Source organism: Vigna angularis, chromosome 6 (assembly GCF_016808095.1).
Source record: "Vigna angularis cultivar LongXiaoDou No.4 chromosome 6, ASM1680809v1, whole genome shotgun sequence".
NCBI classification, from domain to species: Eukaryota; Viridiplantae; Streptophyta; class Magnoliopsida; order Fabales; family Fabaceae; genus Vigna; species Vigna angularis.
In genome coordinates this window covers 30,369,059-30,492,797 of record NC_068975.1, presented here as the reverse complement: position 1 = coordinate 30,492,797, position 123,739 = coordinate 30,369,059, and the positions used below count along the sequence as shown (strand labels likewise).

General features: G+C 31.1%; 13 protein-coding genes, 1 non-coding gene and 1 pseudogene across 24 annotated transcripts; 13 read left to right on the top strand and 2 right to left on the bottom strand.

Annotated features, from left to right (window-relative positions):
- Nucleotides 1-1,790: 1,790 nt before the first annotated feature.
- LOC108341940 (calcineurin B-like protein 2) lies at nt 1,791-7,620 on the top strand. 4 transcript variants are annotated; one of them, XM_017579626.2, is made up of 9 exons: nt 1,791-1,854; nt 4,086-4,243; nt 4,787-4,869; nt 5,000-5,062; nt 5,346-5,454; nt 5,606-5,658; nt 6,193-6,273; nt 6,759-6,871; nt 7,183-7,620. In XM_017579626.2, exons 2-9 carry the CDS (start codon nt 4,117-4,119, stop codon nt 7,238-7,240), a joined length of 687 nt encoding a protein of 228 aa, XP_017435115.1. In that variant the 5' UTR covers nt 1,791-1,854; nt 4,086-4,116; the 3' UTR covers nt 7,241-7,620. The 4 variants fall into 4 exon arrangements, with proteins under 4 accessions (XP_017435115.1, XP_017435116.1, XP_052735717.1 ...); XM_017579627.2 differs by lacking the exon at nt 1,791-1,854 and adding an exon at nt 1,916-3,001; XM_052879757.1 differs by lacking the exon at nt 1,791-1,854 and adding an exon at nt 1,919-3,001 and having other exon boundaries at nt 5,003-5,062.
- A 1,673-nt stretch (nt 7,621-9,293) lies between these two features.
- On the top strand, nt 9,294-12,834 carry LOC108342332 (DNA-directed RNA polymerases IV and V subunit 4). Its single transcript, XM_017580090.2, has 11 exons — nt 9,294-9,421; nt 9,629-9,693; nt 10,610-10,687; nt 10,799-10,858; nt 11,034-11,111; nt 11,313-11,424; nt 11,528-11,605; nt 11,782-11,815; nt 11,904-11,972; nt 12,475-12,576; nt 12,652-12,834. Exons 2-10 carry the CDS (start codon nt 9,648-9,650, stop codon nt 12,547-12,549), a joined length of 630 nt encoding a protein of 209 aa, XP_017435579.1. The 5' UTR covers nt 9,294-9,421; nt 9,629-9,647; the 3' UTR covers nt 12,550-12,576; nt 12,652-12,834.
- A 1,463-nt stretch (nt 12,835-14,297) lies between these two features.
- Nucleotides 14,298-16,746, top strand: LOC108342504 (uncharacterized protein At4g26485). Of its 2 annotated transcripts, none has more exons than XM_052879214.1 (4): nt 14,298-14,633; nt 14,751-14,949; nt 15,362-16,323; nt 16,449-16,746. In XM_052879214.1, exons 1-3 carry the CDS (start codon nt 14,408-14,410, stop codon nt 15,651-15,653), a joined length of 717 nt encoding a protein of 238 aa, XP_052735174.1. In that variant the 5' UTR covers nt 14,298-14,407; the 3' UTR covers nt 15,654-16,323; nt 16,449-16,746. The 2 variants fall into 2 exon arrangements, with proteins under 2 accessions (XP_052735174.1, XP_017435779.1); XM_017580290.2 differs by having other exon boundaries at nt 16,442-16,746.
- Nucleotides 16,747-17,127: 381 nt separating this feature from the next.
- LOC108343487 (glucan endo-1,3-beta-glucosidase 5) lies at nt 17,128-19,960 on the bottom strand. Its single transcript, XM_017581802.2, has 2 exons — nt 19,290-19,960; nt 17,128-18,444 (listed from the first exon to the last, which is right to left on the bottom strand). Exons 1-2 carry the CDS (start codon nt 19,631-19,633, stop codon nt 17,331-17,333), a joined length of 1,458 nt encoding a protein of 485 aa, XP_017437291.1. The 5' UTR covers nt 19,634-19,960; the 3' UTR covers nt 17,128-17,330.
- Nucleotides 19,961-34,807: 14,847 nt separating this feature from the next.
- On the bottom strand, nt 34,808-35,620 carry LOC108342667 (heavy metal-associated isoprenylated plant protein 47). The gene is made up of 3 exons (XM_017580461.2): nt 35,543-35,620; nt 35,365-35,443; nt 34,808-35,209 (listed from the first exon to the last, which is right to left on the bottom strand). Exons 1-3 carry the CDS (start codon nt 35,546-35,548, stop codon nt 35,061-35,063), a joined length of 234 nt encoding a protein of 77 aa, XP_017435950.1. The 5' UTR covers nt 35,549-35,620; the 3' UTR covers nt 34,808-35,060.
- A 3,264-nt stretch (nt 35,621-38,884) lies between these two features.
- On the top strand, nt 38,885-38,958 carry TRNAN-GUU (transfer RNA asparagine (anticodon GUU)). Its single transcript has one exon. It is a non-coding gene; the product is annotated as a tRNA-Asn (tRNA).
- A 2,849-nt stretch (nt 38,959-41,807) lies between these two features.
- Nucleotides 41,808-46,904, top strand: LOC108342231 (probable galactinol--sucrose galactosyltransferase 2; annotated as a pseudogene).
- A 1,636-nt stretch (nt 46,905-48,540) lies between these two features.
- On the top strand, nt 48,541-51,953 carry LOC108342692 (ras-related protein RABB1c). Of its 2 annotated transcripts, XM_017580486.2 has the most exons (6): nt 48,541-48,922; nt 49,454-49,593; nt 50,383-50,465; nt 50,916-51,120; nt 51,424-51,492; nt 51,722-51,953. In XM_017580486.2, the coding sequence occupies exons 1-6, from the start codon at nt 48,877-48,879 to the stop codon at nt 51,812-51,814; spliced, it is 636 nt and encodes a 211-aa protein (XP_017435975.1). In that variant the 5' UTR covers nt 48,541-48,876; the 3' UTR covers nt 51,815-51,953. The 2 variants fall into 2 exon arrangements, with proteins under 2 accessions (XP_017435975.1, XP_052735032.1); XM_052879072.1 differs by having other exon boundaries at nt 48,546-48,922; nt 51,424-51,953.
- A 6,980-nt stretch (nt 51,954-58,933) lies between these two features.
- On the top strand, nt 58,934-70,963 carry LOC108342691 (enhancer of mRNA-decapping protein 4). 2 transcript variants are annotated; one of them, XM_017580484.2, is made up of 13 exons: nt 58,934-59,195; nt 59,294-60,336; nt 61,132-61,181; nt 61,470-61,626; nt 61,723-61,941; nt 62,153-62,281; nt 63,110-64,681; nt 65,503-65,862; nt 66,602-66,721; nt 68,388-68,558; nt 69,308-69,454; nt 69,541-69,657; nt 70,479-70,963. In XM_017580484.2, exons 2-13 carry the CDS (start codon nt 59,440-59,442, stop codon nt 70,785-70,787), a joined length of 4,248 nt encoding a protein of 1,415 aa, XP_017435973.1. In that variant the 5' UTR covers nt 58,934-59,195; nt 59,294-59,439; the 3' UTR covers nt 70,788-70,963. The 2 variants fall into 2 exon arrangements, with proteins under 2 accessions (XP_017435973.1, XP_017435974.1); XM_017580485.2 differs by having other exon boundaries at nt 59,273-60,336.
- A 1,806-nt stretch (nt 70,964-72,769) lies between these two features.
- On the top strand, nt 72,770-74,395 carry LOC108342728 (uncharacterized). Its single transcript, XM_052879071.1, has 2 exons — nt 72,770-73,270; nt 73,539-74,395. The coding sequence occupies exon 2, from the start codon at nt 73,550-73,552 to the stop codon at nt 74,021-74,023; it is 474 nt and encodes a 157-aa protein (XP_052735031.1). The 5' UTR covers nt 72,770-73,270; nt 73,539-73,549; the 3' UTR covers nt 74,024-74,395.
- Nucleotides 74,396-80,591: 6,196 nt separating this feature from the next.
- LOC108343315 (probable galacturonosyltransferase 4) lies at nt 80,592-85,639 on the top strand. Its single transcript, XM_017581516.2, has 9 exons — nt 80,592-81,092; nt 81,189-81,223; nt 81,325-81,369; nt 81,462-81,543; nt 81,671-81,930; nt 82,720-82,973; nt 83,151-83,508; nt 83,781-84,356; nt 85,127-85,639. The coding sequence occupies exons 1-9, from the start codon at nt 80,990-80,992 to the stop codon at nt 85,400-85,402; spliced, it is 1,989 nt and encodes a 662-aa protein (XP_017437005.1). The 5' UTR covers nt 80,592-80,989; the 3' UTR covers nt 85,403-85,639.
- Nucleotides 85,640-88,666: 3,027 nt separating this feature from the next.
- Nucleotides 88,667-91,709, top strand: LOC108342427 (pentatricopeptide repeat-containing protein At1g09410, mitochondrial). Of its 2 annotated transcripts, XM_052879070.1 has the most exons (2): nt 88,667-90,744; nt 91,394-91,709. In XM_052879070.1, the coding sequence occupies exons 1-2, from the start codon at nt 88,991-88,993 to the stop codon at nt 91,425-91,427; spliced, it is 1,788 nt and encodes a 595-aa protein (XP_052735030.1). In that variant the 5' UTR covers nt 88,667-88,990; the 3' UTR covers nt 91,428-91,709. The 2 variants fall into 2 exon arrangements, with proteins under 2 accessions (XP_052735030.1, XP_017435691.1); XM_017580202.2 differs by lacking the exon at nt 91,394-91,709 and having other exon boundaries at nt 88,667-91,366.
- Nucleotides 91,710-95,965: 4,256 nt separating this feature from the next.
- On the top strand, nt 95,966-99,991 carry LOC108340971 (probable E3 ubiquitin-protein ligase WAVH2). The gene is made up of 3 exons (XM_017578561.2): nt 95,966-96,421; nt 96,753-96,866; nt 98,286-99,991. Exons 1-3 carry the CDS (start codon nt 96,263-96,265, stop codon nt 99,687-99,689), a joined length of 1,677 nt encoding a protein of 558 aa, XP_017434050.1. The 5' UTR covers nt 95,966-96,262; the 3' UTR covers nt 99,690-99,991.
- An 8,137-nt stretch (nt 99,992-108,128) lies between these two features.
- Nucleotides 108,129-115,676, top strand: LOC108342932 (protein PHR1-LIKE 2). 2 transcript variants are annotated; one of them, XM_052879069.1, is made up of 7 exons: nt 108,129-108,709; nt 113,016-113,092; nt 113,172-113,226; nt 113,666-113,735; nt 113,837-113,906; nt 114,043-114,500; nt 115,429-115,676. In XM_052879069.1, the coding sequence occupies exons 1-7, from the start codon at nt 108,511-108,513 to the stop codon at nt 115,481-115,483; spliced, it is 984 nt and encodes a 327-aa protein (XP_052735029.1). In that variant the 5' UTR covers nt 108,129-108,510; the 3' UTR covers nt 115,484-115,676. The 2 variants fall into 2 exon arrangements, with proteins under 2 accessions (XP_052735029.1, XP_017436333.1); XM_017580844.2 differs by lacking the exon at nt 115,429-115,676 and having other exon boundaries at nt 108,132-108,709; nt 114,043-114,696.
- Nucleotides 115,677-119,298: 3,622 nt separating this feature from the next.
- Nucleotides 119,299-123,445, top strand: LOC108342931 (myb family transcription factor PHL7). Of its 3 annotated transcripts, XM_017580841.2 has the most exons (8): nt 119,306-119,459; nt 120,538-120,618; nt 121,078-121,308; nt 121,582-121,658; nt 121,746-121,788; nt 121,941-122,001; nt 122,322-122,391; nt 122,770-123,445. In XM_017580841.2, exons 3-8 carry the CDS (start codon nt 121,089-121,091, stop codon nt 123,286-123,288), a joined length of 990 nt encoding a protein of 329 aa, XP_017436330.1. In that variant the 5' UTR covers nt 119,306-119,459; nt 120,538-120,618; nt 121,078-121,088; the 3' UTR covers nt 123,289-123,445. The 3 variants fall into 3 exon arrangements, with proteins under 3 accessions (XP_017436332.1, XP_017436329.1, XP_017436330.1); XM_017580843.2 differs by lacking the exon at nt 120,538-120,618 and having other exon boundaries at nt 119,299-119,459; nt 121,944-122,001; XM_017580840.2 differs by lacking the exon at nt 120,538-120,618 and having other exon boundaries at nt 119,299-119,459.
- The last annotated feature ends 294 nt before the right edge of the window (nt 123,446-123,739 follow it).

The window sequence follows — 123,739 nt, the reverse complement described above, 5'->3', positions numbered from 1 at the left end:
ATATAACAGTAGTTACATTAAATTAATATATCATACATTTACAGCAAATTATACTAATATTATTTTTAATTTGACCACATTAAATTAAAAAAACCATTTTCAGGGCATTGCATATTTTTTACATTTTCATTTGTCATATATTTATTTATTATTATTTTTGTATAATTTAATGTTTATATTCAGAAATTAAAAAAGACAATATTTTAAGACTAATTATTTTTATTCTGATTTAACATTTTCTGCATAGCAAATTAATAAAAACTATGAATATAAAAGAAAGTAGTTAACAAGAGACAAGTCGCTAATATATTTTTAATTAATCTCTTCTCTAAGAAAATAGTTCACTAATGCTATTTTATTATTATATTTAATAATAATTTGACACACTAAAAGTCATACGTTTTTTTACTTAATAAGCTCATAATTATTTTTGAATAATCTGCTAAATAGGCTGACAAGTGGGAAGAAAACTTGATAACTAGGACAAAATTGTGTCACTCGAGCAAGTTGGTGAAGTGTAAAATTTAGTTGTCGACAAAAAAAACCTCATTTGAAAGAAATAACTAATTTATTTATTTATTATAAAAATCATATTTGTAACATTATTTTTGGTTGATTATTTTTTTTATATAAAAACTATTTTTTTTTAAATTAGACGTCATAATAAAGTTTTTTGACATACATGTTATGTTCACATTCTTAAAATTCATAATTTTTTACAATCACAATAAAATTTATTAAAAAAATACAAAAATATGGATAATCATACTAAATTCAGAATAAAAATTATATTCTATAAAACATAGACAAACTATATTTATTATAAAAAAATTTAAATAAATATCTAAAAAAATTAAACCATTTATATTATTTTTTATAAATAAAAATTATCCATATAATAATTTTCTTCACGTAAATATAAGAAATTTGAACTAGATATACATACAAAAGTTTAAACAACAATGTTATTTCTTTTTAAGATTCCAAAAAACCACTTATTAAAAAAAACATAATATATTAAAAAATCCTAATTTCACAAGTCACACTCACCTTAAACCAATTAATACATCAAACTTATCATATTTATCACTCCTAATTTCACAAGTCACACTCACCTTAAACCAATTAATACATCAAACTTATCATATTATTTTGATAAATGAAATCACTCCAACCTTTTTAAGAAAAAAATTAGTGCTTTTTAATTTTACATAAATTTATACTGAAATTATGAACTTAAAATTCATCTCACAGTAGTTAACATATCTAAAAGAGAATATAGAACATTGTTAACAGAAACATTTAGTATTTGCAATCATCATCAGTATTATCAAATGATTATTACTTAATTCAACTACCAAAAAAAACTGAAACAACCAGTCAAAGAACCACATGTCACTCGTTATGAAGCAGCTAAGCCAGCAGTGAAATTTCTTTCTTCCAATTTTTTTTTCTCTCCTCTCCAAAAAAAGTGTCCTAAATAGAATAAGATGGTTTATTCCCTATTTTTAATAACCTTCATATTTTTCTTTCAACAATAATTTTTTTTTTCAATTTTGCAAGCTATTTAACAAAACAATTTTTATTCTTTTATCAGGACACAACAAAAGAAAGAAGATATTTTTTTTTTCAAAATTATCTTTTATGGATCCATGACTTTCAATATTTCTATTAGTCATCTTTTTGCCAAGGATGTTGATTAGTAAAAACCCAGCAATTAATAAAAAAACATTTCTTTGAAAAATAAATATAAATACACACAAACAAAAAATTGTTTCTCCCATTGAGTTTCATAGTAAAGCACACAGACAAAAACATGTCCATTTCTTCTGTTTTTTCTGGTTTTTCTGAAAGGTAAACCCCACTACTCCATTTCACTCAGTTCTGCAGTGCCTAGTCTTTATGATTTGCAAGTTTTATTTTTGTTTTGTCATTTAATTAATTCAGAGATTTTGAAAGCTTTAACTGTGTGTTGTTTATTCAGCAATCAAAGAAGATGAATCCGATTAATTTTACACTATTCGTGTCACTTATTGTTTTTAAAAGCTTTTCAAAAATGCCATTTTGAAATCTCCATGGGATTCAATTCAGGGCCTCGTGTTGTGTCACGAAGTTCTTGTCTTTCTTGCCTTGCTTGATGCATGTAAAGGAAACGTGAATTTTGTGTCATGTTGTTGAACCTGTGATTTTCCATTTATCTGGTTTTCAGAGTTACTTTTAGTGTTTTTTTGTCAATAACTGTGCTCACCTATAAGTTAGCTTTTGGCCCAGTTTATCGAGAGAATGAGTTCATGTGTGTGTTTATTCAAGATCATGTTTCTGCTTTCCATGGTTGTGGTTGTAGAATATTTGCTTAGAGGGGAATTGGGTGAAACTCTTTGATGGGGTCTGCAATGATTTTAAGTAATGAAAGCAACTATTGTTAAACTATTCGACTTTAAAGGGTGCAATATGGGACTGTTTGGTAGATCTGGTACAAAGATTTTTCTTGACTTGTTGAATTCTCAAGAAAGACAACGAGTACGTGGTTGAATAATAAATTTCTGGATGGCGAAACCAGAAATTTGTCCAAGCTATTTACTGCATGGAAATATTATGCATGGGTGTGCACATGCTTCAATTATCGATATACGATATAACATATTTTCTTTTTTTTGTTGTTTGGATTGACTGTACGAGTAATTGCATATTAAATTCAATAATTCGTGTGATGATGAAGGTAGGTAGAAGGCTTCCTTTAATGGTTGCTGAAATGGAATGTAAATCAGATGATTTATGATTGTATTGGTTTTGGCTGATATTCCAGGATTTAAGCAAACATTTACTTGTAGTTATACCATTATATAGATGCATTTCTTGTCTTTACAATATAATTGTTTTCTCCTCTTGGACTAGAAGGAAACACTTGAAGCTGTCTATCTTATATACCTTCTTTTTGTCTGGGCCTCTTGTCTTGTGTGAGTGGTGATGGAGTAAAGGGGAATTTTCAGAGGGAATTTATGTGAGTGTTAATTCTTTGATTAAAAGATTTCTCTTGTTTTTGCCGATTTCATTACAGGGTGTGGTTCTATTGCTTGTGTTTTTTATGGTTAGTGTTATGTCGAATTTAGTATACCATGTTTGTGCTTAGCTTATCTGCAATGTTGTTTGAATATACTAGGGGTAATTGTTTTCTGTGACATTTTGTTTGCATTCCTATTGGTAGTGTACTCATAAACATAGTGAATTTTCGGTATGGTAGTGTTCAAGATGAAAATATAAAACCTTGGCCAGGAGTAGTGTATCACTTCCTCTGCCTCTGTCTCATCTGCATCAACTAGCACTCCATGCTTGTTTTTCAATCATTATGTGTATATCAATGCCCTTCTCCCTTTTGGAATAATATTTTTGTGAAACCTAGTATTGTAGACAGATTCCATCCTTTTCATTCCTGAAATCGTATCTATAATATGTTTATTAAAATACAACAAATAATCTTGATTATGATGTAACTAATATGAGATGCTACTTCAACTTTGTGTTGCACCTTTTTCATTTAATAGCGAGTACTCACATAAATTGTTAAACATTGGGATGTGAATTTCAAGTTTATGGTAGTAAATGCAACCATAATTTGGAATTTGTATAAATATTATTAAAATCGTTAATGGTGTTTACCTTATTAATTCAATGCCATTCAAACATGTGTGCTTTGAGTGTCCTCATTTTTCTGTGTATGTTGACAAATGTCTTAGGACTGGTAAATCAGTTCCCAGGTGTATGTTCAATTTGGTTGTCCGTTGTTTCATATTTTACATCTCGTTTTAATTAATCAGTTCTTTCCCCCTATCTCTGGTCTTTCTTTTTACCCCTTGCCCATGGGCATATGAAGAAACAACCTAGACTGAGAAAATGTAGGTGATAATAAAAATTTCACCATTAGTTTTTGTACAGTATTCCTTCTGTTTCTATAATCTTTCTGTGTGCTTGGGTTATTTTGGTTAAAAGAATTGTTTTATTTATTAAGTACTATGGTTGGAGTTTTTCTTTCATGATACAAGCACTTTTTATTGATGTTACTTTTTCTTTTTTGTGGGGATTTCCAGCTATGGAATGTTTTGACATCTGGAAAAGATCATGGTTCAGTGCTTTGATGGATTAAAGCAGTTGTATACTGCTGTGATAAGCTTTTGTGCTGCTGATCTGTCCCAGCAGCAGCCCAGAGGTTTAGGAAATCCAGAAGCACTTGCAAGAGAAACAGTGTGTATGTTATTATCTCCGTTTTTTTTTTCCATTTTATGATATTTGGAACTTTCGTGTGATTTTTAATTGGAATTGGAATAGATTGGAACTTTAATTTCGTATATAGTATTTGTAAATTAAAATACTTCAATTTCGTATTTCTATTCCTCCAAATAGCACTGATAGAATATAGTTCCTATTCCAATTTATTATCACCGTATATAGTATTTTGCACCAATCTATTCCTATTCTATAATTAGAACCCTCAACTTGGAGAGTGAAAGTCTCACTCACTCGATTAAGCTTTTTAGCACTCTCTTCTCTCTCCATGGAAGAGCATTTCACACACTATTTTCAAAAGTAGAAAAAAATATTTTCCTCTCTCCTTGGGAGGTGCCATGCACGAATATTAAACTGAACAAAAGTGGTAATAAAGACAGTGGCCTTTTCAAGGCCTTTGAAGACTCTGATGTTGGACTGAAATGGATCTGTATACTAACCTTTAGCACTCTCTACTAATCCTTTTATTAAGACTTGGAACCTAACTTCTTTTATTTAAATGCAGTTAGTGTAAGTGAGATTGAAGCACTGTATGAACTATTCAAGAAGATCAGCAGTGCAGTAATTGACGATGGACTAATTACTAAGGTTGGTAATCTTGTATCATGCTCAGTGCTTCCATAATGTTTTAATAATTATATTTATCTTTTCAACCTCTTGGAACAATGAAATTATTTCTATCATATCCATAAAATAAAAATTGCTCTGTTTTACATAGCAGGATGAATTTCAGTTGGCCTTGTTTAAGACAACCAAGAAAGAGAGCTTATTTGCGGATAGGGTTCGTAAAATATTTAATTTCTTGTGGTGTTCTCTTTAAATTGTTTTAACCTTTCCTACTCAAGGAAATGAATAAAGATTACACAAAACCAGTGAAGTATTTTGATTATTTTTTTTTTTGGAAAATTCAACTCTTCCAATATAGTTTACCTATAGTTTGTTATTTGGGCGATGTCATAATCCACTTACTTTGAACTTAGTTACATGCCATATACATTTGATATGACCCCTTTTTACAAATGTATTTGCCCCATTCATGATTTTTTATTGTTTAAATTTTGTAGGTGTTTGACTTGTTTGACACAAAGCATCAGGGGATACTTGATTTCAAAGAGTTTGCACTTGCTCTTTCTATTTTTCATCCCAATGCACCAATCAATGATAAGATTGAGTGTAAGCAACTAATATTTCTTAAGACTCTAGATATCTTGTAGCCAACAACAATTATTAAGGATTAGAAAGGAAAGAGTATTTTTAGAATTATAATTATCTGTTATTGATATTTATATGCTTGGTGGGGATTCCTAACTTTCCCTTTTTGCAGTTTCATTCCAATTGTATGATCTCAAACAACAAGGATTTATAAAGAGACAGGAGGTGATTTAATTTATTCTTATACGACGTTGAATAAATAGAGTTTTGGTCACTCACCATCTCAAACTTAATTACAGAGGAAATTAAAATTATGTTTCAGAACCAAAGATCAAAGTTTTGTAGTTTGTTTCATTGTTCCTTGGAATTGGTTTGTTCCAACATGCTTTTGGAATCAGTATGTGCATGTATTAGATATGTGATAGAATCACGAAAAGGACAACTGGAAACAAGACTCTGTGTAGTAAATCTGTATTGCTTTATTTCCAATTCTGCACCTACCAATGTAAAAGGCATAGAAATGGCTTAGAATGTTACAACATATTTTCCCCAGAGGTTGTTCGAGAGAACCTCACTCTCCACAATAATCCGGAACTTTTCCTTCTCTTCCTCCCAAAAAAACCCCTGCTCACCTCCTAATAAGACTATTTATAATAGTCTGTTACAGTTATGTAATTACAACTATACTAACTACCTTCTCTTTTCCTTCTTTTGTAAAATGTATCAAACCTATCAATATACTCGTTTTTCTATGTGTAGTTGAAACAAATGGTGGTGGCCACTCTAGCCGAAGCTGGCATGAGTCTTGCAGATGACGTGATTGAAAGCATTATTGACAAGGTATTCTTTATCTGGCAACTTCAACGTATATTTCTAATCTTCTGTTCATAAGTCTAGGTATATTGAAGCAGTAATAAGTTCTTTATTAGTTATTTCTTAGTTTCATTTTATGCTTGGCCCTTTGTTAGTGTGTATGAAATTTATTATCTTTCTCCCTCTTCTTTATAAAACATGTTAGTTATAGCCAATGGATACTTTGAAAATGAGCAGTATAGGGTAGGAGTTTCTGATAGTTGTCATATCCCAAGTTTCACTGTTTAGGTGTTATTTTTGAGAAAGACGTCTGACCTTATTGATCAATGTGACTAATTAGTGTTATTTTCGTCATGTACAGACAAAGTTTCAAGTTTGTACATAATTTCTCTGCTAGATAAAGCATACTAAACATGTTATTGTTGATTTGATGATTATGACATGCCAAGTCATTCTTTTGCTGTTACAATCTTCTCCATTCAGCTGTCACTAACATTTCTAAAACTAATCAGACATTTGAGGAAGCGGATACAAAACATGATGGGAAGATTGACAAGGAAGAATGGCGAAACCTTGTCTTGCATCATCCTTCCCTTCTTAAAAATATGACTCTTCAGTATCTTAAGTGAGTTTCCTCTTGTTACTAACAATCAAATCTTGCTACTTTATATTTGCACGCTTGCATGTTAATTTGTTTGTGTTTGCACGTATATACCTCTTTCTATTTGTTAACATGTAGAAACTCAATCTATTTGTTTTGAAATGATTCAGAAATCAAGACTTTGGACTATATAATATGTAAACAAGCCTGACTTGACTTTGATTGTCTTGGTTGTCCATATTATGCATACAGTGTTTGGTAGTTTGGTTGAACCTTGATTCACATTTTGTTATAAAGCTTAAGCATCTAACATCTCTGAAACTGTTTATTGGCAGAGATATTACAACTACATTTCCCAGTTTTGTATTTCATTCACAAGTTGACGATGTTTGAGGCAACTACATTATCTGTGTCTGTTTATTGGTCTTACTGAAAATGCTCCTGCTTCCCTAGAGAAGGATGGAATGCTGTGAGAGATATGGTTGAAATGGAAATGCTTTGTTTTTTGTTTTCATTGAATTGAACTTTGGCTTCCTTTTTGGGTAGATAAGGTTTGTATATGGAATAAATGGACTATCATTGATTTGTTCATTAGGAATGAACGCAGAAGAGGATATAAGGTATACAATATTTACAGAGATAGCAGCAGGAACTTTTGGATAGAAATATATTTGCCATTATGGCTTGTAGATGGTTCTGATGAGCTGGGAAGACATCAACTAGCTTAGGTACAGAGTTTAGAATTTTTGGTTCAAAATGTTGCAGGTTTTAGCCCCTCTGTCTTAAATGGTTAAAACCAACATTTCACTTTCTATTATCTCTCTTGGGTTTTTAAATAGGTAATAAATAGTAAAGAAAAATATTAGTAAGATATTATTGTTAAAATAATTATTATTATTATAATACAAATAGTAATAACAGTAGTAATCAGAAGAAGAATAAAAATCATAACAATGAGAATACTAATAAAAATAATAATATAATAAACAAAAATCAAGAATAAAATAATAATAATAATAATAATAATAACAGTAACAGTAAAAATAATAAGAAGAAGGTAATACTAGTAATAATAGGAAAATAATAAGAATAACGATATAATATCGACATTAATATAATAATCAGGATAAAATAAGAAAATTAATAATATTAAAAATAAAAAATAAGAAAAAGAATGTAAATAATAATAATAATAAACAATAGAATTAATAAGAAAAATAAGAACTAAGTCTATTTTTAGAAGACTTAAATATATTAAATTAGGTTTGGAAATTTTGTATTTGTCGTGTGACCATTTATTCACAAAGAGTCACCTCTCAAAAAACCTATGTTATTGACACGTTAACTTTCTACGATTATCAAATACAATTCTTTCTAACACCACAATTTAGATATAGGAATTTTTATTGAATTTCACCACTTAAATATTTTTCTTTATAAGAATATGATAATTAATAGAGTTAAGATAATCTTGTCAAGAATTTCCTTTTAATATGCATCATAAAGTCACTTGTCATAGTATTTTCTCATTGAAATAATTATATTTAATAACATATACAATGTCAATAACTCTTACATGCATCTTCTCATTTTAAAATCTCAAACTCATTGAATTTTTTCACCAAACGATCAGTCTTAGCGAGTTATTCCTGAAGATATATTTGCTCAAGGACGGCTTTCCTCTAAAAATATATTTAATCTCGTTTTGTCTTTTCATTTCAAAATTTGATTTGTTTTTACCCAAATAACATAATATGTGAAATTATTATCCAAATAATAGTGTAACGTTTTAATAAAACAAAAAATAATGATAAAAATATATATTAAATGTTCCAAACCAGAACTTTATGGAATAAATATATTACAAAACTCATTCATATGTTTAATATAAAACTAGTTTTACATTTATAATATTTTTTAAAATATTATATAATTTATTAATAAAAGTTTTTTTTAAACTTTTTTATAACTATTGAATTTAACATAATTTTACTCTATTTAAGAATGTAAATTCTTATTAAATTTATTTAATATATTTTTATTTCATATGATAAGGAATGGAAAATTCTAAATTAGTCCGAATAATAATGATTTAAATGAACATAGTTGGAGATAAATTTATCTGAAGCTAGTAATAAAATGATTTTTATATATGCAATTGGTTATCAGTTTTATTTTATTAATAAATTCATTTTTTATTTTATTTTATTATTTAAATTTTTTAATTAATTTTTTCATTTTAATTGGCAATTTACAATAAAAATATTATAAACAATAAAATAATAAAAAACATTTATTTTATAATTAATTTTATATATTTAATGATATTTTTATTTAATAATTATTTTAAAATATCTTCTACTTTTTAATATTTTCTTATCTAGTGGATACATAGAATATGTTTCTAGCAATTCATATAAAAACAGTGCCACCTGGGACTGTAAAAGCCTACACATCTTTCTATAATACATTGTGTTGTTTCAGACTCTCATCTCTCAACACAAATTCTCGTTTTCTTATTCTTCTTCATCCCTGTTCCCATTTTTCCTCCCCAGCATCTTTGCTCATTCTGTGGTAAGTGAAGCTTAGCATACTGTTCCTCACTAACCCATGTTTTCCTTCTCAGTAAAACTGTCTCACATGCCACCAAAATCCTTTCTTTTTCAAAATCTGAATTCAATCACGTTCCCACTTACACTCTGAACCCTCCAACACCACTTGCTTTTGCGATCATTAGGTTGTTTGTTTTACCTGCATTGCTCTCTGTTTGATATTTTGTAGGGTGAAGCGAGTTTTTGCGATGTCGGAGAAAGGAGGAAAGGGCGCTTCTCTATTAAGCAAAGGGGGTATGTGTTGGATTGGACATTCCATTGCTTTCGGTTTTACCCTCAATTTTTTTTTCTCTCTTTGTCTTCTGGGTATTTGGTTTTCTCTCTGTGGTTTGAATTTTCTGACTGGTGTATTGGTCAACATGCACAAATATAAGGTCGGGTTTTGAGTCTTTTGACACCGAGGACCGATGTTGATGCTGCTGGTCTCTTGGGAAATTATGATGTTTACTCGGTTGTCAGATATCATATGGTGGAACTGATTTTCTGATTGAAATGCATTTGTGCCCACACTCTTTTTTCTTTTTTTTTTAATTTAAAATTTAGGGGGAGGGGTGGAGTTCAAAGACTTACAATCATACTTACATTTACTTTATTTGGGAGAGATGAATGGGGTTGTAATACGTGAATTGTTAGATGCAAAATTTGGGTTTGCTTCCACCCCTTTCGTTGATGTCTTTATCCTTTGATTTTGCATATGCTGTTTTGTGCCCTTATATCTTAGGGTTCATATATGGTTTGGAAAAAAAGGTTATGTCCATTTTTTGTTTAATTACAGAAATGGTGTGCTGTTTCCACATTGGTTCTGTATTATTAGAGTTGCTCAGGAAACAGTGAAAACAGACAAATGAAAATAATGAGAAGTTGATTTCATTATCTCGTGTACAATGTTTTCAAAATAGAGGACAAAATGAAAGTAAGGTGGTATTTTTATAATAAAACGTAAGACACAGAAAACGCGTTTTAAAACCAGATTACCCTAAATATTTTTGTTTGTTTTTATTATTGATTTGGGATTCTGTTTGGATAACATAAAACTTGTGTTCGTTTTGCCTTCATTAACCAGGAGCACATGATGGGTGGTAGTATTTTAAACCAGTTTGTGATTTAAGCATTTAACTAATCATTTTTTTTTCTGCTTTGTCCCTGGTAGGACTAGGATCCATGAAAGGGAAAGATGACAGTGCGACAAAATCAGCGAAAGGGAGGAGGGTTCAGTTTTCTAAAGATGGTTAGCTTCATTATTATACATCGTAGTACTGCTTTTCAGTGAAGTATGGAAATACTAAAGCTTCTTTGTACAATCACCTTACTGAAATTATTGCTTGATTTTCTATTATAGGTCCATATGAATCTGGAATAAGTAGTAGTTCACCCATTTCACTAAAATCTGTTGGAAAAGGTGAGGGTGTAATTCCTGAAGTTCTTATTGTATTCATCAGTTTGGTAACATTCCATTTGACCACATCTTCAGCATGATCTTTAAATTGATTGCTGGTTATTCTTTTGATCTCTTAATCATGTTCCTTTTTAGTGGACTGTTGTTTTTTATTATTTTCATGGTGATTTTATTAAAGGAGGAAAAGGAGATAAGGTTGCAAATGGAGGAAAGAGCTCTCAGTCAAAAGACTCACAATCATCAGAACTGGATCAAAGTTGGTGCTTGTCTTCATTGTCTCTTGTGTGTTTTTTCGTTTAATTATTGTAAATCAGTATACTATTAATTTGTACTTGTATTACAGTCGCCTTGTGATTTAACCATTTAGGTTAAGCGACCATATGACCTTATTCTCTATTGCATGAGATCATACTTTGCCTCCTATTATCAACCGTACTATTTCTTGGTTGACATGCAGAACTTCCAGAAAATATCAAGTGTCTTATGGACTGTGAGGCTGCAGATATTTTACAAGGAATTCAGGACCAGATGGTCATGTTATCTAGAGATTCAACTATCAAAATGCCCACGTGAGGGAGACACAACCTTTTTCTTTTTTATTGAAAATGATCATGATCATTAGAGTAGAAAATCTCTTTGAGTGATCTGAATCTCTTTTTTGTCCTGTTTTAGGTCATTTGACAAGGGACTGCAGTATGCCAGAAGCACTAGCAAGTACACAAATGCACAGTCTGTTAGACACGTTCTTGAGTATCCTTAAATTTTTACTCTGGCGTTTGTCTATGCATCTATTGTTGTATAACTTCCGTGGGTGTTTTTTTACTTTATAGACATGAACATGTGTAATTATTTGTTGTTATGCTTTGTGTCAATCTGCTCTCTTTTCTCCACAAATGTTGATGTTCATCTCTTGACTCAAATATCAGACCTCTTGCAAATAATGGTCTCAGTGACTGTGAGGTATGATATAGAGCATCTTATTACAATTTCTATTGTTCTTATGTGTTATGTAGCTTTCTTGACAAGTTGACATCATTACCCACTGCAGACATGTGTGATTGGTAATGTATGCCCAGAATCTGCTGATGAAGTTTTTGCTCTTCTCGCAAGATTGAAGGTATGGTGGAACATTTTCTGTTCCTTTTGTTAAAATCATTAATGGAAGCAGGCTAAGGTTTTTTTCTTGATCATGGCAATAAGGTTTTTTCACTATTCATGGGTAAGTGTTTATTAAGAAAAAAATTGTCTTCCTTGTATAAGAAACTGTAGTCGTAATATATCAAAAATCTTGGAATAGAGTGGGTGTCATTTTGATATTGCATACATTGATGATAGTTTAACTAAGTACACGTAGTAAGTCATGTGTGGAGTTTGGCTGTTTTCTTAGCTCATTGTTAGAATGTCACTGACTGACTAGTTGTCTGATTATTAATCCAAAGCTACATTGGTGACCAAGCGAAAATTGCTAGTAATACATTCTTTTTTATTAAATTTCAACCAATTAAGAGTGTTCAACAGAGTGAATTAGAGAGTGTGTTGTAGTACTTCTTGTAACGAATATTATGTCAAATGGGTATGAATGAAAATGCCATCTCACGTTATGTATGTATGTTTTTCAGGGTAAGAGAAACGTTGACAAGGAAGTTCTTAAAGATTCATTGATTGAGCTTGCGAAGCTTAGACAGCCAATGTAGAGCCTAATAATGAAAGAACTTTTATGGGTGAGTTTTATGCACTGATGCAGAACCTTTCTTTGTAAGTGGTATACTTCTCATTGACATTATATTTTATGACAGGTTTTGGCGTGTAGGAGATATGTAGCACATGGAACAGTTTTCAAACTTTACACCTTGTGTAAAACTTCAATGAATCCATGTTTATATTGATTATCAGTTTCTAGTCATATTTCCGACTTGTTTGTACAGATGTCTATTGTAGAACTTGTGCATGACAATTTGATGATTTTGCATTGACAAGACCATGGATGGATCTTGTATATGCCTATGGTTTGACAGAAAGAACCTACAGATTAAGAAAGTTTCTACACACACTAACATGGGAGTCATGTGCCCGAAACTACAATTATCTGCATGAAATAATTTCTAGAAGGAAATTAAAGGATATTGATAACTAATTCTAAAAGTATTTGAACCAAATTAATACAAATAAACTCGATTCGGGACAGATATAGAGATAGTTTCAATATTTTGTTGGTTAGAACCAATGATGATAGAACCGGAAAGTAGATTTTTCTCTTTATGACAATAATGATTTATTTTTATTGAATATAAAATCCTTTTCAACCTGCTTCAGCTTGTTTTAGTGTAAATTTCCATGAATACTATATCCTAAAAAAACAAAATTGCTGGGTCAGTCCACCAACCGTAATCCTGCAACTCAGATTATAAATTTCAAACCGTTTTCAATTGACAAACCAGTTGGGCCTAGTTTGTTTTTAATTGAGCTGACTGACCAGAGATAAACGGCCCAATTGGCCCATTTTGCCTTTCCTATACAAAAGTAGCTAAAAAGATTGATAATACTTTTTAATTCAAATTATGATATTACATTATCATTCATATGTAATTTGTGGTCTTTCAAATATATAATTTAAGCCATTTATAAAAGAATAATTACTGATAACTTGAATTCTTAATTTATTTATATGAACTCAATAATATTAATTCACATATTTATATTTAAAATACTTTTTTATTATTTGTTGGAACAAATGTTTTAAAGCAATAGTTATCTATATAAGCAACTGTTTATCTCGTCTTCTTAAACAGCTCTGCTTGAGATATAGGAAGAAACTTTCCTAATCAACTCCATTTGAGATGATTTTGTAACCTTAAAATTCTATTTATAATGAGGTTCATTAATTTTTATAAAACTATTTAAGAAAGAAAAAAAATGATTTTCTAGTTGTTAAAGTCTTTCTAATTTATCTTTTTTTAATATGCTATCTTTATATAGAATAATATATTTTAAAATTAGAAAATGAAGAAAATAAAACATTTTAACCTGGAACTAAAATTAAATTAAAAATAAAAACATATTTTATCCTTTAAAATGGTATATTATAGTTATTTTATACATGTATAATAATAGTAAATGTGAATTTTATCTGTAACTCAATTTTATAAAATTAAACTGTTTATACTTATTTATATATTTTAAATTTATTTTATATTTGATCAATGTAGGATTTCTAAAAGTTATTTATGTCTAGAACTAAATATTAATAATAATTCAATAAATAATTACATTTCAATCCAACAAATCACTTTGTAACAGACTTGTTACTACGAGTGAATTTAAATTCTACTTAAGCTTATAAAATTGTCCTTCTAAAATAATATTTATACTCGTTTATATACTATGAATATTTGTGGATTTGCTATAATACTTGTGGAGAATTAGTTATTATGAAGAGAAGGAAAAAGAAAAGAAGTGCAAGAATTTTGAACTATAGGTGAATTATTGGTGAATGGGGTTGGCAGTGAAAGTTTAGTACACCAAGGACCACTGCAATAACATTCTTCAAAGTGGATGGATACAAGAAATAATAATGATGATAATCTTTGTACTGATGATTGTGATCAAGAATCAGGGTTGAAGGATGAAGAATCAGCAAAGGCAGAGAAATGGAAAAAGCATTACTCATCAAAGCATAAGATTCTCCTTGTTGGGGAGGGTGACTTTTCTTTTTCTCTTTGTTTGGCCAGGGCTTTTGGTTCTGCCCACAACCTCGTTGCCACTTCCCTTGATTCCCATGGTCAACCCATCTAACAAGCTTTTCACTTTTGCCTCTCTTTTCTCCCATGGAAGTGGAAAGATTCAATCTTGGATCCTTTCCATCACACCCTTTTCATAGTCTTTTTTGTTTTTGCAGGTGATATTGGGAAGAAGTACTGTAATGGAGTCAGCAATGTGCTGGAACTTGAAGAAAGAGGCTGCTGTGTTTTTCACGGGGTTGATGCCAAGGAAATGAGTAATCATTTTTTTCTCAAGACTCAGAGGTTCGATCGCATTGTGTATAACTTCCCACATGTTGGCTTTATATACCCAGAGAATAGCCACTCCCAGATCCAGTTATGTTTCCTTTCACGACAACTTTTTCATATCTCTAATTTGTATGCCCTTTCTTTTCCTTTTGTTAGTTAAACTTTCTTTGTCTTTTCTCATTAATTATTAGATTTTGTTAGTGATCAAAAAGACAAGTGAAATCAGAAAGATAGTAATATATTTTCCTAAAATGTTGAAAGTTGCCTTTTTTCAATTATTTATATTTATCCAATTCCATAGTTTTGTTATCCAGGACTTAGAATTTGGAACATCTTTCTACTCTTTTCATAATTATTCATTCATTGCAGTGTATAGTTTGTTTCTTGTATAGTACACCATGGTATGGCAAGGACAATGGAGACATGCAAGCGTCTTGGTTTGCTTTAAGTAGAGTATTTTTTCATTTATTGAGAATGGACATGGTTACTTACTATACAGGTTGAACAAAAGGTTGCTGAAGAGTTTTTTGGCAAATGCCAAGGCTCTGTTAAAGAAGGACGATGGGGAGATTCATGTTACACAGAAAGAGGGAGATCCATACAACAAATGGGATCTGGTGAAGAAGGCAGAAAAGAAAGGGCTGACCTTGCTACACGTTGAGCCATTCTTAAAGGATGAGTATGCTGGTTATGACAACAAGAGAGCCCATGGAAAATTATCTGATGCATCTTTCCCTGTTGGGGAAGCTAGTACTTACAAGTTCAAGCTCCTAACATCTAACACTCACTAATAGTAACATAATGCCAATCTTGGATTTGCATCTTCTGTAAATATATGGATCAAGCCAGAGTATTGCAAAAAACCCAGAGAATAAGAACATTTGGTTATGTGCTAAATCAACTCCAAGTAAAATTGTTGAAATTGACTCTGTATGTCTGCTTTTCTTTTCAAATTCAAACTAGTGCTGGTTATTTCAAAATCTTCAGCGTAAGCAAAAAAAAAATAGAATTTTTAACTTCAATCTTATGTTAAACAAGTTACTTGCATATATACACTGAATAAGCCATGCAAAAAGATAGTTTCAATCAGTATAGCAAGTTGGTTTAAAGACGGTGATAGTCAAACTTGGCGAGCATATAAAAGTTGAGGACTAGTGTGTGTAACAGACAAACTGTGCCCACATTCAAGTTAGAGATAGACATCAATAGTTAAATATCAAGAGACAAGTTGTAGAATCCGCCGCGTTTTGCCCATAGTACTGTCCAAAGTGAACTTGCTATAAATTAGGTTTGCATGTAGAATGGAATGTATCAGCAAGGTAGAAAAAATGGTGAGAAAAGCAACTTTTGTCATTGCTGTTTCATGGCTCTTTCTGGTGACATTCATAGTCGTTTCAGCCACTGTGGACAATCCAAAGGGTCATCCCCCAACTTCTAAGCATATCATTTATTATCCTCAAGGTAAAATCAACGAAAACTTATGCTTTAGCACTCTTTTCTTATTACCAAATTAGTATTATACCACCTAAGATTCAAGCAAACCAAAAGTAAGTATCTGCCATTACACTTTTCTGTGAAGGTTGTAGGTGCTGCTGGTTCATATGGAAGCCAATGATCAGATGTGGGAACGTATGTTGTGGAGACGGATGTTGCTCTTAAACTTAGCCATCACAAGGTTGAAGCAGACCTTCGATATATGCTTCTCTTTACCACTCAGATGCATAAATAATATAATGCAATAAATAATTATCCTGGAATGCAAAAAATTAAATATGTACTCTGCTAGAAGTTAAAGTGTTACTGGTTTGTAAGTTAATGTAATCAAAATTTCCCTCTTCTATATGATCTCAAGAGAAAATTCAACTCAGAAATCATTTACAGATATCTTCATCATCCACCTATGGAATTTTCAAAAGGGTACTAATGGTCTTACGATCCCTTGCTATGCGTTGTAGAATGATTTCCTGGTATAACTTATTGGCACTAGTACACTACTTCCTTTAAACTGAAATAAAATGATGGATATGACTCCAAAGTTAGAAAGTTTGTAAAGGGAAAAGGTAAAAGCTTATCCATTCCTAGATTGATGAATTTAAGTATCCTATAAATTAAACAATTTAATGGTAGATAGATACTAAATCTAAAAAACATTTGAATTCAGTGCTTCTGCCAGAAATGTAAACTGTAATGCATGCTCCTGCCCTTCCAGCAGAGGTGAGTTAATAAAAATTATATTATGATCCATTAATAGGAATCCGCAGAACATATATAAATTAAATATGTATAATATTCAATATAAAGTGATAGTGTTTATACCGTCTCTGATATGATACAATGACTTAATCATATCCTGGCTACAAACCATGAATCTTTTGAATATTTCTTAGGTTAAATAGGTATATCAGCTATTCTAGTTCTAAACAGTCTCTGAAGAGGGGACCATAAAAAACCCACTAATGAAACCTAAGTCATATTGGAAGCATAAAAGTCCCTGGTAAAATAAGAACTAGCAACAGAATCCACCACTGATATGTTTTTTGAGACGAAGATGAATCCGTGCCTTTATCTGTAACTCCTACAAGAAAACGACAATCACCAATTGAAGGATCAAGGAAAGTAACGATACCAAGCCCATCAAAATCGCAGCTACGTGAATCTTGCATTTGTAGCTGATAGTAACTGTTAAAAGCATATGATACATTTCCCTTCTCACCAATTTCATTACATGAACCACCGTAGTTAAGGGTAGTGCAGTCTGCAACACTACAGGCTAGTCTCATATGGTTTACTACATTTGTCAAATCACTGGAGGGGTTTGCCACACACCATCTAGATGGAAGATATTCAACATTCCTTGCATTTTTCAATTCCTTGTTTCCAAGTAAAAGGTTTAGTGGATACTTTGCCTGTCCATCAAAAGAGAATATCCCCCAGTGTCTTTCAAAGTTTCCAGGAAGTGTGCTCTTAGCTCCTTCATCAAACAGACTGAAAAGATAGGCATCCATAGGTGGAGCATTTGGCCTCAAGGGGGTCCCTTTGTTACTTGCAATGTGATTGATAAAGCCTTGATTGAAAACCTTTGCAGCAGTGGTATTTGCACCAACGGCTCCATCAGAGGGCCAACCGATTTCTCCGATAACTATAGGCATCTGACCATATCCAAGTTTAATGAGGGCCGCAACTAAAGTGTCATAGTTTCCATCAAATGCATTGGTGTAAACATTTGAACCATCTTGGACAGCATGAGTAGTTCCTTCAAAAAATGCATACTCTTGTGGGAAATCTTCATTGTCATAAAGACTAAGAAAGGGGTAGATATTAACAACAAATGGGGAACCATTTGAGTTGAGGAACTGAACAAGTTGAGTCATAATTTGGGTCAGTTCAGGCCGGAATGCCCCTTGGGAAGGAAGTGCTGAGGACTCATAGGCATCTGCATTGCAAGGGACAACTAGTTTTACATAACCACCAAGATTTGCCTTGACTAAAGACTGTTGTATATTGAGTATTGCGGGCATGACTAAGTTCTGATATTGACCATTATAACTTGAAAGGAAAGGCTCGTTTCCAACAGCAACGTACCTGTTATACAAGGTACAAATGTTGAAAAGCTACTAGAAATATATTGCCATATGGAAGCAGCGGAAAAAAGAAGTGCAGTAATAAACATACACTCAGTTTTTCTTTCATCCTATTTTCCCTCCTCTCCCCGTTTTCTTTGTCTCTCTTCCTTTCTTATTGTATCACTTATCAAATTTGTTACTTTCTCTTTCAACTTTATTTCTTTATCCCTGTCTTCCTTCCACCTCATACATCCCAAAATGGAGGTGTACAGTCCAACCAACAACGACAAGAACAAAGTTTTATCCCACTATACGAGGTTGACTCTGAGTTACACAAATTAAAAACGAAAGGTTCAAAATTATTATTTAGCATAAGATCTTTCTATACTACCTCCAATGTTACCTTTATGTCACCCTCACTGGCAAGAAAAAAAAAAATCTTTGAACAAGGGTTTAATTTTGATGTAATTAAATTGTGAATCAAGTGAGAACCACACAGATATGACTATCAACATATTATTAAAAAAACCAACAATTTTGATAACACTATAAACGCTTCGTACTCTATCAATATATTCTAATTAATTCTTGTTTGAATACGACTTGTTAAAAACAATTCAATAGTGGCCATGTATTATAAAGTGAGGAAGACTAGTCTACTAGGCACTGAATACAGCCACAGTCTCTTTGCAAGATATAATAGTCAACAGAAAACATTCCTTATTAGCATTTGTTTTATCAAAATATAATATTGGGTTATTCCCGTTTATATAATCACCACTTGGAAGTAAATCTCAGACATTCTCAAGGTAACTAACAAACAAAAAGATCAGATTTTGAAACAGAAAAATATTAGATTTGCACCTGATATCAGCACCCCCTCTACCCACATAAGCAGAAACATTCTGTCTAACCCACAAATCAGCAGAAGCAGAGGAGGAACTCAAGAGGGGCAGCATCTCATTGGGGATCCCCACCATTACCTGAATGCCACTCCCCATGAGAGCCCTCAACACATCAGAGTCTGCCTCAAAAAGCTTCACTTTTGAGATCTTGTTGTCCCTCAGCAGATCAACCACAGTGGTTGGCTTCAGCCTGTGGGAAGAAATGGTACCCCAGTTGACCCCTATGGCTGATTCCGCCATTGGAACCAAAGTTCCACACAAAAGCCACAGGAAAAGGACACCACTGAATCTTGGCTCCAACATGCCACTCAAAATGCTGATCCCAAACAAAGTGAAACACAAACTTTACCTTTGGGAAGTGAAAGAGGTTGGTGTGAGTGTATGGAGTTGGAGGATGAAGAACAAGGAAGAAAGACAAGAGCAATCAATGAGTTAATGTTGCATCACTGTTGTTGATGTTAGTCATTTGAGTAAAGCTCAAGACAGTGTAGTTAGTAATGTGCTGCTAATGCTAGCAGCTCGGTGTTATTATTAGGAGGGTTGGACGGAGTTGCCATTATGCCCTCGCTTTCTGTTTGTTTTTTCTTCCATGTCGGCCGCAGATTTTGGCCCTCTACCATTTCTACACGGAAAGGTAATTAACCAATTAACCTAATTTTTTAAAGATTATATCTTTAGTGTTGTAGTATATTTGTTTGGTTGATATAATTTTTTTATTTAATTTAGTTTTTTTTTTTTTAATTTTTAAAACGTTTTAATTTTTTTTTAAGTTGATGTCATACATGTTACCAGTTTATTTATAAAATTTTTAATTATTTTTAATTTTCTTGAAATATAAAATATCATGTGTCAGTTTTATTAATAGTAATTGTTTTCAATTTAATTTATGTATTTAAAATTTTGATTTTTTTCAATTTTGAAAAATTAAACAATTTACTAAATTAATAATTAAATTTCATCACATTAAAATAATTTTTTAAAATTTATAAATCAAATTATTTTATTCAAATCACAACTTATATATTTTAATTATTTTAATTTATTTACAATTTATATATTTAAATTATTTTATTTTTTACAAAAGTAAAAAATAAAGTAATTTAAGTATTTAGATGAAGTGATTTAATATATATATATATATATATTTATTTATTTATTTAAAAAAAATGTATATATAAGTTGTATTTAAATTTAATTTTTAGTATAATCTCAAATTGAAAATAGACTGGATTTTTTATTTTTTAAAATATAAAAATTAAATTAAATGAAAATTTTAAATATAAAAAAAAATAATGACATGTGACATTATCTTTGTCAAATGACTCAATCATAACTTGATATGTAATATATCTTTTAAAAAAGTAAAAATTTAAAAATTATAAAATTAAAAGAATTTAAAAATTCTACTATACTTTAGGTGTACATAAATCACGTTAACATCAATTTATGGAAATTATCAAATTAGATCGTTTTGAAAAGTAAAAGAATAAATTGAATAAAAAATAAATAAATAAGTTAAATTGAATCAAAATATAATGATCAAATATATAATTAAACATCTTTTAAAATGATAAACAACTTGTTTATATTTCCTGAATTTTTAATTTTTAATGTGATTTTTTAATAATTTTCTTCTTCTAATTGGGAAAAAATATATATTGTGATGAAAAGAAGTTTTTTTATATATATTTTCATTACTGTTTGCATTCCTCTATTTAAGCACTTTGTATTTAATAATAAAATAGTTAAAAAGAAAATACGTTATTTTTATTACACTATTATGTTTTTAAGAAATAAATATATTAGTTCTAGTTAACTATTGACATGATCGCTTAAGAGATATTTTATTATTAAAAAAACATTAATAAATCACATATACTAAAATAAATAAATAAAACTTATAAAAAACAATAATAGAGAAAATTTATTGAGGACTAAAAGTGAAATTTAAAAAAAATATTAGAAAAAAGTCACATGTTTGAATCTTAGTTAACTACTAAAGTAAACAACAACAAATTCAAATAAACAATATAAATTAAATATTAAAATATTTCTTTATAAAACATTAAAATTAAATATTGTTTATTATCATGGAACAAATGACTATTTCTTACTAGAATAGTGTTAAAGGTTAAATTTGATTATTCTCGTTAGGGAAGAAAATTCCAAAATAAGACACAATTTGTTTTTACCCGTAAAAGTTGAAGTGTTTTGTAAGAAAAAGCGGAGGTGTAATTGTAATTTTAGAAGTGAATCAATAATATATGTAAAAAAAAGTGTCCCAAAAGTTTAATTAATGTTATTTTAATAGTAACATGACATTGGCATCACATGAAGATGGTGCCCAGCTTCAATCATATTTACTATAACAACTTATTTTTCTGGTTTCAATCATATTTCTATTTTTCCTAAAGAAGATAGTAGAAAATAGAAAATTTTATCTCATCCAAACACTAACATAATGAAAATACCTAATAAGATAACGTGTGATCCTTATATATAGTTAACGTAGCATTTTTTTTTGTCAGTTTAACTATATATTTTGTCAAAGTAATTGAATTATAAATATTTTAAATTAACCGATTTGACAAAAACTTTTATACGAATTTATATCACAAAATTTCAATATGTATCAAAAACTACATCATGTTTTCTATTTGAACAAATTATCTTCATTTATAATTTGTAATTAATTTTTTTAAACAATCTTTTAGTGTATGAGATCTCAAATTAATTAAATATATTACACTATATAAGTAAGACAAATTTTATGTTATTGAACATTTTGACAATGATAAATTAAGTTTAAATTTATTATCTAATATAATATTAAAATCTATTATCGTATCATTTTGTTGGACCTTTTACAAATATATAATAACCTACACTAACTTGTATGAAATATATGTGTTTTATACATGAAATTAAGTCAATTTATAATATATAAGTGGAACAATCTTACCATACAATAAATAACAAGACGATTAAATGTAATTAGCACTAAATATTAAAGAGAAATTAAATATACATTATAAGTATAACCCTACTTAAGTAATATTTGGAGCATCCTCTGATCATTTCAACTCTTGAAGGCTAATAAAAGATATTATAAGTAAAGCATTACCTAAGGTAAAAATGTTAGCTTTTCTGAAATTAATCTATACAATAACAAGATTAATTTCTTAAAACTGATTTGAGGGTGAGGTACATTTACATATATAATCTCACATTTACATATATAATCCCAATATCAAGGATCTAACTTAAAGTTTGAGATTAATAACTTAAATCAAGAACTAACACCAAATATCGACATTAAAAATGAATAATGAAATAAAAAATAGAAACAAGATAGTAAAAATGGCTTTATAAAATGTTTTCAATAACAATAATCAAATTATGTAATTATGTAAAAGTGAAAAATAAAATTTACATAAACATCATACATTGTTAAATTTTTGTTCATATCAAATTTAACATTTATAAAGCCAATAATTTATCTAACAAACTAAGATATCTTAATCATTAAAATATCAAATAAATATATTTTAACAAATTCATAATTTATGATGCAGTGGATACTAATTAGATGTTCATCCCATACTTTTTTTCTCTCAACCAAAACTAATTCACAATTCACTGTTACAAGAGTTAGATGATGATTCAACCAAATCTCATCCAATATTCAATTTTATAATTATGTTATATTTTTCTTTTATAAATTATTATGATTTTGACTTATTCACTTACATAAATTATTAATATGATTTCTTAAAAAATTATGTTATATTTTAATTAGATTAATACTTAAAATAATAATATAACTTTTACACAAATTGTATTATTTTTTAATTAAATTAATACTTAAAAATTATAATTTTTAGCAAGAAGAATGATTTTCAAAATGTTAACCCAGTCAACCTATTTCAATCGGTTAAAAAAGAATTAGCTTAAATTGAGTTTATCATAGAAAAATGTATAATAAATTCAACTAAATCTTTTTTAACGGATTGGTCATCGAGTTTACCGGAACCCAATTCAACCTAATTTATAAATACTTTAGTGAAAAAAAAATATAAGTTAAGTTTACCTATGTAATGAGACAAAATTAATCTCTGACTAAATAAATTTTTCATAATTAACATTCAATGGTGTCAATCAAAGTTTGATTTTGCATCAAAATTTTCTACATTTAACATCTAATCATATCTTTAATACTCATATATAGAAACAGACAAAAACAAAAGTTAGCATAATACGCAAAGGGGAGGTTCTTTTACCTTCATCATTCATGTACATTCCATTATTCCATTCACATTAATCAATCTCGTTCATATTATTTCTATTTAGTTAAATAAATCTATTAAAAAATCACGCTTGTAACAAAATTTCATACTCCAAAATTGATAATATCTGAAATAAAAAATAATTAATCTTAATAAGTTATTCCTACGTGTGGGATAAAAAGGATGGTTACGTTTTATTATATGTTCCAGACCCCTTTGCGAGCTTTTTCATAAATTTTAAAAGTATAGTATCGTTTTCTAAGACCAGGGTTAAAACATAGACACTGATATTCTCAACCAACAAAAAGAAAAGGCTGAAAAAGGAGACACAAAAGAGAGAAAAAAAAAGTGCTCTATTTGCTAGCATTTCAGAGTTCTTTAATAAAAGTCAGCACGGAAAAGCAAGATCATGGGAAATTCTTCCTTCAGCAAATGCTCATTCAGAAACACCTTATCTTCCTTATAATCTTTATAACTTTCTTGCCACTTTGAGGGAATCCAAGCATCAATTGAGAAGGTTGGTGCAGATTCTGCACAATACAGAAAACTTATATTTAACACTTAAATTTTAGTAGTTTTGTTTTGTCTGCCACCAAAAAAGAGTGAAGAGAAAGATAAAGCCACACTGTGGCACATGCTTATCACTTCCTGGTTGCTTTTGCATCAACATGCATTTTTGCTCCTAGGACTATGCAATTTTTCATTCATTCCATCATCATGCAGATATAATTATTGCCCCAGAATCCAATCACTGCCCACTTTGCTCAATGTATCTTCTTTGGACAATTAGATGAAAGATGTTTGCATATACACTATGAATGTTTGGCTTATGAGTTTTCAATCTAAAGAAAAAGTTTGAATGAAAACAGTTCTTCCATTACTTTTGGATACCAATAAGCTCAGATTAATTTGCAATTAGGATTTGAAGCACACCAACAGTAGAGTAGTTTTCGTATGAGTTTGATGGTTTTTTTCAGTGCCATGGAGATAAGATAAGCTTAAACCTTTGATTGGGATGGAGACATGCTGCATAGACTGAAATTTGGAGTTTCAAACACAAAAGGAAAAAAAAACTGAAAGGACCAGTTGATGAAAAAGAAGATAACCAAGTATGGAAATTAATGGGGTCCACTACTGTCATTTCAGAAAATGTTATGTGATGAATTTTTTAATCAGCACAATGTTATTATCACACTTAAAGGAAATTAGTAAAAGAAGAATCTTTATATCACTGATTAAAGAAAAAATTTGTAAGCACGGGATAAGTAACCATGATTATATCACTTTTTAAAGTTTATTCATTTTTTCTAATTTTTCTCATTTTCTCTTTCTATGATGTTATCTATCTTATATACTATTTTGTATCTTTTTGCTGTTACTTGTAAGACCCATGAAAAAAAAATATTTATAATAGTAAATTTTAGCATTTTATTAGTAATAATAATTTTAATGGATAGAAAAATATATATTTTGAATATAAAATTATAGTAATTTTAGAAGGAGAGGTTAAAATTTTTGATAACTTATTTAGTATTTTTTTTAAGAAAATCGAATAGTAAAAAATGAATAGTGAATAGTAAAAAGTGAATAGTAAATAGTAAAAAGTGAATAGTAAATAGTAAAAAGTAAATAGTAAAAATAAATTTTCAGCATTAATATTCCTTAGCATGGAAGAAAGTAGTAGGTAGAAATTAGGATCAGATTTGGTGAGAAAATGATTGAAATATTATTTTTAAATAATATTAAAATAATAAATAATATTAAAATATTAATGAATAGTAAATTTTTTTAACTATAAATAGCCATGGGAGGGAAGGGTATTTTGCACCAAGAAAAGAGGAATCAAGTGAGAGCTTGAGAAATAGAGAAGAAAGAGCTAGGGAGAAATTTTTAGTTGCAAGAAGAGTAGAGGTTCTGAAGGGTTTCGGGGAAATAAATTCAGATCAAGAGGAATCTGGAATAGAGGTAGGGGAGCTAATCTTTCTAAGCTTTTATATTATGATTTAATACTGTTTTATTACTATTCATGTCTTGAAATTATGTATGAATATTGTTAATGCTTACTGTATGTTTATCTATATTGATATTCGGTGTAAATATTATATGCTGTTGTTTTGAATCTGTTAATAAGAAATTTGTTAAAAACTAGTTGAGGAACACTTTGGCTAAGGAAAGACTTGGTACTTAAGTTGTCCATTGTGACGCACCTCTCTTTCCTGGAAGTCTCCTCGACAAGTTTTTAACTTAAATCTTGTGTACAGATTATGTACTGTTAAATTATCATGTAATATATCTTGTTGGAATATATTCAGTTTGTATGATTTCTGAAATGATTGAAGTTTATTTGATTTGAATTTATGCATCTGAACATGTATGAGTATTATGGGGAAATGTCGTAAGGGTATAATATGAGTCGAGGAATGTGAGTATGGTATGAGTCTCGCGGAGAGATTTTGTAATGTCATGGTATGTGTATGAGGATTATGGGTAGATTTCGTAATGGTATAATATGAGTTAAGGAATGTGAGCATTGTATGAGTTTCGTGGAGAGATTTTGTAATGACATGGTATGTGCGTATATGTTGATGTTGAGGGTCATGAAGTTGGAGGTTATCCTGATACTCTAATAATCAATCAGTCTCAAGTAGAGAATGATGAATTATGTGGTGAGAGGGGCAGGAGGTCCTGGTCTATGTGCCGGTTTAGGACATAGTGAGGGGACTAACCTTGTGAATGGTATGGAGGGCAGAATGTCCTGGTCTATGTGCCGGTTTAGGACATAGTGAGGGGACTAACATTATGAATGGTATGGAGGGCAGAATGTCCTGGTCTATGTGCCGGTTTTGGACATAGTGAGGGGACTAAGAATGACATCACAAGTGAAAAACCTTCCGTTGTATCGCTCATCAACATATCGTTGGGATAAGTGCCTATGGAATATCGTTGGGATAAGTGCCTATTGAATATCGTTGGGATAAGTGCCTATTGGGTATTGTGGAATAAGTGTCTATTGGGTATAGTGGTGTTTATTGGGTATTTTGGTGTTTATTGGGTATTGTGGGACGATTGTTCAATGAGTGTTTATTGGGTATTATGGAATGAGTGTCTATTGGGTATTTTGGTGTTTATTGGGTATTTTGGTGTTTATTGGGTATTGTGGGACGAGTGTTCAATGAGTGTTTATTGGGTATTATGGAATGAGTGTCCATTGGGTATTTTGGTGTTTATTGGGTATTGTGGGACGAGTGTTCAATAGGAATTGTGGTACGATGGTATGAGGGTGTCTGACATAATTATTATATGATGTTTGTATCGAAGTAATTATGCATGTCTTATAAATGATTTGTTGCATGTTAGCTCACCCTACTTGTTTGTGTTTTGTGTTTGGGTATGTGCGATGATCGTATAATTCGTTATACGGGAGCAGATGAAGGAATGTCGCCTCACATAAGTGCCAAGGAAAGGGAGGAGTAGAAGAACTATAATTAGAATCTTTTTACATGTATAGACTTATATTAACTAGGAAATTTTAAAGGGTGAGATTACGGAATGTTACCGTAAATGTAATGTTAATTATCAAGTGTGAAAATTTGGGATGTTACATTAATGTAAAAAGTTGGGTTGTTACATTAATGTGAGAATTTGGGATGTTACATTACTGAGTATCATTCGCCATTGAGGTCTTTAGATATTTTTCTTCTGCATTAGGGTGATCCAGTCCAAACTTTTGAAAAGTTTATCCAAAGATGAATGAAAAAATATCAGATCCTTTATATCCCTTTTTAAGATGATAAAAAATCACGATCATGTATTGAACTCATCCATGCTTTATCAGAAGACAGGAAATGACACCACATGATGTATTGGATAATTCGAAGATGTAATTTAATTTATAAAATATTGGGTGGAGTTTTTTTTTTTATAATCAAATCAAATTTGAATCAATTTAATTTATTCAATCATGGGTTGGATGACGGGTTGGTTATGTTAAACCAACATCTATGCTCATATCTTAAACATTATTAAATTTGCTTCCAAACGTTCTTTTAAAAAATATTATAAATAAATCTAAAATAATATAAATTTCATCTCTACAAAATTATAAATTTTTATATGTTCTTTTTAATCTTTTGATTAATAGTGTATCATTTTCATGATCAAATCCCATTTTTAAGGATAGATTGAGATAAATAAAAGGCCTTTTTGTCTGTAACTGATTTAATCTCTTTTGAATTACTAGTTATGTTTTTAATTACTCATGCGTTATTACATATGGCGGGTTATACTTAATCACATGTTCTCACAGAATCGCGTTTGGTTTCGAGCGATGTTCTGTTCACCAGCTAAGAAAAGCGTGTGGCAAACGCTGTTTTGTTTCAATATATTGAAAAGGAAAAGCAAACATGGAAATGCAAATGACACAAGCCTGAACGGCTTCACCCAAATGAGAAGTTATCATGAAAAATCACTTAAGAATAAAAAAATATCATATACGCCCTATATTTTTAACTTACTAAGTTAATTTTTTTATGTTAACTTTTTACTGTGGAAAAGTGATGCATGCAGGTAGAGATTTTATAACTCATCGTGTGCAGTGTTCATGTTATAACTCATGCATTTAAGTTACAATTTATTATAATAACTCTAATAATAAAATTTAATAATTGTTATAATTATAATGTTAACAATACTTGTAATAATAATGTAGAAATTATTATTTAAGATAATGTAATTCAAATTTATTTCTACAAATCCTCTTCAATTTTAGTATATTTTATCAATTCTTTTTTTTTTAATTTAAAATAACAACTTCAATTTCATTTTAACATAATTTTCACTATGTATATTTAATATATCATATTTATGATAAATAATCATCATCTAATTTTATTTATTTTCTTTTAATATATTATACTTGTCACATCATATACAAACTTTCATCTCAAACCATTTCCCTAATGCAAACAACTTCATCTTCACCTCATTTTTCTTTCAAATCACTTTTCCAAATTCATCTTTAAATCCAAATCCATAAAATCCATACACATGTATCATCATTTCTTTATGTAAAAGATTTCTGACATTCTCTTATATAAAATCTTCTCTTTTAATTATTTTGTTAAAGTGAAAAAGCTGTAAAATTTTGTCAGATGTGAAAAAAAAAATTTAAAAAGAAATTGAACCTTACTTTACAAAGAATCAAACATAAGTAAATTTAATTAAAAGTAAGAATAAATTATGAAGTTACCAACTTATTATAAAGCATATTAAAAATGAAAAATATATACATAATCTTTTTAAGTTGAATTGACCAGATATACTTCTTTTGTTTCTTGAAAATGTTAATTATATTTTTATATGAATGCAAATTCCATAAAACTATAATTACCTAAGATGTATGCTAAAATATTAATGATACACATGCTAACTGAAATCAAACAGGATTTTTTAAAATTTAAATCTCATGTAGAAAAAAAGAATATATTAATACATGTGTTATTAATTTAAATATTCAAATAATTGAACATTATAATTAAAATTTCTTAATTAATACAATTATTTTTTTATGGTTAAAAAATTGCTTTAATATGTCATCATATGACTGACATTTACTTATATGGTAAACTTTATATATATATATATATATATATATATATATATGGGGTTTGCTAACGCGCGTACGTCTGTTTTTCAGTTGGTACATTTTAGCAATGTGTACCGGGTTTTAGTAGACAAAAATATCCTTATATATCATGGATTTTAATAATTTTTATTCTCAAAACTAAAAAAAAAAAAGAAATCCCCAAACCCTTACCCACCTCTCTTACCCACCTCTCTCATTCCTCTCAATCCTTTCTCTTTCATCTTTTTCACTCCATTCTTTTCTCTGTCATCCCTACTGTAGCCCCAATTGAAAAAATAAAAAATTTCTCTCAACCTTTTCTCTTTCATCTTTCTCACTCCAATCTTTTCTCTATCATCCCTACTGTAGCCCTAATTGAAAAAATCAAAAACACTTGCCGTTAAACAATCTTACAAAAAATTGATTTTATAATGAGTTTACATCTTATAATTTTTGTCTTATATAATTTTATCCAATTTTCACAAGCATAAAGAATTGGTAATTGACCTGGAAAAAATCAGAAATACTCATTGTTAAACAATTTCTTACAAAAAATGATTTTATAATGAATTTTTATTTTATGATTTTTGTCTTATCTAATTTTATCTAATTTTCACAAGCATAATGAGATCAAAAGGAATTGGTAATTGGCCTTGAAAAAATCAGACACACTCATTGTTAAACAATTTCTTACAAAAAATGACTTTATAATGAGTTTTCATTTTATAATTTTTGTCGTATATAATTTTATCTAATTTTCACAAGCATAATGACATCCAAAAGAATTGGTAATGGGCCTGAAGGATTTTTTTAGAGATGATGATTCAGCAGATGATGAAATTAGAGAGGTTAGTGAAGATGGTGAAATTGAAGAGATCTTGAATGAACCTTTGCGTGAAGGTGAATATGTCAATGACTCAACTCTTTACAAAGGCAAATTGTTTAAAGGCAAATGTTTCTGATTTTTTCAATTGGAACTACAGTACAGATGACAGAGAAAAAGTTGGAGTGAAAAAGATGAAAGAAAAGGGTTGAGAGGAATGAGAGAGGTGAGTAAGGGTTTGGGGGTTTCTTTTTTTTAGTTTTGAGAATGAAAATTACTAAAATACCCTTAACCTTAAAACTTAGAATCCATGACATATAAAGATATTTTTTTGTCTACTAAAACCCGGTACACATTGCTAAAATGTACCAACTGAAAAACAGACGTACGCGCGTTAGCAAACCCATATATATATATATATATATATATATATATATATATATATATATATATATATATATATATATATATATATATAATTTCAAACTATATATTTATGTTATAAAATCAAAATAAATCTTTCAAGATTTCTTAATTGAAATAGAATATAAATTTTAATTAAAACATTTATTATTATTAATAACAAATGTACAGTTATAAGTATTCAAATTATGAAGAACATGAACACTCATTAATTAACAAAACCATGTACACTTGAATTAAAGTAATGAATAAATTCATTTGCATGCTTTCTCAAATCTACTTATATAAAATTATACATCCGATAATGAAGAAAGCATTGTGTTCTTGATCAATGTTTGAATATGGCAGGAAAGAACGAAGATGTGCAAGAGAATATTTGTGACACTGCTACCTCTAATCCAAAACAAAAGATTGAAGCATTTTCAGGGGTGATTGATACTGAAGATATTAGAGAGAAGATTGAGTCTGATCCATTTATTCAACAAGTTGTTCATTCATTTTTGAAACATTCAGAGGCTAAGGAAAGAGAAGAAGAACATGACATGGAATGTGCCTTTGCTAATTCCTTATTGAGAACTCCAGAGTTCAATAATGGAGAAGAACATGACCAAGGATCAACACCAAATCACCTTAAACAAAAACAGGTGTAGTTTCAACTTTCTGTTTTGTTTGGTCTAGAAATAATGCTTTTCTTATTTGTTTTTTTAAATAAATAGTTGGATAGCAAAGATACTTAATCAACCCCTCCTCTCAAACTCCTATATTTTTATTTATTTATTTATTTATTTTATTTTCACTTGTAAATTGTTGTTAAAATAATATTTAATATCATCATTTATACATTTATTATAATTTTTTAAACATATTTTTAATTTTAAAATGTTATTAAATTGTAATTATGATTAATGTTTAATGGACATTATTGATCTATTTAAGCATAATTTAATTGACTTATTAAAAATGTCTCGTGAGTGTTAATTATCATAGTTATTAGATATCATGTATAACAACATCAATTATCAGTTTCTAATATAAAATGTTATAGAACTATTCAAATTCACTAATTATCCTTTTCAATGTGAATTTATGGTAATAAATCATAATATTTAAAGTGTTATAGATATGCAATAACTCTATTTATTTTTATCTATAACTATAATTAATAGTGATCCGATATTAAATAAGATGGTACATTGAATTGTAAATATTAGGATAAATATTTGGATATTATTGTAAACATTTATATTTAAATTTAATCACTTTACAAGTGATATTTGTTGTTCTATAATCTGAACTCGATAAGTAATATATGAAATTTGGACACATGATGAAAACTTCACTTTGCATACACAAATTCACACTTCACTCTATTGACGTAATTAATTAACTTTAAGAAATTCAAATAGAAGAATATTATATTGATTAACTTAGGTGATATGGTTGGAAATCCAATTAGATAGAAATGAAAAAATAGAACACTTTATAAAGATAAAAGACTCGTTAACTCATTGTCTTAAGATTTTGAATAAAGAGTAGTCTCAATCTCTTATATGGTTGGACTCAAATCTTATTGGTGCCTGTGTCTCTCCGATAAACCTCCTTTTTGTTAGACCCAACAGATATTCCTTGACCAATAAATTTAGAGATTAAAATAATATACTTAAATTAAATGTAAATTTAATATTTAATGTCAAGGTAAAGTTATTATAATACTCTATTATGTACAAATCGGAAGGTAATTATGTCTTATATGAAAAGAAATAATATAAAATAACGACATCCTTAACATTTGCTATCTCCACCCCATAGCTAAAAGTGCATGAAAATGGTGGAGATGGTCTTCATCATGAGCCTTCAACATCTGCTACTGTAACAAGTTCAGCGTAACCCACTTTTTTCCTCATGCAGGTCGCAAATTGGTGATATCCACACTCTCTCCGATCACCACCACTCGATCTTTACTTTCCCCTTCTATGCTCACCGAATTTACACCTAAAATATATATACAATAGAATTATATACTATTTTTCTTTCTCACAATGCATCAAACTTTCAACATTTTTAGCTTAAGCAAAGGAAGTAAAGAGATGAAGAAGGTGTGGTGAAAGTTGGCAAACTGTTTCCATCTTACACACCAATAACATTGGAGCCAACTATATAAGGGATCGACACCACTTTTTACCCAAAACCTTAAGACAATAAGTTAATGAATCTTTCATCTTTATATATTGTTCTACTTTCTCATTTCTATCCAATGTGAAACTTGGACTCACACTTGAATTCCCAGCAATTATCACCAGCACATGCACATAGATAAATAGATAAAACCCACTAGAAAACAATTTAAAGTAGAAAGTGTGTTACCTTCATGTTTGCTAAGTAAAATTGTCTTTAATGTCTAAACACTTTCCCTCAGCTGAGATCAGAGAAGTCAAGTCAATGAAAAAGATCATTACAAAGATGTGAACAGAAGACAAATAACCTATTCTTCCTCAGCAAGTTTATTTGACATCATCCAAATATTTTACGTTTATTACGACTTGTGTTTCTTATTTTGACTTCTTCTACTAGGGTTTGGAATTTTTGGTTTCTTTCAATGGAAAATTTTTCCATTTAATTTTATCATTTTCATTTAATACTAAGACTCCAATTCACACTTAACTTTTTAACAATCTTTTTTCTTTTATGTTTTACTGTATACCTAATTACACTTAATAATGACAAAAATTTACACAAAAATAAACACGTCCATAAGTATTAATCGATGAAATTCACTATGAATATATAGTAAGAAATAAAATTAAATACCATGCTCACAAATAATAATTTAAAACCGACTTATGAACAGATAGAGTACAATTATCATATTATCTATACTCACAAATATGCTAAAAATTAAAATTTAATTTATATTTTATTATATTAAATTAAATTAATTAAAATTAGAATTTAATTTACGTTTTATTAGGTTAAATTTAATTTAATTAAAAATTAATTCATATTTAACTTAATTTACATAATATTTTATATTTTTTGTAATCTTATTTATGTTTTACTTTTAAAATCTATAAATTATTTCTTTAAAATATTCATGAGTAATTAGAAATCCTTGGATTTTAAAAAAATTCATAGATTTTTTTTAAATAAGTATTAAATGGATAACAATGGATTGAATTTTCTTTTATTGTAGATCAAGTAATGGATCAATATTATTTGTGTTTCATCCAACCTGTTTGTCATTTTTAATTATACTGTATGAAGAAAGTGGGGTAGTAAAACTAAGCCATTATTTTTTAAGTCATTAAATATTTTAAGAAAGTATATAGGACAATTTGTATAAATTAATAATCTAACTTTAATTTAAAGATTTTTTTTTCTTATTTTCCTTTATCTAACATTGATAAAGAAGAAGTTTTCCAAACATTTTTTATTTTTTTTATTTAATATTTTTATTGTGTACATTTTTCAGCACAAAGTTCCCGACTTAGAAAATACTTACATTTACTTTACATCAAATTTTCTAACGAGAGAAGTGATGTAATTAGAGATTTAGCTCCTCATGTTCATTGTTTTGATTTTCTTCTCGTATTTTTTTTCAAAAGGGTAAGGATTGCCAAAACCTTTTTATTGACTGAATCGTGATAAAATATAAATTATGAGTAAAACGCGTTAAAATAAAGTCAAATACACGTAATTTTATAAAAACAATGCTTTATATGGGAAATTTTATTAAATAATCATGTCTAATTATAGTATTTTAAGGACTCCAGAAGTGGTACAATAATTTATTAAAAATTATAAGGAATGTGAATTAGAAATCGTCATTATTATTTTTTAGTTAATGTTTTCTTAAGAACATGCTATTAACATTTTTATTCTAAATTATAGTTAGACCTCTAAATGAAATAAAATTCAAATCTCTTACTTGAGTCTCAAGTATATGACCGTAGTGGAAAAGAGAGAGGAAAATTATTAATCAAAATCACTTGTTTTAATAACTTAAAAACGAGAAAACATATATATTTAAGATTAAAAACTGAAATGACATCTTTTGTATAATTCCCTCAAAGAGATTTGTTAGTAAAAGTAAATACACTACTTTAAATAACATCTTTTGTTTATTGTGTGAATTAAAATTTATTTAAAATATGTTAAATTTAATTGGTAGGATGAATGAAATGACATTACATGAGAATGGTGGTATAAGACGTAAACATTTATAAATATTTGTATGATATATTGACTGGGTTTATACATTATATGTATTAAGTACAAACATTATTTATGTTTAATAAATGTTTTTCGATTTCACTAAAATCATGTACTGTGAAACACATTTGAAACATATGTGTGGATATATTTATGATCCTTAAATTTATCTTGACTTACAGAACTCCAAAAATGCTCTGTTTCTCTCTGGCATTACAATGGAAGGTCATGCAACACGATGCTAATGCCTAATTCCTCTTAACACAAAAAGCTGATAAAAAAACATTAAAGAAGCACATCAAAATGAAAAGAAACACAATAAATGAACAAGGTTTTTCACTCTCTCTTGATCATGTTTTCATCCTTCTAACTTGCTTTGACCTCTGCTAAGCTTATGATATTCGTTTGTCCAACCTTTTTCCTCAATAAATTCGTCAACTTGACAGCATCCACACCATCTCCAATCACCACCAACTTCTCTTTCGATTCTCCCTCTAACCCCACAAAGTTCACACCTGCATTCACCCAATTCAAACTGTTAGAAAAGTTTTCATTTTTGACTTCCATCGAAAGCTTCCAACATCAAACGAAACCAACGCCGCAAATATTGTCATATGAATTATCGGACAAACAACATTGTTGAAAACGAAAAAGAGAAAGAAGGACCAACCGTTTGCTGCAGCACCAAGCTTGAGTGCCTTGGTGCGGCACTTTTGGCAAGTCATTTCCACCCTCATCACAATCTTTTGCTGTCAAATGAACAAGGGCTGTTAGTTGGTTTAGTCTGAGAGAAATAGAAGAAAAAAAAAGGTTCACCATTGAAAACAAAAGAAGAAAGTATAGCATACCTTCATTTTGAGAGTCTCTTCTCTATCTTAGAACTGACAATGGAAGAGATGCAGTTGTGTTGACATTTTATATGCATGTGGTATGTTGGAAAGCAAAGCAAAGCCAAGTCAAAGTCAAGTAATGTTAGATGTAAATCAAGGGACACTGTATTAATTGCATCACTTTTTGCTATCAACAAGTCTAAACCGTGTATATCCATTCAAGGAGTTGGAAATTTCTTCTTAAATTAACCTTCCTTCTGAGAGAGAAACAAAAAACAATCTCAATTATTTGAGAGGAGTTACGACAAAAATAATAATGGATTTTGTTTTTTTTTCTATTTATTTTTGTTATTGTTAGGACTTCAAAAAAAAGTGTGTTTTTAGAATTAATTATAGAGTATTTATCTTTAAAAATTTTGGTTTTTGTCTTTAAAAATATTTAAAAAAAATGACGGAGAATAATATGTTTAAATTGCTTTTCATTTGATTCTTAATAAATATAAGACCATTTGATACGCTAGAAAAATCTTGACTTAAGGGAAAAGAGAAATTTAAAACATTATTTCATTTTCACATATAGCTTGTTTTGGTACATTAATTATAGTTGGATTAAAAACAATTTAAATATATTTTCTTTCTTTAATCTTTTTATATGTGTTTTAGTAACAAAATTATATGAGAATTTCAACGTTCAAAACGGATAATACTTCAAAAACATAAATTAATTTTAAGATATTATTCCAACATGCTTAAGGTTAGAATATTATCATTGTGAAGATCAATAACAATTTTAAAAAAACCAAACCACACAAATTGTTTTCCTTCAATTTTCTAAAACATCTTTTAAACCTTAAATAAACTTTAAATTCTAAAATCAACAATATTTACATATTTAAGTCGGGAAGAGTTGTATTCTTAATTTTCATCAATCTTATTTTTATTAAAGTATTTATAATGTTCTTATATATATATTTACTCCTTTCATCCTTCTTGAAGTCGGTTAAAACTTCGACGTTGTGTCGTTGATGTTTATGTTAGCTGTTGGAATGAATTGAGCACGTGTTGAAAACTTGAAAAACATTTTCATTAATTCTATCCGTGACTCTGTTATCAATATAAAACAATATATTGTGAAATAATAAAAACAGTATATATCATTAAGATAACTATTATAAGATTCAATAAATCTATTAATGGACAGTGATTTTCGATTGGATAATAATGGAGAATTGTTTATAAATTATTTTAAATGAAATTGATGGATGTGCGTTTCCAAAATTTAAAAAGAAAACATAGGAGGAAGTGTGATCGGTTGGACCAAGACGACGACGTCTCCAGAACGTACTAGATAATCATTCTTTCTTCCGTGTGAAACAAATAAATTAATAATTAGGTAAGGAAAAAAAAATACATAAGAAGCTTTTAGGTACACACAAATTCCTTTATATCTACTCCTATCACTAATACTACTTTAACATTACCAACTTTATTTATTATCATTAGTTCAATGCAACACAATTTTTCTATCTATTTGCAACAATTATCAGATTAAATTAGGTTATATTTTCTTAACCAATTCTAAATTGTAGTAATTTTTTAACATATTCCATTAAGTACTATTATTCTAAGTTAAACAATATGATGATTATCACAAGTACTAAAATCTTTCTCTTAATTATTTAATGTTATGTATTTAAAACTTAAAATTATGGATTAAATTACACTAATTGAACACGATGATCTTTTATGTTAATTTTTTTTTGTCATCTTCTGGAAGCTAAAATTAGAACAGAAGTAAATAAGGTTAAAATAGTAAATTGCCTTCCGATATGCATGGTGAATGTAAAAATAGGCACGTAACTTAATCTAATTTGTTCTCAACTAGTTAAAACATAGGTAGATAGAGTTAAATTTTTAAGAATGAGTTTCTTTAACACTCCTAGAGTTTGTTTAAGCTAAAGCACTCACTTACAAGGTATTCATATATATTCTATGGGATTTTGAGAAATAGTAGATAAAATTGATTTAATTTGTTTTTATTTTTTTAATTGATAGGAAAAATGAAAATGGGACTTGAAGTCATTTTGAGTCGCCACAACAATTTCTCTGAAAAAGCTTCTTGGACAGTGACGAGGAAGAAGAAAAGTGATAAAGACATATATAGATGTGAGACAGTAGTGTTTTTGTTTCTCATGTTCTTATTTTTATTTTTGCTATTTCCAAATATGCCCAAATTCCCAATAGAAGGGAAAGTATTTATTTGGATCTACGAATTGGTTTATTAGTAAAGTTATGCTTTTTCTAAAGAATCATCATATTTGAAACGACCTCAAGTTTTACGTTTATGTTTTCTAACCAGACTTTCAGAACACGCTTTCAAAGGATTCATCAATTCAATGTTCTCTTCTCCTTTCTTAATTTTCATCTCTATAAAACTTCATATTCTTATAATGTAATAATACTAGTGCAACGCATAGATCTAATTTTCTTAAAAATAATTTTGTTTTTATTACAATTTAAACTAAATTGAAAAGTTAAAAATAAATATTATATTTTAAATAATGAGGATAAATATAATTTAAAATAAGATATATTAATTTAATAATATTCGTGGTTAATAAAAAAATATTAACTTTAATATATGTGTATTGTAATTTTAAATTTTATATGAAATATTATTTTTAATATTTTATTATTTAGTTTATTTTGAGTTTATTAATGATGTCAATATTTAATTCTTTATTTATTGTTTTATATAATATTTTAAATTTTATCATTACTATGTGAAAATTGTTAATATACAATTTTTTTATTTTGAATTTCAAATGCAAATTTTGTTTATATATTTTTTACCGTGTTGTAATTTTAAATTTCAAATTTAAACTTGGTTACCATATATTTTAAATTTTAAATTTATCGTTGACAATATGAATCTGAATTATAGAAAAAGGGAATTGAAATTGAAATTTAGTTATTTTTTTTTCTTCTTAAGTTTAAAAAATTATAATTTTCATTTTTTTAATAATAAATTTATATGTATGTTACTGAAATTATTTTTAAATTTTTATTTAAATTTGACATAATTGGATTATAATTTTAAATGAAATATTATCTGTAATGATTTATTATTTAGTCTATGTCATTATTCAATTATTTATTTATTATTTTATATCATTATTTAATTATTAATATTATTATGTTATTGTATAATTATATTATTATTAAATAATATAATAGTTTTTAATGATGATAAATTTATTTTCTAAACAAAACATATTGATGTTATTTTTTTATCATCATTAACTAAGATTGTCTTATCGAACGCTACAAAATTTATTTTTCAGATTGCGTCTTCATTAAGCTGGAATAGCTCAGTTGGTTAGAGCGTGTGGCTGTTAACCACAAGGTCGGAGGTTCAAGCCCTCCTTCTAGCGAACTGTTTTTGGCTAATTTTCTTTAACACGATTTTATTTATTTATTATGCTTATTTAGCGTTTTGATTTTGTTATCAATATGTTCATGATTTCAAATTTAATGAATTGTATATATGAAATCACTTAATTAATATAGCTCTTAAAAGTATTTCTCTGTATTAGGAATTAAGAACAGTTGAAGTTGTTTTTATTATAATCAATTCGATAATTTTAACTGATTTTATTTTCATACCCTGTAGATATGGTGGATATACGATACGACTTTGACATTGTGGGAAATTACGGTAAATGTGGTGGCAAAAATTAAAATTATACAATTTCAAACTTTTATATGCCAACAATATTAAATAAACAATAATAATTGAGAATAAGGATTTGTCAGTAAATCATTATATTTCAAACACTATTTGATAAATATTAAAAATTAAATATGTAAATATTGACGTGTAAAAGTAGCTGAATTAGATGAGACAGGTTAGGAGAGGAGGTTCCACTTCTGTTTAAGTTTTTTTTTTTCACTACATTATGATAATATTAACATAATTTTATATATAAGTTAAAAAAAACTCAATATAGTATTTTTTTATTAAAATGAATAAGTGTATTATATATTAAAATCTAAATCTATTACGTATCAAAATTCAAATTATTTTCTATTTTGAAATTTCTAATTTTGATACGTAAATAATTTAGATTTTAAAACATAGTAACGTATTAAGATTTTGATACATGAAAACTAAAACAAATCAAAAGTGTAAATATATGAAACAAATTTCTAACTAAACCTAAAATTAATAAAGAAAATGAAGCTATTTATTTTTCTTTGCTAAATGTAAGGAAATTAGATAATTCTACAATTTCTATAGATTTGTAAGATTAAAAAAATAACTGTTAGGTAAGTTATCAATTATTTATTGTATTAAAAACTAGTTTTCAATCATATTTCTAGATGATTTAAGGATTATATAGAATTTTTAAATTTAATATGCTAATTATACAAGTTAATTATATGATAATTAAATTTATAATTTTAAATTATACAACTAAATAATGAGACAGATTTACGATTCAAGTTGGTATAAATGTAAAATAGTAGTAATTTTCTTAATTTCAAAGAATATAATATTCAATCTGAATATATCCGGTGTATAAGGTGAGATTTAAAATAATGTGGAACAGAATGAAAGTGATAAACATCAATGAACTTGAGCAATGATATAAGTCAAGTAAGTTCAAAGTAGACGTTAGTGAATATAAAATTAAGTCTCAAGAATTAAGAAACAATTTGTTACTTCTTAGATATTTCATTAAAGAGTGTGATAACTTTTATAGAATAATATATTACATGTATGAAGTGAGTTGCTGAAATTGATTGAGTGGTTTGTGATATTGAGATGGTTACCTTGATGTTATTTATGGATTAAACTTGTGTAACCTGATTGAACTTGTATGAGACTATTTGATAAGTAAAATACGCACGTATCAATTTTAAATGAGTTAAAATTCTAGACAAGTTGGTTAGAGATACACGGTCACAAATTTGATCTTTATAATTACGCAAACTCGTTGGACGACCAAATGGTTTGTTAAATAAGAGTGCATAATTTGCAAGTCAGAGATCTCTAGCTTTGCAAATCGCTGGATGAGAGAACCTCAATGGGTGAATTTTTAAGGAATTTAGTCTTGGTACTCTCTCATTTGATGAATATTGTGATCGTTGAGTGAGTCTCCTTCGAGGAGATACTCGTTGAGCGATGTATGATTTCGTTAAGCGAGACTTACTGATTTGAAAAAGTATTATTAGTTTAAATTTAGTAGATCCATTATGATTAATATGAATTGTTTATAATGAAGAAGTAATGATTCCTAGAGTGAGAATACTACCATGAACTACTTTTGTGTGGGGTGTATTAACAATAGGGAGTAGATCAGAAATCATCATGACTCTACTGGTAATTTGAATTATATAATTGAAAATGACTAATTAAGAGAGTTGAGAGGTTCATATATAGAATGTCGACAATATTCAAACTTGTGAGATATAAAATTTATCGTGCCAAAATCTATGAATCAGGAAGTCAGGAAGTGGATCGTACATGTTATAGTTATAGCTCCTAAGAGGTATAAGTGATTGAGTAATGGTAGGTACATGGTCTATATGTGTTAGTCAATATACTAGTATTGGAAGTTTCCTATCAACTAGAGATATGACTAATTCATAACATATAAGTGTGTGCAAACCTTACCTTACAAATCAATTTTATAAGATTGACTTAAATTTAAAATGTACCCCTTAGCTCATTTCTAATTATTCTAAATCTACTTTTAATGTATATATAATTTTTTTTTATTTATGGAAAAACTAATTTTATATTATATGTTTAGCATTGTTTTTGTGATTCGACAATTAAACTTCCCACACAAATATTGACTTTTATTCCAACTCTTACAACTAAATAGGAAGCGAAAAATAAGTTTATCTTAAAATAAAAAATATTTCAGTACATTAAACAAATATTGACTAAATCAATATATAGAGTTTCTAATCAACAATTTTCACAAGTATAAAACATATTGACATTTATTTGACACACTTAATAAAATAAAATGATATTAAAAAATGAACTTTTGTAATTTTTTTAAAAAAAAATAAAAATAAAGAAGGATAATATCAAATTAATGTAAAAAAGTTATTTGTGTCAAACTATATTTTTTCTTTTCACTATAATACAAAAATGTATTTAAATGTATCTTCCACGTCATAGGATTCAAATGAACAGTATGAATTAAATTAACATGAATTAAAATCAATTCGTTTTACTCGTATTGAAATATACAAGGAAAAAAATTAAAATATATAAGGAAGAGAAATTAAAATATAAGGAAAAAAAATGAACATGTGGTGAGCAGAAACAGTAGCCTGATCTCAAAGTCTCTCTCTCGCATATCTTGGAGGAACCGTAAACAGTTATCACGTTTCTTTAACTGTCAACGACACCACTTTGTTCCAAACCAAAATGTTCTCTTCACTTACGAAAACTCCACAACTCATTTTTTCACCATTATACACGTTCCTTGCACCACCCCAGAGGATCCTCTCAAAAGGGTGCTGCAGACAATGGAAACATTCCATGGTTGTGAATGCAAAAACCCTTCTCAAAGATGGCATTCTCAGTGTTGATGGCAAAGATGCATTAAGGGGTGTGCCTGAAAATGTGGTGGTCACACCATTCACTGCTTCATCTGCTTTCATTGGAGCCTCTTCTGCTGATGCTAGTTCACGCCTTGTGTTCAAGCTTGGAGTTATCCAGTAGAATTCATTTTTCTCTTCTGATGTTTCTGTCAGTAAATGAATGTCTATCTTAAAACTGTTCAGCTACATCTTGAAAAAGTATTCTGCTAAGTCAGCCTACGAAAATGCTTATAATGAGAAGAAAAAAGTAATCATAATTAGTTTTGAGTGATGCAGGGATGTCAGATTATTGTGCCTATTCAGATTTAAGATTTGGTGGATGATACCACGTGTGGGGAACTCGGGGAGCGACATTCCTGTTGAAACTCAGATGTTGCTTTTGGAAGCAAGAGAAAGAATGGATTCACAATCATCCAAGGAACAGAATTCATACATCATTTTCCTGCCAGTTCTAGATGGTGAATTTAGAAGCAGCTTGCAAGGAAATTCATCTAATGAACTTGAGCTTTGCGTTGAAAGTGGTAAACATTTCAGTATATTTATATATCATCCATTTTTTCCCTTAGAATCTCTTCAATGGAAGTCATATTAACTTCTTCCATCTTCAAAGTATAGAGGTTAAGTGTCAGGTCAAAATAGATGGCAGTACGAAGCAAAACCTCTCTCGACATATACATAAACAAACTCAGCCAAGAAAACATGAACCCGATTGTTCCTGATAAAAAATATTGTATTTTTTTTATTATTATTGTTATTCATATTCTTTGTTTATCAAATAGAGTGTTCAATGAATTTTGTAGGAGACCCAGCAGTAGTTGCATCCCAATCCCTAAATGCTGTTTTCATAAATTATGGAGACCATCCATTTGATCTAGTGAAGGAATCTATCAAGTAGGTCTGCAATTGAAACATATATGAGGCAACGAATTGATACCTACATATATCTTTGCTAGCTGTGGATTTATGTTTTCTCTATGTGTTTCAAATAATATATGCAGGCTCTTATCAGAACACAGTGGTACCTTTTCACAGAGGGAAACCAAACAGGTTGGTGAATTGGGACTTTAAATCTTTTAAAGCAATGAAGACAGTAAATTAAATCAAACCACTTTTTTGGGTGCAGATGCCAGGCATGTTAGATTGCTTTGGTTGGTGCACTTGGGATGCTTTTTATCACAGTGTTAATCCTCAGGGAATCAGGGATGGACTTAAAAGGTTTCTTCAGCTACTTTTCGTCTGTTTGTTCTAACTGAAATTTAAGATAGTTAATAAACTAAATTTTTCTTACAGGCTCACACGATGAAGTTATATAAATCTACGGAAAGAAATGATATTTGAGTAACAAGATAGCTACTGTCCATTCAATTTTGTTCATCATATAGCTTAATTTCTTTCCTCATTTCACTTTTGTTCTACTCCTCATCTTGTTTTATTTCTTCTGAGTTCTCTGTTTGTGGAAAAATTTCTAAATTAAATCTTTATATCACAGTTTATCTGCAGGAGGCACACCAGCAAAATTCTTGATAATAGATGATGGCTGGCAAGACACTGTGAATGAGTTTCAAAAAGATGGGGAGCCATTTATTGAAGGATCACAGTGAGTTTCTGTTCATTATCTTTTTTCCTTGAGGAAATAGAACACTTACTAACTGATTTCTTTGAAACTGTAGATTTGGTGGCAGATTAATCAGCATCAAAGAAAATAATAAATTCCGAGCAATAAGAAATGTAACTGAAAATGGTGCACCGATTAGTCTAAAGGATTTTGTTTCAGAAATCAAGAGCACTTTTGGTCTCAAGTCAGGTTCCTGTACTTAGATATATTCTTTAAGATACATGATCCTATTTGTATACAAAGCTAAATTGTCTTTTAGAGTTTTCCAGTCTAAACTCTAAATACTTCTATCCAAACTGACCTCGTCTATATTATAAAACTTTATACATCCAAGTACTTGCAAAATGTGGACCTAAGAAAGGTTATTACTTGGTGATATTTAACAAAAAACCACATCAAACTAAATCAATTTTATCCTTCCAATTAGGAAAATTGACCTTTTTTCAGTTTGTTAAATTTCAGATATGTCTATGTATGGCATGCCCTACTGGGTTACTGGGGAGGGTTAGATCCAAATGCATCTGGAACTAAGAAGTATGATCCAAAACTTAGATACCCAGTACAGTCACCAGGAAATTTAGCAAATACAAGGGATTTATCTATTGATGCCATGGAGAAGTATGGTATTGGTGTCATTGATCCAGCTAAAATTTCAGAGTTTTATGATGATCTGCACAGTTATATCTTGTCTCTCAAAACATTGATGGAGTTAAGGTTGATGTTCAGAACATACTGGAAACAATTTCAAGTGATCTCGGAGGACGTGTTTTTCTCACTAGACATTTTCAACAGGAGCTTGAAAAGTCCATATCAACCAATTTTCAGGACAACAGCATAATCTGCTGCATGGGTCATAGCACAGACTCAATATACCAGTACATACACTAAACACTGCTGTCTTCTACCAAATTCTATCAATAATTAGGCATTCAGAATCTGTTTTGCATACTAAGGAATGAATTATGCATATTTGTATGCTAATGAGTTGGCAGTATTTATATTTGCACAATCTATTATTCTTAAAAGTTGAATCTCTCCACTACTTCTGTTGTAAATTTATCAGGAACTATAGCACTTGTAAGGATCATTCTTGTGTGCATACATTTTTTCGTTCTTCGAGTAATTTCTTAAATGTTGATCATTGAAACGGGGTAAAAAAGATAAAAAAGGTAGCACAAGTCAAGAAGTTTGACCTTTATTACTTTGGGTGGGAATTCTCTGAAATACTTTTTCAGTATCATCTCAATTTCTTATACCTTAATGCATTATTACCCTAGATAATAATGTTGCTCCACTTGAGTTTGACAGCTCAAAACAAAGTGCAATTACGCGAGCATCTGATGACTATTATCCAAAAAACACCACAACTCAGTCTCTACATATAGCTGCTGTAGCTTTCAACAGCATATTCCTTGGTGAAATTGTTGTACCGGACTGGGACATGTTCTATGTATGCTATGGCATCCTCATTTATTTTTATCCAGTTTATAAACTTGTATCCAAAATCTGATTAAATTCTTTAACTGCATTGTCCAGAGTCTTCACGATGCAGCTGAGTTCCATGCAGCTGCTAGAGCAGTTGGAGGATGTGGAGTATATGTAAGGTAAAAGAAATGTAGCATCGAAGTATAGAATCTCTCAAATGACATATAGTAGTCAAACTATAATAATGACACGAAATTTTGTTTCACTTCAAGAGCAAGACATATAGAATGTGAATATTACATAGTTGCTCATCTTGCTATATTCATGGCTTATAAAATACTGACTACTGATCAAATGGCTTGGATAATATGTTAAAAATATGAGCTTTCAGCAGTTGAATCATACTCATTTTGGTCTAGTTCACTTCAGAAGTATACTTGTTATTATAGCTATTATCCATTTGCTGTAGTGTTTTAGCAGCAACTAACAACAACATGACACTGTGGAAAACAGTGACAAACCTGGCCAACATGATTTCAATGTATTGAAAAAGCTTGTACTTCCTGATGGATCGGTTCTCAGAGCCAGATATCCTGGGAGACCATCTCGTGATTGCTTATTTGTTGATCCAGTTATGGATAAGAAGAGGTGTGCACTAAATTTATGCTGCAATAGAGTTTGAAACATTCAAGTTTCTTATTGTCACATTTTATGGTTTCCAATCACAGCCTTCTCAAGATTTGGAACTTGAACAAATGTGGGGGAGTCATAGCCATCTTTAATTGCCAAGGAACAGGTTCTTGGCCAGGTCTTGAAAGTAAGACTGAGGAGGAAGACATTATTTTTGAGCTATCTGGCAAGGTATCTCCCTCAGACATTGAGTATTTTGAAGAGGTGTCAGGAGGTCCATGGACTCAAGATTGTGCAGTTTTTCGCTTCAACACAGGTTTGGATCATAATGTTTTTACAGTCCCAGATGCAAGCATGATATGGTTTTCCTATTGCAATTTTGTAGAGAGATCACCAACAACTATGTTTCATGTTAACCACTTAGGAATGGTTAATGGAATACATGTTTCGGTTTGCAATTTCAGGATCTCTGACACGACTATCAAAGAAAGAATCATTTGATGTCACATTAAAAGTATTGCAGTGTGAAGTATTCACAGTATCTCCTATAAAGGTAGGACCTGCACATCATTCATTCTGTTTAAAACCTACCAAAACTGATGAACTGAATTTTTTGTGATATACACAGGTTTATAATCAAACAATCCAGTTTGCACCAATAGGACTAACAAACATGTACAACTCTGGTGGAGCTGTTGAAGCAGTTGAATTCAGTGATTCTTCTGAATCAAAAATACACATAAGGGGTAGAGGAGAAGGTGAATTTGGAGCTTACTCCAACCTAAGACCAAAGTCTTGCAGTGTAAATTCTGAAGATTTGGAGTTCAAATTTAGAGAGGAAGATAAACTTTTTGCAGTAACAATTCCAGCAAAAAACACTTCATGGGACATCACCATCTGCTACTGAAGCCTTTGTTTTCCAGAGGGATACGAATTGCAACAGTTGAATGAACATCTGAGATTGTTATTTGTGTAGCTTTTAGTATTATTCATGTAAAGAACACTTTTTTCCCTAAATCATAAACTCTTCTGACGAAGTAAATAAGATAGGAAATAATTTGAGTTTCTCTCGAGTTAATATAAATTAATGTACTTCATTTTTTTTTGTAAGATAAACAGAAAAAAGTTTCTTTAAAAGTTAAGTCTATAAATTGATTTTAGATTTTGAAGAAAATTTTTTTTCCTCTTGTTTTTCCTTTTACAGGTATTTAGTAGTTTTTGTAACAAATTTCATTAAAAGTGTTCTCTTGAAGTCATTAACTTCTAGGATGATTAGAAAAATTTATCTATAAAAAAACTTTTAAAATAGAAAATTTTAAATAAGAATTTAGACGTTCAAATTAACTTAGGTAAAAATAAAATTTTAAAAGCATCATATGAGAAAATTTATGGATATTAATTGATAGAAGTTAATTTTTATAAAATTTTACATTTCAATGGGGTTACTGTAGAAAGAATAAATAAGTTGTATTGTATCTTATCTACATAATTATTTCTGTTTGAAAGAAACCATTATTTATAAGATAAAATGATGAAAAAAAAACCCATGTCATTAATATTATAGATATATAATTATATTTTTTTCATTTATCTTTTCTGTTAAGAAATTTGATTTTATCCTTATCTCTTTAAACTTTTTGTTTTCATTTTAAATGAATTTAATATTTATCAAATAATGAGTTTTTTTTTTTACATTATTCATGTAACTTATTAAAATGTAAAATTTGTGTAATTTAAAATGTAAAATTTGTTTAAATAGATTATTTATACAAAATCAAATATTTTGTTTAATATTTTATTACATGATTATTGATATATAGGAACAACTTTAGTTGAATATTTTATACATACTTTAATCATTTACGACGATTTCTTCAAATAAATAAATAATTTATACATACTTTATATCAAATGTCTTCTTATTACGAAGACCACAAAGTCACTAAACTTATTGAAAGGATGTTTTTTATTTACGTGTGTCTTTCGAAAATAACTGTTAAATAAAGTTATCAGTTAATCGAAGGAAATATGACGGTTTAAATTTTTCTATTGATAAACACGTTTAAAATTTTAAATAAACTTAATAATTTTTTTTTCAAAATAATTTTTAAAAAAAGTTAAAAGACAAAAAAAAAATATACTTAACTCTTAATTACTCTAATAATTAGTAACATCTAAGATAAGATTTGTCTCTATTAATATAATCATAAGATTTTAATTATATATTACTATTAGTATTTAAAATCGTTACTGCAACTCAATATATTCAATAAATTTTTTATCTAGATTCACCGTATAAAAACTATCTCACTCAACTAATGTTTAAAAAACATTAAAAAAATTGAAATTGTGTGAAAAAATAGGCATACAAACAATAAAAAGAATATGATATTGAATAGTTTAATATTTTTGTTACTAGGAAATTTAATGATACACGCTTAAAGTAGGTAGAAAAAGGTTTTTAAATATGTTTCAAAATTAAAAATAATAAGAATCTCAAAAGTACGACATTGATTCAAACTTAACTGATAATTTCCCAAAAATAAAATAAAAAATCGAAACTGTAATATTTAAGCTTTATATTATATGATTTTTTTGTAATCAAATTCACCTTGAATACAAGATAATTAATATATATATTATGATGAACAGCATCCATAATGAAATATTCAGTAAACAATAAAACATCTTTATCTAGTTCTTTTATCTCTTACTCCATGGGCCTAAAAGGCCCAACAGCCTGGGCCATAAATACGTATCGCACGCGTATAGTTATGGTATAATCTTAAGAGAGAAGAAAGAAAGTGAGAAGGGAGAAGGAAGGTATAGTATAGAAGAACGAAACGTATTATCTTGCACTGCATTGGATCGCATCGCTGGAACGGAACACAATAGAACTCTTATTTATTTAATTTGACTATCTCTCTTATTTTCTCTCTCCTTAATTACTTCTTGATCATCATCTTCATCATCTTCTCTTCTATTCTCTTCTTTTCCTCTCTCTGTTTTCTTTCACAACAATTCTCCTTCCAGATTCCAACCTTAACTGTTCGCAATGTCTTACGCATACCTTTTCAAATACATCATCATCGGGGACACTGGTAATCTCAATTTCCCTCTCTGATCTCGCTTCTGCGCTTAATTTCGGATCGGATTTACGTTTTTGGGGTTTTGTGAGAATGTTTTGATGGATGAATTCATGCGTAATATCATAGTGGATTTGATGAAGGGATTCTGATTATTCTGGTTCTGATATTTTTATATCGTGTGGTCGCAGTTATGTTTTTCGCAAAATATAGTTATTATTGTATTCAATCGAGTTAACTGTTGAAAAAATTATGAAACTGTTTTTATTATGTGTGCTTGTGTTGTACCTGCTTCACATACTTTAACTATAGTGGGGCTCTGTGATGGAGCTAAGATTTTAATTTGGAAAGAGGTTTTTGTGATTTAATGTAGGCTTCGTTGTTACTTGCTTCTTTTTAACTGAAAATATGAAGTATTAAATGTTATTGTGTTATTTTTTTTTATCTGTGTATTTTGTTTACCATATATGTAGTTTTAGTAGTAGTTGTTTGTGTGAAGAGGACTGACTGGGCTGTGGCTTAATTAATTAATTTTTGTTTCTGTAGGAGTTGGAAAGTCCTGTCTTCTACTTCAATTCACGGACAAGCGCTTTCAACCTGTCCATGACTTGACCATCGGTGTTGAATTTGGTGCCCGGATGATCACAATTGATAACAAACCAATCAAGTTGCAAATATGGGATACGGTTTGTTATACACCACTTCCACATAGCTTGGCCATTTATCCAATCTGTTTGAATTTTGAAATTTGTCAAACATTTTTTGTTTTATGATCCATGTAGCCAAATTGACTTAGTAAAATATGACAATTATTCTTTCGTTTGTGGGAGTTGGTAATTATTCACACTCCACAGCCTCTTTTCTTTGGGTGCTATTCACCCTTAGCTTCTGTGTCCACCCAAAAGAGTTCTGCGTGTATGAAGATGATAATATCATTCATATCCATGCCCTGTTTGTTCCAATGAACATTTTGCTGAGAATGGTATGGTGTGGTGTGTACTTGCATACTGACCCATTGCTATTACTGAACTTGAAAAACCCTAATAAATTTGGGGTGAAAGGCTTTTTTCATGTACTTAGAATTAGAAAAAAGTTGCTATATTCTTGAGGGTGAGCCTTGGCCTAGCAGGGAAGTTGACTTTGGTTACCAGTTGCTCATGGATTCAAATCCGGGAACAACCTCTTTGCATATGCAAGTGGTTAAGGCTTGTGTACAATGACCCTCTCTCATATCTTTGCATAGTGAGAAGCCTTCCATGTTAGTTTATGCACGAGATAATAATATTTTTATGTTTAGGAGATTGAATCCTAGTGGTGACAAATTGGAATCATCTTGCCAGCTTAAAGTTTGGATTTCATTTTGTATATCTTTAGCTGAGATTCATTATTCAGATTTTTCTGGTGGAAAATATTTTGCATTAGTTTTTGAGTTATAATATGTGCTTAAGTTACTGAGTTTCCTTGTAATATTGCAGGCTGGTCAAGAATCATTCAGATCTATCACTAGGTCGTATTATAGAGGTGCTGCTGGTGCACTGCTTGTTTATGATATAACCAGGTATCCTCTAATTTTCACTTTTTCAATATATGTTTGAAATCCTAAAATGAAATAATTGTTTCATTTGTAAAGAAATTACTTTCTTTTAGGAATCTGTAGATTTTATAAAGAAACTGTATATTATGCATCCCGTCACCTCATATGATTTGTAAATCATTTTAACCAAAATGATTTCTTTTCATTTCTATAAATCAAACACAAGATAAGTGAATTTTAAACATAGATATATGGAGATATGGACAAATGTCCATATATTGATGGAAAACAGCATTTTATGGGTAGTTATCTGCTTAGGAGATACATGTTTTGAGCTTATTCAATTTGATTGGGTAACAAAATATGCGTGACAATTTGGTACATCCATGCTTTGTGGTTTTATGTAAGGATTATGCGGTTTTTTTTTATCTTAAATAGGGAAAATAAATGATGTTGATCTGTGTTTACCAATAGGAGAGAGACATTTAATCACTTGGCTAGCTGGTTGGAAGATGCAAGGCAGCATGCAAATGCAAATATGACAATTATGCTGATTGGTAACAAGTGTGATCTTGCTCATAGACGGGCAGTAAGCACTGAGGAAGGCGAGCAATTTGCAAAGGAGCATGGGTTGATATTCATGGAGGCCTCAGCAAAAACTGCTCAGAATGTTGAAGAGGTAAAAAATCACATCATACAACATTTTGCATTTTCATCATCTGTCCTTCCCGCCCCACTCCCAATAGAAAAGTCTGATTTTCAACATATCTAAGCTTATATGTTAACTGCATGTTTGGTAACACGTTCACTAATAATGGATCCACTTCCATACAGCTGAAGAAGCTACGGAGAGTTTGCTCGTGTCTTTTTTTTTTTTTCAAATTTAACGTAAAATGGGGACGTGTATCCAAAACAAAATAGAAATATCTTGAAAAATAATCATCTAAATAGAAGTTTTAATATATAGCCCATTCTTCTGCAGGCATTCATAAAAACAGCTGCAACCATATACAAGAAGATTCAGGATGGAGTTTTTGATGTATCAAATGAGGTTAGTTTCTTTCTCTCCAGCTTTATGTCATTCTTTACCTTGGCTGTTTATCACTTTCATATCAAATTCTCAGTAATGGAATATGAAGAGCCAGTCGGGTATTTAATTATTGTCTATCTTGTGTTTTTACAATCTGCGAATGCATTTGGGGGAAACTATCTAAAACGAAAAAAATTCTTTGATTGAAAGAGGAAATACTTACGACACTGAAATTTTTGTGTGGTTTCAGTCTTATGGAATTAAAGTAGGATATGGTGGAATTCCTGGACCTTCTGGAGGTAGGGACGGCCCTTCTGCTGCGGCTGGAGGCTGCTGCAGTTGAATGGAACATATCAGAACCAATTTGCATCAATATAGTCCTTTATGTATTCTCTTCTTTTCTATATTTTGGGTTTGGATATGATGATTAAATGTTCTGTCCATTGATAAAATCAGATAATTGTATAATGTTTTCTTTTTAATCTTGTCTTTGTTTCTTTGACTTGAACTGATTATTTGTCTATATTTGTGTGCATAGTTAATCGATCTGTTGTTTCATTCTTCTTAGTTTGTTTGGGTCTGTTTATATATATTAATTACCACGGCTAACACTCAAAATCTGGTATATATTACTTCAATTGATGGGTGTCACGTGACATTAAGGTGAAACGGAATATTATCCCTTGGAAGGTTGGATATAAATTTAAGATATAAGTTCATAGGAATTTCCCCTTTTTCATTTCAGTATATCAATATTATATGAAATTTAAAATTCCGAATCATAATAGTGAAAAAACATTTTATCTTTAACGTTCAAATATAAATTTATAAAATTTATCTTTAACATTTTATCTTTAACTTTCAAATATAAATTTATAAAAATTCAAAAATAGTATTTGTCAAAAATAAATTAGTATAATGTACAATGACTAAGCACGTCTAATTGTATTGAATATTTTGTTTTTAACCTTTCGACCATAAAGAACTTAACCTAGTGACTGAGAAAAGTGAAGAGTCACTAGGGGCCAATATCAAGCTGCTAAATCTGCAACCTAAATTTCAATAAACATTTTTCCTATTTCGACTCGAATATATATAATTTTACTTACACCTTAAGGATATTATTTCAATAAAGTAAGTGCGTTTTTTAAGCATCACTTGGTTTATTGAATATGGTGTTTAAGTTTTGACACAATAATTTTGTAAATATATTACTTGTATTTAAGTTCATCAAATGTGATTTTTTTTAATATTTTGTGTGTGCAATCCATCCATCCTTCCATAAAGTTTATCAAGTAAGGGGTTTACTTCGTTTTAATCGGAAAAGCTTAATCTTGCCTGTTCGGCCATTTTTTCTTCCAGCGTCCCCTAACTTTTAAAATACCCCTTTTCGCCTCATTCAAATTAAAACTCCTAATTCTTTTTTCTTTCACATCTTCTCTTTTTTTTCTCCCTGCCGCCACACTGCACCCTATAACACAACTTTCCTCTTGCGAATACGCTCTCAAAATGTCTCTAATCAGGAAGAGAGAGAGAGAGAGAGAATTCCAGATTCCTCAATCCGGTAGTTTTTCAAATTGGAGGGGTTAAGCTAGTATTCTTAAAAGTAACTTACATTTTTAATTAACGCATCTTCTACATCCAAACACAATTTTTCATTCATCTAATGGATATTAGATGACTACACTCATATCACATATATATTAAACCAACTCAGGAGATTATGAGCACGTCTTTCTAACTTTACTTGGCTTCCTATATATACAAACAATAAAGTATGGCTAAACACTGTACCTCATTGCATAAACGAAAATATTCTTTTAACAATTTTTGTTGACAATTTTTTTACAACAACCTATCTGATAGTTTGTGATTGATCTGTTTTAAGTATATAGACCAATAAAATAGTGACACATAATCTATTGTCAAAAAATTGTTAAAATATCATAGTCCTTACATGTATAAGATATAAAGTTAAACTTTTGGTTTTAATCAACAATACACTCACACGTTTTCATTCTCATAATCAATTTAATTCATCATTATAAGAATAAGAATAATTCATCAATTTTATCACTTTTCATAACTCAACATATTTAAACACTAATTAAAGCCTCAAACATTTATTTTCATACTTAATATATTATCCTCTCACTCGATAAGTCACTCTTGAAAGTATTTTCGTCCAACAAAACTTAACTCGCTCAACGATCAATCCTCTTTAAGCTTTTCGGATTTTTATAAAACGAATTTCACTCAATGCAATACTTAACGACCAAAAATTGAAAGTTCTTACTAAATTAATTTGCTCAACAAAGCCAAACTCACTAAGTTACCCTAAGCTTTCTTAATTTCAATCAAAATAATTGTCTATTTACTCAGGGACCTAAAACCTAGGAATCCCATGTTAGAGAACTAATAAGTATATATTTATGTTCTAATCTTGAATTCTTAATTGATTTTTTTTGTTTTAAAAGATTGATTTAATTAAAATTTGTTATAATTGAATTTATTGAGCATGACATACAAAAACATGTTAAAAATAGATTTTTAATTGCATAAATGTTCTTTGGATATTTTAAGGTATGTTGGTACATGATAACTCTTTTGGCAAGTATACCAAATCGTTACAAGTAATATAGAGTAAGTTCAAAGTATCGTTCTCCCAAGGGACTTGTGCAACACATGACAATTCTTCCTTTTATAATTCAATTAGACATCAAAGTGTACAAAAAACACAAGAAACTTTTTTTGGTATTTTTATCAAACAGTTGGTGTGCAAGGAATTATATTTAAAAGAAACTTTGTTGGAATTGAGTTTCATGAATCATATGAAGATAAAACTCTGTACAATATATCATTATTTCATTCAAACATTCACATCAAGGCATACTAGTTCTAATCCCTTAGCAACTAGTTCTAAATTAATATATCAAAATGCTAATCCCTTAGTCAATTTAACATACAATTTGCATTAAGTCCGATGTTAAGAATGACCAAGTTATTGAGTCTATCCCTAGATCCCAAATCACTTAGGTGCTCTATCTATGTCCATGTTCAAAGTTACTTTCCAGTAATCAGAAACATTCAAATAACATTATATTTTCATACAATGATAGTAAATTCAAGAAAGAACATATGAACGAACAACGATATATTGAACAGGAAAAGTACATCACAGTGAGTTCATTACATCCAATTCCAAGGAAAGAAAAACTACTCCTAGTCATCTAAACGTACACATTTGAAGCAATTCCTTGCAAAAATGGTGTCTTGATGCCTTGAAGTAGTCTCCGGAAGTTCCTGAGATGTTTTCGTTTCTTTCTTTTGTCCGGAACTCTGTTCGAAGAAGAGAATGTTTCTGTCGCTCTGTCACGTCTTTTAAAGCCACTTAAATTCATTAATTCGCTCAGCGCACATGTACTGGTGCGCTATGCGAATTTTCTTAACTACTGTATTTTAACTGATGTTATTCGCTCAGCGCTATGCGAATTTTCCTTTTTCTGGCAGTGCGAATTTTGGCTTTCGCTTTGCGAAAATTGGCTGACACAATCTAAATAATACATTATTTCCTGTACAATATTTTACATAACAATCTACTACCTATTACAACTTTTCAATGAGGAACAACATGAATAATTACAATTACAAGATTGAGTTCATTTATAAGTATAAAAACAACTCTTTTTCACACTTATCAGTACAATTATAGCTAAGCTAAGTTGAGTTTATGGAAATATGAAAATAAATTGATTAAAGTTTCATGAAGCCTTAAAGATAGATCAAAAAATAACAAATAATCAAAACCAAAAAATTCAAGTCAAGCATCGTATGCATAATGCAAAAAAAATTATAAGATAACTGAAAGATAAAAGAATATTATAACAACCAAAAAACCCAAAACAAAAACCAAGTTTAATTTTTATATAAAAAGACTTAAGGAAACACTATAGGAGCTTAAAAATTTTTTGGAATCTAATTTTTTCCTCTCCACCATATTTTCCGTCCTCCCCACTATTTTATGTTATTTTTCCTTTTATGGAGTGTTAAGCATATGAGGTTGATTATGTTGTCTTTTAATCAAGTACAAATAATGATTTTTACATTGTAATAAATTAACACATTGTTAAATCTACATAACATATAAATCATGAGTCTAGGATTTTTAATTTTAGTTGAGAATGTACTTTTGATTAAATTTAGAAACCTTTACGTGATTGAATGAGTTTTTGTCAATAACTAATAATGTACTTTGATTAGAGGTGAAAACTTTAACAGTATTTAATTAATAATGTACTTTGGTTAATTAGTTTTTTACTTGATATAAAAGATAAAAAAATATACATGACTAGACATAATAATATTTAATTGAGAATGTAATTTGGTTAAATTTATTATGATTTATGTACAACTTTTTATTTTAATTCAAAATATACGTTGGCTAACCAACCGTGAGAACACTAATAAATTAATTGACAATTTACATTCATGAATTTGAAACTATAAAATAATAATTAATTAACGATAACTATTGGATAGCTAGTGATAAATCTATTTTAAAAGGCAATAGAATAAACATATTTTCTTTATTAGTGTTTTTATCTTTTTCAAATTTTATTTATTTATTTCTTTTATTTTCTAATCTTTTATTTAATTTTTTTATCTTAATATTCTTTTATCATTTTTGTTATTTTATTCGATTAAACTTTTTGTATTGTTTTTATAAAAAATAATTTTTGTCATGAGATTACTTAGAGTTTACTTTATCTTTTTTTTATTTCTATTATCTTAATAATATTAAAGTTGTTATTATTTAGCATCCGAAAAAAAGGAAAAAAACGGAGTTCTTGTCTACAAAAATGCCTTGAGAAAGGTCAAATGTATAGAACCTTTCAACAAGATAGTATTTTTTCAACTCTCTCAAAATGAAATCTATTCCAAACATATATACCATGGTTCCTTACCTCGACGGGGTACAAATATCATACCAAAACTCAATCCAATTAAGTCCGTAGCGTCTACCAATTTCGCCATATCCCCATTTTTTTTTTTATATTTGAATCTGATTATAATAGAATGCTTTTTTTTTTCATTTCTATTATGAGAATTATGCGGGATTATTCGTTGATAGAATGGAAAGAATTAGGGAAAGAGGGATCCCCGGACAATGAAAACGAATGGGAAGATCGAAAAGTTGGAAGAAGAAAGAATTTTTTGGTTCGACGTATAGAATTAGCTAAGCATTTTATACGAACAAATATAGAACCAGAATGGATGGTTTTATGTCTCTTACCAGTTCTTCCTCCCGAATTGAGACCGATTATTCAAATAGATGGGGGCAAATTAATGAGCTCAGATATTAATGAACTCAATTAATTAGTATTAGTTTAAATGAAATATTTTCATTCAATAGTTCCAAAATTCAAAAATTCAGGTAGAAAACAACAAGGTTACTTGGATCCCTTAACTCAATTTTGAGTATCCCTATAGTCCACTTCTTCCCCAAACTACGAGGGAAAGGGAAAATGAAAAAACTACCACAGTCCAGGCACAACGACGCAATTATCAGGAGCGCGCTCTACCACTGAGCTAATAGCCCGTCGTGCCGGCCTCCCGCCGGGGCCCGCTATGCCAAAAGCAAGAAAAACCCCATCCCTATCTTTCTTTTTTTCACCCCATCCATGTTGCCACACGGGGGCAACATGGATGGGGTGAAAAAAGGAGTGTTATTCACCTAACGAGTTTTGACTTGTTCAATGAATAAAACGCTTTTAGAAGAGTAAAAAGATGACTCGTTACAAAATAAAAATATAGATAAAATAAAAAATGTATACTTATTAAATATTAAAGAGAAAAATAAAAATAATCAACCTGCACCAACACCACTCATCACTTTACCATTCCTAGTTCTATTGACTTATTTAACATTATGTTGAAACTAACACTATGTGTTATTTTGTTGAAAACATTTGATATTGAGGTTACAATTTTGTTCGTCTCTTTTTTTTTCCTGACATAATTTTTATTTTCTTATTAATATTATATGCATATTGATCTAGGTTCATATTAATCTAAATAAATTTAAGCCAATACAATTATCTAATCCAATCCCTTAAAATATAACTATATATGTTAGATTGAGTGGGTAGAATCAGTGATCAATTACATTCTACACACATGTAATCAATGACTGACAATAAAAAAACAACTAAGAAATTAATATTTAATTTTAAAAGTTCAGTTCCCTTCAAATTGATCACCAAAGCTAAATGGTCAAAAGAAAAAAAAAGACTTATTAATTCAATGACACTTTAAATTTGACAGAAATGATATAATTATTAGTCAACTGCTTTTAAACGGTGGAAATTATTATATTAAGATATAATCTATTTCCTTAAAATTGATGACTAGTTAATTATAGAAAGAACACAATTCAAAACCTTAAAAAATATAATATAAATTCCAATAATAAACAATATTTTGGGAGTCCAAATTTGAACCGATCCTATCTATATTTTGTATCTGGTTGAAGCACTGATGCTTCATAAGAAAAAGTATATTTAGAATTATTTTATATATATGAAATAATTAGATAAGCACGAAACTAATAATGCAGTGACATTTTGTTTAGAAAAATAGAGAAAGAATGAAAGGTTGAATAATTAGTTGGTTTTGGTTTTCTTTTTTTCAGCGAAAGAAATTATATGTGAGGAAAGACAACCTATGATAAAGACAACCAATGATAATGCCATAAGCCCAAGGGACTTCTCAAACTGCCGTCTCAATGTTTTAATCCATTAGCTTCTTCTAATGTTTCTCAATTTTCTCTGCAAAATTTAGTATCAATAGGAGTTCTACACACTTAAAATTAAGGCAAAAAACAAGTCATAATTTTTCTATTTAGTCTTTTGTCTTTTAGGACATGGAGTTTCCTAAAAGTTAAGGTACACTATTTAATTAATATGGTTGAAACTGTAATATAGTGTATGATAATGAGACTCTTAATCACCAACTTATTAAATTAATATGTATCCCTTAACACCAATGATATATCCAAAATTAGGTAAAAAATAACTGTACAATATATATATATATATATATATATATATATATATATATATATAATTTCTTAGAACATTACTGAAAAATAAATAAAATTTGTAATTGGACATCAACGTAAAAAAATTGTTTACACCATTAATTTTTTACTACCGAATCTCAAAGCTATATTAAAAAAAGTGTCATTATTTGAAAAATTATTGAAATGACGGGTTGAGGTAATTTGTAACTCTAAATTTGAAGAACCTACAGAGATGGTAAAAATAAGTATATGTATAATTTAGTGTAAGCTGGACATAAAATAAAAAAATCAATAATGATAAACTGCATTTATTTTTATTGATTTCATGTGCAATAAACAATTCATATACTAAATTCTAGATAGAAAAAAGAAATTATTAGATTTTGGTTCCTCATCACCATTTTTATCTTTGTAGTGCTGTGATGCTTGCCATTGCCATTGTTCTCAAATCCCCTTCCTTTGGCTGCTATTTTTTAAACTGGACGATGCAAAAACGCAAATTGTTGATTAAACCTTCTTCTCTTCACACCAATTTCCTCTAGCACTCGTCCAATTCTGGTCACACCAGAGAAGAGGAGACCAAGACAAGAAGAACACAAGAAAACCAGAAAAGAAAGAAAAACATAGCAAAACATAGAAACTGGTATGTGTTGAAAACCACCATTTTCTTTTTCTCTCTCCTTTTTTTTTAAATTTATTTATTTTTCTGGGAATACTAAGCTGGTACGAGGAAACACACAGAACAAAGTCCGAAGTAGCAGTGTGAGGAAGAAAGAGGAGGCACATAAATCAATCTCAGATCTCACAATCAGCTCCTCCCAGATCCCATCTGATTGTTTGTACATTCAAAAGTTTGGGATTTTTTCCTTGATTTTTGGTCAAAGTTTATGGCTTCATCTGGGAATCTAAATCAACAGCAGCAGCAGCAACCTCAACAACAACCACAAACAGCCCATTTTGATTTCAATAAGCTTTTCAAGACTCCACCACCAGCAGCATCAGCAGCATCACCCTCTATCCCTAATCCTTCAAATTTGAACTCTTCTCCATCATTCCCTTCTCCTTCTCCTTCCACACCCCCTCCTTCTTCCTACCCTACCCCCTCTTCCTCCTACCCCCCGCCGACTGGCACATACCCTTATCATCACCCTCACTTTCTCCCCTATCCAGCCCTTCACCACCAACAACAACACCAAGAGCACCCTCTCATCCTTCACCACCTCCCTCAAATGCACGCCCCTCAAAGACCTACTATTTTCCCACCCCCTTCCCCTTCTCCCTCCTCACCACACCTTCCTTCATCCCCCAATCCCACCACCGGTGCTCGCCTCATGGCCTTGCTGGGCACCCAAAACCCTCCCTCCAATCAGGAACCATCGGTTGTGTACTCATCTCCTTCTGGCACATCTTCATCACCCATGGTTTCTGATTTTTCAGTGCCACCAAACCCTTCAGGGTTGCCATCCACACAGCTCTCGGGCTCTCCTGTGAATCTGGCTAGTCCTCAGTCCACTCCTACCAGGATGCTCAGCAGCAAGCTGCCCAAGGGGCGCCACTTGATTGGAGAGCATGCTGTGTATGACATTGATGTTAGGATTCCTGGGGAGGTGCAGCCTCAGCTTGAAGTCACTCCAATCACCAAGTATGCTTCCGATCCCGGTCTTGTGCTTGGACGCCAAATCGCTGTGAATAAGTCTTACATATGCTATGGACTCAAACTTGGGGCCATCCGGGTGCTTAATATCAATACTGCATTGAGATATTTGCTTCGAGGTCATACTCAGGTGAGTTGTGTTGCGGTTGTTTTTGGCCTGACTGCGAATGCGATGTTAATTTTTGTGCTTCTTTAATGATTAATATGTAGTACTTCTGGTGTTTGTTTATTCAAATGTGGCTTCTTGGTGCGAGGAGTTGATGGATTGGCTCTGTGATTCGGTTGCTTGGCCTTTGCCTGTTTGACATTGACACTGATTAAGCTTCATGTGTGTTAGTGCTTTCAGTTGGGTGATATAAACTTAGGTTTTATATGACGAAGTTATATTCTTTTTGCACTGAGCAGTGATTGCGAATAAACTGCCTTTGTTGTCTGTTGCCGCATGAAAATAAATGAACAAGATTATGTTTTTACCTCAAATTTGTTAGGACTGTGTACCTAAGAAATGCGAAGGACTGTACGTTTATAATGCCAAGTTTAAATAGCGGGTTGTGAGAATGGCGATATGTTTCTTGAAAACAGGACACGTGAGCTTTCATGATGTCTGAGAAAGATTGCTTTGGACTTTTGTTTTTGACTCTGTTTACTTTTAATTGGCTTGGATTATATACTTATTGATATAGAACCATATACGCAACCTACAAATCCTGTTCTTCAGCCACCGTTATGATGTGCATACTCTTTGTAACTGTTCGATTGGGTTGATAATGCTCTTATACTTGCAACTTTCTACATGCGAGGCATGCACTAACTCTTAAAACTTATAGTGAGTTCACTGTTGTTACATGCATTTTACATGTTTTCTCTTTTATCAAATTTCAATCTGTACCCGTCTCCAGTTTATGCATATCTCCTTTTTATGTAGAGAGTGACAGACATGGCATTCTTCGCTGAGGATCTTCACCTGTTGGCCAGGTAATTTCTGTTTCTTGTGTTATCGTTGAGATTTGATTTACTTACCTGGTTTCTTCCATTATCGTACCATGTTTTAGTTTTTATTTGGTTAGTATTTGATTTATCTCTCATCCTTCAATTGATGAATCTTGTAATTGATATTTTTTATTACTGCATGATCATAAAAAAAGCTGCTGAGGGTTCTTTCTCTTCAAGCATTTCTGAATATTGAAGTCTGATTTTCTAGTTTCATTATTTCAGTTTGAAGTTTATTGATTATTTCACCCTTGAATATACTTCTGTTCACAGTGCTAGCACTGATGGGAGAATATTTGTATGGAAAATCAATGAGGGCCCTGATGAGGACGACAAGCCTCAAATTACTGGAAAAGTTATCCTAGCACTTCAAATATTAGGAGAGAGTGAGTCTGTTCATCCAAGAGTATGCTGGCATCCCCACAAACAAGTAACAGCAACTTTAATTTGGTCTTTAAGTTTATTATCTTCCAGTTGGTGTTAACTCCTTTAAAAGTTATCTTATCATTTGGAATTTTTCATACAGGAGATATTAATGGTTGCTATTGGAAACCGTATCCTCAAAATCGATAGTATGAAAGCTGGAAGGGGTGAAACATTTTCTGCAGAGGAGCCTCTCAAATGTTCCATTGATAAGTTGATTGATGGGGTGCATCTTGTTGGTAAGCATGATGGCAATGTGACTGAGTTGTCAATGTGCCAATGGATGAAGAGTCGATTAGCTTCAGCTTCAGCTGATGGCACGGTCTGCATTTGTCTCTATCTGTCTCTCTCCTTGCCTTGTTTTGTTGCTTTGTTTAGTTTTTCATCCCATTTTAGAGTTGTTTTATCAGTGAAAAGGTTGGAGTCCCAAATGAACAGTTGTCATTATTCTACGTCTTGAAGTTTGGAATATGAATGAATATTACAATCATTCTTCTATTTTGAAATTCTAAATAACTTGTTTTTGTCAACAGGTGAAGATATGGGAAGAACGTAAGGCAACACCACTTGCTGTTTTAAGACCACACGACGGTAAACCTGTAAATTCTGTGACATTCTTGACTGCTCCTCATCGTCCTGAGCACATTGTTCTTATCACAGCGGTATGTTCTTCTAGTCTTAACCTTGATTAGAAATAGATCTCGTACTTTGCAAAAATCCTTTGTAATTGAATTTAAATTAAACTTTTTTGAACAAAAATAAGTAGTATAACAAATGTTATTTTGATACCTCAATAACTGTGTTAGGAAAAAAGGAATATTTATTGGTATCTCTTGTCAAGCATTATATATTAATGTTCATAATAAGTTTTCCCTATTACTAAAAGTTAATAAATAACTTTTAATTGTCTAATCGATTGTAACTGAGTGAGTATGAATAGAAAACAAATAAAGTTATCTGATAGCAAATGCAATCATTTATAGTCTTTAAAATAACAATAATGAACTATATAAGTAATCACTCTTAAAATGATGTTCAAATAGTTTGTCTAGAAAAACAGAATAATGCAATGCTCTCTGTGCTAAAGACTTCAAAAAATATTTATTTAATTGGATCCTTACCTGATCAGCTTTGTCATCTTGTTGTGGGAAACAGATTCAGTGACTTTTTCCAGAGAAGAGTCATGTAACTTTAGTTAACTTTGTTCAATTTTTAATTTGTTTATTTTATTTTTTTGGAAAACTGAAGTTGACCATTCAACACATGAAAATTAACTAAAGTTATGTGACTTTTCCCAAAAAAAAGTCATTGAATATGTCCCTCTTGTAGTGGCATTAGTTTCCCCTCACATCTTTCAAAACTAATTTCCTTTGTGTGTGTGTGTGTGTGTATAAATATATATATATATATATATATATATATATATATATATATATATATATATATATATATATATATATATATATTTTTTTTTTTTCCCTTTTCCACAGGGGCCACTAAATCAGGAAGTGAAGATATGGGTCTCTGATAATGAGGAAGGCTGGCTATTGCCTAGTGATTCTGAGTCATGGCATTGTATTCAGACTTTGGACATAAGAAGTTCGTCTGAATCCAACCCCGAGGGTGCATTCTTTATTCAAGTTGTAGCATTGCCCCGTGCTGGTTTATTTCTGCTTGCAAATGCCAAGAAAAATACAATATATGCTGTGCACATAGAGTATGGATCCAATCCAACTGCTACCCGCATGGATTACATTGCTGAGTTCACAGTCACAATGCCTATATTAAGTCTTACAGGAACCAGTGATAATTTACCAGATGGAGAGCATATTGTGCAGATATATTGTGTCCAAACACAAGCTATTCAACAGTATGGACTCAATTTGTCACAATGTTTACCTCCACCCTTGGACAATGTTGAACTTGAGAAAACAGAATCCAATTTATCACGTTCTTTTGATGCTATTGATGGATCGACTAATCTGGAAACTGGAAATATGCCACAAGTTCATTCTAGCAGTTCTGAAAGTGCTCCTGTTGCGAGCCTGGTTGTAAATTTGCCTTCATCAGATATTTCAGTTTTACCACCTGAAGCTTCTATATCTTCTATATCAGAAGCAGAGACCAAGGTTAATGATGTACCTTCTCGTAATGGTTTTGAACATATTCAAAGTGCTCCACCTCCACTTCCTCAGAGTCCAAGATTGTCCCACAAGTTATCTGGTTTGAAAAATTCATCAAATAGTTTAGAGACTAGTTCTACAGCTGCTGACCATAGCAGTGACCAGACAAATCTTGATTCTTCATCTGAACGGAGAATGGAGTCTGAAAAAGATATGGCAGATGTGCCTGCATCAGGTGACAATTTAAGAAAGGATGATAAAGTTGTTTCAAATGATGTTTCTGTGGTTTCTAATACCCAAGCAACATATAAACACCCAACCCATTTGGTAACTCCATCTGAGATATTCTCTAAAACTGCTTTATCTTCTGAGAATTCCCATACTTCTCAAGGTATGAATGTTCAAGATGTGGTTGCCCGTAGTGATACAGAAAACATTGAAGTAGATGTTAAAGTTATAGGGGAGATGGGTTCTAATCAAGAAAGTACTGAGAGTGAAAGAGACAGAGACTCTCACACCAATGTTACTGAGAAGAAAGAGAAGTTATTTTATTCTCAGGCCTCTGATCTAGGCATTCAGATGGCTAGAGAGACTTATTATGACATTGAGGCAGCTCATCAAGCTAATAACATTAAGACCATTGATGCACCTGGTCAAAGTTGTAACTCTGTTGAGGAAGAAGTTCAAGACACAAGTAAGGATGTACCTACAAACATCAGTGAATCAGAAACCATGACTACTACTGTGCAATCACCTACACCTTCTGTGAAAGGTAAAAGACAAAAAGGGAAAACTTCACATTTGTCTGGTGCATCTTCTGCATCTCCCAGTCCTTTTAATTCAGCAGATTCATCAAACGATCAAGGTGGAAATTCAGGAGGATCATCTATAGAAGCTGCCTTACCACAGTTATCTGCTATGCAGGAGATGATGGGCCAGGTCATTAATTTGCATTTGAACCATGTTTTTATTTTACTGGCTACTTAACATGTTGCAATTTTTCCCTATACTTGTATATTTATATTACATATTAATTTTACAGTGTTATGAGTAGCGTGATATGGATTCAGTATGCCGCATATAGAGCACTCATAATTGTTTTCTAGATTAATAGTTTGTTCTATCTTTGCTAGACTATACGACTAGAGATAAAGTTAATTTAGAGTATATAAGTGGGTGCAAATCTCACTTTACAAACTGGTTTTGTGAGGTTGAGTTAGATTTAAAGTTCACTTCTTAACAATTTTCATCATGATCAAATTTGGGATTCTGTCGAACTTTGTGGAAGTGTCTATCTGCATTTAGTTTAGATACAATATGAAACATCTTTTTTGGGGATAAAGGCAATGTGTGGCATGTGAAGTTCTAGAATGGATTAGTGGAATATACATGTCCTGTAGTGAAGCCTAATCGGTTGTGTCATTTTCCTCCCATGTATCTTGCTTGGCTTTTTCCATTCGAGTTATTCTGAAAGATTGATCAGCAATACAAGCACTGTATTCTCCACTGTTTTATGATTTCATGATATGATACAATCGTAGCATAAAGTTGTTTCTATTTTTGGACTGCTAGTTCTTGTACCGATACCACTCCCCTTTGCATCAATCCAAAATAACATTTATAGGAACTATTTCATTCCTAGTAAAGGATCTTTTTATGTCTTTAATATGGTTTTGCTTCTCATATATTCCTGTCACTCAATGAGCTATTCTTAGGATTTTTTCAGTTTCTTAATCTCCTTCATTTCATATATTTTACAGTTGTTAAGCATGCATAAAGAAATGCAAAAGCAGATGAATGCAATGGTTTCTGTTCCAGTCACTAAGGAAGGCAAAAGATTAGAAGGATCCTTGGGTCGAAACATGGAGAAAGTTGTCAAGGCTCACACTGATGCTTTGTGGGCTCGATTACAGGAAGAAAATGCAAAGCAAGAGAAGCTAGAGCGAGATCGGACGCAGCAAATAACAAATTTGATGTCCAATTATGTAAACAAAGATATGTCATCTATATTGGAGAAAATCATTAAGAAGGAAATATCTTCAATTGGAACAACCATTACTCGTTCATTAAGTCAAGTTATAGAGAAAACAATATCTTCAGCTATTACAGAATCATTCCAGGTTTGTATATGTTGTAACTTCACATTGGACTATAAATATGGCTAAAGTAGAACTAGAGTCTTGGACAATTCTCACCTCATGAGTTAGCTTTTGAGGTTGAACTAGGCCCAACCCGAATTCAAGATAGTATTAAAGCTTATCGTAGATATCATATTGGTCCACCTTCAACTGTCCAAAAATTCACTTGACACTGCAGCTTTCCAAGTGTAATACACAGTAAATCTATCTGGCCCCATGGATTGTCTAGTGCAATCTTGGCCATACAACTTTACTAGTGCCATATGAAAAAAAAAATGCAATCCTACAATCTCCTATCCTAGAAGTCCAATCCTTGACACATGAGGTGTCTTTTGAGATACACATTAACCATAGATATGCCAAAGGTAGAGCTTATAAAGACATGGTTTATTTATCCTCACCTCATGATCTACCCCTTTTGGATTTGAGTTAGACCTAACCCAAATTCAAGTTAATCAATTTCAACATTTGAAAGTGCCACTGCTCAAATAGTAAATATATTTGTGCCTATGTTAGCTTAGTTTTTTTCTTGTCAATTTACAACTTTTCAGACAGTACTTTGCAAGTTGGATGCCATGTCATATGGTGAACTGAAATGTTTTCAGAAATCTGTGTGCCAATTTATTTCTTCAATTGTTATTCCCAAATCAATTTTTTATCTGCTAAAATGCTCATTTTTGCTTGAGTATGTTTGACCAAGGTTGTGCCATGAATTCTGCAGAAGGGGGTGGGAGACAAGGCATTGAATCAACTAGAAAAATCAGTTGGTTCAAAACTTGAAGCTACTGTGGCTAGGCAGATACAGACACAATTTCAAACCTCTGGCAAGCAAGCTCTTCAGGTAAGAAGCTTGAGGTCAACAACAAAAATATCTATTAAAGCTTTTTTTACATGATTTATTTTTATTGTGACGAGTGTGAACTTCTGTCTGCCTGTGGTTCCTGTGTTTTATCATTGCTGTATATTTCATAAGTTTCCAAGCACTCTGGGAACCCACCCTTAAAATCTAGCTGTTAAGGGGGAAGAGTCACTCTCACTTAAGTACTCCACAGAGCATCCCATGTTACTTGATTTTAGGACTTAGGTACCCATAATACCTAAGTCCCTATCATGCACTATCGTTGAGTGCTGCCTTCTTGGTAGCTTTCATTCTAACACTTTGCTCAATGGCATTTCACTCAACATTTTAATTAGAATCTCCACAAGTGAGAGTTTTCCTTGGGTAGTCATTTTTGAGACACATATAACCAACTGTAATGCTAATTGATAAATCACTTTTGGGGAACCCATCCTTAGAAGCAAGTTGTTAAAAAGAGAAAACTAAATGCTTAAATACTCCACCGGGCTTCCCACATCACTCGATGTGTGCTAGACAACCCATAACATCCAAGTCCCTATCCTTGGTTGTTGGAAATTGTGTATATTCTTAGAATTGATGTCTAGGATAGTGGAATAGAAACAATGTCTTAGATAGCGTAATGAAATTTAACTCCTGTGAATACTAATAGGCCCAATCTATGAGTCTGAAGATTCTGTAGGTAAAATTGGACTCAAATAAATCCTTATCGAACTTTCTAACCATTGCAGAATCAGTTCCATCTTTCACCTTTTTAACTGCTTCAGAAGCTTCCTGTTATTTTTAGTAAATATTCTAGCGTGGCAAATGTATAGTTTCTCCTTTGATGTGCTTTTCGTCTTCTCAAATCCTTTTCTATCAATTTCTAGAAACAAATTCATATACAATCCCCTCAATAAGCTTTCCATGAAGAGATGGTAAGACTAAATGGGGTGGTTCTTCAATTTCAGACTGTTCTCAAGGGCACTACATGTCCTTAGCTTTCTCTTGAATCTCTTTGCATCCATCTCGATGTCACAACAGTACAATAGTTATATCAGCCAGGGCAACAACAACACATACATTTTTTGCATTTCTGAAATGCATTTTCATCATGAGCACTGTGAATGGTGTAGAACCACTTGTCGGGGCTTGCTAAAACAGCCATTAGAGCATGCATTACTGCTACATCGAGTGCCGACAGAACTAACCAACAACCTAGTTCCATCAACACTTGATGTAGTTGTAATGGAGACCTCACAATTGGATCAACAGCTTCATACCCCCTAATGGAAGTGAAATTTGGAAATGAAGTGAGGTGGCTGTGGCTGTTACCGTAAATGATGTGCACTGTTCCTTCAAACCACTTGCAATTTATGGGTTCTAGAATTCTATATTTTGCTATAGGTTTCGTTTTGCTAGCTTTTTAGATTGCTGGATCCTTTATTGGGTTATCCTAGATTTATTATATTATTGTTTCTAGGCTATATCCAATCATTCTTCTACACAATTTAATTATTTGAAACCCATTTCTCATTGCCTGCACTTTTTAATACTTTGGTCACAGTACAATTCAATTTTATTTTTCATATTTTGGGTTTATTTTTAGATTGCTTTCAAAACAGTGTGGGTTTGGTTAATCATTTCTTATGGTTTTGTTTGTAATTTGTAGGAGGGACTTAAGACTAGTTTGGAAGCTTCAGTCGTTCCGGCATTTGAGATGTCTTGCAAGGCTATGTTTGAGCAAATTGATGTTGCTTTTCAAAATGGAGTTGTGAAGCACACAGCTGCTATTCAACAGCAGTTTGATTCTACTTATTCTCCTCTAGCCATGACGTTGAGGGTATGTGTAGGATGGTTATCTTGAAAACAGCTATGATGAATTTTACCTTCAATGGCTTTTTCCTCCTATATACATTTTTCCCTTTCTGTTACTTGGGATTCTATTTTTTATCTCCATTTGCAAAGATATTGTTACACTTTGTTTTAAGCTGCGTGGCACTAGTCAAATGCAATTTAATTAGTTTTTATGATATATGGTTGAATAGTCTGTTTGTTCTTTTGAGAAGTGTGCAACACATTTCTATTTGCTAAATTCTTTCTAGGAGTAATCTGAACAAATTCTGATTATTTTTTGGAACTGTGTTTTAATTTTCTCAGTTGTTATTATAAGGAAAATATCCAGTTACTTTTTATGTCAGTGTAAGAATTGTTTTAACTTAGTTTAATAGGTTAGCTTATGCATTGTATTACCCATCTGACCTATGTGTAGGCTGATCGTTAATTTTTTGTATATATCTTTGATGCAAGGGTTCCTATAAATGAATGAATTAGCTAAGAGATGAAATAATCTCTCTTGAGCACTTTTTTTCATTTTTCTCTCTCAAGTTAGATATACATGTCCACAAGATGTTTGAATCTTGTCTTATTATTGGAAATGAGAAGCTAATTAATTATGAACCAAGATTCTGTCGTGCAGTGGGCGATCTTCACTACCTTGTAACATATATTAGTGGCCTTTCTTCTCTCTCTGCCTTAAACGTCTGGTTTGTCATGTTTGAATACTCAATGTGTAGTGTTATGATTACACAGGATACAATTAGTTCAGCATCATCAATCACCCAAACTTTGAGTGGACAATTGGCTGATGGCCAACGTAAACTGTTAGAAATTGCAGCTAACTCCAAAGTAACAGTGGATCCCTTTGTAGCACAAACTAACAATGGCATGCATGAGATGGTATGTTGGTTCGTCATTCCCTTTACTTTCTATTTTGATGAGTGTTCTTTCTATTTAATACTTTGAGATGACTTGCACTTTGACAGACTGAGGATCCTACCAAAGAACTATCAAGGTTGATAAGTGAGAGAAAATTTGAGGAAGCATTTACAGGAGCCCTTCATAGAAGTGACGTTTCATTAGTTTCTTGGTTATGTTCTCAGGTATGATGGACATATCTTTCTTCTGTTGACTTGAGTTGCTACTCAGAATTACTTTTTGTTGGAAATGGTGCTTAGAAACTAATCAAAACGAAACAAAGTGAAAGGGGAGCTTTTTCCTCTTCCTTTTCCCTAAATTCAAGGAAATGACAATTTGCTTCTGTATATTTCAATAAAATATTAAGTGATTATGAGGAAATATTGTTAACCTGTAGACAATTTTGAGTTTTTCCTGAGGTAAAAAAGATTTTAAATTTTTATGGGGTCACTACTAAAGTAAATAAAAACAATTTTAAATGTGAAATAGATTCCCAGTTCCTATAATAATTTGGGTCCAACTTTCTCTCTAACTTAAGAGAGGATGAGCCTTGCCATGATGGAAAGATTGCTGCCTTGTGACCTGAAACTCATGGGTTCAAATCTTGAAAATAGCTTCTCACTTGAGGGGGAAATGTTCTAAATGTCTACTTTTCCCACCCAGCATTAGTTGGGAACCTCAAGCATTGGACCACCCCATTTTTTATGTCTAATTGCATGTTTGGTTTGACATCGATCTTTTTATAGAAGGCATCACTCTAGAAACTATGTTTGAATAATTTCAATTTTTCACATTCTGAAAGCACCAAACGAAACACACACTAAGTTCAGATTGAACTCACATCTCATAAACTCATTCCAATCACTACAAATATACCAAAACAAAATCAAATCACACCTCTGCATATCATTACTGGTAAACACCTTTTTTATAGTTTGCATGATTATATCAGACAAAGTCCACTACAATGTATCTAATGAACAATTTTGTACCTTTTCCTATCCAGGTTGATTTATCTGGCATTTTGGCAATGGTGCCCTTGCCATTAAGCCAAGGAGTACTTCTGTCTCTTCTACAGCAGTTGTCCTGTGACATCAGTACAGACACACCCCGAAAATTGGCATGGATGACAGATGTGGCAGCTGCTATAAACCCGGCAGATCCAAGGATTGCAGCACATGTGCGGCGAATATTAGATCAAGTGTCCCACACACTTGGCCATCATCGGAATTTACCTACCACCTCCCCTTCTGAAGCGAGCACAATCCGCCTTCTCATGCATGTCATAAACTCGGTGTTGTTGAGCTGTAAATGATATTGTTGTATTTTATTATATGTGCAGAAATGTTAAGTATGAACTTTGGTTTGTAATTGTATAGATATTTAGATAGCTTGGAGGGGATGAAATGAACTACTGTACTTAGAGTTTTGGTACAATTGATTTGTGTGACATAGTTTCACATTTTTGTATGCTTATTATTTTACATTTTACCTTCGCCCCTTCAGTTGTCTTTATCATTTTTGGAGACATTATATCCTTCCCCATGATGGACAAGGAAAATTTTGACGGTAGAGGCTTCAGAGCATGCATAGGTTTGCAAGGATATTTTGATCTGGGTTCATTCAGGTGACCATTTTCAAAAGTCAAGTTGGTATAGTGCTTTTAGAGAACCGCAAGTGTTAGACAAGAATTTTTAAGTCAAAACGAGTATTTTTTGTCATTTAGAACAGCACTTTATTGAGTAATGTAGTGTTCTGTATTGGATATTTCTTTCTCCATCCCCATGATTTCATCTTGCACCTCCATCGGTATGTAAAAAATAGAAATGCCCTTGCTTTCTCTCATCTCCTTCTATGTTTTGCCATCATTAATCCTTTTATGTTTGATCATCCTTCTAGTTGTGTCTTCCTTTAGTCTTACATTTTTTACCTCTCATGCTTTTTCTACCTAAAAGAAGTTAACATATCATAGTGATTTAAGTTCTTTTGGTCCTTTTGGTTTTCAACAATAATTTGTGGATTGTGGGATTTGAAAGTGACTCCAGGATTTAACAATCCAGATTTTTTTTCTTTATAACAAAAAATGTCTTTGTATAATTTATAAGACATATTAGATTATATAATCTGAATATTTTTTTATAAAAAATAATTTTCAAATTGTGCTAAATTTTTTTTTTTCATTCAAAACATTATTTATGAATTATGCAATCCAGAAATAAAAAGTACCAATCGGAAGAAAGGGGAGAGGGGGTACCCTGGTGAAGGAGGAAGAAGATGATGGAAAAAGAAGATAAAGATAAATGAGGCATTTCACAATTTTATAGAGGTGAAGAAGTTGCCATTAGGCCAAGATTATAGAACTTTCGGATTATATAACTTTTAGGGCTGTTTTGGACTAAGCTTGTAATTTCATAATCAAATTAGACCAAAAAGATTTGTATTTGATTCAGCTTCTAAGTTTTAGTTAACTTACTTTATCCAGAACTAGCTACAGAGTGTAAATTTGCTTACCTTGCTAGTGCTAGCTACAGAGTGTCCCATTGTATTTGGCATAGTGGCACACAGAAGTTGAATCAAATCATTTTTCCATTCAAAGCAAAGCAGGTCATTAGATTTTTGACGCATTTTAAGCGATTTTTAGCTCTTCACCACCAATTCAACTATAATGTTATAACGTTATAATGATCTCATCTAATGATTTTACCCAGTGAGGCTTAAAATCTACGGCAGATTCTAGGCATACGACAAAACCACAGAAATCACAAGACAACCTGCCATAAAGTAACTACATACTGCAAACAACTGAAGCTCATTGGTGCTGAAATACCAATTTCCAGTGTTTGCTTTTTTGTTGTTTCTTTTTCTCTTTTATACACATCACGGGGAGAGAAAATTATCAGTGAAATAAGAAGTTTGACCCTATATGAAATGTAAGTAATGTATTTTTTTTATATCTTATTAAAAAGGGGTAATTAAATTAACTTTTAACTTGAGTTTTGAATTAAAAATTGATTTTTACAGTAAACCCATAATCATTAAAATTTTTAAGATGTTATTTAAACTGAAATGTGTAGTAAACAATTTAATTCGTAAAAAAAATTAATTTTATTATTAGGGTAAAAAAAAATTATATCTATTTATTTTTAAAGATTGAAAATTAAAATGTATTGAAAGCTTCTATTTTTCATCTGAATTTTTACATAGTTTATTATATATGATAAGATTACTTAACTTTTTGTAATAATCATTTAATACTTGAGATGTTGTTTAACTAATTTGTCGTGTGCAATTAAAATGAGAACAAAAACTGATGTAGGGTGAAAGGATGCATCCAATCTTTTGCCATGCTTGAAATGACCACAAAAAAAGAACATGAAAAGATGTAGTTGTTAGGTTTGGAAGTTGAAACATATTACCACCACCCATGTTTAGTTGAGAAATAAGAAAGCTACTAAGATGCACAATTTTTGTATTGCTTTGATGGACTCTGTGATCTTTCCTTTTCCAAAATTAGGAACGCTAAATGAGGAACCATCTCGTATCTCACATGACATTGTTGGTGTCCTAGATAGGACCGCAACAGAAGGGTGAAACAGATGCACATGCACGTGTGCATGTGTGTGATTAATATTACGGTATTCTATTCCATGAGTTAGAAGATATATACAGTTTTACTTTTATCTCTCTATCAGTTTTCTCTCTATAGTATTATTACCTTACCATCTTCCAAATTCAAACATGGATGCACGTGCCTAAAATCCCTACCTTTTCCTTGTCCTCAACCTTCCAACCACTCAGGTACTCAACTACGTACAGATCATGCTTAGGATTATGATCTTTTCTTTAATCATCTGTGTACATGAAAAATGGTTTTTTTGTTTCTGTTTACAGCAACATTTTCTTTAACACATGTTTTTCTTTGTTTATTACAATCTCGATCTTAGTAGTACAACCTTTGGATGTTTGTTTTATACGTTTTTTGTGTTTGATTATTGAGAATGTGTCAAAGGGGTATTGGATGTATAGGAGTTGATAATGATTTTTGGTGAATCTCTCTCTTCTGCAGAAAATATATAAATGGAATGGGAGAAGAATAAGAGAGCACGAGAAGATGATGGAATCGAGATTGAATCTTCTTCTGAAAGTAATATCAGTGCAAAGAAGAGAAATGCATATGGAATAAGCTTGGCGAAGGAGAAGAAGAAGGAAATGGAAGAGGAAGATTATTTGGAGGCATGGGATTCACACTTGGCAATGGGAGTGTTTGATTTTCCTTGGCTGAAAGATGGTGTCATGTCAAAATCAGATCAATGCTTGGATTTTGAAGACAATTTCTCATCATCTCTAGAACACCAAGACACTCTATTCAAACAGAATGTTGATTTCTCTGCAGAATGTGGCTTGTGTATAACTCCAGAGGTACCAATGGTTCATACTGAAGATGCTGAATTGGTAGAGGATTTGTGGCAACCATTTGAGAGTAATGGGTTGGAGTTAGAAGCAGAAGATGGAGATTCTATCTGGAACTCTCTTCTCAATAGGCCTCTTTGACAGAATTTGGATTCTTTGTATCCATAATTCAAGAAGTTCTTGGGGTTGGTGCTCAAGATTTTGGAATAAGAAATGCAGTAGATGTATATATTGGATGAGTTCTATTCATGGCAGACATGTTCAAACTCACACTTTGATGATCTGAAAAATGTCAGCAAACACCAAAGGTAGAGAGAAATTGGCAACCAGCATTGGATATTATTCCTTCATGTTTATGGTTTTCAGTTACAATCATGGATTTCTGAACTTAGGGTATAGTGTCTATTCATCAATTCTAGTTCCAGACCAATTTTTGTTACACTTTTTTCTTTGATTGTCCAAATAAAATTACCTAGACTTGTATTTTGGTCAATTATAAAATGCTTTATTACACGGACTTGTGTTTATTCAACAATGATCAGTATGCAGATTCATTCACTGTATATTCTGGAGATGTATTGTATACCTTATAGAATATTAAAATTTAAACCTAGAATCTTATAGTGATGTCTGCAATGCAGGACCAGATAATACTGTCCAAATTAAGCATGGGAGAGAAAAAAAACTTCAAATTCAGTTTAGACAAAAGGCAATTTAGTGAATATGATATTGATTACAGAGTTAATTTGTAGTTTTGAGGAGTTACTGTATTGAAATGTGTGCAATGTTTGACTGTTCTAGGGTTCAAAGGTTGTCTAACTTTTTTTGGAATCATCAAAAGCAATATTTACCTCCCTTGGCTTTTGATTGCATAGAAGTGTGTGCTATCATGGGATTTTTCATCCATTCTTATTTCCAAAGCATCTAAACCATTAGATGAAGATCCGACTCTTACATTTTATATAAGTATAAAAGTTTATTCAGAAAAGCATCTTAAAACAAAAATAAATACCAAGACAAAATTAATCCAGTCCTTTTTTTAGTTGTGTATTTCAAATTAACCAATTTATAATATATAACTGGTGTAAACTTCATTTTTTAAATCAATTTTGCACAATTAAGTTAGAGTTTACTTTTTTTAACATAGCATGAGAGATAGGTTTCCTAATTATATTTATATAAATAAATTTTTTCACTTACTATCAAACCAGACTTAAAAATTAAATAGATATAATTATTTTTCCCTTTTATATGTGTAGTGATGGACATAAGCCATCATATGTTACCTTCAAAATGATTGAGTGGGGCTTGCTGTAGATCTGACTTAATTCCATTTTCATCCTTCTCAGTGGAACCATTAATTGCTTAGACATTTTAAAAATGGAAATCATAAATGTGTGGATAGAGATGCATTTTTATATAAATAATTAAAAAAATGTAAAATATAAATAACATTTAATAGTATAATTTTTTATTGAAGATAGAGATATGAAAAGTGTTGCATCGGTTATGATAAAGAAATAGCACTATGGTTTGATAGCATGATTCTTTATGTTTGTTGAAAGGTAAAGATGTGACTTGAAGAGTAAGTTTTGTATATAATAATGTAACATTTTCTTGGACAAATCTCAAATGGCAACAAAAAGAAAAGTTGAATTTTGAATGTGAAAAAAATAATGAGTTACTTGTGGCTACTGCCATGTTAGTAAGGACAATGAATATGCCTAAATTGAAGTTGTTGAAAGATAACCAAAATAAATATAGAAAAAGAACAAAAAATTATTATATTAAATTCTTTTTACATTTGAAAGATTCTATGCATGACGATGTTTCGCTTCTTTTCCTATTCTTGGACTAAAAATGCATCACAAATTCAAAACTCAAAATGATGAGGAAAACATAATTGAAAATGTTTAGTACTTTTGCTTTGGTGGATGGTTGCAATCTTTTATTGTGCCGACACCTAAGGTTTCCATTATTACCTCCCAAAATGTAAAGCAATAATTTCTGATTTTCATATTTTTACAATAATAAAAATATTCTTACAATAATGTTGGAAATCCTGCAATAATTCGAGATGGATTAATTAAATAGAAACAAAGTTAGTTTTGTAAAAATACGTTGAATTTAAAATGAATAAATAATCCATATTTTACCGTTATAGTATTACTAAAGTATTTCAATTGTAGAATATATTTAGTAAGTTATACCTGATTTTATTGTATTTATATTTCTATTTTTAAAGTAGAATATAATCTCTCAAGCAATTTAGATAGATTTTCAAATGTATTAATATTTTACTACTATCTATTCAACATGATATCTTTTTAAAATATATAAATTTAATAATTTTTTGTTTCGTAATAAGTCGAGGTAGCATATTAATAAACTTTAAACTTTTTAGGATGTAAGTGTTTGTTCATTCTCCTTTAAATTGTGTGGTAGGATTATATTATCATGTTTTTCCGAAATGATATTTTAATTAGTGTTGGTCTAATTACAGTCTAATGAGTTAATAAACATATTTATTTGTAAACATATTTTTATATGTAAGTTTGATCATTATTAGAAAAATTACCGTTAAGTTCATTTAATCAATAGTTGTTCAATTTGCAAGTTGTAAGGGTCGGAGATTGTGGCAGTTGGGCCTTATGTTGAGGCAACCAGGCCCACAAGGTTAAGGGCACTAAGATCTTAAGAAGGGACCTTTCAAAAATCAGAGTTCCTTATCTCAACTTTTCATTCTCTTTCTAAAAGTTCAGCTCTTCTTTTCTCTGCCTTCTCTCTACCATTCACTCACATTCTCACGTTGCATGTTGGTCTATGTCGTGCTCAAGTGACCGCGGTGCAAAGAGTTTCGCAACCATCCGATTAAATTCTCGCTCTACCGCGGGTAAGTCGTTTCCCTTTTTCCTCCTCTTTTGGGAACTAGGGCATGTAACTAGAAACCTTCTCCTTCAATTTCTTGTCAAACTTAGCTCTAAAGAGTTGTTCTATCACCCATTGGGTGGTTTGTAAAGTTTGGTTGAGTTCTCTTTGAGTTAGGCGTTGTTGAATCAAGTTGTGAGCTTAGTTGTGAAACCCTAAGGTAAGGGGAGCTAATTATTTTTCTTCAAATTTAATTCTTGAATCTGCTTTGTAAATGAATGCATGTTGAATTTTGGACTGTCGTGCGGTTTTGTACGGTACTTTGGATTTTAAGTATATAGGATGGTTTGAATTGAATGGTGTAATTGATGGAACTGTGATTGATTGCTTTATAGTGAGTTTGATGAACTTAATTATTGCATTGGATCTTGTTAGAAGTGATTTGGAGTGTGAAATCTGTTGTAATTTTAGCTAGGTAGAAAACTTGGTGATTTGGTACTGTTTTATGTCACTTTGAGAGGAAATGAGGTAGTGATTTTGGGCATTTGAGGTCTAAAGCGTGATTGGACTGTTGGGGCAGTCTTAGCCACTGTATTATGACTTGTTTGAGTCACTAAATTGATCAAAATAGGTGTGAAAGTAGTAGAATTGGATTTGGGTACCTAAGTTGTGGCAATTGGTGTTTTAGAGTTGAATTTTAGTTTTAATCACTTTAAAATGGTAGTAGAAATGTTTAGAATCATTTAGATAAGTCTAATTAAGTATAAAACAAGAATTAAGGGTGTTAGAAATTAGTAAAAATGATTAGGAATGGTTGTGTTAGGTGTTGTTCTTAATTCTGCAGAATTATGCAGTTTCGCGACTGATAACCGTTCGGCCATACGTTGTTGAGCGTTCGGTTTTGACATTCGGTCGTAATGGCGTTCGGCCTTGGTGTTCGGTCTTAGGTAGCGTTCGGTCTTAGGTAACGTTCAGTCTTGATAGTGCTTGGTCTCAGTTAGCGTTCGGTTTTAGGTAGCGTTCAGTCTTGATAGTGCTTGGTCTCAGTTAGCGTTCGGTCAGGTGTTGATTTGGCCGTTCGGTCATGTCCTGACTTAGCGTTCGGCCTTATTCTGCTTTGGGTGGTCGATCTCTTTAGCCTTACCAATTCAAACCGTTCGGTCATAGGTAGCGTTCGGTCTTGATGGTGCTCGGTCTTGGTACCGCTTGGTCTTAGTGGTACATGGTCTAAATAGCGTTCGACCAAAGCTCTAAGTGTTCGGCCAAAGCCCTAAGTGCTCGACCAAGTTCAATAGTGTTCGACAAAAGTTTGTAGTGTTCGGCCAAATCTTGTAGCGTTCGGCCAAAGCTCTCAGTGCTCGGCCAAAGTCATACCGTTCGGCCAAAGCCCTAAGTGCTCGGCCAAAGCTCATAGTGTTCGGTTCCAGCCTCTTTTGCTCTTGTTTTGGGTTGAATTAAGTGCGTGGTATGATTGCAATGCATAGTATGATGTGATAATGTGATTATATTACAAGTATGTGAGTATGTGAAACATGTTTGGTGGTTAAAAGTATGTGCTTGTACTAGTATGGATGATGGACGTAATCCCATGGATCTCAAAGGGAGGTCACATGGTGGTGCCCTATAATGTTGGACGTAATTCCATGATCTTCCAGGAGAAAATTCATGGTGGTGCCCTAGTAATGTTTAGAATGATTTGCATGGTAGCTCAGTTTTGGGGGTTTTCCTGACGCTCCAATGGTCTTTCATTCTCAAGTAGAGAGGATTGATTCATGTGGTGAGGAGTAGCAGGAGGTCCTAGTCTTGGGTGCTTCCAGTATGGCTCAAGGTGAGTGATAACGGACTAACCTCGTGAGTGTGGTAGAGTGAAACTCATTGGCAATAGCTTTGCAAAGCAGTAGAGGCCACCACGAGTGCATAACCCACCATAGCTCGGTAATCATTGTAGTCCGGACGAGTCAAGTTTAAAGTGCAAGAAGTTATGTTTGTATGACCCAGTATATCTGTCTTTATTTGTATATTGTGTGTGACTGTTATAACATGATTTTATATCTAGCTCACCCTTGCTTGTGTGTTTGTGTTTGCTTGGATATGTTTTTCTTTTGCAATGATCATCCACTTGGATGTGAGCAGAGATGGATGAGGTGCCTCTGGAGCAAGCCTTGGAGGAAGATGATGTTACTGCTTAGTCTCCTTAGGATTCTCTTAGCATTTCTTGTATTTCGAAATACTTTAATACGCTTAAGTTTTAATTTTTCTGACTCATTTTAGGATGACTGTAATCCTATTTAATCTCGACTGCTTTTCTATACTATGCATGATGACGCCTTCATTATATATGTTTCCTATATAATCTGGATGTTATACAAGTGAACTATTTAAAATGTTGAGCCTAATCATTCAATTAATGACTGACCAAATTATCATACAATATAATTTAATTAAATAAATGAAGTAAATTTTATTATTTTATAAACGAAGTTATATTATTATTATTTTATTTCTATAAGCTAATTAACGAAAAATGTTCATATTTTGATGATAAGATTGTGTAAGAAGGTTTAGATAAAATAATATATTTTTATTGTTCCAAAATAAATACTTGTACAATTATATGTGAGATAATTGACTCAAATGAAATTGTAATGGTTAATTTGATTTAGATTATTGAAACTCACAAATGAAACTGAATCAATACCAATGAATAAAAATGAATTGGTTTAATTTTTTTTATGGATTCAAACTAAACTGTTATTGAGACTTTTATGTATATCCTTTTTTGTTTATTAAAAAACAACAAAATAGTCCAAAAAGAAAACAGACAAAGTGGCTGTAATTAAAAAAATATTTTCAGCCAATATTTAACAATGTTTTAAAAAAAATACTTAATCACATATTGTGTGAGATTTACAAATTACCCTGAAAAGAATATAATTAAATATTCTTCATGCAACTGCTACTATTACACGAGAAAATACTCTTTGTATGTTTTTGTAATAGTATTGAACGGAAGTATTTGCCAATTTCATTAAAAAAATATATTTTTTAACTAATTTTTTCTAATTACAAAATTTTAATATTTTTAATAAAACTTAAAAAATCCACTTAAAGTTGGTAGAAAAAAAATTGCATATACGATAATAGAAAAACTTATTACAACCCACTTTTGTATAATTTTTTGAATAGCAAAAATGAATATCATAACTTAGTAGCTATTCTGATTTATCATAATAAAATTTAAGTAGTTTTAGCAATAAATAAAAATTAAAACTATAATAATAAATAAATGTTTTCAAGAAAAAAAGGGAAAGAAGCGGCAGTCACGCGCGTCAGAGTGGCCAACTAAGCATCACATGTTGTACCACTTCACGCGTACAATAATTACTTAATTAACTAATTAACTAATCAATTAATTTTACCACTGACAAATCATGCTGTATGATAAACTGATTTTGTTTCTATAGTAATCATTTCAAAATTGTAACATTAGTTTCTAAATTATTGATAAACAAAATCTTTGTACGGCAAAAAAAGTAAAGAAATTACACTTTCGTGTTAATCCATTTTTTAAAATTATTTTAAGATACATTTGACTAAAATATTTTATCATTAAAAATTAATAAAAGTCCCATTTGTAAAACTGTGACTATTAAAAAGTAATTTCCATTGTTTACAAAAACAAAATCTTCTGCAGCATTTTTTTTCTCCGTGACATTATATTAAATGGAAATGTTATTATATGCTAAGAAATTTTATATGAATTTATAATATTTTTGCAATAATTAGATTACATTAAGATTGTATGTAATTGAAAAAGTTTCCGTTAACAAATAGTGATAGGCGACGAAGAAAGAAGAAAGTTGTACATTCGTTTTATTGTTCTTGTTCTTTTTCTTCTCTCTCTTTCCTTTTCTCCTCCATTGCTTTGCTCTGTTCTTCTTTTTCTACTTCTCCTTCTTCTCTCCTAAGTCGTTTCTCTATCTCTCTCTACATTGACACCATGCTAGAAGCAATTCAAAGAAAGATCGCAGGTTTTCGAAAAGGCGTTTTTTCTCTTCATTCAATGTAACTGATTTCTTTCTTAACTCTCAGAGGCAATTTCCAGCATACCCAGAAGAAAGGGAAAGTGGGTTTTCTTTTCCTCTCGGAAAGTTTCCTTCTTGGCTCCTGTCTCCTCGTTTTCTTTATCTCTGTTCAAAGGGTCTTGTCACTTTTTCTTTTGTCTTTCTGGAAAAAAAAATGGTGGCGGTAAGAAACATTGTGCTGCTGTTGCTGTCCATTACTGTTGTGGCTCCGATTGTGCTCTACACTGATCGCCTTGGCACGTTTGAGCCTCCTTCTGGTGAGTTTCAATTGCTTTTCTTTCTCTGAATTCATTTGCTTTGGCTATTTGCTAATGGTTTTGGTTTATTTGTGTTGGTTTTTATTCATTATGCAGACAAACAGGAGTTTGTTGAAGATGTTACTGCCTTTGTAAGTGACCGTCTTGAAAAAGATTCTTCAGTTGTTTTAGTCAGGGTCAGAGAGGTAGAGATTTTTGAGTTTCTGAATCTTCTTTTATTTTGTTGTGTCAGGCTTTCAGTGCAGCAGACTCTAGGCACTTGAATCTGCTGCCGCAGGTATTGTCAATAGTTCCCTTCTTTTTTTCTCTTTGGTGTTGAATCTGTGATAATTTGTTTTTTATTGATGAAATATCTTATTTTACAAACAGGAAACTTCAACTACCGTTAAAGAACCTGTTAGGGTTGTGTATACTGAGGAGGATTCAATTAACAGAAGGAATTTCCCTCGAGGTACTTTTCTTTTGTGGTTTCTCTGTGTTCTTGAGTGAGGTTTTGGGTCCTTTTCCCCTCCGTTTCTAAGGTTCTTTATCTTTTTTGTCATATTTAATTAATGACATTCACTGTCATGTTGAGCTAGGCTTGCAATTGGTGAAATCAAGGGAGCATTTATCTGCCAGGGTACTGTCTACTACAACTGATGAAGATCAGACTAAAAAGGAGAACTCCATTAAATTTGTTACTGATGGAATTAGACAAGGAAATCAAGTGGGTAGGTCCTTGGAAAAAGGTGATGGTACCGGTGAAAATGTAAATGGTGAAGTTGCTATTGATGTTGATAACAATGATGGGAAGCTGACTAGATCAACCAGTGTTTCTACTCAAGATCCTCAAATTAAGGTCGGTGATATATTGTGCTTTTGTTGTTTTATATGTTTGTGTTTTCATTTTTGTGTATATTGCTGCCGCATTCTCTAGGAAGTTGTAAATAGTGATAGTTATGTAAGAAAATTCATCTTTGTTTTTGGTCATGTTGAAAAAGTTTTTGCATATTTATATCTGTGGAGGGTTGTCCATCATCTGTCAAATAAAGTACTTTGTATAGTCAGTGCTTCTAATGCTTGAATTTGGCAATCTAATGAAGAATTAAGTCTTAGGACGGAATAGGTACACTTATGAAAAAGGGTGGTTTATTGCATAAGAGAGCATCTCACTGTTGTGCCAGAACTCACCCTCTATTATATTCGTTGGTAGCTCAGACATAAATTGTTCTGAATTTCATAAAGGACCCGGCAAATTGGTAGTTTGATAAACAAAATTAAAGTTAATTTAAATATAAACAAGTTTATGTCTTCATGATTTCGGCATCTTTTTAGATCGGACTGTGTGCATTTGTAGCAGAGGACATGAAACTAAATTTTGCATGGTGCAATGTAGCGCAACCCTGTGCTGTGCAAAAACAATTGCATAGTCATGTTTAATTAGTGCAACATGTTTTGTTTTTACAGTCAATGAAAGAGAACAATTAAGTTACTAGTATAGTGATACCTGTCAAGACTCATAATTATACTTTTTCCAATTATTTCTTTCAGAAAGTTGCATCATTCTAATTTAGGAAAACAAACCTCAGTACATATTGACTTTTCATTGTTTCACATTTAATGTATCTATTTTCATGTTGCCAAGCAGGAACAACCAACGGAAACTTCTAACAAAGCCAAACAGAAAAGTTCTAGATTGTCTGAAACCAATAAGCAGCATGATCAAACACCATCTGATTATCGGGTAAAGCAGCTGAAAGATCAGCTTATCCAAGCTAAGGTCTTTCTTTCCCTCCCAGCTGTAAAAAGCAATCCTCATCTCACTCGGGAGCTTCGATTACGAGTGAAAGATGTTTCACGAACTCTTGGGGATGCAAGCAAAGATTCTGAGTTACCTGGGAAGTAAGTTCACACTTAAGAATGATGTTATCTGCCTTCATGTTTCACAGTTATGTTATGATTCTGGAGTTGTACTTCTTTAAATTTCTCATGCTACTAGGATAGACATGATGAATAGCTAACTTTCTGCTCTAAGCTGCATATTTGTGCAGTCTTAACCTAAATTTGTAATAATCGCAGTGCAAATGAAAGAATGAAAGCCATGCAACAGACACTGATGAAAGGAAAACAAGCTCAAGATGATTGTACTGCTGTTGTGAAGAAGCTTAGGGCCATGCTCCACTCGACAGAGGAGCAGCTTCACGTTCTCAAGAAACAGACCTTGTTCTTAACACAATTGACAGCAAAAACACTGCCTAAAGGTCTTCATTGTCTTCCCTTGCGTCTTACAACTGAGTATCATAACATGAATTCTTCTGAGCAACAGTTCCCCAATCAAGAGAATTTAGAAGAACCCCAGTTGTTCCATTATGCTATATTTTCGGACAACATATTAGCAACAGCTGTTGTTGTGAACTCAACTGTTTCCAATGCTAAGGTAAATTCTTTACACTTTTAGAATGCCCTTGACAGTTTTTTTTGCTGCCAAGATTATTGAGAGAAATCGAAGAAATTTGATCTAACTGTAAGGTGGCGTAACTACACTTTATATGGTTTGAGTAATAAAAACTTTTCTGTTTCATTTTAGGCCTGAGTTTATAAATAATTCAAACAAAACATAAATAGACTAAATATCATTGAAGCCAATGTTACTAATATTTCCTACTGACACCAATTGTTTGTATTGACGTTATTTTAATGAATTTGCAGGACGCCTCAAAACATGTTTTCCACATTGTTACTGATAGACTCAATTACGCAGCGATGAGGATGTGGTTTTTGGTGAATCCACCAGGCAAGGCAACCATTCAAGTACAAAACATTGAAGACTTTACATGGTTGAATTCAAGTTACAGTCCTGTTCTTAAGCAGTTGGGTTCTCAATCCATGATTGATTATTACTTCAAGGCTCATCGAGCAACCTCTGATTCAAATCTGAAGTTTCGGAATCCGAAGTATTTATCTATTTTGAACCACCTCCGATTCTATCTGCCTGAGATCTTTCCGAAGCTCAACAAAGTGCTGTTTTTGGATGATGATATAGTTGTGCAGAAGGATCTGACTGATCTGTGGTCCATTGATTTGAAAGGCAATGTAAACGGTGCTGTAGAAACTTGTGGAGAAAGTTTTCACCGATTTGATCGATATCTCAACTTCTCACATCCTCTCATTGCAAAGAATTTTGATCCACATGCTTGTGGGTGGGCATATGGTATGAATATATTTGATTTAGTGGAATGGAAAAGGCAAAACATCACACAGGTGTACCACAACTGGCAGAATCTGGTATGTACACTTTGATCTACATTTCAGCGCGTATCCCATGTGATTGATAGCATTAATCATGCTATATTTGGAACATAGATTTTATCTTTTAAATAAAGAATAATTGAGTTACTACTAACTAAGTCTTAGAAAATAAACTTTAAATCTAACTCAATCTTACAAAATTGATTTGTAAGGTGAGATTTGCATCATTTATATACAATAATTTGATCATATGTCTAGTTAATACGAGATCTTGGCATGATAGGCTCATCAAACATTAATAGAATAGACTTTAGAATCAACTTACAAAGTAAATTTTAAGCTTAACTTAATCTTGTAAAATTAGTTTATGAGAAAAAGTTTTCATATATATATATATATATATATATATATATATATATATATATATATATATATATATATATATATATATATATATATATATATACACACACACACACTGTAATTTGGTCATATCTATGTGAGATCTCTAACACTAAGATCTAGCTGATATGCCTAATCATTTTGGCAATTAATCTTAATAGTCCTAAGGTGGGAGTTGAGATTTTGTGTGCTTTGACTTGTTCATTGTTATGTTGCAAACTGTCAACTTAAAATGCTGGAAATAGAAATATTCTGATCTGTATTTGGGTTTTGAAAAGTGTGAATATTATTTCAGTAGCCATCCATTCAATTTGCATTTACATCCCGGTTCTAGTCCATGTTTTGTGTTTCTTCCTAATTTAAATTTGAACTGATTTTTCTTTTCTAATTAAACTGAATTACAGAATCGTGATAGACAGCTATGGAAGTTAGGAACGCTGCCACCCGGTCTCATAACCTTCTGGAAACGTACTTTCCCGCTGAACCGATCTTGGCATGTCTTAGGACTTGGCTACAACCCCAACGTTGACCATAAAGATATCGAGCAGTCTGCTGTTGTACACTATAATGGGAACATGAAACCATGGCTTGAGATAAGTATTCCTAAGTTTCGAAGTTATTGGACAAAGTATGTGGACTACAATCATCTCTATTTGCGAGAATGCAACATCAATCCATAGATAGGTCTTTTAGTTGCCTGACCATTAAAGTTTTCTCAGCATTAGCTATGTTGCAGTGCACCTTTTAGGTCTGCAATTCCATCTGTGTAGAGCTCCTATTTTTTAAAGCTTTACAATTCTTTCTGTATACGTGTTCCCATTTTACATTCTTATTTTTTGAACTTGCAAAAACCTGCAGACAATGCTAACTGTACTGCACTTGTAAATGAAATGAAGAGGCTAGTTCTTTTTGTTTTCTGTTGTGTGCTTCCTTTTTCAAAACTTCCTGTCGTGTTGGTAGTCTTCTTTTTTTCTAGTACATTTTCCTTTAATTTTGGCAGTGTATACCCTGTTCATCCTTCAGTAGTTTCTACAACACAATCTTTGTCAAGTGAAGTTTTTGAGCAGTTTGATTTAAGAAATCGTTGTTTTTACTTATTTCAAAGATGATCAAAAACGGTGTATCATTTTTGGCACTTAAAAAACAAAAAGTTGTTGGATATAATCATAAGACTAAGACTCGGCTCCACCGACAATATGTTTGGTGGGTTTGGTAGTGCCTCTTCACTTTTTCAGTATCAGGTTTCTGAGTTTTATCTCTTTAGGTTGCAAGTAGAGAGTGTGGTAGCAATGTTGTTGCCATAGAGGGAAGAAGTAGACGTAGGGTAGAAGAGAAAATAAATATATGGTCACTTAATTATGAATATAAAGATGGAAGTAGGTTTGAGTGAAGAATGCATGAAAATAAAGTTAATGTGCATAACAGCAAAATGTATGGTGGCAGGGCCCCATTTTGATATCTGTCACCCAATAGGACATGCAAAGAAATGATGATAAATCAGCATCATCACAATTGTATATTTTGTTATCACGTGGTGGTGGAACCCACTGTTTATTTTATGGAGGGTGGTTTCTCACTGACTGTGATCACGTGCACAAACCTATGATCATGAGTCAGTGTTTCTTCAGAAAATGATAGTGTGAATGAGAGTCACCATAGCCCAAAATTGAACAGAAGTGTGTAGTATGTAGAACACTGATTAGGAAAGAAATAGACTAGAGAACAGTGTTGAAAGAGACTTTAGAGCAAAAATATTGGCTTTTCTTGAGTCTGGAAATCTCTTTTAACTGAGAAAGTTGAAGTTTTGTTGATTTTTTATTTGCATTTGAATTGAGTTAACTGAGAAAGTTAAAGTTCATATTTTGTTGTTCCTGAAAAGGAGTGAGGATAGAGCTTGATCTATATAACATTTTTATGATCAATTGATCATAGTAATAGTAGTAAGAGGAGAAAGTGTAAATTGTAAAAAGAATTAACAAGTTTTAAAAAATACATTGTAATAGTGATGATTAATCCAGAATATAAAAAATTTATTTTCTTAAATTTAAAAACTTAATTGATATCTTAGAATATTTACTCTTAAAATTAAATTGAAAATGTTTCGTTATCTAAATTATTCCTTTTGTCCCTCTTTTCCACATCCATCGGCATATATTGATTTTATGTAGGTGTGACTTGGATGTAACATTTCTGAATGTTACATTCAAAAATTGCATAATAGAGACACACTTCTGAATTAGATTTTGCTTACCGGAAACAATAAATCTTGTACTAATAGAAGAACTCTTCTCAATAAATATTTTTTATTTTCTTAATTTAAAAATTCAAGTATTTTTTTAATTGAATTTTGCTGTTAATAAAATTTTAAAACCCTCTTATTTGGCTTTAAAAGACTCTGCTGAAATGTGTAATGATACTTCATTTACAAAATAATAATGACATGAAAAAAAAAAGAAATACAGTGCCTTTTTCATATTATACATATTGTGGTAAAAGTTATTATTATTTATTTCTGACGATATTTACAAATGGAAGAAGCAAGATCCCATATGTACGTGAATTTTATTTTATGATAATAAAAAACAATGAATGTAATTAATTTTTATTTTTATACAATTATCATTATATTGACAAATAGTCATAAAATAGAAAATAAAATTATAAATAAATGGGTAGAAAATAATTATAAAAACATTATTTTTATTAATTATTATAAGCATATGATAAAAACATTTTGAAATTTTCATCTTATCCTAGGTAGTTTCTTTTTTATATGATGAAAACTAAAAAGTTTATTAACAAAGATAAACATTAGAGAATAAAAGAATTAAAAATGCTTATACATATAGAGTTGAGAAACAAAATTCTTTATTACTTATTAGGTTTCTTCACTTGAGCGTATATAAAGAAATTGCTTAAAAAAACAGACTTCACTTGCAAATTAAAAAGTAATTTCAATGATTAATAAATTTAAAAGTGTTGAAAAGAAAATAAAAGTTTAAAATAATATTTTTCATCGCACCATGACTCTCAAACACTAATTATTTGCTTAGCAAATACCATTTAAAAACACGACATTATAAAACTATTTTTTCTTTCTATTTTTGTATGAAATTCTCCTGCATCATCATTGATATTAATATAAAATAAAATAAAATAAAATAAGCAGATATAAACATATATGATTTTTATTTTAGTTAAAGAATTTGTTCGAAAATATTAACCTAAGTAGATTTCTTTAAATTCTCACATTGTGTGTAGACTGGGAAGTGAATTTAAAAAAATAAGAAAAAGAAAAAAAAAGGAATGAAAAGAAAACAGATATTGAAATTTGGATTAAGAAAAAATAGTATGGAAATCAGAAAAAATTATAATTGATTTGATTAATTTGATAAATTAAAGTTTTTTAATCTATGAAGTTATAAATTTAAATTTGAGAAGATAGATTAAATTTAAATTAAAAGGAAATGAAAAACAGAAGAAAAAGTTTGAGAAAACAAATTTCTAATTTGTTTTATTCCTTTCAAATAAAAATTGAAGAAAACAGTCAGATAATGCAGTTTGTGAGAGTGAGGTCCAATAATGCAATAATGGGTATTTCAACCTTTGTATAAAATATTGTTTTAAAATATTTGGAGTATCCAATAAATAATAAGACAGATAATAAATAGTATTTTCTTTTACAAATGAAATTGTTGAGTATGTACCCGATCGATCTATCAGGGCGAATCCCCCAAGAAGACAATAATCTGGTGCTTGGATATTTCAACCTTTGGTATTATTACATCGTAACAATAACAATAATTGGTTTGAGGTTGCTTTTTTATCTTATTGGTTGCATGAGCTTGTCCCATATGAACACATTTATCAGCCCAAATATTTAACATGCATATAAAGTTATATGTAAACACCTTCTCTTTTCATTCCCAACAATCATCATTTCAAACAGATTTCACAAATTTATTTTTTCTTGTTCTAATAATTATAATTATAATATTAAAAAATAAAGATAAGAATGGAATAATACTATGATATGTGATATGTTTGATGAGGATAAAGGATAAGGAATAAAACTATGAAAAGAAATTTAACTTTTTTTTTTTCAAACTTATGTCTTCTTCGTTTTCATTTTGTTATCTCTTTAGTTTATACCAAACTTACTATTGCAAAACAATTTTGATTCTAAACTAGCTACTTTTTTATACCGGTTTTTACAATTCTAAACATATATACTAAATGATAAGAATCTACGTTTAAATCCAGTACTGATGATGAACATGTGTGTCTGTCAGCACGGACGGAGAATTTGTCGGCCTAGTTATCGTTTACTGAGGCATTTCACAGCATCATTTTCCAGTTACCGAGAAAAGGGTCTGCGTAAAATTTTCAATGGGGCTGAGATTTCAAACCCCGGAACCCTTTTAATACCCAATAATTTGAGCTTAACGCCGAGGTCTACGGATGATGCACTCCACAGACTCAATGCGGAGATAACGATCTTGGGTCGCCAGGGCAAGCTCGAAGACGCGAAGAAGTTGTTCGACGAAATGCACCAACGAGATGATGTTTCGTACAATTCGATGATTACTGTTTATTTGAAGAACAAGGACCTACTTGGAGCCGAAACAGTGTTCAGAGCAATGCCACAAAAAAACGTTGTTGCAGAATCCGCAATGATTGATGGGTATGCTAAAGTTGGTCGCTTGGATGAAGCTCGTATGGTGTTCGATAGTATGAGTCATAGGAATGCCTTTTCTTGGACTAGTTTGATTTCTGGGTATTTTAGTTATGGAAGAATTGACGAGGCTTTGCACTTGTTTGATCAAATGCCTGAGAGAAACGTTGTGTCCTGGACTGCGGTGGTTTCAGGTTTTGCTCGCAATGGGTTGATGGATCATGCTCGAAAGTATTTTGATCTCATGCCTGAAAAGAATATCATAGCTTGGACAGCGATGGTCAAGGCATATCTTGACAATGACTGCTTTGATGAGGCTTATAAGCTCTTCCTTGAAATGCCTGAAAGGAATGTTCGTTCTTGGAACATCATGATCTCAGGTTGTTTGAGGGTCAATAGAGTGAATGAGGCTATAAGTTTGTTTGAATCAATGCCGGATAGGAATCATGTTTCGTGGACGGCTATGGTTTCGGGTTTGGCACAAAACAAGATGATTGGGATTGCTAGGAAGTATTTTGATCTCATGCCTCATAAAGATATGGCTGCATGGACTGCAATGATCAGTGCATGTGTTGATGAGGGTCACATGGACGAAGCTCGCTTGATTTTCAACCTGGTGCCGGAGAAGAAAGTTGGCTGTTGGAACACAATGATCGGTGGCTACGCAAGGAATGGTGATGTAGCAGAAGCCTTATGTCTGTTTGTTTTGATGTTAAGATCTTGCGTTAGACCCAATGAAACCACTATGACTAGCGTATTAACTTCCTGTGATGGCATGGTGGAACTCATACAAGCTCATGCAATGGTCATACGGCTCGGGTTTGAGCCCAACACATGGCTTACAAATGCACTTATTACGTTGTACTCCAAAAGTGGAGATCTTTGTTCAGCTAGGCTTGTTTTTGAGCTACTAAAGTCAAAAGATGTAGTGTCATGGACTGCCATGATAGTATCTTATTCAAATCATGGACATGGTCACCATGCCTTGCAGGTATTCGCAAGCATGCTAGTATCAGGAATTAAGCCAGATGAGGTCACCTTTGTGGGACTCTTGTCAGCTTGTAGCCATGCTGGTCTTGTTAACCAAGGTAGAAGACTGTTTGACTCAATCAAGGGTACTTATAATTTAAATCCTAAGGCGGAGCACTATTCCTGCCTTGTAGACATTCTAAGTAGAGCAGGACTTATGGATGAAGCAATGGATGTAGTGTCCACTATTCCTCCTTCCGAGAGAGATGAAGCTGTTCTTATGGCTTTGCTTGGTGCGTGTAGGCTACATGGGGATGTTGTAATGGCAAATTCCGTTGGTGAGAAACTATTAGAGCTAGAGCCATCTAGTTCAGGGGGGTATGTACTACTAGCCCATACATATGCTGCAGAGGGTCAATGGGATGAATTTGCACAAGTTAGGAAAAGAATGAAAGAGAGATATCTAAAGAAAAATCCAGGATATAGTCAAATACAGATAAAAGGGAAAAATCATGTATTTGTTGTTGGGGAAAGATCTCATCCCCAGATTGAGGAAATTTACAGATTGTTACAACAGAATCTTCAACCTTTGATGACGGAAATGGGTTCTACACTAGAGAACATGTTGCTAGTAGATTAGTTCTCAAGCAATTAAGTACTAACCCAAGTTACATCTAACATAAAAAATGTACACTTTATAGTGTTATTATGAACGCCACTGATTAGTTCTTTTAAACTTGGTGAGCTATTTAGCATGATATAAATGATTGAGTGTTGGAAACTTTATGAGAACCGCAAAATTTGTGAGAATACAAAGTTGACACACAACAGTTAAGTTAAGGTGTTTTATGTTATTGCATAGGAACATAACTATATAGTGAACTGAAAAGGTAAAAAGTGAAATTGTTGCTAACCGTTCAGTTCCAAAGTCCAAATCAAATTCAAATGAGCTAATGATTTGCCCTTCTGTTCTAATCATGGGATTTCTAAAAGCTGTGAATATAACTCTTTCTTTTTCTTTATGCAGTGGTACAGGTAGGAACGAAAAGATTCAGAAGTGACCTTGAAATCCAGTTGCATTATGATTAATGGACTATGAAAAGTGAGGGGCGTCAAACAATTAGAAAATGACAAACCTCGGCCTCTTGTGAGTTAAGTCTTGTGACCTGACCTATTAACAACCACCGGGAAATATGGTGCATGTATTAAGGAAAAATTATTCATGACTAAGAAAGAAGATACGGACACAGACGGCAGCATCTTGAAATAAGATTAAAACATATGCTCAAACTGCACAATAAACAGTTTAATAATACTAATTATTACATGAGCCTTATGACATGGTTTTTTTTTTAATCATCTAACGTGAGTCTTAGCTTCTTCTGTGAGATTCTGAAGTTTGCTAACGAGTTTAAGTCTCTTCTGGTTCATTAGTCATATTTAAAACCCAGAACTCTTTTTTATGGAGAATTTTTTTATCAGAACCCAACACTGAATTCTTCTTATAAATTCAACACGTATAGTCAATTGAATTACGTCCACCGTATATTTAGGACAACAATTTGACAATAAAAGCTTATTGAAACAAGTTAAAAAGTATTTCAAAAGGTTGAATTGAGTTCCAAATAAGTTGATGTTCCAATGATCCAAGTTCAACTCCCTTGTACTTTGACCAGGTCAAACTGAACTATTTGAACAAGCAATCAGACATATTTGTTCTTTGTAGGCTAGCAAGCAGCAAGTTTTTGCAAACACAAGGAAACTTTCCCCTTTACCTTCTTTTGAGAGGCAAGAGAGGATCACCAATAGCTTTCCCATGTCATTCACAAAAAGAGATTCCCTAAGTTCTCAGTACTGTCATTATTTTCCTTTGGTGCATCCATCGTTTTCTGGCTCTATTATAACCACTTGCTTTCAAGACAAACTATCCAATTTTGATACACTTCTCATACCCCACAATTATGAATAAACCTGAATCTGCATTAAAATTAGCACATTCAAGTTTAGTGATTGATTACCTCGACAACTCAATACAAGCTCGTACCTATTAAATTTGAATTGTTGGTTTTTTGTCATTTGTCTTCTTGTTATATGTCTTGCCTGAAGCATGTGAGAAGGAGCATCATCACTACCTAACCATTCCAAATAACTTATGGACACAAAAGAAAAAGATAATATTTGTACTTGGACACAAACTTGCTCTGCTAATACGTTTGTACTCGTAATAATAATTTCAGTACACGTTTGATTTCTTAGCTGATTGCTTAGATTGTTGTCTAGTGCATTAGTTAACTCAAAAAATCCATCCTGGTGAGCATGATCCAAAGTTCAAACCCTGATAGATTTAGTTTAAGATGTTATAATATAACTGCTATAGTATAATCTACATTCATATAGGTTAACTTTTTTCTCATCTTATAACACTCTGCATTATCTAAAGTTAGTTTAGAACCTCTAATGCAAACTTTATCACTTTAAAAGTTGAAATGAAGATTCTGAACAAAGATTGAAAAAGGATTGGTGGTATGATTCAAAATACTGTTTTCTCTGCTGAAGTCCAAAAATTGATAGCACAGGATTCAAATGCATCTCTCCATGCCCTTAAAAGTTGAAGAAAGAAAAAAAAGAAGAAAACCTTTAAATTGAGAGGTTTGTTCATAATTACTCACTACTACTAACAAATTCATTTACTTTAAAATGGACTAAATTATATAAAAGGAAGAGGAGGGAGACATTTGTAATTTAAACATCTCTCAAGGAGTGGTAAAATATTACTTTATTTAGGATTCTTATGTTTTTTTATTTTATTTTTTTTCTACCGATATAGATACTTTATGGTATTTATCTGATCTGAAACAGTAACCTAATATGTAGGTAATATTTTGGGACCCTCTTGTGGATTTTTGGGAGAAAAGAAAAGAGAATTGGGAAGGGAAAAAAAGGGAAAAGGAGGAAAGAGGCATTTGATTGTCACCTAGGGCAGTAGTTCAAAGAAGACCTATTATTTTAACGCGGTTTAATCATCAATGGGACGACTCATCCTTTTTCTGATCAAAGGGAATGGAAAGAAACTAAGCAACAGCAAGCATGCAAAAGCACAAATCAAACTACACTACAGAATAACCCCTTTTGAGTCCCCTTCTCTCTTTTTTTTCTTTCACAGTATGCTTTATTATGATCAAATAAATTTCACTTTACCTTTTTTTTTTCACTTGGCTATTCAAATAAGAAAATTCACAACTAGCTTAACCATATCAGTTAATCCTATGACTTACAGTCTGGATAGTTTTACTTAATTACAATTTTCCCCAGAAGAAAAAAATTAAAACTTTATTTAACTAAGTACGTCAAATTAAATTATGATTAGATAAAAAACATACCATGCCAGTCACCCACTAGAAATTCTAGTGGTCTTTCAATATGGATTTGTATTAAGATGACTTTTGTTTAGATAATAGGTGTTAAAATGACTAGAATTGAACTAAAAATATACATGAAGCAAATAACTTGACTGAACTAAGCATTAATAGTTTCAATGAGAGTAAGTCTAAAATTAAAAATTATATTTTCAACTCAATGCTGGGCATAATAATAAATAAAAATCATATCTGATGAATCTAAATAATACTATAAAGTGAATCTTAAGTACCCTTAATCCAAATAATTCCACCAACAAAGAGAGAAGCAATTAGGTGTCTAACCTAAAAAGCTAAACAATAAATATGCAAGAGCTATAAAAGAAGAAGAATATAGAAAAAGGAAAAAAGAGAGATATATTGTGTAGCTCATGTAAGTATATGAAGAAGACAAGTGGAATACAACCAATGCAAGAAAAGCATTTTGGAGCCAACCCATTAGTCTCTCTTGCTTTGACCACCTTTGCATTGCAAATAAATGGCCATTTTTTTATTTACATTAAAAGAAAAAGAAGAAGAAGGAGAAAAAGCCAAAGAATGGAATTATGGAAGTTCTTATGGATCAATGCCATGAACCTTTAAATTCAAATAAAACGGTCATTTTCCCCACCTCTTGGAACCCTTTTGACCCTTCTCTTTTTCTCTCTCATTTCTTTTTTATATATTTTCCCCATTTTTCTCCCTCTCCATGACTTTGCTTTTCAATCCTGCCAGCAAATCAGATCTCTGTTTTGACTCTTGTGAGGCAATTCACGAGTTTAATTTTTTTTTTCTGAAACAAGTTGGTACCAAAGTGATTCTAAGTTGTAGCTAACGCATGCTGAAAAATGGTACCAATATTAAAGATTGGACATTGCTGCTGCTACTATGTTTAAAAGGGAAAAAGAAGAATAAGAAAAAAAAAATGTGTCCCTGTGCTATAAACTGGTGGACCCAATTCCCTGTGTGGAATGTGGGGTGAACTGCTTTAAATCTAATGGAAACTTGTCATGATTGAAGTCATCCCATAAATTGTCATTATGTTTCACAAGCTCTAGATTTAGGTCCATAAAAATGTGTTTTTTTTCCTCAAAAAGTGCATAAACTTGATGCATACATAGAATTTTCAAAACCAAAGTATTTTTTGAATAAACATTGCAAAAAAAAAAAAAAAAGTGGAAGAAAAAATGGATGAAAATATAAGCGTGGTCCAAGTGGAGGGATCTCACTATTGCTGTAAACAACTTCTATTGGTCAATTAGGTTTTTAGTGGGATGGCCCCATAATATCATTGTTTTTGTAAAGGGCCAAATTGGTCCTTTTCCTTCCTCCTCATTTCATGCTATTCCATCAATTTCAACACCCTTTTATTCTGTTTACTAAAATATCGTTTTAGATGCAAGTAACATTGATGCTTGATGCTACAAATTGTAGACTAATTAACTAAAATTTGCTTTGGTCAGTTTCCCATGAAAAAAGGTAACCCATAGGATCTAAATCTATGACTTGAAGTAGAAACTGTCAAGCCAAACTTCAATTTTCCTTTCAAAGCAATCAAATTACAATCTTTGACAAGAATACTGTTGTTTCCCCAAAATGGCAAATATGGTTCTCACACTCTTTTTCAATAACTATCAAATAACATTTTTTAGCATTTTAAATCATTTAATCACCCACACTTTCATAAACACATATCAAATATTCAACTTTATACAATTTTTTTTCTCCATTCAAAAAGGTGTTCAACGCCTAACATTTTTTTCAGTCTGGTTCAACTGATTTAAATTTGTACATACCTAAATGTATGCCGGACTCTTTTTATTTATGAATATTTGGATTTAAACCTTTAAAAGATATCAACTTTGAGTAATCTGAATGAAAAAATATCCAATATTCCACATAAATATAGTTAATTGGACAGATCCTCCGGTAAAAGATAATTTTCAACAGATTTAATATATATAAATAAAAAATACCATTACAGCATTGTCCCTTACACGCAAAATTAAAAAAAAAACAAAAAAAAAACTAATCTTTATGGATCAAAGCAAAAAATGGGAATTAGGGTGGCTTGTTGGTTTGAAGTTGAAGAGAGTGTAAGAAGGTAAAAACAAAAAGGGGTTATTTTTTTTATTGGTAAATGTGATTGAGCATAGGCAAATATAATAATGATGTAGGGGTGGCAGTGCTTAGAAGCGGTTGTGAAATGTAATGTACTTATGTTATATAAGCGTGTGTGTGGTGCTGATGAAGAAAGAACACAACAACAATAATAGTGACTTACAAAAGTAACAGCAGCGACGGCAACAGAAGCTGCTCATTGCTGAATTTTGCAGAGCTCCTTGTCTCTTTTCTTTTCTCTCTCTTTCTCTCTCTCATCTGTTCCTCTGCATCAGTTGTGGCCTCATCAGAGACACAAACACAAAAAAGCTTCAGAGGGTAACCCTCTAACACTCTAAGCTTTGACACAAACAACTGAGATAGTGAAAAGAAAGGAGAGAATGGGAGAAGGAGGAGGGGGAAGAAGAGGGACTTCAAAGCTGAAAGAAGCAGCAAGGAAGGTGGCTGTGGCAGCAGCATATGCATGTGGCTCATTCTCGAGGAGAAAGGCTTTGGTGGATCCAGTATCCATTGACACGTCTTGTAGTCTATCTGCCACTGTAAACTCCCACTTTCCCTTTTCTCAACACTCTGCATTTCTTTCTTCTTTGGGTGTTTGCATTTTGGGGAAAGATTCAAACTTTATCTGCATTTTGGGATGGACTGCAATTTTACTAAATTGGTGTTCAATTGGATGGCCCTCTTCATCCATCGTCGGTTTTGGGCTGTGAAATCATGGATTTGGGAATGCCCTTTCCTACTTGATTTTTGGGATTTCCCTTTTGTTTTTCTCTGATAATGCTTTTTGATTATAGTGATTAAGGTGGTGTGACATGGATTGTTTATGAATTTGTCGTGGTTATTAATGTCATTATTGTTGTTTGTTTGCAGACCTCAATTTCTTCATTTGTGTCTCCATCAAGAACAAAAAATTCCCCAGGGGAGGTAATGGAGGAAACAGATTCTGGTATCAGTACCAACATCAACAATGAGCTTCATGGCAAGGTAATTCACTTTCAGTTCCTTAAACCACCACATGACTTTTCATTTTACTTGGTTGGCAAATTAATAATCATTAACATTGTTGATTCTACCGAGGTAACGTAACTTGGAGATTTAATAATACTTTTATGCGTTTAGGATTAAAGTAACTCTTCAACTTCTAGCTACTAGACATTTTGGTACTCAATTCTTTCATGCGTTTTCTATCTGTGCATTCGGTCTATTATTGCTTTGAAACACTTCGGAATCCAATGAACCTAAAAGTTTGACCTTGTGGAACATTTTTTCTTTTTTCTTTTCTTGCTTTTTTGTAATTGATTCTTAATTCTTCTTTTTAACTACCCTTTTGCTTTATTATTTGTCTCGTGCTGTGATTTGGCCGAATGGCTTTAAATCATTTATTTTGGTACTGAAATATATATAGAACACCGAAGGTGGTTAATAGAAGATACTGGCATGTGAACACCTGCACATGGCACATTAGTGAAGCCAAGAATCAATTCATTAAATGCTGACCCCACGTTGGGAAGTTTCACCTGCCACTACATGCATGATCATGCTTTTCCTTCTATTGTCGTGAAAACCTCTCTGGATATTATATATGCTATACACATGTCTTTCATCCAATAGCTTCATAATGAAGGGAATGAACTTTTGTTAAGAACACAATCCATTGTCACTTTGAGTTTGGAATCTCGTTTTTAATTTACCGCAACTTTCTCTGTGTACTTTAATCCAATGGTAAAAAGTGATTAGTTGATTAAATCATGTAATTTTGTATGAATGTTGGCATGAAAACCACTAGAGTGATACGATTTGCCATATAGTATGTATTTTCTTCAATCTTCATCTGGTTTTATCACAACTTTGTCTGTATGCCACTTTCTTTTCATTAAAAATGCCTCTTTAATTCTGATTCATTATCGCTATAAAGACTTTTATACATCCACCGATTAGAAATCATGCAAGATAAGACTTCTTAAACAATTATTACAGAAGTCAGCAATATCGTCATAAATGCAATCCATATTTTACACTATCATCACAATCTAGTTAATTCCTTCTCAAAATGAGTAGAATGTGATATCACTTTGAATATATGGGAGTTGTTCTTTTATTTTCTTCTTCTGCCATGGTACGGTTAGCTTTGAAAATATTGGACCTATGCATGTTATGTACATGCATCTATGCTACTAGAAGCTTCAAACTAACAAGCAAACACAGCAGAACATTCATTTTCTTGGTTAGTGTGTTCCTGAGTCAAATCTCACTGTCTGTCTTTCTGGTCAATTTGTAACAAACATCATTCTTGGTCGAAACTATGAATGTATTATTGTATTTCTTCCTACTATTCATGAATGCATGCTTGTTCCTTGACAGAGTGTTCGTTTGACTCACCTCCTTCGTTTTGTTTGTCTGCAGAATTTGTGTGCAATATGTTTAGATCCTCTTAGTTACCACAGCAAGGGAAGCAGTCCTGGTCAAGCTATATTCACTGCTCAGTGCTCTCATGCATTCCATTTTGCCTGCATCTCTTCCAATGTCCGCCATGGAAGTGTCACTTGCCCCATTTGCCGTGCCCATTGGACTCAGCTCCCTCGCAACCTAAACAACAACCTTAGTGGGCCTTTCACTTCTTCCAACCAAAGTGATCCCATTCTTCGAATCCTTGATGATTCCATTGCTACCTTCCGTGTTCATCGCCGATCTCTTCTACGCTCCGCACGCTATGATGATGATGATCCTGTTGAACCTGATGACGCACCTGACAGTCCCAAGCTGAGTTTCTCTCTTGTGCCTATTCCACCAAATGCACCAACCAGTTATCATCCAGCTTTGCAAGTGACCAAACATGCCTCATGTCCTTGCCATTTATCACTCCACCCTTTAACTTGCAGCTCCTCATCACATGTACAATCTCCACCAATGCAAACACCTTATATCATGTGCCCTTCCTCAAATAGAGCCTATCTCTCTGTGAAACTCACCCACGAACGAGCCACTGATTTGGTCTTGGTGGCTAGTCCAAATGGACCACACCTAAGACTTCTCAAACAAGCAATGGCTCTTGTGGTTTTCTCCCTGAGACAGATAGACAGGTTGGCCATTGTTACATATTCCTCAGCCGCGGCTCGTGTGTTCCCCTTAAGACGCATGACATCTTATGGAAAGCGCACAGCCCTTCAAGTGATTGACCGCTTGTTTTACATGGGGCAAGCTGATCCAGTTGAAGGGTTGAAGAAAGGGATAAAGATACTTGAAGACCGTGTGCACAAGAACCCCGAATCATGCATCCTGCACTTATCAGATAATCCTACTAGACCATACCATGCTGTGAGCATGGAACTACCATCTACTCCAATTCATAGATTTCATGTGGGATTTGGCTTTGGCACTTCTAGTGGATTTGTCATACAAGAGTTTGAGGAGTTCTTGGCCAAGATGCTGGGAGGCATTGTGCGAGAAATCCAGCTGAGAATATGTGGGGCTGGAGAGGAAGTTGGCAGTGGCAGAGTCATAAGGATTGGAGAGATAAGAGGTGGAGAAGAAAGAAGGATTCTGTTAGACCTTGGTGACTGCACTCATGTGTATGTGGAATATAGCTACATTGAAGGTGAAATTGATGAGTGTGTTAGAAGGACAGGGGAAACTGTTGTAGGTGTTGGAGAACATAAAGGTGATGCTTCAGAAGATGGTGAAGAAACAGTGAGGGATATGAACACAGGTGGTGGTGGTGGCAGGACTAGCAGTGTTGAAAGTTGGGATTTTCATGATCCTTACATGGCTAGAAGATGGGCCAAGCATTTGCATGGTTATAGACTTTGATATTACAACTATTGTTTTATGTAGACCAATGCATTTCTTGAGGCTATTTTTTTCTAGGCCATCCCTCCTGTCTTCGATATCTATAGCTAGAACTGTAATCTTATAGAACTTGAAAAGATTATACAAAACATTATTTCTTCACACAACCAACAAAACAAAGATAAGAAAGACAAAACACTGCATATGTGTGATGTTTATTTAATGTAGTTTTGTTTTTTTTTTAAGTTTGACTTGGTTTAAAAATCAGTTCAAAGGCAAGGATTTATACTGATTAAAGATAAAAGGGAGAGAATATTTGTGAAGTTCAAAGTTTATATCACTCAAATCAAGTGTTACATTGGATGTCATACTCGAAACTTATTTGTGAGATTTGGAAGAAAAAAAATCAGATGGTGCACCAACTCTAACTAGGAATGGGAAATAATGTATATCTTGTAATGGTGTAGGTGAAATTAACATCACTGTGTATAAAAAGTAATAAATAATCTATTTGAAAGGAGTTTTGTTTATATGCATGCGATCATATAAACATGTGAAAAAATTGAAAGTTATGATTAAATTGAATTTATGTTTAATATTTAATTCAGGTAATTAAGATTCGGGTGTTGCTCCCTCCACCACCATCCCTTGTTCCATCCACCACCCTATTCTTGTTTTACCCCTCTCTTTATTTTCCCATTCCTATTTTACCCTTAGTAAAATGTTAGAGTTAATATTTTTTAACCTCTACCCACTTCAATCCTCTACATGTATGCAGCGACAACTCATCTTCCTCTTTATTGTTCGTTCCCTCATTGTTTTATTGTGTTCTTCTTCCTCTTTTTCACGTTTCACTTCTTTCTCTCATTCTTTAATTGTGATAGAATTGTGGTCTCAGAGTGTGGTGGACTTTCATTAGCTGGTGTGCTTAGTGAGAGATTGCAAGTGGTGGTGGAAGCAATTGATCAGCCGTGCCAAGATCGGTGTGTGGTGGTGGGGTGGTGGTGTGGTGGTGCTTGAAGGATTCGTTGTGAAGGTGCATAATAAACCCTAAAAAAATAAACGTATAATCTTTAAACGGGTGTGAGCATCCCTCAGCGGATGTCAACATCCGTTTAAGGGAAAACGGATGTCGATATCCGTTTTGCCTTAAACGGATGTTGACATCCGTTGACGGATGTGAGCATCCCTTTAAAGTTACATGTTTATTTTCTAGTTTATTTTTATATATTAATTTTGAAGATATTTTAATAATGTAATTTATATGTTTTGATGTATTATTTTTGAATATATTTTTGATGTATTTTAATAATGTATTTTTGAAGATCTTTATTGTTATTAGTTTATATTTATATTTTTTTGTATTTTGCAGTTATATATAATTAGTTTTTGGTTTTAATGTTTTTGTATAATATATATTTTTTATATATGGTTTTTGTATTCTCTAACAATTTTATAATTATATAAAAAATTATTTATTAGTTTCATTATATGAAATATATAAATTTATTATATTAATATTTTTGTAATTAAAACAAACGGATGTGGTGGAGTTTGGAGGGGTGGGAATATGAAAAGAGAGAGAAGGAGAGTTGGGAGGTGAGACTGAGTGAAAAGTAAAAATGGGTAGAAAGATAGGGTTTGAGTTTAAAGTAAATAAATAAGGTTAAAAGTAAAAAAAGGTTATTTTTGTAATTAAATTTTTTTTGCAGAAGGTTGGAGAGGTGAAGGGAGAAGTGGTGGTGGTGGAGGGAGCAACACCCTTGAGATACGTATAAAATTTGTGAGTTGGTTTAGTTTTATAAAAGGATGATAGTTGTATTTAAATTGAGGGGTGAAAATAATGTTATTTTGAGTGGTGAAGAAAGTAAAATGAACTTGGGTTTTCAGTGTGGGCCGTGGAAAAATTAGATGCATAAAAAGGACAAGCATAGTATTTTGTGGGGTTCAAATAGAAGAAAAGTCTCCTCTCTCTTGTATAAAATGGTTTGGTTATTTGATTTTATCATCAATTAAATTATATCTTTATTATTAGCAGAGTGTAATTAATGGATTAATTAAGGTATTTTGAATTACATTACATATGACGTGTCTTTACTGTTTCGGAATATTATAAAATGTATGTAATGAAGAATAAATGAAAATGAAAAAAGTGGTAAGATACAACGTAGGGATCTTTGCTGATATTTTGTTTTATATAGGAAAGTTAAATATTAAATATTAGATGTCAGCATCATCCAGCACACATGCATGAATCTCAGCAGAAATTGTCAAATAGTGGTTGAAACGTAAAACCTAATTCATATTTTTCTTTTTTCTTAAACTTAATATAGTCATACAATACAATTTATATTTTATTTTTATTTTAAAATTTGTGATATGTCCTTACCATATCACAAAAATAATTACGACAAAAATTAAAAAAAAAACATTTTTTCTCTTAATTACTAAAACCATAAAAAAGAGAAGAAAAAAATATAGAGTATCCTAATAAAAAAATATTGTATTTATTTTATAACATGAAAAAGTAAACATTAAAATAAATTTTCTACTTTAGTATTTTCTTCATCATTCCTTTCATTAATTTGAATCTTGAGAACATGAGATGAGTTTATATTCATCTATTGATATATTTATTCCAAATGGATGGTTCATTATTCAAGTAGAAGAATCTTATTATGGTTTGTTGACTTCACAAAAATGGATGAGCTTGGTTTTGGGTAGTATAAATCAAAAGGTATCATAATGATGAGAATGAATTTTTATTATTTATAAAATTTATGAATTGTGTAATTTGTTAATGCTATGTAATTAATTTATAAGTATTTACGTGCATGATGATGATGTTTACTACGAAACAAAATTATATGAGATCACTTTCCTTCTACCACGTTTTTATCATCTTCAATAATTAAATTTGAGTAAACTTTTAGATATATACGAGCTTTGCTGATAAAATAAAAATAATATAAATAAGAAGTATTCCGAGATAATATATTTATACGACAATCATGGTATACATCTAAACTGTTTTATTAATAAAAAATTCAATGAAAGGATATTTTTTAAGGTATGAAAGTCTTCTATTTTGAAACACGATGATATTTTTTTTTCCTAATTTAGAAATTTTAGACATGAAAAAAAGAAAAGAATCGGTTATTTCTTTGAGTTTTTATTAAAGAAAATAACATATCCACATCAAACAGTCTAAATCGAACATACTTAGTTTCTTCCAATTTCGTTTTCATTCATTTAATTTAACCTTAATTACTGTCAGATCGAATAAACGTATTGAGTGAAATCCAATTTTTGTATAAGAGTACGTTGATTCAAATAATAATTAATCTACTTTTACAATAACAATCTCATCAATAATAATAATAATAATAATATAATAAATTTATAGTGGCTACAAGAAAATTAATATATATATATATATATATGATTTGTTTTATTTTTTTATAATCTCCGTATAAATTATTACAAACTAATTATTGGGTATTAAAAATTAGAATTCAAAACCAAAATATTTAATCATTATCGATTATCTTTCCAACAATGATTTTTGGAAATGACTCAATCTATGATGTTTGGATTTATTTATTTATTTATTACCAATTTGGTTATTTTAGTTGTAAAATTACAAAAGTTTTAAAATAATTATAATTTAAAATAAGTATACTAACATAACACGACTATAATATAAAAAAATTAGGTTAATGTGACAAAACTTTAGAATAAATAAGTTATATAAAGATAACATAATTTCGTTTGATTATAATAAAGTTATATCGTATTTACACGACTTATTTATTTTGAAATCATATCATGTTAATATAAATTTTAAATTGTACCAAATTTGGTAATTTAAGTGCTAAATTATCCTCTAATGATACGAAAAAAAATCAATACTAACACCATAATTCTTTTAAATAGAAAAAAAATAATTTGTCAAGACAGTTAATTTATTCTCACAAGTGTATATACAAAACCATATAGTATTTTTAACAAATAAATATTTTACAATAAATTAGTTACTGTTTACTTATTGTTTAGTGAATATTCATTCTATTTCGTATTTGTATTGATTTGTAGAAATTTGATTGTGAATTATGACAATGAAGTGAACCTTATGAAAAGACAGAATTCCTTTTTGAAAGTCATGTGAGTTATATATAAGTAAAAGAATTTAGAAACTTTAGTTATTTAGGATTACATTTTCTCTGGGTAGGCCATAAGATCGTTACTTTTTCCTTGGGTGAAAAACTTTTCAAAACATTATTAAATCATTGATACGACAAAACATCATTTTTAAAGATTCACCTTAGCAAATCAAAAATGGATTCCAGGTGGATTTTTCTTTTGCTTTTAAAGTTTTCTTTTCCATCGTAACAGAGGGGGAAAAAATAAGTGAAAATTTATAGGTATTTATTTCTTGGAATTTAGGTCAGTGTTTATTAATTTGATAATTCAAATAAAAAATGTTTTTTCTTTCATAAAAAAAATGTTACCAATTATCAACACTTATTAAAGCCAACTGATTTAAATAATTTAACCGTTATTCTTGACATGGCTATCAAAGTCTTATAATTTTATAGTTCAATTATTGTTTTCTTTTTTCATGTGAAGTGCCACCTATTATTTTTGTTTTTCTCATTGAATAATGAAATAAACATTAACAAGGACAATAATAAATATAATAGGTATTTTACAGTCAAAAAATAAGGAAGGAGTTGACTAAAATTAAAAAGGGTAGGTTCATGAAAACACTACTACTACTATATACTACATTATGAAAATTCATTTTATGAAATGTGGCCTAATGATGAATAAGACAGAGTAAAATTCCATTTTGACCTTCATCACTCGCCTTTCAAAAATTCATTCTTCAGATATCAATCACCTTTACTTTTCAATATGAACTTTAAAGCAAAATGGGCATCATAGAGACATTCAAGTTCATTTGCAAAATAATTTTCATATACTTTTAGTTGAGTTTTAAAATATAGAAAAAAAAAACTTATTCTAATTTAATTTGTTGTGTTGTGTCCATTTTGGCAGGTACACGTATGATTAAGTTATTCATTATAATTTAACAATTTATATTATCATGTGAGAACATTTTAAATTAAAATATAGAAATAGTTAAAAATGTCAAAGCCGTGTTTGAAATTAATAAGAAGAGGTGTTTAAAAATATTGAAGTTGAATAGTAGATTTTAAAAATAAATAAATCATATAACTTGTATAAATGATATTTTCCATGTTTTACGCGTCAAAGGATAAGGATACAGAGAGAATGAAGATAAAACAGAACATTACATTATAGAATGGACAAACCAAACAACATAACAAACCCTTAACTTCGCACTGCACTAAAACAAATATAGAAAAGAAAAAGAAAACGCGAATGATGAGAGTGAAGCTTAACCATAAAAAGTATCATTATAATATTAAAATCTAAATCTTACATGATAAATGAAAAAGTGAAATATTATACAAAATAAAAATTTATTAACTAGTTATATTAAGATTTTGAATTGGAAATATAAATTTTTTTCACATAATTATTATGTTGTATCTTTTTATTATGTTTGGAAACTCTCTCTATGTATATTTAACTGTTGTGGCTGCCTTAAAACTAAATAAATGTCTGTCAAAATTAAATTTTATTGAAATTAGACTTTGTAACTTTAACTTGCAACATACCATACAAAATGATGATTGATTTACGTGCCTAAATAAATTTTTGTCCGACTAAAATAGCAACTTTGGGTTATAGGTTTGTTTTTCAAAATTGAAAATAGCTGTTTATATTTTTTTAATAACGTGCTTAGTAAAAATGACAAATAAATCCATTTTTATAATTATAATATGAGCATGTATTAATTCTTTACGAGTAATTTATTTTGTGATTAAGTATGAGTATGAATATAATAATATTTAATTTTTTTAAAATTATATATGAAATGAGGATGAGTATGTACCTCGCCCTTGTATATTTCATCTTCGTTTTCATTCCCAATTTAAATTATTTAAACATATTTAGTTGGATTAAAAGAATTTATATAAATTTTTATTTAATTTTTGTAAGTTATTTTTAAGACATACATTTAATTATTTTTATTTTTTATATAATTATTTAATTTGTATTTAATGTTTGTTTGATATTTTTATTTAATATTTATATAATTATATATATGTGTATATATTTAACATTTAATAATATGAAATTTTATTGTATGTGATTTTATTTTTATTTTAGAAGAATACATTTTTTATATAAACTAAGTCCAAAAGTTACATATTTTATAAGATTTTAAACGTATTTAAAATTTATAATTTTTATTGGAATCAAAATCAAACTTACTAACTTTTCATGAGCTAAAAACATGTTGAATTCTTAATTATACAATGGCTTTTCTACTGAATTCTTAATTATACGATGACTTCTATGAACCAAGTCTGTTTAATTTGACTTTTGTTTTCCCTAATCATGGCAATTAACATGATTATAGAAAAAAAAAGTAACGTATTTAATTCCATGTTGATAATTGTTTCGAAGTTAAAATTTAGATAACTGTTGCTTTGAATAGGAACAATTATACTGAACTTTATTATTAAATTATTTTTTTAATACAAGCATGCAAATATAAATCATATTACTCTAAAGCCTAGTCTAACTAGGATTAGTTTTGTGAAATTATTTCTCTTATTTAAAATCAATTTGTCAACGCTTATCCGAGACTGGTCTTGTAAAAGAAAAAAAAAATCTTACAACTTACAGATAAATTAATTAAAGTTAATCTCTAATAACTTACATATTGTTTGGTAGCCATGACTTGAAAAAGAAAAAAAACAAAGAAATAATTGATAGGTTTGGTAGCTATGAATTGATAAAAAAAAGTCAAAGAAAAGATAAATAATAGACTGAATAATATATCCTCTACTCGATAACTATAGTCTTTTAATATTAGGACAGTGATTAACAGATATTTAATCAATACATGTTACTCCCTTATTTCCGTAAAATTTTTCATTTAATTATTATTTTAAAAATTGAAAACCTTAATTACTTCTATACTAAGTATATCTTTACTTTTTACTTAATATTTAATTTTTTTACATTAAAAATCTCATAACTATTTTATTAAAAAAATTATTATTGTTTCGGTACTTAGAATTCATCAATTTCATTTTAAAAATCGATCGTCTAATAATTTTTGTTCTAGGCCGTTTTTTTGTTTGTTAAAACGGATTGATGGTACTTATTAAATATTATCGGAAACTAAAGTTAATTTGGTCATAAGGTTAAGATAATAAATATGTAGTTAATGTCTTTTTTACTCTTTATTTTGTACTTTTATTTATAATTTTTTTAATATATATTTTTATTATAATTGATCTAATTATAACCCAAATTTCACTAATCTTGATTAGAGATTTAATTAAGTTTTCTGTTTTAAATTGTTATACTCTGACAACTCGATTTTTTTGGTTAAATTATCACATAAATTTGATTGATTAACAACTTGACCGGACGAAATATACCATTATATTTATTGATTTTAGCTGGTAAGGAAAAATAAATAAGTCAACCTCATTAATTTTTAACTTTATGTCTGTTTCTGATAATTATTTTTAAGATTAAATATTGTTTTAGTCTCTAAATTTTAACACGAAATAAAAATATCTGTATATTTCAAAACTTCATACAAATGGATTATAAAACTTTAAAAATTAATAAATTTAATTTTGTTAAATTTTTTAACATGTGAAATGCCATTTCAGGTTATCATTTTAGTAGTTATATCATTTGACATTTTACTACTTATATGTTAATAATGCTGCTTAACATGTAAAAAATAAAACTTTAACACTTAGATTAAGAAAATTATATTTATTTATTTGAAAATTTATAAAAAATTTATCAAATATGAAAATGTATTAGAAAAGTAGCTTGAAAAAAAAAACTAAAACTAAAAGTACTATCATTTAGAGAAAAATGTAAACTGCTGTTCTGGAATGCAGGGAATATTTTCTTTGAGAAAAGTGTGAAGAAAGTCATGGAAATGAATAGATAAAACACAATGCAAGAGTCCCTTACCCGTATTGAATATTTGTCCATTTATAAAAATATAATCAATTAAATCATATTCCATAATTGATTGTATGACATAACAGTGAGAATGATTTATTTTGAATGAAGCCAAACTATTTCATCTCTCTAATTTGACTCTATTTCATGTTAATCAAAGACATGCAAATTCATTTCTTTTCTTCTATGAGAGATTCATTTCTCTCAAAAAGAAAGAGAATGTAATTAAAGTTATAACCTTTCTGGAGAAAATGATCAGATTTGTGAGCAACCATCCCAGAAGAGTTGTTTCCAAAAGAAAATAAATGTGAAAAAAGAGTACAATAATGAGTGTAAAATAAGAGAGTGACATGAGAAAGAGAGAGAGAGAGACAGCAATAATGGATGTAGACATATTGGCATGGAGAGATAGAGAGTCCCACAGGCACAGACAATAACCCTTAAAAACTCTCTCTCTTTTCTCTTTCCTTTTCTTCACTCAAAAGACCAGTAAGGGACAAGATCCCGGAAAGGCGAGCCAGCGTCAGACTCAGTTTTTCCCTTTTGCTTTCTCACTTTCATCTCATTCATCATCATCCTCATCATCATCTTTCGCCACCCAACCAACCTCAAAGCTCTCTCCTTTCTTAGTTTCACCCTTACCCAGATGGCTACTCACCCTGTCTCGGATCTCTCTCCCTTCTTTCACTGAAAAAGCTTCTATCTTTGGTCTCTGGGGCTTCTGGGGTTCCCCCATTGAAGGAGGATGTACCCGAGGCTCATACACCCCCATGATGGGATTGTGGCGCAGGATGACATGCAGGCTGCTGCTTCCAACCTCTCTCACTCTCACAAGGGAGACCCTTGTCTCGTTCTCACTGCTGATCCCAAACCTCGCCTTCGTTGGACTCAGGACTTGCACGAACGATTCGTTGATGCCGTCACACAGCTTGGGGGAGCAAGTAGTGAGTCTCTTCTTAGTCTTTCTTAGTCTTAGTTGGTTGAATTTTATTTTTATGGGAATTGCAAAACAGAAGTTTTTTTTTTATATTTTATTTGGGGTGGATTTGTTTGAGTGTTTGTATTGCCTGTGTGTGATGCTTTGATGTTTTTGTTTGAAATGAAATGACAGAGCTTTGCATTTGGGAGCTTGGGAAAATGGACTATTTTTTTGTTTGTACTCTTTTGAGTTTTAGGTGTTGTGGAGTTTGTTTATGGTTATACTCCTGTCTCGGTTGTAAATTGTCATAATTGGAGCTGGAATTGTCAACTGCGTTAGCTAGATTTGTTGGTCTTGCCTAGGGTGCATGTGGACTGTGACGAGCAGAACTTGTTGTAACAATGTAGGTGGAGAATACTTTCGTAAGTAGATTACTAGTAGACATGTGTTAGTTTGTTTGACTGCTTAATGGAAAATTTAACATGATACTGTTTTGTTTTAATGATATTGTGAATTAGTGGGTTCTGAGTTTGACCACAAAGTTTAAACTTATTGGAGAGAGTTTTGTGTTTAAAAGAGATCGATGTTCATTTCGGGCCCATCGTTTGTTGATGGGTGCTGAAACTTCTCATGATTGACTTGGGAGCTTTATGCATTAACTTGGACCCAAAGAAATTTGTTGAAAGAAGTTGAAGGAAGGGTTGAATTGAATTAATTAAGCAGGAGCATGGCAGTGGTGGAGCTACCTGCACTTTTAGATGCTTTGTTGAATGATGCAGAATGAGAAAGGATGCTTGCCTAAAAGAAACAGCGGAAGTAATGATTATATACAACCTTTGTGTTGTAAATGGTGGCTGAAATGTAAATGAGTGGCAGCTGTACGATACAAAGATTGGCTATTTTTTATTTTCGCTTGATATTAAGAAATGGCAACTCGTTGAGCTTCTGAGATCATAAAGTATAAACTATTTTTAGTTCAACGCAGTTGGCATATTGATGAGCATGTATGATACCAAACATAGCTTTGAAGTTTTTTCAATATTTAGATCTAGCACTTTGTGTTTATTAATTTAGATTCATTGAGCTGTTTAGTTGACACATTTGAGTTTTTGAGCCTTTTGAATGCGATAAAACATTGCAATATATTTATTTCTCTTGGTTCGGGGGTTATCAATTATCATTATGTATCCGCTCCTCGTTTCTCTTACACAATAGAACCATGCTGTAAGGTCATGTTAATTTTCTTTTTGCAAAATGAATTACCTACTAGAGGTTTGGATTTTGGAACTAAGTTGAACTGCCATATACGTACTTCATGAATGAATGAAGAAAAAGACAATTTGTTAATACTTGTCAACCTTGTTGAACTTCTTTTGCCAAGAAAAGTGGTTCGAAAGGTGCTGATCTTACACTTTAAATGTGGCATTAACAGATACATTAATTGTAAGAGTTGAAGAACAATGCAGCCCATTTGTTTTAGATTTTTAAGAGAATGAAATCAAACTGTAAAATAATTGTTTTTAAAACCTTGGGTTTGTTTGGTTACTGTAAAATATAATACCCACTTTTCAAATAATTGAAGGGATGCTTTTGGAATTTACTTGGTATATTACTCCTTAAAATTGATTTATTGTGCTAAATGTAGAGATTTTCTTACTATGTGGTCAACTGCTGATGTAACAGTTGTTTCACTGGCAGAGCAGAGCTGAATGGCTCTTTGCTTTTCCTAAATACTGTCGGTAGAGTGTTCCACTGTTGTGTCTTGAAGAGCTGCAATTTCCAATGACAGCCATAACATAACAGACCCATTTTTTGAGGAATCAAATTTCATGTTTGAACCTTACTAAAGTCCAAAACCCACCCTCATCTAAGGAATGCGAAATTAAGGAGTTTTGGCACATTGGCACCCACAAAGAATTTATGTATAAAAATTTCCTTGACAGTATGGAGCTGGCTGTGTTCTTGTTCTCTTTTCCCTTCTATGTTATTGTTAACAAATCAGTGCAAGTTGTTTATGTTTATAATAGTTACTGTTTTATTAAGCTCTTAAAGAATTTAGTTAATATTGATCTGCTTCTTTATAATAATTTCTTTTTTACTCTTCCACCACTTTCATTACTTATTTTATTAAGCCCTATTTTGGTCCTCAAAAGATTTGGAAAATCAATTGATTTGTCACATGAATTCTTTTGACATCAATAGTTGAAAAATGATTGGGACCGAAATGATGTCATTCGATAACAGAAAATTATCATCTGAGGACCTATTTGACATCACTTACATTTCAACGATCAAGTAGGTGGTTAACCTTTCGGATCAAATGTGTTCACCTTCCTGCTTCATTAAGTATTGGAACTACTACAGTTCCCAAATATGTGGATTTACGATTCTTTTTTAAAATTTAATTGCATTCACTTCCCATGTTGATGCGGCTGTCTCAATAATGTGCTATGTAATTGTAGCATTTTTTTGTTTGCCACCATGTTCCATGTTCTACTTAGCCACCAACAACCAAGAAGTACTTCTATTCTTTAGGGAAACAGCCGTGAATATTGCCAGTGATGAGGTCATGTTTCATAAACACGACAAAAATCATTAAGAAACAACATGACTTTGCTAAAAGTTGTCAAAAACCCACAACTGTGCTGTCAAACTTCAGTATCATCATCGTTGGACTTGCCGCGACCTAGGGAGGTTCAACACACACATAAATCTCCACATTGGTAAGATATTGTCCGCTCTGGGTCAAACCCTCACAGATTAGCTTTTGGTTCCACTCCAAAAAGTCTCTTACCAATGGAGATATCTTATGTGTATATAAACCCATATCCATCTCTTGTTTTATTTGATGTTAGACTTTGTTTGTATCCTAACAGATCTCCTTTTGATAGAAGGTCCACATTTGGATAATGTGTCTCCATTTGTGGTTACTTGATCTCTTGGAAAAGCAAGTAACAAAGTGTTGTGGCAAGATCTAGTGCAGAACAAGAGTATAGAGCTATGACCTTAGCACTCAAGTTTGTTTGGCTTAAACAATTGCTTAGGGAATTACAATTTGGAGATGTTACTTATATGTGACAATGAGGTTGCACTTCATATTAGTTTTAATCATATCTTTCGTAAGAGGACCAAACACATTGAGATTGATTGTCATTTTATTCGAGAGAAGATTGTATCTAGAGATATCAAGATGAAGTTCGTTAACTCAAGTTGTCTGTTAGTAGATATTTTCACTAAGTCTTTACCAGGACCTAGAATTGATTATATTTCTAACAATCTTGGTACATATAATTTGTATGTACCAGTTTGAAGGGAAGTGTTAAATATATAGATTATTAGATATCTTAGTTAAATATCTTATCTTTATCTTTTATCTTCAGATACATTGTTATTATTTTTTATTTGTATTTAGGTTTATTTTATTGTTATATGAGAGGGACCAAAATGATACTGTTATTAGTTTCCGAATTTGAACTAGAAGATAGGTTGTGGGTTTTTATCATGTGCATGTAATTGTACACATTCAGTGGCACTTTCTACCATATGATTCTGACAAATTTCTAGCTTTGGGTATAAAGGTACTAAATTGTAAGTGCAGAGACAAAGTGCAACCAAGGGTGACAATTTGGGTTTGTGGCATGATGTTGTATTCATTATTGGGTCAATCATGTTGTTGGAGTGAAATGAGTTTATATAGTGACAAATTCAGGTTTTCCTTTTGTAATTACTTGCCAGCTTAAGCGGGTCCAACCCATGTCTAGAATTAGCATCCTTATTACGTCATGTCTTATAAGAATGAATCCATTGGGAAGAAAGTTGGTTGAATCTTGTCTTTGGTTTGGTATGTGTGGAGAAGACATGTGATTCCAAGGAGCGTAAATCAGATGAAGGGGTACCCCTATGACTCTGGTAAAGAGAGACTAAGAAAAACTTTAGGCAAGATCGTTCAGAAGACTTCTGAGGTCAATGTTTTATCTATAAACATGATTCAGAGTTAAACATTGTCTCATTTGATAGTTATATTTTTCTGTGACTGTGCCTGTGATATATTACATCCTCAACCCAAACCACAGGCTCATGTTCTCTACATTTAATTATTATAACAAAGCAAGATACTTTTCCATGAATTCATTAGCTGTTCAAGTTAATAGTATATTAGTTCAATTTATTTGCCTTCGTTGTCTGCTGAAGTTTTGAAATGGAACTGGTTTGACTTGTTTGCAAAGTAGTTGTTCAATTTTAGGCCTACTTTCCATTGCGTATCTTGAAGTCTTCATGAATAGATTATTGTCAATATCATTTTCTAACTAGGTTGTGGATGTTATCTGCAGAAGCTACACCAAAAGCAATCATGCGGACCATGAATGTCAAGGGTCTGACTCTGTTTCATTTGAAGAGTCATCTTCAGGTCTCTTTAATTCTCTTAATCATACTCTGCCCAGTTTATGCTATGAGCCAAAAATGAAACCTTTCTTTCTGAATTGCAGAAATACAGGCTTGGTAAGCAATCTGGGAAAGATGTTGGTGAAGGATGCAAAGACGGTATGATTGTCATTCCCCTCTCTGGATCATTTATGTTCCCATCTTCTGAGTATGCTTGTCCAATGTGTTCTGTAGCTGTCTTTCTTTTTCCCTTTCCACAGATAGGGTGTCCATCTGGACTTTTAATCTGTACAGAGTATGAATCAATGCCATAACCTTATATTTAGGTTATATTGTTGATGCAGACCGATGAGGAACTTTCCATGCAAAATTTCAATTTAGCGAGCAATTAGATTAATTTTGAAAAATTGGACAACCAAGTTAATTTATGCTTAACATATTAACCACTACTTGAATTTTGAATATTGATTATAATTTTTTTCACAGCAAACAACTTCCTAAACTGGAAAAATGTTTTGCAGGACTACACTAATTTACTCTAAGCTTTTCTGTCATTGTCTTGGCTTCAAACTGACTTCTTTTATGGAAGGAATATCAGGTTCATATCTTTTAGAAAGCCCTGGCACTGAGAACACTTCTCCAAAGCTGCCAACTTCCGACACAAACGAGTAAGAATTTTCATTAATTAATAAATATGAATTTTTGTTCTGGCAAATGTCTCAATGGATTGGAATTACCGAATTGAAGGAGTGGTTAATTTTATGCCTAGGGGATATGAAATCAAGGAGGCATTGAGAGCACAGATGGAAGTGCAGAGTAAGTTACATTTGCAAGTGGAGGTAAATTTCATTTTCCTAGTGCAAAGTCATGGTTGGAATACGGCTTCACAAACTTTTTGATACATTGTTAATTTAGTCGTATGGTATCATACGTTTTCTTATATTGAGTGTAATTGAAGCAAGTATGACACTGCAGGCAGAGAAGCATTTGCAGATTCGGCAGGATGCAGAAAGGAGATACATGGCCATGCTTGAAAGAGCTTGCAAGATGCTGGCTGATCAATTTATTGGTGCTACAGTTATAGACACTGACAGCCAAAAGTTTCAAGCAATTGGAAGCAAAACACCTAGAGGTACTTTGGTTGATCCTCTTGGATTTTACTCCTTGCCATCAGCTGAGGTGGCCGGGGTGAATGTTCCAGATGAAGAAATAGCACCTAGTCTCCCACCCCAAAGGGCTGATTGTTCAACTGAAAGTTGTTTAACCTCACATGAAAGTTCTGGAGGATTGACTTTAGAAGGATCACCCGGTGGGGGAAAAAGAAGGATGCTAGGCATGGACTCCATGGCAGCTCCTTTGATCTGGAGTGAAGCTAAGATGAGAACTCAGGCCATCAATGTGGCCCAAGGTAGTCTTCCTCAAGGAATAACTAGGTATGGCATGTAGGGATGGTTCATCCTCTCATCATCTTCCTTTGCCCTTCATTCATTCCTTTTTCTTTACAGGTACTTGAACTCATGTCTTGTAAGTTAGTAGTGAGACATAGGTGGAATCAATTTTACCCTTTTGTAAATTCAAACTTCTCTCTGCCTTTAAGCATTGCAAAAATCTACCTCTGACTATACAAAATTTGTGTGTTTCAATGACTTTTATGGATGAACTCTTCAAAGAACCTATGAATTCCCAAAACCCAGATTTAAATTGTAGAATCCTCACAAGTTACTTTTTGTCAACCATTGTTTTAAATCATGAACATTTGGGTCACTAGACACAGCAAACAAAATATTTTCCTCACCAATCATGTTTTAAAGAGTGGTATTTGCCTCCTATATGACTTTTTGTTGTATTCTATGATTTTACGCGTTTTGTAATTTGGCTTTAGCATTGAATAATATAATATTGCACTATAGTCTTGGCATGTCAGTCAAATGAAATGAAAATTGCTGCACAAATTGCATTTGCTGAACTTTCTGTATCATGAAAGTGGTAGGTGGAACATGACAAGTTTTCAAATTCAGTTGTTTCTTAAAAGAAACAAAAAAAAACTTGATTATTTCATACACTCACAGTGCTGCAGATGCTAACTGATATGTTCAGCCTCTTTCTCAGGATATTGAATACATTGATGGACGGTCAAAGAATGGAAAATTTATAAAAGTAATAATTAAGTTTGATAAATAAATTTACTTAAGAACTTAAGATTTTTAAAGATAATTAAAATTTTGATGACTATAAAGAAAGACATTATTGGTATTATATGACTAGTACTATGACAAGAGAATATACAAATATTATGAAGAAATAAATACACATTTGTGAGACACGTGGAGGGTTATTATTGATTTGGGTTTGCATGATTAGGTATAACATCAAAGTTGATATCATCGATGAACACCACCTCTCTTTGACCGTCTAAGTGGAATTCCGTTTACAACAATGACATAATACAAGAATATTTATTGAGGAGTGAGAGTTCAATGTCTTGTTTGATATAGTTGTTTTCTTGAACTTTGGAGAATTTAATGTCATGTAATATTCACATTTGGCTATTTCTAAATGTTAATAGTACAATGTTTATCATTCCCTTTTAAGAAACTTTTTTCTTCCTATTTGAAACGTTCAAGAGAGTATTTAATAGGTCTCTTTCTTAAATTTATAGTTTTAAATAAATTTAAATCAACAGAATAGTATGTGCTATGCCATGCAAACCAACCATAACATACATTAATTTACATTAGTTATTGTAATTAAATGTGTATTATCTTCTTTTATAACTTAAGATTGAATCCTAGTAAACTCAATTTAATTAATGAAAAAAAAATTAAAATATCTTTAAATTATAAGGGTTTGGTTTAGAAGAGTGTATGAGTTGTGCAATGAGAAATTTGGAATCTGATGAAGATGATTAGGGAAAATAGCTGATAAGTTGGATATTATATGGAATTAATGCATAGCCGTATAGCATGAGAAAGAAGCAATAGGAAAAAGGACCACATTGTCGGAATATTATTATTATTATTATTAATATTATTTGTGTTGTTGAAAGGAATGAGATTTACCACTTCCACTCTCTTTAGATAGGATATTGAAAATATTTATGATGTGTAATTTTTTAAATATTAATTGAAGTGATATAATAATTAATTTAGTTTCATAGTTTTTGTTAATAAAAGAAGAAAGTATGAGGGAATATTACGAGGAAGATTCCATCTTAGCAGATTACAATGCCACTTGTTGTTGTCATGTTCACAACAAGCAGTATTAAGTATTGCATTATTTCAGTACTCAACCTCACCCACTTGGATCAAACCTTCTCACACTAACCAATCATCCCAATAAAACAAAACAAAAAACAAAGTTCCAAACACAACACCCTCATAAAACTCACAAATCAAACCTAGTCACCTTGTTCCTTTGTTTTCAATACCAGGTATGTTTCTTCTTTTCTCTATTCTCTTTATCAACTAAACCAAATTAACACATACTTTTCTTTTTTCTTTTTTTGTTCTTATGTCTCCTAATGTCTTTGCTTCAATTCATTCTATTTAAATTTCTCTATATTTAACCATAAAGAAAAGGTAATGCATTCACATGAATATATATATTCCAACAAGTTCATTATAAGGGTGTTTCTGCATGGTTAGTTGCAATGTACACATATGGATCAAGCTAGCAATAATGGAATAAGAAACTCTGAATTGATTTTGCCATGGTCTGAAGTTTTTATTTTGGACCTGGTTTTGTGTTTATTTCTCTAGCTAATTTTGGAGATTTTATGATGTAAAATTAGTGTTCATAAGGATTAATTAGATGAAAAGTTTAAGTATCACAGTACATAAAAATGAGAAAATTTTATCTTGGAAGAATAGTTATATTTAAGATTTTGAATGGGAGATAATATCGATATCTTATATGGATTTAACTTATATTTTATTTATTATTAGTTTTTTATTTGGATAAATTTTCTTAAAAAGATAAAAGTTTTTATGGAAAGAGAGTTAAAATATAGTTTTTGAGATAAGTGCTATTTAGTAATAAATTATTGGTACAAATAGGTGACATTTGAAATAATTAATAAAAGAATAAACATTGATGTAGGAAAGGAGAACCATCTAAAATGCTCTGACACGTGATTATTAGTCTTATTATATTTGTATTGTTATTTTCCTAGTTTTAAATAATAAAAAAAGTTGCACTAATTAAGAAAATATTGAGCAGATTCATGATTGAAAAAATATATTAAAATTATAATGTGTGGATATTTCTATTTAACTTTAATTATATTTTCAGTGACAGCATTTTGATTTTTTGATGTTTCATAAAACCTTTAAAAGTTCAATTAGAAGAACAACTGTAACATAAAATACGTAATATCAAATCTTGCTGTCTTTTTAGGGCAAGCACTTTTAGTTTATGACTAAGTTTTTTTTAGTGATTGAAAAACTTTTTGCCTTGTTAACAATGATTGACGAAAACATAGCTTCTAATAGGATACACTGTTTTTATATTTTATTTCAAATGATTTTTTTTTCTAAAACACTAGTTTTACAGTTTGTTCTCTTTTTTATCTTTAAAATATTTATTAAACTTTCTTATTATTTATCCTTTAACCATTATATTATTTATATCTTTTATAAATTTTTATCCCATTTAACATTATATTTCGAGATATTTTAGCTATTATATCAGTTAATATAATAGAATTATGACATTATGGCATAAGTATATGTTAACCTATTTTATTTTAAATTTGATTTATTTTTTTTAAAGGTATGATGTAAAATTAATAATGGAGTGGATAAATAAATAAAGTTAAAATATCTATAAATATTAAATAAAATTAATTTAGAAACAATTAAAATGAAAAATTATAATCACTCAAAATATATCATAGCAGTAGAATTAAATTTGATAAAAAATATCGTATAATTATATTCATATAGATGATCTTATATTTAACAAAAATTTCAACTGATTATTATATCAAACACTAATAACTCAAAAAATCATCTCATACATGTTACTTTTAATTGTGATTGAAATTTAAAAACACTAATAACATGAAATAAATTATATATAAGAAGTTAAATAAATAAATTTTAAATATAGAGAATAAAAGATAAAGTTTAATTGATTAGAGTGATCAAATAGGTAATACACTCATAAATAAATAAATAAAATATATTAGAAGTCTCTTAAAAACTGCAGTTTCCCATTGGTTTAAGTCAAAAAGAAAGAAAATAGGGAAAACAAATCTCAGTTATATTTCCTAATATAAGATTAGTAGACCAATCATACATAAGTAAAAAAAAATTTTGATAATAAATTAACTAAATTAAAATTATTTTTTTAAAAAAATCCAAAATGTTTCTGATTTATCTAGTGACCAGTAATAGCAGTGAGAATGGCATAAAGTCAACGGTGGACAAAAACCAGAAAATGAATAGACTAATTGAAGAACGAAGGAATTTTGGCACGTTCAACGGTCAAAAGTCTAATTTAATTTTATTAATTTTCAAAATGCGAAATTAGTTTAGACAAATTAAAAATAGCAAAAATGACTACTAAAAATAAATATTGGGTTCGTTAAACTAATCTCTAAACTAAAAGTGCCAAATGCTAATTTAATTGAAAATTAGTATGTTTCAAAAGTTTATATAATATTTTTTTATGCCATTAAAGGATCACTTTTATTTATTAATAAATACTGATATTTCAATGCGTTATTATTAAGGAATGAACTTTAACAATCTATTTCTCTTGAATCGTATTTTTATGAAACATATATCTTACTCATACATATAAACCAGGAATTGGAGTTTAATTGTAAAATATTATTAAATAAAGTTTAATAGACGGCAGTATAAATGATTTCATATTATCAATTAATAAAAAAATGTTTTTAATATAAACTTAAAAATAATTAGTTTAAAAGGTTTTAACATGACCATATATTTATCATTAAGTGATAATAGGATGATGTAAAAAGTGGTTTTTGAATGATTTTAAAATGATTACTTGAAAGTTAATAACTCTTAATTATATCACAGGACTTGATTAGAATTTTAGAGTTTGAAAACTCTATCGTAATTAAACTATTTCTATCAATAGTATTGCGTAAAGTGAGAAAGAAAACGCGTGGCATTAATCTTAGTTTTTGTTTTGTTTTCCTTTTTTTTTCATTCTTTTAATTAATAATTATAATAAGAAGATTAATAATTTACTATAGCAATCCCCTAAAAATCGATTAATTTCATTGGAGGGCATCACTGTGTTTGAAGAGAGAGAAACGAATAGAGAGAGAGAGAGAGAAAAACACAGAGCACAGCACTCCTCAGCTCCGAAATTGGAGTGGGGAGAAAATTTGTATGCGTTGGATTTTGTAGATCTGAGTATGTATTTCTCTTCCCCCTTTTCTTCCTTCTATCGATTTCAGTTTTTAGTCAAGCTTTGTATTCTATCCGTCTCTCTCTTTCTCTCTGCATCTGTCACTGAGGATTGTGCTTCTGTGGTTTCTTTTATTTGTGTTTTTTGTTTTTATCATTTTTGGTGACCCTTTAGGTTTCTTTGGTTTGAGCTTCATCTTAATGAGGCAACTGTCCATGCCTTGGCTTGAAGTTCGCGTTTTACATTTTTATACTTTGATTTTTGTATTGCCCCACTTTTGAAGTTTTGGGCTTGGTGCTGGGAAATAGAACATTTCAAAGAGTTGGTCTGGAAGGTGTAAAATTTGCAGTTTTTTTTTTTTCCATTTGAGAGTTGTGGTGTTTTTCTTCATGTGGGGCCAGAACCCCAGTTACCAGGAGTAGGTTTGTGTTTTTTAATGTTGGTTAGTTGGTTTGTTACAATTGTTTCAGCTATGGTGAGAATCCTGGGGGTGTTCTATTCCATGTGTAATGTTTCTAATCATCGATTTTGTTGGTGCTAATTGATATTCAAAGGTGTTAGCATGATGAAAATAAGTCAACTTTTAGCTCTGGGTCCCAATTTGCTGATGTTATCAGGTTGCATCTGATTAATGAATTCTTTTGCAAGCAGCAATTACGATAGTGATTTTTTAGCGCTATACAAATAAGAATGATGTCTCTTTCAATTTCCTAGTATCTGCAAAAATCAGCCTTGTTGGATGGGGTGCTAGGCTTTTCATCTCGGACATTCTGGGTGGGTTTAACCTATGTTAGGGAAAGAAGGATCACCTTAAATTTTGATGGTTTATTTTTTTCTGATGTGCTCTTCGTTTCTAGCAGTATCGATATTTATTCTGCAAAACTGCAGCTGATGATTTAGTTTTATTAGGATTAGATGATATTTGAAGGATACAGTTTATAAATTTACAAAGGCTACACTCACTTATAAGTTCATTTGATTTGTGTTTCTATCGAGTGCTTTCATCAAGTACAAACACTACAGAATTTTACCTAGTTATCAGATGACTTTAGGCTAAGAATCACTCGTCTTTATGTGTTGTAGACAAGGAAACAGTGTGCCTTTCCATGAGGCTCGAGTTTTTTCCTGGGAACTCACCTGAAGAAAGAAATCGAGAGGCTTTAGGTAAAGAAGAGCTTTGCAATAAAATGAATGAAAATTCTATTCAACTTTGATGAAATGGTCCATTGGATGTCAGGGATTATTTTTAAGGTTTGTGTTCAGAGTTTTAAAAGATCCATTGTGTAAATTTTGTTAATGACAACCGGAAAAGTTGATTGAGGGAGACTTACATAATGTGAGTTCACGATAGAACCAAATATGAATTGAATTGATTCGCATCAGGAATTGGGACAAAACATGCTAATTTTGTAATACTATAAGTAATGTATACACTATGAACTAAGAAAATTCAAAAGGTTGCTCTTTTCTTGTGGAATCAGTAGATTTATGTGTCTGCCCGCCTGCATGTCTGATTCTTCCCTCTGTTTTTTACAAACCTCTCTTTCAATATGCTGTCAAGTTGACGGTGATTGAATTAATTTCCATATTACATTATATTCACTTTTATTTGTTTGCTGTCAGATAAATGACAAATGTATCATTCAAAGAATGTTCCTAGTGCAAGTTTAGTTGGAGGTAATTCATTAGTTCATGGTCAGCACATAGATTGTGGTGGCAGCGCAATGGATCCTGGCAATGGAGGAAACAATCATAGCAACAACTCTAATCTTACCTCAAAACAACGTCTACGGTGGACACATGAATTACACGAGCGCTTCGTTGATGCTGTGGCTCAACTTGGTGGGCCAGATCGTGAGTATTTCTTCCTCTATTTTTGCTTAACTGGGATCTGAAAGTTGTTTTTTACTGCTCTCAAACTTAAAACGCAACTTTAGTCCGTAAAATGAGAAGGCTAGGTTGTGTAGCGGGTAATAAAATAAATGCATCTACTACTCGTCAATTTTGTATCTGTATACTTATGCTGGTTAGATATCCTATTGTTAGCTGAGGAGTATTTCGAGCTTCTATGCATGATTTTACCATTCCTTATAAAAGTGTTTTAAATATAACTGTTCTTTTTGCTAGGTGCCACACCCAAAGGTGTCCTTAGAGTTATGGGTGTACAAGGATTGACCATTTACCATGTCAAAAGCCATTTACAGGTAATGTGCACTTAAAGGGCCTCTTAACTTGATGTCCATTATTCTATGTAAATACTGGTTTTTCATTTTCTTCCCTGTTTCTTACAGAAGTACCGACTAGCAAAATATTTACCGGATTCCTCATCTGATGGTATGTCTATCTGACTTCTGTAATTTAAACTATTTGTGTAAATCACGTTGAAGGCTTTTTTTCTTTGTTACTTCTAGTCAATTAAGCATTTATTGTACTCTGGTTTCTCCTTTAGATTTGATTGGTATGATAACTTCTAAATTTGTTGATAGAAGGGAAAAAGGCTGACAAGAAAGAAACTGGGGATGTGCTTTCCAATCTCGATGGTTCATCGTGAGTATTGCTGCTTCTTATTCCCCCCTCACGTTTGGGATTTTATACTTCTACGAGTTGGTGGTGGCGTATAATTAAAAAAGAAAATTATTCGGGTCACTAGAGCACATTTTGCTAGGCTTTAACCCTCACCAATGCTTTCACATCCCGATGAAATTTGCTAGTGTTAACAAACACAAAGTTTTATCTGTTTTTCTGTATTCAATGCCTTATAAATATTAATGGATAATGTAACTCTTTAACCAACAGCTCTTGATTGTTTGATGATTGGTGGTATAATAAGGGATTAATAATTTACTTGTGGGCTTATCTGTCTGCAGTGGGATGCAGATTACTGAAGCACTAAAGCTTCAAATGGAGGTCCAGAAGCGACTACATGAACAATTGGAGGTATATTTTCCTATTTCGGCTGATCTGATGACTTCACAGTGTCAACTGATTGTATTTTATGATTTCTATTTCACGTTATCATGTGAGAGGTATTGATTTCTCTATGGATTTATGCCAGTTACACAAATTAGTTATATGATAACTTAGTTCTTGGTTGTACCATTCAAACTGTATGTGTGTCTCATGATGAAACATCGAGACATATCTGGCTCAAGCTGTACTGCATTATATGAAAATGGTGTTTAAAATTTGTGTTTTTGTTGATCTAAAATTTAACTTTATAATTTTTTGAACAAAGTGAAGATAGAATAAACAGACTGATTAATTATTTGTAATTAAGATGCCAAGCTAGTAATTTTGTATTTTAATGTGAAACAGGTGCAGAGACAGCTACAATTACGGATAGAAGCCCAGGGTAAATACCTGAAAAAGATAATCGAAGAACAACAGCGGCTCAGTGGGGTTCTTTCAGAGGCACCTGACACTGAGGTTGTGGCTGTGGTTCCGGGGGACGTGTGCCAAGAACCGGATAATAAGACCGACCCGTCTACCCCCGACCCAGAAAAGGCTGCCAAAGACCGTGTCCCAGCAAAGAGTCTTTCCATGGAATCTTTTTCATCACACCATGAACCATTGACTCCAGATTCTGGTTGCCATATTGGTTCCCCTGCTGACAGCCCTAAAGGGGAGAGATCAACCAAGAAGCAACGGCTAAACATGGACGGATCGTATTCAAAGCCAGACATGGTGCTTCCACTTCAGATACTGGAGTCAAGCATGTCACAATACCAACATCCTAGCACTGTTTTTCTTGGCCAAGAGCAATTTGATCCTTCATTGGGTATGGCTACCAGAAGTGGTGAGGAATTGGATAAGGTTGGTGGCAGTAATCTGTGATTTGGTGTAATGTGTAGGTTGTGTTCTAGGACTCATTCTATCTTCCTTCTAAGCTTAGTTTCTGTTTTATATGTATTTCTTAATAGACGAGAGGATCTGATCATCATAGATTTCCAAGGTTCTTAGTTTTCAGTTCAAATGTTCAGTACTTGACTAAGCATCCAGCCTTCAATTATTTTAGAGAACTAATTTGAATTGGGTTAATAGAAAAAATCTTATCATCTGCTTCATAAAAACCATGGTAGTTTATAAGAAGATTATGGTGGGGTGATACAAATCACTTGACTGGGGATGGTTGTGATCGATTGTGCTAATCACTGTATTAAGCTGTGTTTAAGTATGTTAAATGTGCACTGTAATTCTTGCAGATGTACTATTTCAAGAGAAAATATTAATTAGACTATATGGTAATAACACAGCATTCTTCAAAACATTATGGTAATAATAAGAC

Excerpts from the sequence above, each read along its gene's own strand:
- LOC108341940 (XM_017579626.2), top strand. The coding sequence starts at position 4,117 with ATGGTTCAGTGCTTTGATGGATTAAAGCAGTTGTATACTGCTGTGATA. Across the intron at positions 4,870-4,999 it reads ACGATGGACTAATTACTAAG|CAGGATGAATTTCAGTTGGC; the intron begins GTTGGTAATCTT and ends TGTTTTACATAG. Across the intron at positions 6,274-6,758 it reads TTGAAAGCATTATTGACAAG|ACATTTGAGGAAGCGGATAC; the intron begins GTATTCTTTATC and ends AAAACTAATCAG.
- LOC108342332 (XM_017580090.2), top strand. The coding sequence starts at position 9,648 with ATGTCGGAGAAAGGAGGAAAGGGCGCTTCTCTATTAAGCAAAGGGG. Across the intron at positions 9,694-10,609 it reads TTCTCTATTAAGCAAAGGGG|GACTAGGATCCATGAAAGGG; the intron begins GTATGTGTTGGA and ends TGTCCCTGGTAG. Across the intron at positions 10,859-11,033 it reads ACTAAAATCTGTTGGAAAAG|GAGGAAAAGGAGATAAGGTT; the intron begins GTGAGGGTGTAA and ends ATTTTATTAAAG.
- LOC108342504 (XM_052879214.1), top strand. The coding sequence starts at position 14,408 with ATGGATACAAGAAATAATAATGATGATAATCTTTGTACTGATGATTGT. Across the intron at positions 14,634-14,750 it reads CACTTCCCTTGATTCCCATG|GTGATATTGGGAAGAAGTAC; the intron begins GTCAACCCATCT and ends TTGTTTTTGCAG. Across the intron at positions 14,950-15,361 it reads AATAGCCACTCCCAGATCCA|GTTGAACAAAAGGTTGCTGA; the intron begins GTTATGTTTCCT and ends CTTACTATACAG.
- LOC108343487 (XM_017581802.2), bottom strand. The coding sequence starts at position 19,633 with ATGTTGGAGCCAAGATTCAGTGGTGTCCTTTTCCTGTGGCTTTTGTGT. Across the intron at positions 18,445-19,289 it reads AGAGGGGGTGCTGATATCAG|GTACGTTGCTGTTGGAAACG; the intron begins GTGCAAATCTAA and ends CTTGTATAACAG.
- LOC108342667 (XM_017580461.2), bottom strand. Across the intron at positions 35,210-35,364 it reads GCTTGGTGCTGCAGCAAACG|GTGTGAACTTTGTGGGGTTA; the intron begins GTTGGTCCTTCT and ends GGGTGAATGCAG.
- LOC108342692 (XM_052879072.1), top strand. The coding sequence starts at position 48,877 with ATGTCTTACGCATACCTTTTCAAATACATCATCATCGGGGACACTG. Across the intron at positions 48,923-49,453 it reads CATCATCATCGGGGACACTG|GAGTTGGAAAGTCCTGTCTT; the intron begins GTAATCTCAATT and ends TTGTTTCTGTAG. Across the intron at positions 51,121-51,423 it reads CTGCTCAGAATGTTGAAGAG|GCATTCATAAAAACAGCTGC; the intron begins GTAAAAAATCAC and ends ATTCTTCTGCAG.
- LOC108342691 (XM_017580484.2), top strand. The coding sequence starts at position 59,440 with ATGGCTTCATCTGGGAATCTAAATCAACAGCAGCAGCAGCAACCTCAA. Across the intron at positions 64,682-65,502 it reads TGCAGGAGATGATGGGCCAG|TTGTTAAGCATGCATAAAGA; the intron begins GTCATTAATTTG and ends TATATTTTACAG. Across the intron at positions 69,455-69,540 it reads ACAATGGCATGCATGAGATG|ACTGAGGATCCTACCAAAGA; the intron begins GTATGTTGGTTC and ends GCACTTTGACAG.
- LOC108342728 (XM_052879071.1), top strand. The coding sequence starts at position 73,550 with ATGGAATGGGAGAAGAATAAGAGAGCACGAGAAGATGATGGAATCGAG.
- LOC108343315 (XM_017581516.2), top strand. The coding sequence starts at position 80,990 with ATGGTGGCGGTAAGAAACATTGTGCTGCTGTTGCTGTCCATTACTGTT. Across the intron at positions 81,224-81,324 it reads TTGAAGATGTTACTGCCTTT|GCTTTCAGTGCAGCAGACTC; the intron begins GTAAGTGACCGT and ends TTGTTGTGTCAG. Across the intron at positions 84,357-85,126 it reads ACCACAACTGGCAGAATCTG|AATCGTGATAGACAGCTATG; the intron begins GTATGTACACTT and ends ACTGAATTACAG.
- LOC108342427 (XM_017580202.2), top strand. The coding sequence starts at position 88,991 with ATGATGAACATGTGTGTCTGTCAGCACGGACGGAGAATTTGTCGGCCT.
- LOC108340971 (XM_017578561.2), top strand. The coding sequence starts at position 96,263 with ATGGGAGAAGGAGGAGGGGGAAGAAGAGGGACTTCAAAGCTGAAAGAA. Across the intron at positions 96,422-96,752 it reads CTTGTAGTCTATCTGCCACT|ACCTCAATTTCTTCATTTGT; the intron begins GTAAACTCCCAC and ends GTTTGTTTGCAG. Across the intron at positions 96,867-98,285 it reads ACAATGAGCTTCATGGCAAG|AATTTGTGTGCAATATGTTT; the intron begins GTAATTCACTTT and ends GTTTGTCTGCAG.
- LOC108342932 (XM_052879069.1), top strand. The coding sequence starts at position 108,511 with ATGTACCCGAGGCTCATACACCCCCATGATGGGATTGTGGCGCAGGAT. Across the intron at positions 108,710-113,015 it reads ACAGCTTGGGGGAGCAAGTA|AAGCTACACCAAAAGCAATC; the intron begins GTGAGTCTCTTC and ends TGTTATCTGCAG. Across the intron at positions 113,736-113,836 it reads CCAACTTCCGACACAAACGA|GGGATATGAAATCAAGGAGG; the intron begins GTAAGAATTTTC and ends TTTTATGCCTAG.
- LOC108342931 (XM_017580840.2), top strand. The coding sequence starts at position 121,089 with ATGTATCATTCAAAGAATGTTCCTAGTGCAAGTTTAGTTGGAGGTAAT. Across the intron at positions 121,309-121,581 it reads TCAACTTGGTGGGCCAGATC|GTGCCACACCCAAAGGTGTC; the intron begins GTGAGTATTTCT and ends TCTTTTTGCTAG. Across the intron at positions 121,789-121,940 it reads ACCGGATTCCTCATCTGATG|AAGGGAAAAAGGCTGACAAG; the intron begins GTATGTCTATCT and ends ATTTGTTGATAG.